Consider the following 144,179-nt stretch of genomic DNA (forward strand, 5'->3'; position numbering starts at 1 on the left):
GACTGAATAAAAACAAGCATCCACCACTTTCTTCCTCTCTTTGTACTTAACAGAAATATAAGCATCACTGCAGTACAAACATGGAAGTTAAGTCTGTGTTTAACAAATAACACTGCCAAAACTTGAGGGCTTTGTTCTGTCCTTACTTTTGCACAAATGAAAAGGAATTTGGCCAGCGTATAAGTAAAAACTGAGGATTAAATTCTGTTTCATTCACTGAGTTCCAATAGTTCTATTTATTTCAAGCTACTACTTAAGAGTACAAGAATACAGGACTCTGGATGCAAGCAAAAATGGCAGATCTGGTTTTTAGTGCAGGAAGTTTTGTTGAGACCTATAAGAAATAAAGATTGTGGGAAAATACTGGGTATTATCTTGTCATCTATTTCATGATTTTAGCAACCCCCAATTGCCTCAGATTACATAGTTTTTGATGTATTTCTTTAAGGCAACAACCCTTAGAAGTATTTTTTCAAACACATCCTCCTTAGCTTTTGCCTACTTGTTACCTAAATCAATATCCAAGTAATTAATCCTACAATCAAAGCCTTAGACCTTCTTACTGTCTTTTATCTGTAAATAAATTTCCCAATCCTCTCCTTTCTCTAATTGCTCCAGAGGTGTCCAGGGAGACATCATCCAGCTCCTTTCAATGCCCTTAATTTCTTCTCAAACTGTGTTATTTGACAAAGTTATGCTGTTTCTCCTTACAGATTCAGTAATCAGCCCTCTCCAGGATACACCATCCTTTCTTCTGCTTTATTTGGTTTCTCGGTTTTGGCAACTCTTGTATTCTGCTTAGTCCCTTGATGTTTTCCAGGCTTGTCTGTGATGCTATATGAATACTGTATATGCCTTAGAAACAAGTAACTCCTTAATTCTGTAGTTTTGAGCTATGTGCTTTAAGAACTTGTTTGGAATGTATTTACCTTGTACTTTGACATTTAACAGGCTTCTAAGACACAAACTTGAACACTGACTACAAGAACCTAAAAACAAGAAAAACTTTCTATAAAAGAAAAGATCATGACTCTGGACTTGGACTTAAAAGATCTGAGATTACTTCTTGCTTCATAAATTCTGCATGTGATCATCAGTTACAGCTACATTATAAAACAGAAGTCTCTAAAGGCATAATGAAGTTCTGCCTCAGACCATTCCCTCTTCAAATCATTGTCTTGGAGATGAATTGGAGAGATGCTGTATGTCCTAGGGTGTTCATGTACTAGCAGTATATTTGACGACATTACTCCTTGTGTGCTTCAAAAAATATAGCCTAGATCCATATATAGTCTTCATTTGCCCATTTGCAATCTGCACTTGCAGCCTCTTAGAACTTCCCTTACCTAGCAGTGTAGACAGAACATTATTGACTTTTAGCTCTATTTCTTGCCTTCAGCAACTCTTTTTCTCCTGTTCTTAATCTTAACTATTGAGATTGTAACTTACTATAGGCACAAAATGCTTAATGAGCAAACTGTTAGGGTATACACACAAGTAACAGTAATTAGGACTCTGCAAACTGTTCAAACAAATGTCTTATAATCTGCAAAAATTCAACAAAGTTTCAGCAGGAAAAAATCCAATGACCTTTGTCTTTTAATATTTTCTGTGCAAATTTGGAGCCCTTTATATTAAGAAACCATTTTGTTATGAAGATTCCTCACCTGTGTGTCAACAGAATTATCAAGAAACCTTTTTCTAAGAAAATTTCTGTGGGATTGCCAGGGATGATGCAATTCCAAAATGCTTTCAATCCACCTTACAAGTTAAATGAATCTATAAAATTTTGCCCCTTTTGTACTGTTATTATTTGGTGTCAGTCAACTGCTTGGGTTTTTAGCAGCCACTCTATGGCATATCTTAGAGGAGTTTTCCTTACATTTGTACTGTGTATTATTTGAATTCATTAAATATTCTTAGAGTTGTGCTGATGCCAAAAGAACCACTTACAGTCTAAACAGAAACTTAGTTAAAAATGCAGGCTGCTCTGATTAGGTCCCAGAGATCTCACCAGGATGTCAACACAACAGGAGACACTAGCAATTTCTTGGTGATAATCATCAGTCCTCAAAAAAAGTAAAACCAGAGCCTCTTTAACCATTCCTAAATCTGGTAAGTGGGGAACAGGGTAGAGAAGTAAAAACTAAACAAATCACTTGAGGCACGTCAGAGGTTCTTGAGGCTTCTGCAGCCCTCTGGCGATTAATGCAGTGGATCTGTGCCTTAGGAGACTTCCTCTTGGTGCCTGCCAGGCAGTCACCACAATGTGCCCCAGCATCAAGGACACAAAGGTAAAGCAGGCAGTGGGATCTGAGTTACTGGAATTAATTTCACCAATCATCTTAATTAATTTTAATTGATTAATTAATTGATTGATTTAATTAATTTAAATGTCATTAATCACTTCATTTCTCCAATGACAGAATCACGGTGGGAGCCAAAGCAGCACAAAGCAGACAGGCAATCTGGAGATTAATGTTAAATGCAAAGCAGTTAAAGCTAAATTAATGGTGTAAACATGGCACATTGCTATATTACATGGTCATGGCTGCTCTGTCAGACCAGGACTGCAGCCACCTTCATTGTTCTCACAGCCAAGGGCTGTATCCACCTCCCATTCCCTTCACTAGGCTTGATCCCAATTTGCATTTCCAGCTTGACCCTGGACCTGTCTCCTAGTCGTGGACTTCATGATGGTCTGGACTGCTGCCTGATGCCTTGTGTGGTGCTGAAGCTGAATCAGAGGAGCAAGGGAGGTTGCCTCAGACCTACAGCCTCTCTCAGTGGCTGGTGAGGACAGTTCCAGCTTGCCACTTTCAGGGGAGTTTTGTTTGTTTACTTCTTTGTTTTCTCTAATAGGATGCCATTCCCATCAAGACTTGCTAAAGCCTCATCTTCATCTGAATAACATGGTTGCAATCCCACAGTTATGATCTAGGTGCTCCTGTTGCTTTGTCACCTTCTGAGGATCACAGGCGACTGAGGGGAAGTTGGCAGAATGCTCTGTGCCAAATGTGTTAAAATGGATCCAGACTCATCTTTCTTCAGGTTCCATAAAAGCTGCACACTTACATTGTCTGTTTCAGCTTACTTCTGTGACTTGATCTTTGTTCTTCTGTTATTCCCACTACCCTGTAAATCAAGCTGTTCATTTAAATCTGCCATAATCTGCTTCATATGTTCTACTTCAGAGTCTCCAGTCTATGGAATAAACTGCCTGAGCTGATTTTCAGGACACCAGTATGCCCATTTAAGTCTTTTTAAAAGATGTACAGACTGTACCTGCCAAAGCAGCTCGGTAATTGTGTTGATTTAAAGTTCAAGTCTCAGCACAGAGTTGTTCCACCTCTCCCCCCCAGGAAAGTAATCCTCACATAAAATACAGCTGTATTTCTAAAACACAATGCTCTTTTCTCCTACTCTCCCCAAACTCTGTCTTTCAATTGCCATCACTAAATGAACCATATAATCTTAATTCCTTGTGCATACCATCAAAACACATTAATGAGTCATCTCAGAAGCCAGGTAAACTGATTTTGAGTACACTCTAAGAGGAGATCTCTTAGGATGATGCCATCATTATTCAGATTAATTTCACACTTTAAATCTTTGGACATAAATACAGGGATATTTTTTTCTGTAGTGGATAGCCACAAATGTCATACTAAATACTAACACAGAATTGCATTTTTACACGTAATTAATCATTCACTTGGCCTGAATTCCATTTCTGCCTTGTGGATCAAAAATAGTCCAGGAGTTACAATACTTTGAACAGTAAAGTACCTGGTTCTTGTGTGACCTGTAGCCTATACCCTTGTTCCAACTTTAATCATGCAGACAAGTACATGGTAATTTTCTACACATCAGTGAAGGATACAGAGCAGAACCTTATTACTTGGTAATTTAATGTGACATTTTCACGGAAAATAAAAGATGAAGCCTTTTTCTCTCTTCCCGCATCCCCTCCCTGCTTTTATTTTTGTCAAAACTACGCTATGTGGTTTGACTTGAAATTTAACCAGGGGACAGCCAACTGGAAATAGGTGTTTTGGATTTTCTTTAACTGTAACTAAACCTGGAAACTGTGTTGAGCCTTACTTCTCAGAAGTGGAAATATATCCTAATTACTGCAAAGTTAAAAGAAAGTTCAAGTTTGGATATGAAAACAAGGAACAATTTCAGCATCTAGGTAAGTCTCAGTCTTGGTTAGTCAACACTTCCCTACGTAGCTTTAGTGATCTTGATAGCACTGTCTTACAACTCATTAAAAGGACAGTGAAATTGCATTTGACAAAGTACATAGGTAGTGGGAGTCTCAAGTTAAAGTTTGTGTTGCAGAACTGAAATCAAAGGACTTGGGAGCTGTCTTGGGCAGAGTGACCACGAAATGGTTTAGTTCTCTATTCTTGGTGAAGTCAGGAAGGGGACCAGTAAAACCGCTGTCTTGGACTTCCGGAGGGCTGACTTTAAGCTGTTCAGGTCACTGGTTGGCAGAGTCCCTTGGGAGGAGGTTCTGAAGGGCAAAGGAGTCCAGGAAGGCTGGGTGCTCCTCAAGAAGGAAATCTTAACGGCTCAGGAGCGGTCTGTCCCCACGTGCCCAAAGATGAGCCGACGCGGAACTAGACCGGCCTGGCTGAGCAGAGAGTTGTGGCTCGAGCTTAGGAGAAAAAGGAGGGTTTATAATCTTTGGAAAAGAGGGCGGGCTACTCAGGAGGACTATAAGGATGTTGCGAGGCTGTGCAGGGACAAAATTAGAAAGGCCAAAACTCATCTGGAGCTCAATCTGGCTACTGCCATTAAAGATAACAAAAAACGTTTTTACAAATACATCAACGCAAAAAGGAGGACTAAGGAGAATCTCCATCCTTTACTGGATGCGGGGGAAAACTTAGTTACAAAAGATGAGGAAAAGGCTGAGGTGCTCAATGCTTTATTTGCCTCAGTCTTTAGTGGCAAGACCGGTTGTTCTCTGGATACCTGGTACCCTGAGCTGGTGGAAGGGGATGGGGAGCAGGATGTGGCCCTCGCTATCCATGAAGAAATGGTTGGCGACCTGCTACAACACTTGGATGTACGCAAGTCGATGGGGCCAGATGGGATCCACCCGAGGGTACTGAGCGAACTGGCGGAGGAGCTGGCCAAGCCGCTTTCCATTATTTATCGGCAGTCCTGGCTATCAGGGGAGGTTCCAGTTGACTGGCGGCTAGCAAACGTGACGCCCATCTATAAGAAGGGCCGGAGGGTAGACCCGGGGAACTATAGGCCTGTTAGTTTGACCTCGGTGCCAGGGAAGCTCATGGAGCAGATTATCTTGAGTGTCATCACACGGCACTTGCAGGGCAACCAGGCGATCAGGCCCAGTCAGTATGGGTTTATGAAAGGTAGGTCCTGCTTGACGAACCTGATCTCCTTCTATGACAAAGTGACGCGCTTGGTGGATGAGGGGAAGGCTGTGGATGTGGTCTACCTTGACTTCAGTAAGGCTTTTGACACCGTTTCCCACAACATTCTCCTCGAGAAACTGGCTGCTCGTGGCTTGGACTGGCGTACGCTTTGTTGGGTTAAAAACTGGCTGGATGGCCGGGCCCAAAGAGTTGTGGTGAATGGAGCCAAATCCGGTTGGAGGCCGGTTACTAGTGGAGTCCCCCAGGGCTTAGTGCTGGGGCCGGTCCTCTTTAATATCTTTATCGATGACCTGGATGAGGGGATCGAGTGCACCCTCAGTAAGTTTGCAGATGACACCAAGTTAGGTGCGTGTGTTGATCTGCTCGAGGGAAAGAAGGCTCTGCAGGAAGATCTGGATAGGCTGGAGCGATGGGCTGAGGTCAACTGCATGAAGTTCAACAAGGCCAAGTGCCGGGTCCTGCACCTGGGGCACAACAACCCCAAGCAGCGCTACAGGCTGGGAGATGAGTGGCTGGAAAGCTGCCTGGCGGAGAAGGACCTGGGAGTATTGGTTGATAGTCGGCTGAGTATGAGCCAGCAGTGTGCTCAGGTGGCCAAGAAGGCCAACAGCATCCTGGCTTGCATAAGAAACAGTGTGGCCAGCAGGTCTAAGGAGGTGATTGTCCCCCTGTACTCGGCTCTGGTGAGGCTGCACCTTGAGTACTGTGTTCAGTTTTGGGCCCCTCACTACAAGAAGGACATGGAGGTGCTCGAGAGAGTCCAGAGAAGGGCAACGAAGCTGGTGAGGGGTCTGGAGAACAAGTCTTACGAGGAGCAGCTGAGGGAGCTGGGATTGTTTAGCCTGGAGAAGAGGAGGCTCAGGGGAGACCTCATCGCTCTCTATAGGTACCTTAAAGGAGGCTGTAGAGAGGTGGGGGTTGGTCTATTCTCCCATGTGCCTGGTGACAGGACGAGGGGGAATGGGCTAAAGTTGCACCAGGGGAGGTTTGGGTTGGATATTAGGAAGGACTTCTTTACCGAAAGGGTTGTTAGGCATTGGAATGGGCTGCCCAGGGAGGTGGTTGAGTCGCCATCCCTGGAGGTCTTTAAAAGACGTTTAGATGTAGCCCTTAGTGATATGGTTTAGTGGAGGACTTGTTAGTGGTAGGGCAGAGGTTGGACTAGATGATCTTGGAGGTCTCTTCCAACCTAGACGATTCTGTGATTCTGTGAGATATGTAACTTTGAAGATGCCAAATTCTCTGTTCAGACACAATACTGAAGACTGCATGTTGCCTGGGGTTAGAGTGAACTGTATGAAGGAAGCAAGGAGCAGTTCCAAGCTCTGTAAGAGCTTAAATTCTCCAGAACTGCAGAAAACTGGAAAATACCCAAATAGTTGCATGGTTGAGTGTGCTATACTGGCAAGCAAAAAAAAAAAAAAAAAAAAATCAACATATCTTGTGCCTGACAATGAGTGATCCTTGAAGCATCTGATGCATCTTAGCAGCTTCAGTTATCTCCAAGCATAGGAGACCATTTATGAAATTCTAATACAGAAACATGGATTCCAGGCAAAATGAAACATAGAGGCTACAAAAAGAGCACGGCGTACAGGAGATTTTGCAACTCATAGGAAGCTCAAGAACTGATCTTGTTATTTTGGGGATTCGGCACAAGAAAAGATGAGCTCACAATAGAGATCAAACAGACAGAATCCTGGATTGGAATTTATCCAGCACAGACAGCCTCCTGGTCCATAATAAAGTGTTTTAAGGCACAGTACCATTTTGGCAATGTAGGCACAGGAAGAACTTTGCAACTAAGACCAGGTGGGAAATCAAGGAAGCACAGCACAATAAGCTGCACACATTACTTGGAAAAGAAAACTTTGGTCTTTTCATCAGAGAAAATAACTCCCTTTTAGGACTGAATGTCTGTTAAATCTCCTGTCTCACTGGAAAAATGAGAAATTTGAAGTAATTACAAAAAAGGCTCAGGACGTTCCCATGAAACATAAAGTAGTCTTATCAAATCCAGCCTTTGTTAATAAATTAGTAATTTTTCATGTGCTTAAAAATCAAGTGCTTTTTAAAAACCTCTAGAAATTCTCCAAGGCTTTAAAGAATGATATTTAGGAGGCAAGCACAGGTGCATAATAATAAAAAAATCTTGATTATATCCTGAAACATTATATCCACACCATCATAATGAATAAAATAACCTAAGTGAACAGCATACCAGTAGCATCTTTAAGGAATCAGGTGAAGAATCTACAAACACAGCTGAAAAATTGTGTTGCATGTTTCATCAGGATTGTTCATGAATATTTATGTCACATATTTAGACTAACATAAAAGGCTACTGTCAAGCAGAAATCATGAGTCAGATCCCAAGAGCCCATTCAAAGTTCCAGGCTGCTTTTTCATCTTTTATACTGTTTACTTTGCACCCTTCAGTCATTTTGAAATACAACAGTAGGCTGATCTTGCTCTGCCCACAGCACAGATGGCAAGAATCAGCACCTAAAATTCAAATTATATTTTGTAGACATGGGATGGATTAGAGGTGATTAGGGCATCCTTTTGACACAGTAATTATAATTCTGACATGTTATAGAAGTCTTCTCACTTTTAAAGACATTTTTATTTCAAAGGGAAAATTATTCCCAAACAATGATTTACTGATTTTTCAGACACTTCCACCTAGACTCATCCTGTTTTCTAGCATTCACCAATAAAGCCTATCACTGTATATTCAGTATGGCATTGATCATGAGTACTGAAGAGTTCAGAACTTGTGTCATTGCCCAAAAGATACTTGACAGGAAAGATCCTCGTGCAGTGAAACACAGTTGTACAGAATCAAGCTGGGTGGGTAGCAAGCCTGGTAATAACCTCACTGACATCCCTGAACAACCAAAACATTTCCCCTACCTGAGTAAAGATAATTCTGAATCAGAGAAGATGAAAAGTTTAAGGACAGACCGAGGACAAAAAACAAACCTTACTGCTTTAGAGGCAGCAACCTAAACACACTCCCATATGAGTATGGGGAATCACTGGCAGAGCTTCTATTACTACCTTGTTCAAAACCCTGTTTATGACAAAAGATCACCAGCTGGTCCTCTTCATCTGATGAATAATGCAGTGGCTAATAGCAAGAATATCCAATCAGATGATTATATGGAAACTGTTTTGATCAGGACAGGGAACACACACCAGCCAGTCTCAGTGGAGGAACTCCCTGACAGTGTTGTTTCATAGGTTAATAACTGCTGGCTGCCTTTCCATCCTCTGCTTTACCCTCCACTATTGTATTTAAGAAAACAAGGTTAGATCCTCTCTTCCCTTCTCTTTTTTATTACAACGTTAGAGGTTAAGTAAAGATAAGAAAGGCAATTAAAATGGATCTGTCACAAGTTTGCTATTCTGATGTGTCATGCTGTATCCCTTCTCTGCAGTAAGCTGACACTCTAAGACAGTAATTGAAATTCTTTGCTGCAGACAGCTCATAACTAATATGGTGATTTTCATTACCTGTTCCTCTGAATATAGCAAAGATGAATGTGTATTAAACTAGAAAAACTGGCAGCTGCTTGGTCCTGGAGAAAATCACTGCTTTCTTCGCTGAGCACCATCATAGCCACATGGCAACAACGTTCAGTAGCACTGTAAAAAAAAAAAAAACAAAAAAAAGTTGAGGCCCAAGTCCATTCAAAGTAGCTGCCACCTCTCCCAGACACTTGGAAGTACCTCTGAACAATCCCTCTTTTAATCATAGCACTTATTTTACGTCTCCCTGACAAAAAGATGCTTTATGCCACTCAGCTTCCCCACAGGATCAGCCAGTAAACAAGTTCAAATGAAACCTAAATCTGCTCCAATTATTCCACACAGTTTGGAAAGCCATGGAGTATCCTTTCAGGTGGAAACCAGGACTTATGGGGGTAAAGATTATGCTCCAACCACTACCCAAGCCTTGCTGTACAGAGAACAGAAATCTGGTCAGGCATTCAGAAAAGAAATCATCATGAATAAAAATGTGATAAAGAAATGAGAGGGCAGGAACCTCTCCCTTGGATGCTGTATCCCATCTAACCATTTCACGTATACACAACGTAAATTCTAGTGTTGTTCGTGCTACTTATGTGTTTTCCTGACAGAAGTACAAAGAGAAGAGATGGTGTTTATGGTGGTGGTTGTTTCAGTGTGAGAGATTATGAAAAAATGCAACGTCCCAGTCAATTTGCAGTCTCCTGGCTCTTCAGGATAGCAGAGTCTCTACTGTCATTTTCATGTGCCAGGAATGATCATCCATGTGGCTTTTCTGGAAATCTCTAAAATACACTATGTTGGCTGAACCCCAGTAGAATCAGGGATGGACCAAAAGGGAAAAAATGCAGAGTTATGTGTTTAGAATTCAGTATTGCCATAAATCCTCCTAACTTAAATAGCCTTTCTGAGAAAATTTGAAAATTCAACATCCAAAATCTGAATGCTGAAGTTCTACTTCATTTCTTGCACTTCTTTTTTCCTAATAATGACATTGAAGGAAAGCAGAACCCTGTGAATCAGCTGCAGTGCCAAAAAAATAGGGAAAAACTGTTGGCATTTTCATATTTCATTAATGCATAATTATGTGAACTGAAATGACAAATGCTTTCATGCAAAACTCCACAAGGGAGAGATTGTGTATAGATATATCCAAGAACTGTCTTCAAAGTTACTGAATGGCCTCATTGGTTTGAAGAACAGACTTCTTTATTGTCTGATTTTGACTCATTAACAGAAATCCAAAGAGACTGGTTTTGTTTGTTGTTTTTTTTATATGTGTTTTTTACTGTATGCTAACTTGATACAATTTCTTTGCCAAAACTCCATTATGAAGAAAGGCAGCTGCTGAACAAACAGTGCAGAAGAATTTACAGTGTAGGAAAAGCTTGAAGAGAGGCACAAATATGAGCCAGGTACATTATCTAAACTATTTTTCACAGTTCTGTAAAAATATATTGGACAACAGTGAGTTCCAGTTTCATTCTCCAGGTGAAATCTGGGCAACTGAAAAGACAATGCCAAAGGTATAATTTTCAATCTTTCAATCTTGTGAATAATTTAGTTCCTTGGTTTCACAAACAGAGAAAGCAACAGCTTCTATGTACTGTAGAACAAGTAATACCAGCCAAATGTAACATAGGGGAATATCTTTCCTGGCCTGTGCACATACACAGATTCCTACTCGGAGATACCATTTCAAGCCAATAAACAGAATAATCTCTTAGAGTCAATCTAAACATTTCCTTGACAATACTCAAATGGAAATGATCTATTTGATCCATCCCAACATTACATTGATCTAAACAGATCACCCAAAGGGAAACAGCTGCATAAGTCCCTGATACAGACCTGTCTATTTTTCAGTCAAAAGCACTCTGACTTACAGGTTTGGAGTGATTTTCTGTATTTCAAACATGCTGTGCTTCTCTTGGCAAATGATGGCTTCTACCCATCTGGCAGAACACGAATCACAGTCAATCAGAAGCATAGCCCAACTCTTGTTATGAATTTAAGACAGTCAAAGCTATAGAATTAAACAAGGCTTTCATATTTCCAGGCAGATCTGGTCTCCCAGAGTGTAATTTCAAGCCCATGCTTACTGCAGGTGGCCATAAACACTGCTAGCAAACATTGTGACCCCCCTGAAGTCTTAAGCAGTTGGTAGAGATGAGTGACTACAGGAAGCAGAATGGAAAAATGAAATCTATGCAATAATTGGAAGCCTCCATTTGTATCCTTAAAGCTAAAACTGGTCCTAGATTAACAGAATACTGTTTCCATGTTACCTATGGGGTTTACGGATTGCAGTTAGATCCAAATGTGAAAAACTGTTCAAATGGAGAGAAACTACACAAGTTACCACCAGTTTTTGATAAGGCTTTAACCAGAAGGAGTTGGCTGCCACAAGTATCTAAGACAAGTAGCTGCTGCCAGTAAATTGTTCAACTATTTCAAGCACAAAATGGGTTCATGACATGCTTTTAAAGACTTTAAATTCCATAAAAACAGATATTTTTTCCACCTCCACACTATTTCCTTGGTTATTTCCATAAAAGATGGTATAGTAAAACTTGCTTTTATTTGCCACTAGAGATGGCAGGCTGATTTATACCAGAGAAAGATCTGGCTTTTTCCACCAAATTCATCCCCTGAGTAACATCACAGACTTTGTAAATGCTGTATTAAGGGGGAAAAAATGGCCTATCACCATAATGTATCATTTGCTTGGTGTTTTAAATATTAATTTAATTTCAGTCCAGTTGGAAAGCTATAATATTGATGCAAAAGTTAATAGACTATTATTGGCCCATATATCTGCTTTGGCACATGTTTTTAAATTAATAAAAAGTACTCCTAATTCAATAAGAAGTGCAAGGAAATACAGATGTTAAAAATTAAATACCATGTCTGAATGACATGGATTAGTACCATTCAACAACGACAAAGTCAAACTGCATTTATTACACAGTAATTACACATCAATAAATGTTTTCATAGTGTTTTGGAGAGGATGTCTCGCTCCCATTTAGAGCAGACTTTGGATAACAGGAGGGGATGCAAAAAAAACAAACAACAACAACAAAAAAAACGTGGAACTGGAGAATGCTAGTCAAGTTCTGAACTTCCTTGACTGGAAGATTCAGACTGAAGCTATATCCCCCACCCTTACCCCTACACATATGGAACTACTGAATACACAGTTTGACTGCCTGTAATCTTTTAAAGAAATAAGAGTCAAGTCTAAAATGAAAGAAATATGCAGGCAGTTTACTTCTACATATTTAACAGGACGTTTCCTCAAACTTAATGTAAGCCCTAACAGAGAACAACATTAAGCCAATTTTAAAAGGATCAGGACGGTGTCTTCAAAAACTAATATCAATGGTTTGGAAGACCAAAAGAGTTCTGTGTATCACAACAGAGACAAAATATGGTGTAGCCAGGACTCAGAGACTGGTACTGTTCAGAAGCTAACTAGTGAAAAATAAACATGAAACATTATCTAGGTTGAAATAAATTCCAAAGCTAAAACTCAGTAGAAAAACATTCGTAGCCTTGAACAGAAAATAAGTTTTTAGTCCATGGGACTTTACCATTGGGACTTCTACACCCAGATGGACTGCAATCTCTAGGTCTGGAAACATTAAGTTGCTTCTTTATGTAATCAACTGGCTCCTGCTGTCTTATTAAGGATTTATTTCCTTTTTCCCCCTACAACAGGATTAAGTTCATAATTTAATCATACTATCTATACTTTTTTTTTTTCACAAGACTGAAAAGAGGTGAATTTACATGTGGATTTTCAATAAATAGTGCTTCCATTTTACCTTTTTCAATTAAATGGCTTGTGCTTCATTTGAATGCACCATTGCCATTGTTCTTACCAGTGTTTTATTTGCTTTGTGATTCTGCTTTAATTCTAAACTAATGCATTTCCTACGATTTTCTGAACAATCTTATTCTCCATGCTCAGGGGCTGCATTTTTGAGAGTTTTAAAAGTCTATTAAAAAACAAAATATGGTTATATTTAATATTAGAGTGTGCATGCAGGTATAAATAAGGTCCAAACCCCTAGGAACGGTACACAGAAAAAAAACTCACAGACTTCTAAAATCCTTCGAGCCCCTCCACAGTTTATAAAAGAAACCTTTACAACAACATTGTAGTATATGCAGCAACTACATGGACTTTCTTAATGTCTTGCTGGGAGATTAAAAAATTCAAATAAAATTTTTAAAAAGCTACAATTTTGCTTTATTGGGTACCTTTTCCATCCGCAGGCAGGTGAAGGGCAGCAAAGCTACCCAGGGCAGTACGGAAGGGCTCACTGAATGGAGTCATAACAAAACTGAAGCCTTTCAAAGGACTTGTCTTCAGCAAAGCCTAAAAGATAGATGGGAGCAAACAAAGCTGTTTCAATGTAAAGAGCTCCATTAAATGCTTGAATGGCCCTTACTAATGCATAAAGCTCTCCACGATGGAGCTGTGAGTGTGTAAAGCAGGTGCTAGGCTGAGGGGCAGACACTGGAATGCAATTGCCAGTTAGCATTCCTTTTTCTGCCTGTTCAAGATAACCACTTCAGTGCCCATAATGCATCTTGGTGGGAGTTATTGCCACAAATCAAGAATTTTAAACCCTTTATCAACAGCTAAAATTGCTCCATTTGGAGACAGGATGAAGAACACTGAGGAAATACAAATAGCAGAACAGAGAAAATTCAGTTCTGTTGCAGTCTTTGTGAGAAACAAATGGGCTGACCTGGATTAACGAGGCTAATAATATTACACAGTGCTTTGCCCTTCTCTAGTAGTTTCCACCTGAGCCTCTCAGCATTTGCCTGAGGGAAGGAAGCATTTATTTCCCTCCTGTGTTTGGAGAGTTGAAGATCAAGAAATGAAAGTGATTTGTCCAAAGCTGCGCAACAAGCTTCAAAATGGGCTGAATGTATAACCCCCAAACCTGACTTTCCCTTCTCTAAGATCACCAGCGCTTTCAAAAAGGTAGCATGAGATGCAGAAGGGTTTTCATACCACGTAGACTGTTCAATTCAGAAAAGAAAAAAAAGTGCTTGATTGTTTTAAGAAAAAAAAAGAAAACACCATGGAAATTTGCGAGAAAGGGAGTGTCAAAGAATTTGCATGTGTTTGATAAAACTAAATGAAACTTTTAACGTCATATAGACATTTGTATGTAGAAGATAGATTTATTTGAGCACTTTTGTTGTTGGTTTGTGAGGTTTTTAATTGTTTAAACAAAAGAAATGAAGCAGCTGTTTCCACTGAAACAAGATGACAAGTACATTTTAATTAAAATTCTATTTGATGCATAAAACTTCATTTTTATATTTCTTGCCATAAAAAAAACCTCAGTATCTCACAGAAAATGATGCTTTTGTCTGAAAAACTTGATTCAATTACTTTTTTTTCTTTTTTTAAATGGGAAGATTTGCAGTATGAAAACTACCAATGACTTGTACCATTTGCTCTTTTGTTTGGATCCATGCTATAAGTAACTTAATTACCTACTAAAAGCACTGTGATAATCAAGTCCAGCAAATAGTCTCATCATATCTTTGAATATTAGAGACCACTATAGAGGGAAATTAAGATAGGGAGTCCTCGTCATATACCTAGAGATTTCCAGAAAGAATTCACCTACCAAAAATCTCTCCAGAACAAGGCTCCCATTGAAACAGTGTCCCTCATTCTATCACAATACCAAGCCTGTCCACAAAGCCATAGGAGCAACAACAGGGAACTCAAAGCCACAGGACTTGTCTGGCTTTCAAATGTATAAATATAGAATGTGTTTCCACAGGGCTTTCTAAAGTCCTTAAAACTTCTGCCCCAAAGTTTGAAGTTTTCTTCTGAAAAATACCTTAAAGTTAATTTGAATAATTTGAATTCATGCAGATTAGAATGAAAGATAGAACTCTCTGGTAATTCCTGGTAACAACATCAAGCAGGATTTCAATTCTATCTGCAGGTTAATCAGCTGGAAATCAACTGAAATTTCTGTTTGTTTGGTTTGGTTTAGAAGCGGTTCAATTGCTGCTCCTTGGGGAACGGAAACAATTCCATTTCTCTAGTACATTTTACAAGTAGTGTAGGTGAAGAATTTAGATTCTGTCCCAGAATTTCTTTTGTGATTTGTGATAATTTTACCCAGTACTTCTATTTCTTCATCTCCAAAATGCAAACAATAAATTTGACTACATGCCTTGCACGGATTTGTCAGTTTATAGAATGCTTTGGGTAATCTTATAGCCAGAAACTATCATTACAATACACTTTACTGCACTAAAACATGTTGAGCACTTATTTTATAACTGCAGAAGGCTCGTATTCATTGGTATCAATTCTGTGACATGTGAACATCCCTGCTGTGTCTGATCAGATCACTCTACCTATATGCTATCATCATAGTATCAACAATTCAGTTAATCTGGATAGTTTCTTATATCACCATTTTCTCATCGGCTGCTATTCCTTTCTTATCTGGCTCCCTGCTGCATGCATAAACACTAATTACTGGTCTTCTGACTTGCCATCTCAGTGCCTTTAAGACATGATGGAATATCAGCTGTCCCAGGTTTCTTTTCAAAGCACAAGGTGGCTATTTCATCACAGCTGAAATCTTTGAATGTTCTTAAAAATAAATAATATCCTTCACCCTTGGAAATGGAGAAAGTATGGCAATGATCAGTGATTCACAGTGTGGGATTTTTAAACACCTCATTTTCATCTTACTTGAAGTATTTTATGCCTTTGAAATAAAGAAGCTAACATGAGATGAACTGCCTTTCTGTCTAACAGCAGTGTGTCTTGCATTAATGATCAATTACACCTACATCCAAGAACAGACTCATACTAAGAAAAGTAATAAGGTTTAAACTTGAAATTACGATGAATAGAATCATGGCAATTTTGCACCTTTTCTCACTTATATGAGAAGATCTCACAACTGATATGATAATTCTATATTTAACACAAAGTAACAATTTTCCAAGAAAAAAATGCCAGGTGGCATTTGTCAGATGTATGACAGGTTAATTCTTAGTGGGCATCAACTAGGGAACCCAAGAAACTTGGAGGCTTCTGGGTTGTTTTTCCTCTGACTGATGCCAACTTCCTAATGTCACTTTGTCTTTGCCTCTTTTCTCCTCTGCATAAAAATGACACTATTTTATCTTTGTCAACACAATGCTATAAAGTTTGTCCAATAGTATCTGTAAATCACATTTGGTACATTCAAGTGCAAGACACTCAAAATGCTTTGTCCAGTAGTTTGCTACTACACAGAAGAAATGTATACTCCATCCTCAGCTATTCCTTAAGATTTGCAGATTACAGTGATTTTTTTCCCCTCTCAAACACTAAGTATAATTCAGGCTTAAACATTTTGGTATAGTGTCCTTCTTTGTCTAAACAAAGTTGTCATCTTTATTTCCTTTTTAATGCAACAATACTTGTTCCTTGACTCACAATAACTTGAACAGAAACCGAAGATAGGCCTCCCTAAGGAGGCAAGGACACAGAGAAGAATTACAAAAATGAGTACAGAACCAGGAAAAAAGGGTTTTCAGCAATATTTTTAACAAAACTAAACATATTAACCAATTTAATCACCAGAATAATATGAATAATTTGATTGTTTCACAGAGATTCCTTTTAGGAAGACAATATTTTCTACTATAAGACTATAAGCATTTTTAAACAGTGTGGATGAGAAAAAAAAAAACTACCCAAAGAAATAGCAGATTGCCAATTTCTTGATGAACAATTTTTTTGAGAAGATATGCTTCAGTCAAAGTGCAAGAAAAACTGCATGAGTCTAATTGGCCCATGGTATACAAAAAGCCAGACTGAATGATCCTTCCTGGCCAAAGAAATCTGTGAGTACTCCTTATCTCCAGCATTACGCGTGGATTTGGGGCAAAACCCTTCCTATAAGCTCACCCAAGACATGACTCCTTTGTCTTTTGATGAAATTCTTAATTTGAAGAAAATTTAATGCAGATTCACAATGACAGAACACTTAAATTACTGGACTGTGATTCCACAGCTTCTGGAGCTTCCCTTGAAAAAGGCCACCTCCTATTTCTATTCTATGCTGTCAACTTAATAATGCAATCCTTACCCAGGCAAAACTCCAGCTGTTCTCATGGAATAAGGAAAATGACGTCTGGCCCTTCTGTGAACAAATGAACATCTACATTTCTTTCCTGAAATAGCAGGCTGCACTGTATAAACTGGATTAATTACAGACCAAGTTGACAGTGCTGCCTGTCATTATAATGAAAATTCTTTGGCAATCTTAGAGGCTACAATGCCACAGCACTTACAGTCTGAATTTAAGTTTCTGTGCCAGGTATCTGCCAGGCTGATCACTGTTACTACTGTTTAACAAAGGAAAAGAATTTGACCGAAACCATTCAGCTGTTTCTGAGAATATATCCAAAGGAAAATATTTGGTTGTATTAAATATTATTGAGGCATTCTTTTCTCTGAAATGTATTATTACCTTCCTGCTTTGAATCAGGTACTGCATCTTGGCAAGGAAGCCAGGGGGTTTCTTTTGCAATCAGAGAGGTGGTCTTTATGAACCTTGTGGAAACTTCTCATCATTTAGCCAATAAGTGTTTGAAAAACCACAGCCTTCATGCTCAGCACAGACTTATTTTAGCAACTTGAAAGTTCTAATGATAATTTTCCAGGCACTTGGAGGCTCTTGGTCTTAGAGTCTCTGCACTGTTCACACACACCAACAGTGGTTCATAGAAAGTGGGGTTTAAAGAAGGAATGTCTAGACTACACATGCACTTTATATACCTGATGAAGGCGGTTCATTCTTCACTACCTTTGTAATCTTTCAGTGATGTCCTCTGACATATTTAGCTTCTGCTCCTTTTTCCCCTAGTCACACTGTAAAGTAAGATGATACCCAATGCCAGAAATGTCCAAAGTTCCTGAAAGATAAAAAAAATTAATTTAGAAAAATGTTAGCAAATAAAACTGCTTAAAAACTCGATGCTCCCTCAGTTAGTTACCACTATAATAAAGAATGAGGAGAGGAGTTCAGGGACACCTGAGGAACCACAGAAGAGCTGAAAAGACAAATACATCAATATTTGATTTATCTTCTTAGAAAATGAACCATTCTAGTAGGTACAGATTTTATCCAAGAAAGTTTTTTTTTTCCAGTATTTTCCTTTTTTCCCCCTTCTTCTCTGCTTCTAGGTTCATGCCCTTAAATGGCCAAACCAGAACAGCATGGGTCCTGAGATCTGATTCTATCTGAGTTTCATCAGCATAAATAAAATGATTTGGGCAATCATAAAACGATTCCATTGCACTCAAAACAGTGTCACAGATTCACTGCAGAAACATTCCAGATTTCTGGTGCAGAGAAACAAAGTAATTGTGTGTCAGTCCTAGGAAAGAGCTACAATATAATCAGTTCCTTTGGTGATCATTATGGTGGTCAGTCAAAGCAAGTGCAGATCCATCCCAGTACTCTTAGCTTCCCAAGTGGCACTATCTGTATAGGGACAACATATTCTGGATTTAAATCCAGTTCCTAACTCATGCTTAGATTTGAAACAACCCTCAAGACACAGATCTAGATTTCATTTTTATCACCTTTTTGTCCTGTCAGAGCCTACAAGCATGATATACTAGGAACCAGGCTGCTTCTCTACAATAGGAACTCTGTGTTCCTTCTAAGGTTAGCATGTCTAATGCTCTAATTTCTCATAAGTCTCTACAACTACCTGAAAGGAAGTTGCAGCCAAGAGGGCAACAGTCCCTTTTCTCAGGTGACAAGTGACAGGACACACAGAAATGGCCTCAAGATGCACCAAGGAAGGTTTAGATTGGATATTAGGAAGAGTTTCTTCAGAGAGACAATGGCCAAGCACTGGAACAGTCTGTCCAGGGAAGTGGTGAAGTTCCCATCCCTGGAGGTATTTGAGAGACATGTGGGCATGACACTAAGGGACTTGGAACTTGGTGACTTGGGACTTGTAACCCTAACATGATGAGTGTTTCGAACATTCATCCAAGAGAGCCTTCAGGTTTAGAGGTAATGATAGTAGTTAAGACTGACAACTGACTCTAGCTGAGGGAAGGGTATATATGCTACTAGCTGATATTTTCAATGTGGTGAAAGTCGACCCAAAAAATCCTGACAATGAGCACAATAGGGAGTTTACACAAACTCGGATTTCTGGAGTCTGGAAAATTATGTGGGCAGTACAATTCTGAAACAGCCCACAGAGATCAGAGAGGAGGAAGATGACCAGGAGGAGGAAAGGGAAGAAAAAAAAGTGATAGATTAATATTCAACTTTATTGCAAGCGTCAAATGGAAGATAATGAATTCCGAACCTTACTGAAATTCACACTACCTTGTTTTAGGCAATGAAGAAATCAATAGTTCATAAGACATTTCAAAGTTCAAAACTGCCACCTCTTCCCAGAGGTAGTCATTGAAGAGGTAATAGTGAGCTAACAAGAGGACAAGTGATCACAGTGCCTTATGCAATTCAAAACTTCATTCTCATAGCTTCAAGGTTTTCCTAGCTGCACAGTCAGAAGGAGACCTGACACACGGCTGCAGTTGTCATCCCCACCACCACACACACTTACGGCAGCTCCGCTTTCATTCAGATATGTCAGTCAACTATGCCATTGAACTGCGGTAGCAACAATACAGTGCTGTTCCTAAAATATTTGGGGGGACTTTACAGAAGATAGCAAGGTGAACTAGATTAGATTCAGACAGGGGGACACCCAGCCTAGGGATTTTGAACCTACAAGCCAGCGTGTTAATCTTAGAATCACCCTATGCAAACAAACGTGAGCACAGAACACTGAGTTCTCCAGAAAAGGCACTAGCTTGGCCACAAAAACAATAAATGAATGGTTTTAGAAGCAAGAGCCTCACTTCCTGAAAACTCTTTATCCACAAAAGAGAAAACATATCCTCGAAGGCTCTATAAGGTTACACAATTGTTGGGGGATTTATCTAAGATCAGAATTAAAGTGCCATGATACTCCAGAGAAAAATTATATTAGTAATATTTTAGGCTAGACTTAATAGCAGAGGCCACTGGATAAAATGAGGTTTCCAGCAAAACCCTTTGACAGGTCAGACACGGGGAAGTTCTGATACGATCTAGCAGCCAACAAGCCAAATTATTTTCATGAAGAAGGAAGGATACAGAGCTAGGTAGAAGCAGGTGGGATCATAGATTAAATAATTGATAATTTCTCTTGTACAAGAATTTCTGCATTCATATTTCTTCTCCTCACATTTCTTTCCTTTCCTACCATGATGTTCTAACTGCTCAGCCTTATTAATACCTACAGAAAACCATATTTAGGTCTTTTCAATGTTTCCAAAAGGCAAACAGATCATTCATGTCTGAATTTATTCCTCCTTATTTGTGGGATAACCATCCTTTCCTTGCTTACTTATTAGCAGAATTTTCGAAGACAAATTCAGCCCCAACATAAACAGGGACAGCACTTACTGAGCTGTGCCCAGCTGTTATATTTTGTATAAATATGGTTTCCTAAATCTGGCTATGTCTGTCTCCAATTAATCCTAGCACAGGAATGCCAGAAAGGCCACAAGGAGAAATGTTAATGCTAAGAGGAATACATTTTGATGCTTCTACCCGCAGTTATTATGCTAACCCCTTACAATGTAGATACTGCAGAAGTCACAGGAAAGTGAGTAAGAACAGCAACAACAACAAAAAGCATCAGGAGGCAGTGAAATAAACCTGAACGTGAACACAAAAGCAAAGCCAAAAGAATCAGAAATTCATTAAAGAGCACTTCCGTGGGGTCAGTTCTAGCAGTGATCCATCTTGCATAGACCTGCTATTTCTTTATCCAGGGTAAATGAACATCAGAGGTTTTCACTATGATATACACTTACATTTTGGAGAGACCACTTGGACACCTTTTTTTATTTAAAAAAAAAAAAAAGAAAAAACACCACCTGAGGTCCTGTCATTTTCACCAAATGCTAATTTGCACCCTCCAGTGACTTATTGTTAATAAATTTTCTGCTACTGACATGAGGAGTTATGACATGAAGTATCAATGAAACAAAAACATGTGCTGGGTTCTTCATTTGTCCATATGCAATTTAGCCAGTGCTTTCAGAAAAGCTCATCCTTCCTGCCTCCAAGCAGCAGGCGCACCAAAAATGTTATCATTATTCTAAAGATTAAGAAGTGTAGTTTGATTTTGAAAGTAGATTTTCAAAATATCAGTTCTCTAAAACCAAGGCACTCGTATATAGCGTGTTTGTGGGAGCAGATGGAATGTGCATCCACTTTAATTCCATCAGTGATCTCATTTTAAAGCAATTAAATATTCCTGCACAGTACATGCAATGCAAGCAGTGGAGCTACATGCAAGGGAACAGAAACTGGAAATTAAAACCAGTGATTAATCGACAAGCTGACTACTTCCATTGCCCAAACTGAGGGATATAGAAGAAAATAATTACCAGAGAAAAGGAATTTTTAACCCATTCCCGTTACAAAAAGATACATTATAAATTCCTAAAAACTAAATATGACCATATAAGCGGGAAGAAATCAACATAAACTTACAGAAGTGTTTCTTATAGCCTAACTGTCCCAACATCACATGCAGAAATCTGAGCCTCAGTGGCACCTGAGTGGTATTATAAAACTCCAGTCCTCAGGGAAGCACTACACAGCCACAGTGCTCGTTCCTTTTCTCAAGGAGGATTAACTATTCTCCATCCAAGTGCTCAGGATCCTGGTGCAGTGCGATCTCTGGATTATATAACTCTATAAAACAGAAGTGCTGCCTGTCTGCCAACAATTGACTAAACAAAGTTTGTGGGTGCAAGGTGAAATTTTATTCTGTGTAACAGTGAGTGTTTAGAAAGCAGCTAATGACAGTGCCAAAAAGGTAGACAATCTAGAAAAAGAGAACCATGCAAGCAAGTATAATCTTACACCCCTGGTTTTGCCTTTAGTTATGCTTTCCTGCACCATTTTCCCACAATTAAAACCATGCAGCATCACGGATTAACAATTCCTCTTCTGTTGTTCTTACAACAACCTTTATCTCTAAGACTAAAGAGACATTTAGTCAAGTTTTTGATATATTTAGTGGAGCACAGTCCACCTCTTGAGATAATTAATAGTGCCAGAAGAGATCCTTGCAAAAACACGTGCCTGCTTCTCATGCTGAATATACTTTTCCCTCAGCATACTTTTGTAAAGAGTATGCTGAGCATTAAATGAGTTTCTGATCACCCGGGGCAAGGTCAGTGAGACCATCGCTGCTGTCCCAAGCAGAATAATGGAGCTATCAATAACAGTTAGATCAGGGTTAATAAGAGGAATATAATGAGGGGGAATGGGAGGTCACATTGTAACACACTGAAAACTCCTTGGCTTACAAAAATGTTCTGCAGCAGGGCTGGTGCTTATTTCCACCTTGTCCACAGAAAGAACCTATTTTTCACTATGCATTTACACTGATTCAGTCTTCATCAGATGTTCATTTTCCTGTCAGCTTCAGGCAAATAAGGGCCAAATCCTGCTGCGTAATTGAGCTCCAGCAGTTCAGGGAGAAAAAAAAAATCAGGTGAGAAGTGACTGAAGAGTATTATAGTACAGAGATAGATAGCTTTGTCCCAAATTCCATGGGTTAAGAACAATGAGATAAAAAATATCTAGATTTTATTTTTCAGTGCATTGCAAAACACACTTAGTTCATCCTCACAGCTCTGCAAAGATTCAGTTTCATGGAGATTAGCTTGTCTTGCAGGGCATGCTAGACAAGATCACGGCAGAGGCATCACCCTACGGTCCACTCATTTGTATAGCTCAACACCTACCACATTTTCTTCCTCCCTAAATACACAGATGAATAAAACATCAGACTGTGCTTAACCTCTATACACTCCAAAAAGCTACCTCCTCTGAGCAAGAAACAAGTAAATTCCCGAGTCTCGTGTTCAAGAGCCTGGAGCATTTTCACCTTTCTGAGCCCAGCAGCCCGATCCAGCTTGCCCCATCAGAGCCCAATGACAGCAGCAGGACAGCATCGCTGCCCTGCCGTGACCGACACTCAGAGAATACACGTGCTGCCCTGCGACAGCACTGGAGAGGGGACAAGCCTCTCACCCTTCAGGTCAGGTCCAGCCTTGCTGGCAAGCCCACTGGCTGCAACCTGAGCTGTAACTAAGATATTTATCACCTTTAGATGGACTGACGTGTTGTAATACCCTACAGACTCTGCTTGCAGGAAAACTTGCAGTAATGTGTTTCTTTTCCAAGAGTTACGATTGTTTAGTCTCTGAATGCTGAAATGCTTAGTCTAGCACAAACTACTGGGCTGACTTGGGTGAGTTTTGCTGGGTTAATTCAACTCTCCTAGCAAAATACCTGCAGAGTTTCTCTGGTCTCTGCCCTAGGCTTTTCTGTGATATGACCCATGCTTTACTCTCTGCCGGTATGTGACAACAAAGACTGACTGGCTGACCCAGCAGCAGCCCCGCTTCATGAGCGTGAGAGCCCCTGCAATGGGATGAATCAACACAAAGCCCTATCAAGCTCCCAGTCAGACCCAGGCTGATGTGACAACTTCCTTTGCAGAAGTACTGGATGACAAGAGAGTCCAAAAGCACCTTAGGGCCTGTAGGATAGGTCACAACAGTATAGAAAAGACAGAACTGTTATGGTGGGCTTTCCCATCTCTAATTTCAGAGAGCGTTTGACTTCTCAAACTATACACATCTTGTCAACATGGTACAGACATAGAAACAAAACAGAACACCAAAAAAAAAAAAAAACATACTTTAAACCTATCAGCACTCAGTAATAGTATGCTTTAGTATCAGCATCGTACATCTGGACAGTATTCAAAAGCTGTTCCCCATTCCACATGCTGTTCCCTGTTTTGGTTTTATTTTGTTGTCAGGTGTAGCTACCTGCGCCCCTTCATTCCGAACAACGTGGTTATGGTGAGGTCTGGAACTACTGCTGAGGCTGAATCACAGGTATACGTTTGGAAAAGGCTTCACTAAAAAGAGATGCTGGCCATAAAGATGCTAAGTGAAACAAATAGTTAAAAGGCTGTTTTTCACCTAGAGAACAAAAGAGGCTTATGAAAAATGGTCAATCATGTCTCCTCTCACTAAGCTCATGTAAATCAATATATTTCCATGCTTGACCACTACTGAACAATTCTGATTTTTTACATCACCATGCACTGCACCTTCAGCCAAACAGGATGGAACAAGGGCTTCTTCCACTAGCTCCCCACCGCTCCCACCTTTTTATTCTACCACTGTCAGTACTGGGATTCTCTAAGAGCTGCTCTTTGGAGTCACGTCTATCACAGTCAACCAGTTCTCAAAAAGCAGTTTCCTTTTTCAGCTTCCTCAATGTTCTGCACATGCATTAAAAACAGCAAGAGCTTCAACAAGAAGTTATTTAGGTAGGACAAGCTCAGCATTTTATGCTCTGTGATCTCCCACAGACATGTGCATGCTAGCCATTGCAGAGGCAACAGGGACCCAGCAATGAAAGCAAGGGCTGGCAGTTGATTTACGGGTGTGGAGAATGAAACAAAAGCTAACAAAGCGATAAATGTGAAGAAAATAGCACTCCCTTCCCCTTACATATTCACACGTACATCCACAGTTAACACATTGCTGCTCTTCACGAGTGCAAATCAGCAGTATCTTTGAGGAAGTGTTTTAATGAACATGGGTACAATTTAGCTTTGTAGAATTATCTGTAGTTTTGATAAACATAGATTTCCTGATACGTCTTCAGTTTGACCCATATCTGTTTGGTGAAGAGGTGGCCAGTGTTCTGCTCACTGGAGTACTTGCTGGCTAGCCTTCCCAATTCTCTTGCATCATGATAATCATTGATAAATGTGACCTACCGTATCCGTCTGCCAATTAAAACCCTACCCTCTCCTGCTTTTATATTATATGACACACCAAGCTGCTTTCTTTGTGGGGGTTCAGGGTTAGAAGCACCAACTGCATTTTTGGGGATCTATCTTGGGTAAAATTCCTATTCCCGGGAAAGATGTAGCTGGCTAACTAACTCTCTCAATAGCTACCAAATGAAAACAACAAGTATTTCACAGCTAAACAAACCAGGGAGAGAATTCTACCTTATAATGAGGTCAGTCTCAGCACAGCAATGTGACTGGCAACAAGAACTCAGGTCTAAATCTGCATAGAGCTGGCAACTAATTAGTACGTTCATGGGCAGTCTCTTCAAAACAGGAACTATAAAGCCTCCCTTGCAGTCTTCATCTTTGATGATAACGTACAATGAAACACAGCAGAGGAGACTACACTATCTGCTTCCCAGAAGATTTGCAGTCTGGATACTGATGTGGAAGACACATTGGATAGCCCAAATTAGACAGGTAACTGAGCAGACTTCATTTCTTATCAGCATGGTACGTTTTTGTACAAGCAAGTTTTGGCTTTACTTTATGTCTACAGAAATTTCTCATAACAGCATAATGGCATGTGTGGTCACAAGGCATCTCCTCCTTTCTTGAAAATACATTCTGTCAACATTGCATCACACACTTCATTATAGCACACTTGCATTTCAAAAATCACTAGACTATTAATGGAGTACACATAAGTAGATGTTTGCACATACAGTCAAACATGCAGTCACCAGAAGATACTCCCACACTGAATATCGTGTATGTTTGTTTGCATGTTCTGTTTCATGTGTTGTGGGTTGTTTTTGTTTGTTTGTTTGTTTTTTGTGGGTTGTTTTCTTGTTTTGTTTTTTTTGTTTGTTTGTGTGTGGGTTTTTTTGGTAACACACTGGTATTATAGCATTGCTAGAGCATTTTAACATTCCCACCCCAACATCATCCAGCTCTGGGTTTCTCTTCCAGACCAAGAAAAGGTCTCTCTATAATACACTTCCATTTCATTCTGAAAGTGGTTTTCCCTCAAAAGAGATTTCCCAAACACATGCTCACTCGCCTCAGTTTGCATGGTTCTTGCACTGCGTCATCTTTGGCCTTACACCGGGCTTATTCGGATAATCAATGGACCTTTCAATCAGTCACCTCCTTCCTCTTTCCCACACTAGTCTAGCTGAATTAGAGTGACAGTTTGCCTGCCCCCCGGGAAATTAAACTGTCGATCCTAATCCTGTAGAGCTGTAAGAGGCCACTTCTCCACCAGCTCTCTCCCTGGTGCTGTCTACACAGTTGGAATCTCTGCTCAGAAGAGAGAGAAGAGCAATCAATAGTGTCTCTGAAGAAGATGCCATCAGCAGCACGGTAGCACTTAACCACTGCAGTGAACCACACGCTTCTGATTAAGATGCCCGGGCAGGGGCCGATTGATTCGTCTATCTGCACAGCATACTAACCATGAGCCTTCAACTCAGCAGCTTCCCTGTCCCGTCCCTCCCTCCTTCCTCACATTTCTGCTCCTCGGAAAGGAGGGAGCAGGATGGTGAACAGAGTGCTTAAACCCACAGATTGGCAGGAGAAATGCTGATTGCTGATAGCACTCTGTGAACTCAGCTACCGAAGTAATGAAGCACATGGCTAGAGCTGCTAGAGACACATAAGGAAGAGATAAAAATGGCCTGTTAGATTACACTTAGCCTGTCTCCCTGGAGACGAGTACAAAACAGTGTATTCTTTAGGGCTGTGTTCAGTACACTTTAAAGTGACTGGAGCAGTTCCTCAGGAGACAATTCCAGAACCTAGCAGACTTCACTGCTGCTAACCGTGTGTTGTTTTTTTTTCCTCTCAGTGCTATTCAGTCTAATCTTTTCTGAGTTTTATTCACAATTATTGCACCTAAGATCCACTTCATCAGATAATTCAAAGTCATCCCCCTCCTACACTCCTTGCCGGTGTTTGCAGTCTCACATTTGCCACAGGAATGGTTCTCATTGCCGTTAGCTATTTTTGAAACACTGCCACTGTATCATGAATGCTACACAAATGTAATCTCTAAGGATGTTCTCTAACCCAGCAATTTCAAGAAGAAATAGAAATGGGAAGGAAGGGGAGGTTAGGAAAAGCAATAACATAGAAGGGATGGAGACTGAATTTATTACACACAGTACTGAAGAGCAAAGCCTGTTAAGGAATCTGATATGAGGAGGATGCTGTTAAGTTCTGGGAGGATATTTTGTGTCTACTGCTGGCATGGAAGAAGCTCCAGAAGGGCTATCATTTATTATACTGAATAAGTTTCTGTCATGGCCTTGCATCAAGACTCTAATCCTTCTTAAAAAGTCAGTGCATACAATTTAATTACAATCTTCCATAAGAACTAGGCAAAGTAAACTATTGCCCGGAGTAGTTAGGAAGCATCCAAATGATCAAACAGCCACTCTGCTTATTTTACCCAGGCTGGCTGCTGCTGCTGCTGCCACCACCAATTTCAAAAATTTAAGGATATAGGAACAGAAGTTTTGGAGTAGCAGTCAATACAAGATTGATCCCCACCATCAATCACTCAAGTGAACAGCAAACCTGACCCTTCACAGCTGTCTTCCCATCACAGAACAGCAGTTTTATTTTTCCTCCATCTCCCTGTTTTCCTGATGATAAGAGCAGCTCAGCCACAACCTTCTCCCAGCCCCTCATCCTTCTGAGGATCACATCTTCCTAACCGCAAAAAGGAAACATCATACTTCATTGCAATCATATGCCATATACACCACGATTCATCTCCATGCAAACAGCCATTGCATCAACCTAAAACCAGTGGAAGTTCTCAGACTAGTGCTTACACAAAAATTAGATTACAGGTATCTGGCCTGTTACCCTCTCTGTTCTTTGACAAGATGATTCAGCATGAACATTTCCACATCCTGCCATATCACACTCAGATGCAATTTCAGATGCACCTTATTACTAGCCATATATTTTGGCATTGCACCTCCCAAGGATTTGCGTCTCTAAGATAATGTGTTTGATTCTTTCCTACTATGTGCATCAGATTCTCTTTCTTCTTACATGATAACTCCATGCATTTTTCCACTCATGCTGTCATGATAAGTATCTATGAAAGTGATGGCCTCTCTTGAGGTGCCTTTTAAATGGACCTGTTGTTTCATGACTAGTAATTGACTTCATGCCTAATCATCTTAGCTGCCTTGCAATTTTTACTCTTTCAGTTCAACAAAGACAACTGAAGGTGTTGTGCCATCTCTTTCTCTTTTTTCCTTCAACACTTAAGTTTTTTTCTTCCTTGCCCTGGTAGTCTCTCAAAAATAAAGAGGATGGGCTTTTTGACTGTCAAATATCTGGGTTTATTTTAATATTATGTGTTGGCAGCACCCTCAGATTTCAATAAAAAACTTATTCAGCTTGTACGTCTTGTGTAAAACCAAGTTAGTGCAACACTTCATTTGACACTAGCTGTTTCCAACTTCATATGTTACTGTTCATTACTACCCTCTGTTCTCTGCTCCTTCAACCACACTTCAATCCAGAGCTCCATAGCCCAGAGCTCATACATACATTTAATTCACGTTTGAAATAGACTTTTCAGGCCAACAGTTAGGGAAAATGCATAGCAAAATAATGCCACTGATTTCTGCAAGCCATAATATTAACTAAATTCAGAGTCAGGAATACATCTCTATAACCATTGGAATATTAAAAAACAGCCTATATAATTATACCCTTGGGAGCCATCCCATGTCTCAACCACCAGGTGGCAATTTCAACCCATTATATGTTCCATTAAGTAGGCAATGGCCTAAATGGTGTGGAAAGATGAATGTATTTTCAGTTGACGTAGTCTCTAAGACTGAAGAGATTCCAGTGGCAGGCAGGAAAAATGTCTTTTCATCAGAGAGGAGAGCTGATCTCTTCACATAAGTGGGATAGTTTTCCTTCTTTTATTTGTGGCTATTCTGGTGTTCACTCACAATTTGAGAAAATTTCTAGCTTTTGTGCCTGAGAACTATAATTTACATAAAACTTGGCAATCATAAGGGAAGTCCTGATCTCACTGAAGTTAAAAGGAATTTAACTTCCATTCAATCAAGGTTTTTGATCAAGAATGGGAAATGAAGAGAAAACAACTCTCAAGAAGCTAAACTAAGGCCCTTATCAGCCCCTTCCCAAATGAAAGCATACATTACTTTTTGGTATCATAATGGTTTTGAAATGAATACATAAATGCCCCCTGAACCTCAACCCTTTCTTTGCAAATACTGTATACCCTGAAGTCTCTGACATCCCTCTTCAGTCCTAGTGATGCTTGTCTTCCTCTCTGCTTCACAGTAGATCTTCTAGATCTGGCACTGAGTAAGACAGAGAACATATCTCCTTTCAAAAGCCACACCAAGGAGTGATTCTTTCTTCCTCTAAATCATTAATTCTTGAACTTTGCATACAATAATAAAAAATAACTATATTTCTTAGGTAAGCTCACACAGCAGCACTCAACTATTCTATATTGCAACGCCTCATGTCTGGCTCTACTTTGAGCCCATTTCCAACAACAAATGAACATTACAAACCCAGAGTCCAAGTTATTTTTGCTCTAAATTCACTAGTTTTGATGAGTTGATGATGATCTTTAAAGGTCTCTTCCAACCCAACGCATTCTATGATTCCATGAGTTAAGATGCTTAAGTTTACTAAAAAGTTCTTACTTCTCACTTTGTTCATAAAGGGTACTGACAAGCAATCTACCTCTGAATTCTGAGTGTTTTGTATTCACGTTGCATGGTTTTGATACCACAAAGAGGGAGGAGTTTAGTTTTTAAAATAAACAGCAGAGCCCCCGTTTCCAAATATTCTAAATCATTGATCCTTAAGTTAAAGCCTTTACTTGATTTGACTGTGTTCAGCTTCCAGCTTTAAGCTCTCCAACTGCCTGGAAGGGAATAGTTAATATATCTATTTCACATCAGTATTTTTATTCAGTATTACAAAAGTGACATGAGTGTAGGACCAATAAGAGAAGTCCCATTCCTGGACCTCCCAACCTGATGCCATCCCTTACTGTACAGGTTGTAGTGATGTATAGCCCCTACTGCCAGCACAGCACCTTTGCCAGGAGTTCAGAAGAAGCCTTCAGACTGGAGGAAAGGTGTGGCATATTGCCTATCTCGTACTACACCCCACCTATTCTAAAATTGATGGTAACATATAAACATACTAAAGTCCTCTTGACAGAAGACAAACTAGTCAAGGGTCTTCCATGGTTTGCTTAACTCATCAACTGAAAAAAAACTTCTCAGAGACGACACTTCCAAATGCAGCTGCAAAAAAAAAAAATCCCATTGCTCTTATTTTGTTGTAACACTTTTATGATGTGATTTCCCTCTACAGTTAAATCTTTGGCAATCCAAAGTCCTGAAGAAAGTTTTGATAGAAATACCCCACACCTACAGATGAAATGGTATAAGTAAACTAATTTCTTTTCAAATCTCTTTTTCGAACAGGAAAAAGAATATATTCATGTGATGAGGCTATTTTCAACCCTTCAGCAATTACAGATGAATCACTCTACATTTCCTGAAGTGTTCCTGATAAAGTCTGTCAAGCAGAAAAGTTGTCTGGGAACTGTCTTCTGTTAGTGATTATCATTTTCCTCTGATACCAAAATATCAGGAACCCACGCTGGAGCAGTTTGTTCCCGAAGAACAGCAACCCGTGGCAGGTACCCGTACTGGAGCAGGTTATGAAGGACTGTATCCCATGGGAGGGACCCTACACTGGAGCAGGGGAAGAGTGTGAGGAGGAAAGAGCGGCAGAGATAAAGTGTTATGGACTGACTGCAACCCTCATTACTCGCCCCTCTGTACTGCTTGGGCTGAAGGAGGTAGAAGAGCTGGGATGGAGTGAAGTTAGTTGAGTCTGGGAAGAAGGAGATGCGGAAGTTTTTAGTTTTGTCTGTTTCTCACCATCCCCCTTCATTTGGCATTAAATTAAATTAATCTTCCCGACGTGTTTTCCAGCCAGCAAGATGTGAGCTGCCATTTCAGAAGCTCCACTCACCCTGTCAGCAGGCCCACAGAGCCTCTGTAGAAGCTGCCACTCAATTACAGCCATTACACCCTGGTCACCCAACTTGTGACTAGCCTCCTTGTAAAGACATTCTGGTTGACAACCCCCTGAAGGACGGGCAGCAGCATGGTTCTAGAGGAACATGCCAACCTGACAGCCCAGACACAGCAGGAAGACAGAGAAAAGCGAACTACCTCACATTAAAGCACCTACGGTATAAAGGAGCGACCTTGCAGCTGGTCAGTGTCAACTGCAACAATACCCAGTTCCCTCTCTTCAAAAAATGTGAAGAAGCTGCGGGTGCCGCTTAAATGGCTATCTCATGGACCAAGAATGATGAAACTATTTGGCAAGCACATCAGTAATTGGGAAAACTTATTCTCAGGACAGTTGCTTAAAAGAGTTTTTACTAGATTCACAGAGAATTATTCCTTTAGCACAAACACTGTTATAAATCCATTTAACTGCAGACAGATGCTATTACATTCTTCACATCAGTGAGATATTTGGTCACATTGGTGGAGAACAACCACTTCAGCGCTTCCACAGACTCTGACACTGATGGCAGTACTACAGGATACAGGCAGCTGGCACGTGGCATTTATATATGACTATAACTGCAAGATCTGACTGTGTTCACTGACTGCCAAGAGTCTGCCAAACAATATATCATGTCTGTCTTGCCTGTCCATCAGCAGTGTGCGCTATTCACTTATTAAAAAGTGGAACTTTAGAGAAGAAACACACTTCTTAAGAACTTTATCAATCTCCGCTTTATGTTGTCATGTATGAAGTTTCTAATACTGGCATAAAGAAGAAAATGCCTTTTGATGACATGTGAAAATGGGTTCCACCTAATTCAAACTTCACAGGCAAATTCTAATATGAAAGTCCTTATTTCAAAATGTTTTTGACTCACAGTAGCAACCTTTGCCCCCAACCCTGTTCTCAGTGTTCTGCCTTCTAGAAAGATTATGAAATGCTTATACAGCAATACTGGGAGTTCCATATTTCAGCCTAGATTACAAAATCTTCTGTATTTTTACCTGCATATTTTTCCTACCACAGGAAAAGAAGGTTGTCTTCTAAATACATTTCAATGCGTATTCTGACCATTATTATGAAAAAATAATGATGCTACTCATATATATATATACACACTATAGAGGTAGAAAATCTATCTGCAGTAAATGCTTCTATTATATACACTTCATATGCTATATATACGCTACGTACTACAGAGAGAGAGTTTTTGACAGTCATTTCAAGATACATTCCAACAAATCCAGTCATGCCTTTGCAAGGTTATGATTATCACACTCCTTAATGAAGAATCACTGCTGCTTAGGAAAATCAGTTTTGTATTTAGATGCTCACAGAAATCCTCTGTAACAACAGAGAACGTGTTAAGGAAAAGTGGAAAGGTTTATGTAAATATGAACATCATTACAAAAGAAAAAAAAAAGAACAACAAAAGACAATTCTTTTAACCAATTTTCACCTTTGAAGTTGTTATATCAGAGAATTTTAGTATGCAGTTGACATTCCAGGTGTTCCAATATGACCCTCTCGGCACTGCTGCTTGTGGCAGAAGATGAGTTCCTCAGCCAGAGCAGTGCTTTCGTGCCAATACCCCCATGCTTCATAAAAGCATCCCCAGTATTAGGTAGGTTTTAATGGCACAGACTAGAGTCTGCAGGGCACAACAAACTAAGTTGTGCATATTATAACCATTAACAAGAGAACCCTTTATTATGCAGAGATAAAATGCATCTGCCAGTGCATCTTCCTGAATAGACTTTTTTTTTTTTTCACAAAATACAAGGCTTTCTGACTTACAAGGTAGGTACTGAAGCTATTTTCTGCCTATTTTAGAGGAAACATACTGGATTTTCTTTTATCCACACAATCCTAATTCAAACGTCAGACATCTCTGAAGCATAAAGAAGGAAGATGTTGCTTTATCAAATTCACTTAAACCTAGTCCTTAGAAAATAGCCTGTACCTCCACATCCAGGACCTCAGCTGCTGTAGTTCTATTTTCTCCCTTTGCAAAAGAAGCCCTTCATTGATCTCTCTTGTGACTGAACTCCAGATCTGTTTTGTTCTCTGTATTCATTTTACTGTCTCAGATTAAAACCAATAAGCAGAAAATATGGCAAAATTTAGTAACAGTCTGTTTTAAATTTCCCCCCAACTGTTTCACCAGCCATTCCTTCTTTCAAGAGAGAGCTTTCTATTCCTCAGCTTTTTCATATGGTTTTTAGCCTTTTTTAAGGACCCCCAATTTTGAGTCCCATCAAAAGAATGTTTCCTGTTAAGATATTACAGGACCTTTCTGAAATGGTTGCTATTCAATCATCTGAGAGCAAACTGTGTGTAGCTTTCTCTTTTGGGAAGAAAAGACTGGATGAGTTGTTTTAAGGGAGGTATATTCCTCTTGACACAGCTGGACATGTTTTTCTTCAGCAGACTCAGGCTTTAAAAGATTCTATTCCCGCACGTTCATTTTATACCCAGCAGTAGTTCTTTTCAATATACAGACCACTGGCCAATCTGAAGGAAGAGCTCTGTTCTTAATCTACAAGCTTCTGGCACAAGGGCACCTAAATCCAGCAGCAATTAACCACAATGTTTAACGTTTTGGCGAGCATTTCTTTAAATTTTCAAAAAAGAACTAAATGCTACCAGAATACTTCAATTTGCTTGAAGCTGTTATTTGCACCTCACCCCAGGATTTTTTAAAAAGAAAAATATAGCTTGTGTTCAGGTTAATGCTGAAAACTTCTCTTTTTTTCTCCCAGGGACAATGTTCTGGTCTACCCACCTGCTATTCCGTTTCCTGTGGTGTACATACTTCATAAAGATTTTCTTCGTTTCATTACTTTCACAAGCAGACTACAGCAAATCATCTACAATAACTCATATTTATTTCATGGCTGAAGAACAACTGACTAATCAGAACAAAAGATAAGCCCACTATAGTATTAATAAAGGGATATTTATAAAGCAAGTCTTTATACAGAGGTTGCCAACTGTTACAATATTTTATTCTATTTTATTCTATTCTCAGTCCTAACAATGTTCTCTTGGCATTATTCCATACTTTTTTTTCATAAAATATCTTTTACCAAAGTTGGTGGTCCCTGAAAATTTCCAGAAGAGGGGTATTTCCAATGTATACCAACTTCCAAAAGCCATCAGACCATGATTTATCTTTTTGGTTTTAAGCCTCTTATGAAGACTGCTGAACTAAGGATTTTTCTTAAGATGTTTTTGTTTCTATTGCCTGGTAGTGCTCTTCTTAACATTGGACACCCGCAGAGTCTCTCTAGCTTTTTTAAAGTTGTTTCCCTTAACAGCTGCACCATAATCCGAGACTGAATCGTCCAAAAGAGCTGAAATTGATCTTTCTTCATTCAGAGAAACCCCTCTGTCTTTTACACAAGCCTTTCCACCTGACATTTACCCATACTTTTTTGGTCTTTGACACATGCTGCATGATGTGTTGATTTTCTGGGATCTCATTTATGAGTTCCCTTAAAATAATCACCCGCTGTATGGTTCCAGCCTCCCTTGTGATTCATGAATGTCAAATCATCTGTCAAGGTACTGGCAATGATCTTGCTTTTATATAAAAAAAGTGCTAAGTGATTGTAAGCAGGGGTGAAATGGGCTATGAAAATGTTTTTATTACTAATGTGTAACTGTCTTTGGCATGCTTCAAAGACAGGCAAACCATTTCATCATATCTACAGTGGCATAATGAACCCTGGTAATCACTGGGAGGAAGAACAGTAAAAGCATTTACGGGGATCAATGACAGTCCTGAAAAAGAAAAGGCTTATGCTTATACTATATGAAGAATTTTAGAACAATTTAGTAATCTGGCATTTAGTGGGGCTCACTGATTAAATTCATCTGCCATTCTCATCATGCAAGTGGAAAGAGATGTTTCACATTTTAATGCTGTCGATTCCCAAAATAACAGAGGACAGGGAAAATGTCATTTAAAGTTTGGAGATGTCCAATATAATATTGCTTGATTTTGCTTACAGAAAAAAATGGAGTACCAAAACAATTATGAATAGAAGTCATCACCAGGCTTATCTCTGTAGCACAGAAGGATATAATTACTCCTTTCTACAGACAGTACATACCTGGGCACTAAGGGCTGTGACAATGAAGTCTCTTTTCGAGAAATCCCCCATCTCCAAGCCCAGTTCCAGCCATACTTGTGCTTCTGCTTGTGCTCCCAGTTAGTTCTACTGGTACATTCTCATCTTTTGAGATAATTGGTCTTTTTCTGTATCTTGTAATAAAAAAGGGCATTATCTCACATCCCTTACAAGTTTTCACTCTGTTTTCAAGTAATGGGAGACACAGCCTTGAAAAAAAAGCAATATTAAATTAAATGCTCTGGATTTCCAGTCTACTTACAGCATAACCATCTAAAAATGACTCATTTTCAATCACTCACCCTGAAACCCATATCTTAATATTTTCTTTGTCTTCAACACACAGTGACCAGTGAATAGACAGCAATGAATACCTGTCTGCTATTCCTGCTTTGAGGAAGAAGCACTATGATGCGCCATGAACATAAAACTCTAAGTAGCCATAAAGACAGACTGAAAAGGATTATTATATCATCTTACCAGTGTAAATTTCTATCTCCTTCTTACAAAGAACTTACATACTAAAAGGCCAGTTCTTTATGCAAGCCAGAAGTCTTATTCCAACAAATTCAAGAAATCCACTTTTTCTCTCCAGCACATTGATGCCAATTCTACGGTAGCTCAGACTCGTTCCAAACACACTGACAGCAGCTCCACCATACCTCAGACAAGGTAAAGAACCAACCTACCACTGGCTTACTTTACTATCAGTCATTCCTACACAGTAACAACCCATTTACCTCTGAAATCCCAGTAGTGGGGGAGTCTGCAAAGTTTCACAGCTGGAATTCAGAGTTTCTAAACAGAGCACTTAGAAGCTGTACTTCTGTGCATGCCAGATCTTCTGAGAGGTGAAATTCTTCAGCAGCTTTCCAGCAGTGAAGGAGCCGGGTGAGCCTCTAACATATGCACTACAAAAGTGTGCATCTCTGGAGCTCCAGGTCCATGAAGATCTTCAGAAAGACTAAAACGTTTTGCCTGTCTTCTGCCCATAATCAAGTCATCAAGAATATTCCTTTCCACTGAACTACGTCAAAGAATCCACTCGTGTGAATTATAACTTCTCATAATGCTTCCCTTGGCAGTTATGGCTGCTTGCTCCATAAGGGAAAAGACAAAAACTTTTAGTCTGGTTATCAGATACTTAAACTCACATGTATAACCTAACAAACTACCAACAGAGCATGCTGAAGCAGATCTATGGTGCTTGCATGTGCTGTGCTCAAACAGATGGCACTGTAATCTGCACATGTAGTTACAGCTACACAGTCTTGTGTGGTTGGCATGACTCTCAAACACATTTTACTCCAAACAACTTTTTACCCATCCAGACGTCTATAATTATGATTGTCATGTACATAACTGGAACAAGTCTTAGAGTGTAAAAAAATCTCCCTTTTACAGAACCACCACAGTGCTGGATCTGTTAATATTTTCCAAATGCAGCCACACTGCTGATTGCTAGCCTTTTTAGTTTGACTGCTCCAGTGTCCTGACTACTCCTGAAGCTTTTTCGCCAGTGCTATTTTGCTGCTATTTCTGCATCCATTGGGACACCAACAGAAAGAGACAGGACAGCACAAAAGTCACGGGTCACCAAGGAAGTTATTTAGATCTGCTATACGCTACCTCCTTTTCTGGATGAATGTGCTAGAGGGAACAAGATTTACAACTCTGCAACCTCAACTACAAGCAGATGTAATTTCAGACTGAGTTGAAGTCCTCTATTCTACTAAAGCAGCTTACTGGTCCAGCTGAAGAAATCAATGTCAGAAAATCCCCCTTCATTTATTTTCAATGAAAAGATCAAACTATCAAACAGTAAATAAGATGGTCGAATATAACCTTGCAATTATTCACTTCACTAACAAATTGCTATATCACCTTGTCTAGGGCTTCAAAAAGGAGTTGGTTCCATATATGCCTCATACTGACAAAGCCACATTCTTCATATTATATCCAACCTCTTGCCCCAAGTCACAATATGCTCAATCCCTCTGTGTCTTTCATTCTCTGCCAGTGCCTGTGCTTGGGCCATTCACAGAATCACACAATGGCTGATATTGGCAGGGTCCCCTGAAGATCATCTAGTCCAACCCCCCCCACCAAGCAGGATCACCTGCACATTGCGCAGGATGGCATTCAAGCAGGTTTTGAATATCTCCAGGGAAGGAGACTCCACAGCCTCTCTGGGCAACCTGTGCCAGCGCTCTGTCACCCTCACAGGAAAGAAATGCCCTCTCATATTCAGCCAGAACTTCCTGTGCTTCAGTTTGTGCCCGTTGCCTCTCATTCTGCCACTGGGCACAACTGAAAAGAGGCTGGCTCCATCCTCTTGACACCCTCCCCTCAGCTATTTATACACATTGGTGAGGTTTCCCCTCAGTCTTCTCTTCCAGGCTAAACAGGCCCAGCTCTCTAAGCCTGTCCTCGTACAACAGGTGCTCCTGTCCCGTAATCACCTTAGTAGCCCTCCTCTGGACTCCTTCCAGTAGTTCTACCTCCCTCTTGCACTGGGGAGCCCAGAACTGGACACAATACTCCAGGTGAGGCCTCACCAGGCCCAGTAGAGGGGTAGGCCTTGCCTCCCTTGACCTGCTGGCAACACTCTTCTGAATGCACCCTAGGATACCGTTGGCCTTCTTGGCCACAAGGGCACATTGCTGGCTCATGGTCAGCCTTCTGCCCACCAGGTCTCCCAGGCCCCTCTCTGCACAGCTGCTGTCCAGCAGGTCAGCCCCCAGCCTGTACTGGTGCTTGGGGTTATTCCTCCCTAGGTGCAGGACCCTGCACTTGCCTTTGTTGAACTTCATGAGGTTCCTCTCTGCCCAACCCTGAGCCTGTCGAGGTCCCTCTGAATGGCAGCAGGGCCCTCTGGTTATCAGCCACTCCTCCTAGCTTTGTGTCCTCAGCAGACTTGCTGAGGGTGCACTCTATTCCATCATCCAGGTCGTGATGAGTAAGTTGAACAACACTGGACCCAGTACTGACCCCTGGGGGACACCACTAGTTACAGGTCTCCAAGTAGACTCCACACCTCTAAGCACAGCCCTCTGAGCTCTGCCATCCAGACAAATCTTCACCGACCTTGTCAAAGCTTTTCCTTCTCCATGAGGAACTAGATCTCCCCTGGGGGAAAAAAAAAGAAAAAGAAAAAAAAAATTCTCTCTCCTCTTCGTCAGGCTCTCTGCCATTATTAGCAACTAGGGAGACATTTTGAGGGATTTTCAGAGCATCCCCTCCTCAGCTTCTCCCCGGATATGTTATTCTAACATGTCATCTGAGCCTTCCCTATTGTTTTTTTTTTTTTTTTTGTGCATTTGTTTGTTTGTTTGCTATGGTCAGCAAATACCCCTTAGCTTTACTGTCCCTCATGGCCAAGCTCCTGCTCTTTTATTTTTTCTAGAAAAGAGTTTGCCTCCTGAGGCCATCACCAAAGCATTTACTCTGTTTAAAAGATGAATCATGTGTCAATTTGAATCTTCTAGATTTCCTTTTGCTTAACAGGTAGGGTGCCTCCATTTAGTTATACCTCCTCAAAGTTAATATTTTGCCAAAAAATAATCCATTTTCATTTCTCATCCTTCACCCTTTACTTAGCATATCTCATACCTTTTGCACAAAGCACAAGCTGTACCATCTGGCTTGCTGACGCTTTACTGCTACTATGAATAAGGTTTGATGACCCTGATCATCTTTTCTTTTTTTTTTCAAATGCTTATCAGGATATATCTCCACAAGTATTACAGCAAATACCATGCTGTATACAACCTTCTATTTTGCAGTAGCTGCTAAGCTGGGAGTCATGGGAATCTTATCCTCAGCCCTTAAATGTATGCGCAGAAACTGGAAATCCTGAAAAACTTAACACACACATGCAAAAATATCTACTGTTTGTTATCAAGTCCTGAAATATCTTAAAAATGAAAGCTCAAAATCAAGTATATCTAAAATATATTCATTTCATGTCTTTTCAATGTTTGTCCACAAAACTTGAGACTTCTCCCTTTTTGATGTCTTATTCTATTTCTTCTGAGCTTATCAGCACCCTGAGGGTGTTCTGGTTTTGCCAGAACTGTTACTACTACACTTTTATTACACAACTAAAATCGACTTGTAAACTGTTAGATGTACAATATGGTTAGCATTTGTCTTGAATATTTATTGATTTTTATAATATTCAGAGCTAACTGAGATAAAATAGCAGAGAAAACAAACAAAAAATGCAGTGTTAGCACAAGGGCTACAAACACACAACCTCCATCAAAGATTCTTCTGCAAGTTTTTAGCAATTTTTTTTCCTACTCCAGTCTTAGTCACAGGTGGTCCCTGGCATTCCAGAAAAGAAACTCTGTGTTTTCTGATTAATGAGCAAATAAAATGCTAGTATGGTGTCACATATGAGAAATGCAATAAATGACACTGATACTTCCAAGCTGCATACTTTTCCAGAGAAAAGTATTACAAAATATTAACTGTAGCATTGCTAAGGGCAATTTTACCTTGCCTCATGAATTACTTAAGGATTCCTTTCTTCCACCACTAGAGAGAAAAGCCTTAAAGCAAGATATAAACAATGATTAGTGAGGGTAGGTATATACAATTTTTCTATCTGAACACATATAACTGTAATTGTAAAAGCAGTTATAACCAGTACTCCAGTACTGCAGCAGCCATTTGGGGAGATTTGCAGGCAGAAGAAAGTAGGTAAATTTAAAGGAGGCATTTTCTTATTCTAAAGTAAATCAAGTCATACTGCAAACAGTGTGAAAATGTGAAAAGTCCCAGAAATGTTCTCTGATCTGATGGTAGATCTGACTACCACCTCCCATCACCCCTGTAAGTGTATTTTGCTATGAAATTGCAGGTTTTTTCCTTCTTTGTAGTAGCATACACATTCCTCAAAATATATGTTTTTATACTTAAAGGGTGTTGTCTTAAATGCAGAAAAATAACTCAGGCTTTTCTCTTCTAGACAAGGAAGTGTACTGTTTTCAAAAGAGAACAGAGACTCAGAAAACCACAAGCTTCCAGAACAGAAGAAAAAACTTTGTCTTTATCTGTGGCATATTTGTGGCAGAAGTAGTAATAGCTGACGATTCCCTGATAATTACTATTCCTAGCTAGAGGTAGCTGTTATCTCATCATTCTCAATGATGTGCTCCAAACTCACATCAGATGTTATTTCCTCCTCATGATGTATTAGAGATTTGTTGGGTTTTTTCGGTATGTTTTTGGTGAAACCAGAATCCCTTCAGGGTGCTGTTACCTGGCCTGGGCCAACAGACCTCATTTTACGAACCCTTAGCAAGCATAGCACTTGAGGGCTGTTCAATTTCTAATGCAACTACTATCACTACAAATGTTATCTGCGTTTCACAGGTAGGTCAGGTGCAAAGGCATATAGCAATTTGCTCTAGAAAGCTGCTAAGCAGACACTTGAAACCAGATCTCCTAAGTGATAGCCTGACTTATCTGACTTCTCTCTCACTGTTATGGTACGTTTTATAACTTCACTGTCACACTGAAACCAACATGCACCTCTGGCATATGAAAACATCAGTAATTGTACTCGTTCTGATAATCTGGATGTCCTCAGGGAATTATTTGGTACCTGTCTGTATCACTAGCACTTGCAATTTTGTCTATCCATATGGCATTCTCCCCTCCCTGTACGTGCAGTGTGGAAAACTTCTCCATTTTTCCTCTCCTTCTTCTGCTTCTGGTTAGCAAAATAATCACTGCAGGTAACCTGACAGCAGATGATTAATGAAGGCAAGGGCAGCTTGTCTTTCACAGATCTATAGCTAATAAATCCACTTATGCTTTTCCCTTTGCTTCAACCAATCAGTTTAAAATTCAGAAGCATGAGCCATACCACTTATGAGGGCAGCCCCAGCCCAAATTAAAGAGCCATCCATCCTCAGCCAAAAAGAGAAAGTCCACTCCATGTTCAATGTCACACTCTCCACCATGATCAAAGAACAGGGTTGTCTTCTTACACCAACAACACAAGAGGAGTTGACAGGGCCCTAACACAAATCATACTGTCCTAACAGCACTGCCACCACAAGCTTTAATGTAAGCCCCCTTGCAAGCTTCAGTGGTAGGAGACATTTAGCATGAACTACTAACATTCATAAAGTTCTCCGAGATTGTTAAGACCAAACCCTGCATTTCTTTCCACGACATGTACGGGTCTCAGACCTTAAGACAACAGGTGGGATAAGCACAGCGGAGTTGTTATGACTGCAAGCATTGCTGAGCCTGCTGCAGCTTTTCATTCCCCAGATCCTATTTAATTGAGACAAAGGTCATCCTCTCATGCCAAATTAATAAAAGATAATGCAAAAAGACAAGCTAGTTTTCCTTAGAGAGTTGTCACTTCTGAGCAGAAAGTTTCAGTGAAACAACAGCGTGCAAGCTCATGAGGATACAGTTCTCATCTTGTGCCTTTTAACTGTCAGTCACACCTATGGCACTCTTGAAACAATAATATGGTTGGAGAGTTCACCTGGGTGAGCTGTTCATTCAAAAATGGCATCAAAAAGAGACAGATTCAACCCAAGGACTCACAAAGGTCACAGATCTGATGCTGACTACTGTCTGTCTCTCCATTTCATTCTTCAAACTAGTAATACTCATGCCACAAAGCAGCTAACGAATCAAAGTCCATGGTTGCTGTCTTCTACCTCTCTTTATCTCACAAAACAACAAGGGGCTGCAGGGATTTCAGCTTTCCAGGTCTAAGTGGACACGATCAAGTCATGAGCTGCAAAGAGAAGTCAGCTCAGTATCGACTCCTAGCTCCTGCTGGACTTGTCCCTACAAGATGTAACCAATGCAGAAGTGATAGCAGGAAAATTCACGTGGAATGAAAGGTGACATAAGAACTTTGGGTTCAATGCCTTGACAAGGTTGGGCTTACCCCATGTCCTGCCTGTCTGACAATGCAGCTGCTTCTCACTTCTGAAGCAAGCTACCCTGACAGCAGTACCTGACAGGATGGCCACATATGAGCTTGTTGCAAAGTGGAGCTCTCCCTTTATCCCTTGCTTCCAGTCACAGCTCCTAATTCTTGCACCTGATTTCACTTCCCACTGCGGGTGTTGTGCCTTCTCACATGCTGCTTTACATTTAAAACATTTTTCTGGAGCTTATCTGCCAACCTGCCTCTCTCCATCCTCCACCAGACACTTTCTGAACTGATCTGTTGTCAAGTGTCTTGTTTTATATTTGTCTTCCCTTATCTTAAAATATGAGCTCCTTGGGGCAGGTAACATGTCTCTTTCTATGTGTCTAAAATGTGTGTGATTTGATTCCACTCTATAAATGTTTTAGAATAACAATAGTACCAGAGGATGTTTGCATATCTCAAGTGTCAGGCCAAATAAAAGACGAACATTTCACATTCTAAATATTAGCTACCGGAGTCTTCTATTTGTAACATAATTGAAAGACATTATTGTAATTGGTTAGCAAAGCCACCAAAGTTTCAGCACAGGCCTTTGTAAAATGAAAATGAATGAAGCAGCTATGGAAATGACATCTTAATAAGAATAATGAAATTCAACCCCCTAGTGCAAGTACAGTGTATAATCCATTACATGGAGATTAGATGAGATATAAATACCTCAAGGATACAAGATTATTGATCTGACATGTCGTCTGTTTTTACAGCCACAGAATGGCAAACAACAAGCACCTAGACAATGCACAGCACCTACCTACAGGTTTTTTGCAGAGGGTGAGATGAGAATGTAACCTGCACTGTCAGGCAAGATCTTACTCTACTTTGGGTGCAGTTTTGTTTTCTTTCTTGTTTTGTTTTGTTTTCTTCCTGTCAAGATAGAAAGTACTGTCAAGGCCTGAATCAATTTTTAATTAATTCACTGGATCTGAAACTCGGTGGATGGAGACTCAATTCCCAGTCCAGCCACAGTGTTAACCTCTTTAAAACTCAGTTGCTTGCTTGTGAGATGAAGTTATAAAGCTTCCCTTCACCACACACACACTGAGGAGACATTTGTTAATCTTCATGACATGCTAAAACACTGCATGAGTGCTAGGTACTGAGGTACTCAGACAGCTACAAAACCTCAAAGGCATAGGAAAAGGAAGCATCAAGGTTGTATTCCATGGGATGGGAGATGAGGAAGGGTTGAATCCTGGAGGAGGTTGCTCCTGCCAGGGAATTCAGCTGAAAAGGGAGAGAGTTTTCAGTAGATCACCTCTTAGTTGCAGAGAAATTCCCTGTCTCTCATTTGAAGTGAAAACTGTAAGGTTTAACAAGTCTCCTGATCCTTCCCTGTTCAGCTAGGGAGAAATCCTCAGCAAAGTGGAAGTTTCCAGGGAAATTATCTATCATGAAGCCTGCATCATCCCTGTTTCTGCAGTGTTACAAGACCATATGAACCACTATGAAGCGGGGAGGCAGCACAACACAAAGGCAGCCCAGGGAGCTGAGAATTCAAAGGGGGGCAGAAGTCAGAAATTGTTTATTTCCCTTTACAGCAGCTCCAGTGCTTCCCTAATGCACCAGAAAACATGCAACATCACAGGACTTTGAACCCAGGTGTCACACTGCACAGATCTTTCTGGTTTCATCCAAATAATTCAGCAGCCCAACAGTGGACAGTAGTGAGGGCACTTTACAACAAAATATGTTTCAGTTATGGATACTATATGCTCATGATTTTATGACACGGTGATTGTAGCTAAGTTAAAGGGCAGCAAGAATGACGACGCTCCTACGGCACTTTTACCACAGCCAGTTGTTAGCCTGTAGCAGGCGTGGCAGTGGTACCTGTGACATATACAACCCTAGGGTATTTTGAGTGCAGGCCCTGCCTTTCCAAAGAGTAAGTGCAGCCAGGGAAAAAAGCCTCTTGCTTAGCACAGGCCCGTATACACACATAGCTTCATTACGGACGGCACATGGCTGTACATCCTCAGTCTGAGTATGCCATCATCCATCTCATAATATTTTGGCAGATTTGTCTTCTCTGGCCTTCGTAACAAGTCAGTCAAAGGTTCCTGATTTGCAAATGCACAGTAAAAGACTACAGGATGGCTAGGATAATTAACTGAACGTGGATAACACACGATACCCTTCAAATAATTATTTTAGCTGAAAATAATGTCATAATCGACAATAATCAGTAATGTAAATCAGTAATGTAAATTTGTTCAGCAGTTAATGGGAAATATTAAGTGGACTGGAATAAGTAAGGCTAAGTGGTAGAGGCCTTAACTTTTGGCTTTTGGTAATCTCTCTTGTCCTACTACAGCCCCTCACTTTTCATAATTCTTTAGGTATTGCAGACAACAAGCAGAAGAGAAAGAAGGCTTGAACGGGAAGACCCTTGTAAGAGGCACTACTCCAGGGCAGCAACAGGCTTCCCCAGCTGCCAGAGTCAGCAGCAGCCGTGGCGGTGGGCATTTCCAGCCCCGCAGTGGGACAAGACTGACCCCAAAGCTGCCTGCAGGCCAAACACCACAAACACACACACACACACACACACACACACACACACACAAAAAAAAAAGCTTGAAAACTCCTTTTGTATTTTAGAGATTAAGAAGAAGTTGGAAAATGTGGGTTACATTTTTTGGCTTAATCACTGGGTTATTTCTGTGACCTTAAGGATTTATATTTTTTTACTTTTAATCCCTCCACTCCTTTTGCTGCCTTCTTCACTAAGACTGTTGCTACCCAAGTCAGTATCTACACCTTCTACATATTTGCAAGCCTCCTGACATAATGAGGATCCTTTTGGATAAAGTTAAGTATCATGAGGCATGAAATCAGAATATTCCTGTTTTTTAATGTCTTTCTAGTATAACCTGACTGAACACCATGCACCAGGTGCAGTCTCAGTAGAGCTACTTGCCAGCTCCACTCTTGTCTGCTCCAAAATTTACTTTGCTGCTATATTACCCTGCAAGCTCATATCTAATTAAGATAATCTCAAGGAAGTGAGGCACTGAGAGGAATGAAGACTTCACAAAATATAATTGCCTTCAAGAGAAAAAGATTCCCTTGTGAATTCAACTTTGTTTTAAATGTCACAGCATTTTCCTCTCATGTCCCCTCCTGCCACCTCTGCTTCCAAGGTCTGGAAACTGCCCAGCACATGTTGACATTTAACACCGCTGGATCTGGTTTTATACCTTTGCCTCATTTCCATGTTGTTGTTATATTTTTCTGTTGTTGTTCTATTTGATGCTTCTAAATATCAGGTGCAAAGAGTGGGCTCAATTAAAACATGCAGAATCACTTGAAGGACAGACCAAAGAAGCTGGCATGCCCCATTTGAATTCCAGGTTTTTGCCTCTCAATATAATAGATAATGAAAAGCAGTATAACCCATTCGTGTTTGGTTTTAGTTTTGGTTTGTGGGGTTTTTTTGTTTGTTTTGTTTTGTTGTTTTTTCTGTTGTCCAGTGTTCTTGGTGCAGATCACCACCAGAACATCGATGTAGTTGCTTGAGTATGAGTGCTTCCAGGATTACTGCTGTATTTCTACTATTAAGCAAATATGATTCATAACGAGCCACTCTCTGGGCTATGTAGGCCTACCTTGCATACAGGCAGATTGTTGTATGCACACATTCACCAGTACCATGATTCTGGTACCAGCACCTCAGTCCCTTGAACCAACAGTTTCTGCAGAACATGTAACATGTCGGAACACACCACTATTCAGTAATGTCTCCATGACAGAGCATTTTTTCCTATTACACTATTACTACTTGTCAGCTTGACAGAGAGGGAATTGATACTGCTTTTAAATATCTTAACTAAAGATGAACAAGCATCCTGTAAGATTTTTCTCCTAGAAGCCCCAACCACTGCACTTCCTCTCTAAGAACTTAAATGGCTCCTTCAGCATCTGCTTTCTAGCATCAGTGTTATTCTCCCTATTTTTCATTTCCTTTGTTTTAACTGTAACAGCCTGCTCAATCCTTGTTCCAGTTAATATAATCTTGTAGGAGGGAGTCAGAAACTTATACAAACATCTCCATACAAATTCTCACCAGTAACTTTTGCAATGGCAGTAATGCTTTTCCTCTTCTTTTGGAAATGGGTTGAGCAATATCACTAGCTTAGCTGATCCTCACATTTGACCATGAGTTTATTTCCATGTTTCTTCCTGTTTCTAGTCATGCACCCATTTTGGGGATGTTCTGACCAAAAATGTTACTCGAATATATTCCTACAAGCATTGTTTCATCAGAAAATTTCTTGTATTTTTGTCACAGCTATTAATTAGATATCAAAGAAGATTAGCTGTAAGACCAATCTTTGAGGAAGTCTGCTAATTATCTATATCCGACATGTTGTTTCTTCTTCAGTTGAAACTGCTGCCATCATAAAGCAAAAAAGCAAAATCCCAAATCCTCTGTTGCCAAAAAGAGGAAGAAGGAAAGAAAAAGAAATCTAGCTTAGAACAGCATGAGATATATGCGATAAAAATCATCTCTCATTTTTATCCCATCTCACACTTGCCTACATGCATTTAATTATGGTTTTGGGTAATATTTTTACTAACAGGCTGTATATATTGCTCATACAGCATCCCCCCCCCCCCCAGCCCCTTTTATTTGTATTATTTTTGTACCTTTTCCGATCCTGGACTTGAAACATAGTCTTCGGCATATATGAGTACAATACCCCAACTAAACCATATAATGCTCTTGAGTTTTGCTTTTAAATCACTACAATCTTCTCCGCTTTCATTTATTCACCCATACTAGTCTTTGTCTGCATCCTTAATATCGACATCACCATCATTATCAAAAAATACAGCAAAGAATTTTGTTTAGAGGTTTAGCTATATTATTAGTTTAGTCTCATCCTCACTGAAGAATGATTTGAGTTCTGTCTTCTCATTTTCTTTAAAAAAATATTTGAAGAACACATTGCTGCCCTGTGCAAGACCTAGCTCAGTTTGATTTCAATTCCTGTTTTTTTCTGCACTTACCGGCTTGTTTTGCCAATAGATGCTTTTTTCACTCACTTCCAGAAACTCAAATACACATTTACCTATATTCTCCCCGTGTCTTCTCATCCTAACCCTCTCTCTCTTCCTTGACACAAAATATTCAAAATTTTATAATACACCCCAGAATACTCATGCTGACCACCATTACGGCCAACATCTACATCTAAGCCTTATTTTCCATGTCTAAAAAATAGAAGTGCTATTGCTATTGAGAGGGACAGATTCTCTAGCTATCCACAGAGATCTTCACTTTGTGTAAAGGAAGAGATTATCTAAGAGAAGCAGACTATTATTTTATTTCTGCAGTGAATGTAGCTGAGCCATTCCTGTGCAGATTTCAAAGATTTTCTCGATACAGTTTTTATCACCTAAGCAGACTTTATCTTCAATTTTCCTTCCAGATTCAACTATCTCTTTGTCACTCTCATTTATACTTGTTTCTGTTTATCATTTTCTAAAGTTCCTTTCTGGGACAGCACAATATAGTCAACTTTGCGTTATACATCTGTGAACCAACCTCAGATACACCAAGGAAAGTTCCAGACTTTTTGTGTATTTTAAAACACTTCTTAACCCTTTTTTTCCAAATTGCTATGCAGCAAGAAAACTCAATACTAGGGGGTGCTATCCTTTTAATTATGTAAATGAAGAATTCTGTGGATGAATTATCTAGAGTAATGTCTTAGGATGGAAATTACCATTGCTGGAAGGCTAATTTTGTTCTTTACACTCAAGCTGGTCAGTAGAACCTTCACAGATATTACTATTGCTTCTCACAAACTTCTTCTTCAAAGTGGGTTTTAATAGACCTTTTCACCTGTAAGAGACAGTCAGGATAATGAAGATGTGTGGCTAGTAATGATGGCTGTCCAGCCACTGTGCTTAGGACAATGCAGTGAGATAAGCTGATTATTCTGCCTTAAGGAATACTTCAGACTCCTTTTAATTTTTAATGTTACTTTCAAACCCCCTTCAAAGTTGTTACTAATAATACTTCTGGAAACTTTTACTGTAACTGAAATGCTTTACCACTTGGCAGTAGACAATAGATAAGTGTCTCCAACTGCTGACTTGCTGCAAACAGTGTTAGAAACTTACACCAAGCTTTGTGTCTTCATTCATCACAGTAAGTTTGTGAAGACCATAATTTCTACTGAGTACAGAACCGGTGTTAATGTTCAGAGACTGAACAACTCCAGGTTCCTGCCAACCTTTGGAACCATCAAATGCAATCCTGAGTTACTCTCATCACTTCTATTGCCATCCATACATCAGGTATACATTTCTTTTCAAGTCAAGAGAAATGATCTCAAAGCAAAAAAATGAAAGCTTGGACACTAATTTCCTCAGTTCTGGATCCCAGTCAAATCAAACTGTAAAAGGAAAATGCTGCCTTTCAGAAGTAAGCCATGAAGTCAGACTTCCAACATCCAAGGTGGCAGATATCTTACCAAACAATTAATGCCATTTTAGACTACACTTAGTGTTTAGACTATAAGTTATGCAAATAGTCTAAAAGCAAGGGGTTGGCTTTAGCTCTGCTTTACTATGTAAGTCAATGAAAACTCAAGCCATCAACTTCTGTTGTCACCTTACAATTCCCTATAATCTCCTAGCTTATTATCCAGTTCTTGGAAACACTTCTAATCTTGCATACAATGTAAATCACAAAAATGGCAAAACATACTCGGCTTGCTCTTTCTCTTCTATATCACAGCTCAGCATTCAAATATGCCTCCCAAGGGCAGCATGTAATTATCCTCCAGAGCCAAAAACAGTGTTTTTTTCTAGTCATAAACAGGGGGAAGGGACATACCAGTTACAACAACATATACATTATCATTTGATTATTATTTGAATAGTTCTTCCAGTGATGTTTGCATTTAACCCTGCTGCCTGCCCCAGGTTTAAGGTAGCCTGTGACAAAAGTGGTGAAAACCACAGGAGAATACAGCATTTGAAAAGTAATGATATGGCAGGTGGAGCCACAGGAAATATGTTTATGCAATTTATGATTTCTATACGAAATAATGAACTCCCTGTCTGTATCCTCAAAAACCTGCAGACTCCATTTTGCATTATGCAGTACTGTCCTCTGTCTCACTGCTTGTCTCCGAAACAAACATTTCTAAAGCTTAACAAGCAAGTCTCAGTAATTTGTGCATTTAAGCATGCAAGCCCTAGTGAGCAGGCTGGATCACATCCAAAAGAGTAATTTGTGAGGGAGGGGTCATTTTTGACAAAGTCAGCAGCAAAGGTCTATGAATGTATGAGGCAAGTGATGCAAGAGCCGCTGCCTGGAGGACAGGAACTATCCTGTCTTAAGGAGTTTTCACAAGCTAGAGGCTGTGCAGGTGCTAGTGGCAAGAGAATCAGTTTGATGAAGCAGGGATAACCCTGCCCTCATGGACTCAGACAGCACTCGGAATCCATCAGGAGTGAAGGGGCTTGCAGTTACTTTGCTCTTTGTTAAATGCTCTCTCTTTGCTTTTGTTTGGTAGGGTAAACGCTGTTACTTTCTAGACTTCTGATCCCATCTACTGTCTCTGACAGCCTGGTTGTAGCTGTTGCACACGTCTGACTTGTAAAGCTGTTAATCTACAGGTTGTTTTTGGGAAGGAGGTGTTCGATGTGACAGAGGAGCGTGAAGAAATCACCATTACTGCTGGGAAAAAGGACACTGTGAGCTCCAGGCTCATGGGGTTTGCACCTCAGGCAGCTCCCTACAGGCCTGAAACCTGGAGCAATGCTGGAACTTACTTCTGGAGGAAATATCCACTCAGCAGGTTGTATGGCTGAATCCCTGCCCACTGGGGTCACTCGCACAGGCAAACTCACCACACTTAAATAAATATAAAGCCTTATATTAGCATGTAAGATTACAAGAAGGCCATCATTTTGTCCTCTGGGACCCTACTTCCTGGCATAATGAAAGAAAATTACTTTTTCCCTTCATTATAAGACACACTACTGAGGTAGCAATTAAAACTAGAGTGTTCAGAAGGAAGAAAGCAGTTTCTCCAGGCTTCTGTGCTGCAGTACACAATGGCAGTTTCAGAGGCATGAGGATCCAAATAAGTCATTTAGAAGCACCCTGTTTTGTAAGCAAGGATGTGGGGAGCGAAGCGTTAGGAAAACCAAGAATAAATCCAAGTGCTGCATTTTGCAGAGAAATCATCTGAGCCTCCCAAATTCACTTCTTGCTTATGTTTTGAGGGGTATGTGGCCAAGGCTTCTATTGATCACCCATGTGTGGAAGCATAACAGCAAATAAAATGAAAAGCCCTTCTGGATAATTGTTATAGAACACGTAGGCGATCTGGGGGAAAAATCAGAACCAGAGATGTGCCAGAGAAAAAAAAAAAAAAAAGAAAAAAGAAAAAAAAAAAGAGAGAGAGAAAAAAGATGCTATTTAACACGCCAGCCTTCTGTTAGCCCCTCTGCTTCCCATCACTTTTTTGCCACTCAGGGCTCCCACCGTGGACTGCTGCTGCCACCTACTGTCACCTACACTGCCAGGAGCTGAGCTCCCCTCCTGGGTCCTGGCAAAGCGACTGGGGGTGGGAGGGGATGTCAGGACATGAAGTATTTTTGGACAATGAAGGAAAAATAGCTCCAAGGAGAGAAAGGGATGGGAGAAAGCGTCACAGCCAAGATTAAAACCCCAAGTACAGCTTTATCTATTGAAGATATACCAAAAAAAAAAAAAAAAAAAAAAGGCCACACTCTGAGGAGGGAGGCCTGAATGAAAATGCTCTTTCTTTCAAAGGGAAAGGGAAACCCACATCTGGATCCACCTTTCTGTCATGCAGTGACCTAAACCTATTCCCAGGGCCTTTAAGGTTATTAGTTTAAGTGACATGATTGACAGCTGTGGTCAGCTCCCATTACATGATGAAATGACCTGCACAGCGGGAAACTTAAGGAATTAAAAGAAGCCTGGGGTAAGTTCAAGCTGCCTAATTCATTCACCTCTGTTACAGCTGTTTTAGGAGCAGATAGCTTCAGATGCTGATGATGGAAATCCTGCACCTGATCCCAGCTTTAAATTCACATGGAGGACGACTTGGATAATAGAGGAGCCTTCAGTTATTGCAGGTATTTCTAAAGAAAATCGAAAGGGAACCATGTTTTCAGAATGTGTTTTGAAAGGCTGACTTTGGAAAGAAAAGGACAAGTGTTGGCACTGGAACGATAGCATGTCTGTTACAACCCAGCATGAGATGTGCTGGATTTCATAACCTCTGAATTTCACACTCCTCATTGCAGGTGGCAGCAAAAGTCAGACCCAGATTTCCTGATCAGATTGTATTTCTTCCCTGTTAATGCTATATAGCAGTCTTCATTAGCACTACCAAGCTACACAGTAGTTGCAAGGGGAAACAAAATAAACCCTTTCCCAAATAAATAAATAAATAAATATTATAAATATATATTATAAATAAATAAATAAACCCAAAATAACCCTTTCCCCTTCTCTGTGCAGCTCCTGTTAGACTGTTTTCAGTGTTTAAGCCAGCTTAGTTTAGCAGTCTCTAACTTGTCTTTACTACCTGTCCTGTAGTGCATGGTTGAATAATTTTCAGTTGATTTAACTAAGCACAGTGCTAAGATAATTTTTTTTGTTCCTTATACCATTTATCTCTGATAGCTATGCTACACCATGTGGGCACTTTTCTATATCATTTCAAATACAATTAAATCCTGTCTTCGGTATGACTAACACACATTTCTGGTACTATGACTCCATCAGAATGGCATATCTAGGAATGCGATCATCATTATTCTACACAAAAATCTATTATATAACGAAATGCTTAAAGATAATTTATAGTAACACTGACACTATGCCCTGACACGATAACTATTGACACTATAAATATGACACTATAATAATTTATAATAGCAATGTGATTGAAGTCAAAATGCTTTCCACATTGGCAGAGCATTCCCAGGATGTCATTCTCTCTTCTTTCATGTCCTCCAGGAGATACCAGATTTGCCTCTCCACCTAACATGGGTGGCAAAACTATTGCCACCCATGGTTACAGGGATAATATACAAGGATGATTTAACAAAATGACCATGGAACCTTCCCTTCCCAAGGGGGATATACCCAATGTGAGATATGATTTTGTTTTTTTGTTTTGTTATCATTTATACTGTTATAAACCTTGAAATATTGCAGTGGCGTTTCTCAAGATGAGCAGTCTTCCAGGTAAAGTACAGGTTTTGATACCAAACTCAGTTTTGTTCCAGATGGTTGTGGTCTTCTAGATGAACTATGGCATTTTTTTCCATTAATTCTTTTTGTAGAGAAAATGTGTTAATGAAAGATGGTGGGCCAAACTCAGCCACACTAGTGAAGCACTCAGAATCTGAAGCCTGAGTCAATGCTTCCCTGCAGCAGGCAAAATAAATCCAGTGTAAGAGAGGCTATGTCCCAAAAGCTGTAAAATTTTGATTAAGATGGGCAAAGTACTGTTAGCCCCATTTTACAGGTAAGAAAGGGACACAATTTGGTCCTCTGTCCTTCCTTAGTAACACCTGCAATGCCTGACAGATCATAATACATGCAATCCCAAAGAATTAATGCAGATACTTAATAATGAAAAACATACTGTGTAGCAATGAGCCAGCACACAGAAATGAACCATCTACACATATACAATTGCCAACAGAATTAACCAGCTACTATAAATTATCCCTTGTTGCACTGATGACTATTCACAGTGTATACCTGTACAGTATGTGTCATAGAAAGCCTTTTGGACAGTTCACTAGATGTTTTACATCACCATGGAAGTATCTCTGTGGATTTCATTTTCTGCACAGTTTGAGTTTTTGTATTTGCTTGCATCTGAGATCTGAAATAAGTGTTCATCACTGAAAAAAAAAAAAAAAAAAGAGAGAGAAAAAAAAAAGCCTTTTTTTTCCCCTTTTAAAATCTGACAGTTACAGTTGCAGGAAAAAATGTGTTTTATGCTTACATGCTGTATACTGTTACCCCATGCACAACCACTAGACCATCACATCTGCCATGAGGAATGAAACAAATCAAGGACCATTGAACACTGTGAATTGTAACAAAAAATCAGCAGAGAGGGATTCTTGCAGGTGTTTCTGGAACTATGACACACGGGGCAATTCAAGGTGATCAAAAACCCTTGGCTACCCACGTCAAGCTGTGGTGAAAGAAAATGTTACTATGCTGGACTATAATCAAAATACTTAGGGCACGCCGAATTTTGAGGTGATTTTTTTGCTCTGCCTCTGCTGTTTCATTTATCAGCTTATGTTTGTGTGTGTAGTGGGTATTTTGATTTATTTTCCCCACCGCATTTACATAAAAGTGAATGCACTTATAAAAGAATACAGGAAAAAGAGGAAGACCGATGTCATATAGCTGAGATCTACTTCTGCCTCTCTACTGGTATTCAATTTTGACATTTTCAAAGCCACCTCTAATATGAATTGGTTTCAGGTTCAATGAATTTATGAATTCATAAATTCAATAAAGGTCACACTCTTCCAAGTTACTAACAATTTGATTATAAGGTGCACTCCGCTGATATATTCTGAGCACTTACGGTGTCTCACAATGGTGCTTTTCTTAGAAGTAAAGGGCTATCCCCAATTATTAATTCTTTCTTACTACCATTCTTTCTGTTGCTCTTCTACAATATGACAGGCTCTTGATCTTATCTCATGCTATTGCTTAGAATTGCTGTGTTCAGAGAAGCACCTGCTGTGTTTATCTCCAGAAATGGATGCAATTCATTGATGACTAAAATGATCCTTTTACACATACCATAAATCAATGTTTCTGCCTTTCCAACGGTCAACAAAGACTGCCAAAACTTTAAACACTTCCAGTGAAGGGTGTACAGTGAGTTCAGATGAACACACAAAAAAAAATAGAAACAAAAATGAAATTACCTGCTCTCTCTCCCCTCAGAAATGTTGCTTCCTCAGAGCTGAAAATGGCCATTGGACCTCTGTGATTATTTTGCTCTGCTGCAAACGCAGCTGGGCCACAACCTATTTGCCTCTCAGCACCTATCTGAACTTCACTTTATTCTAAATATCATTCCATAGTTTTCCAATTCTGAGAAGCATTGGTAGCTTTGTTCCTAAACTTCCCTATTTATAAAAATTACTTTGATTTTATCAGTCAAAGGTTTCCTCTAAGCTGCCACAGACCTGAGAAAGTGGGAAGTCGGAGTGGCAAGAAAACAAAGAGAAATGCATTGCAAAAGGCAGTCTGACAATTCTGCATTTTACAGAAAAACAAATCTATGTCTTTTAAAGGGCCAGGCTTTCACCTTGCTCCCAGGACTGTCTTTGTTCCCCAACAGGTGAGATGCACTCTAGATAGAACAGTATTGTCACGTTAAGCTAAGAGGTACAACAGCCCAGCACCATTATACCTTATTAGACTTCTTTAGAGATTTGCAATTCCACTACTGACCAAATCCTATTCATCCTGGGAGTTGGATCTGTGCTTGAATACAAGTAATGAAAAAAAAAAAAAAAGTCTAGGCTGTTATATATCATGAATCTGTGGACCACAAACATCATAGACGCCTCACAGAAGTGTAGGACCAATTCTCTGCTTTAAATGAAGACAATTCTATTACATGAGCTGAAAGAAGAATCTCAGAGGTTCTCAATCGTGTATCTGCTTAGGTTTACAATTGCTCCTGGTTCACTGATTTTAAATGGACCCTCCCACTGATGGAGATAAACACATGTACTGGGAGTTTGTGGGCACAGATCCTTATTGATCATCTCTCTTTTCTGTTGGCAATTAACATTGCTCAGAGCTGTTGTCATGCTAGGCTGAAAGCAGGTCATAGCTCTAAAGTTAAATATATAAAACTGTCAACGTCTGAAACACAACCATGAAGAATGTCAGTGACCTCTTTTTGGCAGAGCTTTCCCTCACCTGTAGATAGCTCCCAAGAGTTGGCTGCAACTGAATAAACATTTTCATTTAGGCATGTTTTTCAAGGTGTTTGTTGTGGTTGTCCATGGTATCTTGTTATCAGTCTGTGTAGCAGACGTTAGGAGGTTATCTTATTTGCCCAATTCTGCAGACAACAAAAATTCTGATGTGACTACATTTAACACAGTTATCCAATTTAATTTGTATTTGATGCAGCCGCTCTCAAATGCAATGCTAACTGTACAGAGTTCTGAGTTTTAAAGGAAGTTTTGAATACTGAAGAAATCCCACTGTCATCTTATTTAGACAGGTTAAGCTCTCTTATTCTGTTATCATCTCAAGAAGCCTTCTAGAAATCATTAGAGTTAGTCTAAAATTGCTATGGAGTGGTGGTGAACAGAATGCATTGCCTTGCTGTGGAGTCTGTAAATGCAACTTTTTATGCTCAGGTAAATGAAGATAGATACTGTATTCTATTCTCCATCATAGCATCCCTCACAAAAGCAGACAAATAAATGGAAAAAGGATATCACAACATAAATAATATTTTATCTCCACTTGTCATCTTTCTCCTGCTGACAAATCAATAATACTAAAGTTAGTTTTAAAACAGTGGCATTGTCATGTTGAAGCCTTACAAATACCCGCTGTGTGCATCAAGCCCTTGTGTTTACTTAAGTGGGATGGGGAAATATTGTTAACACATGTAAAGAAGAGACTGCTGCCTCACCACAGAGGGTGTCTTACTGTGTAGCCCCCAAAGGCTCTCTCCCAAAAAGACCAATACAGGCTTCAGTTCTTACCACTGTTGTATCAAAGGAATTAACTCAAAATCAGTAATGTAACACAACCTACTTGAGAAACAGGCAGGGAAACATGAGGGAGCAGCTATTGCCAACTCAGGATCAAATCCAAACATCCTTCTCATGAACAAAGTAGCCACTGCAGTCCAAGTGAGGCCAGAGTAACCTGTACATCCTTCTTTGCACAGTCATCCCCGGAACTTCAAAGGCTCTCAAAAAGTAGTTCAGAAGCTTTAAGATTCAGCTTGAGATAATCCATTCTTTAAATGAAGTGTTTGAATGGCTACGCTACACTAAATTCATACTGACGAGGGAAATACTCATTTCCATCTCAGTGTTGTTTTATAGCCTATTTAGTTGGATGTGATATTCATGAGACAGTAGCTGAAAAACGTTAAAACTAGTTTTATCACAAACCTTTTCAAAAGGTTTTCCCATTCTCTGGAGCATGTCACTGCTCTCCCTCAGACCTTTCTCATGTCAGTGGGAAAAAAGCTACATTGCACATGAAGTGCTTTAAATTAGTTTGTAGTATGATAGCTTCTAGCATAGAAAACGCCTATTGAATACACTATTCACAGTCATTAATCACAAGCTGGGTGAGTCTATGCACTGGAAAATGGGAAGGGAGACAGCAGGATGGTGGTCTGGTAGCACCAAATCTCTAACCTTTCCTAATTTATTTAAGGGAAAAGTCACTTAAAAGAATCAAATCCTGCATTAATCCTGAGTTGTTAGAGACCTCTGTTCAATGCATACTGTCTCCTCTACTACCTCTCCCAGCCCTATGCTGCCCAATATATGGAATTAACCCCTACTCTAATTAGGGGCAAAAATATCCTCTTTTTCTTAGGTGAGAAAGGAAGATAATGGTTTATGCTTATGGTCCGAGTGCCAAAAACCAATTTAACCTTCATTTTATATTTAATGAATTTAACAATCAGTACTCATTGTGTGGTGGAGGGGAATCTGATATTCTGAAGACTGTGCAAGGCAGCCACCTTTCTGCAGTACATCTAACAGCCACTTTTGGGGTGGCATGATACAGTGTTAATTCAACCATTTTTATTTCATTTACAATTCAGCACTTTTTCTTCCACGTTACAGTACATAAAATAGAGATGATATTTTTAATACTGCCCCTCTTCCATAATACAGCTTCTAATCAGGCAGCCACAATTATATGTAGGTGTAAAAAGCACACTACACATTATGAAAACATCAGCATTTATCACAGGGAAGTATTATGGCTTTACAGCAAGATCCCCTCTACAGAGCACAAAAAGATATTAAAGAGGTACAGAAGAGAAAACACACATTAAAACTTTATTTATAAAATGTAAAGATGATGGGTTTTTTTAAAGCTTTCCAGCTAAAAGAAACATGAAAATCACCAAAACCTTACCCAGCTAGTGTTCTGTCTCTGACACTGATTGGCATCAGATGCTCCAAATGAAGCCTTGCATGAGACATTTTTCTCAAGCCCAAAGATCATGGTGAAAGGCTGAACTCTCAGATTGTCCCAGGCTCTGAAAAGGCTGGCATAGCATGTCACAGCAGGACAGAGTGGAGTAACATGCTTCTTTACTAAGAATCACAGAATCACAGAATCATCTAGGTTGGAAGAGACCTCCAAGATCACCTAGTCCAACCTCTGACCTAACACTAACAAGTCCTCCACTAAACCATACCACTAAGCTCTACATCTAAATGTCTTTTAAAGACCTCCATGGATGGTGACTCAACCACTTCCCTGGGCAGCCCATTCCAATGCCTAACAACCCTTTCGGTAAAGAAGTCCTTCCTAATATCCAACCTAAACCTCCCCTGGCGCAACTTTAGACCATTCCCCCTCGTCCTGTCACCAGGCACGTGGGAGAATAGACCAATCCCCACCTCTCTACAGCCTCCTTTAAGGTACCTATAGAGAGTGATAAGGTCGCCCCTGAGCCTCCTCTTCTCCATACTGAACAATACCAGCTCCCTCAGCTGCTCCTCGTAAGACTTGTTCTCCAGACCCCTCACCAGCTTCGTTGCCCTTCTCTGGACTCTCTCGAGCACCTCCATGTCCTTCTTGTAGTGAGGGGCCCAAAAATGAACACAGTACTCGAGGTGCGGCCTCACCAGAGCCGAGTACAGGGGGACAATCACTTCCCTATTCCTGCTGGCCACACTGTTTCTTATGCAAGCCAGGATGCTGTTGGCCTTCTTGGCCACCTGAGCACACTGCTGGCTCATATTCAGCTGACTGTCAACCAATACTCCCAGGTCCTTCTCTGCCAGGCAGCTTTCTAACCTCTCATCTCCCAGCCTGTAGCACTGCTTGGGGTTGTTGTGCCCCAGGTGCAGGACCCGGCACTTGGCCTTGTTGAACTTCATACAGTTGGCCTCAGCCCATCGGTTCAGCCTATCCAGATCCTCCTGCAGAGCCTTCTTACCCTCAAGCAAATCGACACATGCACCTAACTTGGTGTCGTCTGCAAACTTACTGAGGGTGCACTCGATCCCCTCATCCAGAGCATCGATAAAGATATTAAAGAGAACTGGCCCTAGTATTGAGCCCTGGGGTACTCCACTAGTGACTGGCCTCCAAATGGATTTAACTCCATTCACCACAACTCTTTGGGCCCAGCAACCCAGCCAGTTTCTAACCCAACGAAGCGTACGCCAGTCCAAGCCAAGAACAGCCAGTTTCTTGAGGTGAATGCTGTGGGAAACGGTGTCAAAAACCTTACTGAAGTCAAGGTAGACCACATCCACAGCCTTTCCCTCATCCACCAAGCGCGTCACTTGGTCATAGAAGGAGATCAGGTTCGTCAAGCAGGACCTGCCTTTCATAAACCCATACTGACTGGGCCTGATCACCTGGTTGCCCTACAAGTGCCACATGATGACACTCAAGATAATCTGCTCCATGAGCTTCCCCAGCACCGAAGTCAGACTGACAGGCCTATAGCTTCCTGGGTCCACCCTCCGGCCCCTCTTGTAGATAGGCGTCATGTCGACTCCAGTCGCCAGTCGACTCCTCCCCCTTCATCTCAGCCTCCATTTTTAACTTTAGTTGTTGGCTTCAGGCCTCGAGGAAGAAGTTTCAGGAACCTTTCCCCGTAAAAAAAAATGTGAGACTGGTGGTACTTATGAAAATTTCAGGTTGTTTTGTTACCTGGTTGAATATTCTTTTCTCATATATTGAGAAGCTATTGCCTTCAGTGATGACCTGCCAGAGTCATTTTCATGGTCTAATCACTTGTGTGAAAAACAATCATCTCTGCTTTGAATTTCTCGGCATATTTCCCTATAAACTTTCAGATAAATTCTTCTATAGAGATGTTCTAATATTACTAAAATTGCAAGCAAATGATGAAGATACTAGGGAAAAAATGTGCATCAGAGCACTAAAGAGGAATGTTTCTGCTGGATATGTGCATTTCCCAGAGAGATTGTTCAACAGCCTTGAATTCTAACAGAGATACACAAATTCATCAGCTCTCCACCTGCTCGTCTCTTATTTTCTCTTGTTTTTATCCACTCTATCTGCTTTGATCTCTGTCCATTGGTCCAAATAGTAAGATAGCCTTTATTTCTTGGAAATATATTTAGTTGGGCTTTACCCTTCTTTCTGGTGAACAGGAAGGCAATTCAGATTGTGCAGGACACTGATACTTGTGCTCTCTCCCTGCAGAAATGAAAACCCAGAGAAGTAACCATTAATGTTTTGTTGGGGGGTTATGTGTGTGTGTTGTGGTTTTTTGTTTGTTTGTTTTTTAATTAGCTGAAAGTTTATCCTGATTTGAGGACAAATTTATTATTTCCCCTTTTTCTAATGCTTCATAGCCAACTGCAGCATTTTGCAATCCAGTTGGTATTTGTTGTTTCTCACCTCAACACCCCAAAAAAGTATTTGAAACAAAATTTGATCATTGAACTGATCTCTATGAGGCAGAAAGGTTTCCTCTCTCTCTGCTGTAGTTATGTTTAGGCTACAAGGAAAATAGAAGAAAAAAACTTCTTTTTATTCAGCAGCTACAATCTGAAGGAACTAAAATAGCAGATAAGTTGTAGAGGAAGTTGCAGCTTTATAGTCCCTTTTATGATTATTATGGTACTTAAACTCTATCTATAGTGTTTTGATCCTTAATGCTAAAAATTACCATGAGAACCCTGTTTCACTGCAAGTTAAGGGACAGTAAGGTTTACATCAAGAGTGAAAAGGCAAATTGCAGCAGGTAATGGACCTAGCAGATGATCCAAATGCGATTAAGCTGATAAATAAGAACACTGAAATTTACAACAGAGCTGAATTTTTTTTTACTTACTTTTTTTTCTTACTGCACACACATGCATTTGCACATGCACACATGTATATATTTTACACAGGCACATACAGACAAGGTCACACTAATTTTCCAAGATTTGAGACAAATGCATGGGCAGAATTTCCTCTGTCTAAACAGAAGGCCACTTTTCTTCTCATGTAAATTCACTGAAGAAAGGGGTATTACACCAGGGAGAGGTTTGACCCAGAATGTCAACAGTTTTGAAAAAGAAGAACTTTTATTTATTATGCAATTATTCACACAGAGGGATTTGCTTTTCTCTTTTAAGAGGATGTGTCATGCAGTTTGACATCTGCTGCTTCTTTTGCAGAAGCTGCTATCCCAATTCGGGTGATGGCAGAACACGCAGTGTCAGGGACATACATATTTGATTTGCCTGTGTTTGCAGCAGGAAAACAAAGTTTGCAAGCCAGCCATATCAATATATGTTGCATGTCCTAGAACAACTGAGAAGATGGTATTCCTCCTGGCTGGGTAAAAGAAGACTGAGATGAATTGCTCTTTCAAAGAATACAGTTACTTAACAAACAGCAAAATACAGGACATAAGCAGACCACAGACATACCAAGAAGAGATTCATTGTGTTGATACCTCTTACTGTGCCTCTCATGAATAGTCACAAAGCAAAGCAAAACTCTAATTTAGACTACAGCGATTTCCAGTCTTAAGAGTTGGCATGGACATCACCCAAAAAGGAAACCATGAAGACAGTCACTGAAGTCCTACGGATAATGTTGCTGAATTCTTCATTGGGACTCAAGAAAAGGCAATACAGGATAGTCCCTGTGAAGATCTAATCTAACTTTCACGGGAAAATTATGTTGGCTTGGAGTTTAATCAGTATCTCAGAAATTAAATCAAACTGACTGACAAAATTCATAGCTGTGTAAGTGTTATAAGACTCTGTCTTCACCTTGTAAGCTGAGAAACAACAAGATGATGATTTACAAACTGGGCAGTCAGTATATCAGCACATAGAGTATGCAACAGAGGTCACTGGTTTTGTGGATATATATGAGCTTCCTCCTATACTTGTGTCTATTGCTTGTGCCTGGCTATGTGGAAAAAAGAAAAAAAAAGAGGGAAAAAAAAAAGGAAAAAAAAAGGCTTTTATCTTTGTGCAAGAAGAAAGTTCTCAAGTTCAGGGACTACATGGTGTGTAGTGGTTTTAGCCAGCTGGGCAGCCGAGCTCCACCACAACCGCTCTCTCAATCCCCCTTCCCAGGCAAAGGGGAAGAAAATAAACAGGGGTTGAGATAAGGACAGGGAGATCACTCAACAATTATTGTCATGGGCAAAACACACTCAGCATAGAGAAATTAGAGAAATTTATTACCTATTGCTAACAAGCTAGGGAAATGAGAAACAAAGAAAACAAACTAAAAACACCTTCCCGCCATCCACCCTTTTCGACTTTCTTACCTCTGAGAGGCTCATGGGAACGGGGAATGGGGTCTGCAGTCAGTCCCTAACGCTTCATCTCTGCCGTCATCTTCACGGTCACTTTCTACCCCTGCTGCACATGGGGTCCCTCCCACGGGATGCCGTCCTTCCCAAACTGATCCTGCAGGGGCTGACCACAGGCAGAAGCTCTTCAAGAACTGTTCCCACATGGCTCCGTACCGTGGGGTCCATGCCCCAGGAGCAAACTGCTTCAGCACGGGTCCCCCACGGGTGGCAGCTCCCCCCAGGCCCCCTGCTCCTGCATGGGCTCCTCTCCACGGGCTGCAGCTCCGGCCCGGGGCCTGCTCCTGCGGGGGCTCTCCATGGGCCACAGCCTCCTCCAGGCCACATCCACCTGCTCCACCAGGGGCTCCTCCACAGGCTGCAGCATGGAGATCTGCTCCATGTGGGACCCATGGGCTGCAGGGGGACAGCCTGCTCCACCAGGGGCCTCTCCACAGGCTGCAGGGGAACTTCTGCTGTGTGCCTGGAGCACCTCCTGCCCTCCTTCTGCACTGGCCTTGGGGACTGCAGGGCTGGTTCTCACTCCTCACTCGTTCAGCTGCTGTTGTCCAGCAGGTTTTTTGTTTGTTTGTTTGTTTTTCCCCTTTCTTAAATCTGCTTTCCCAGAGGCCCAAACAACATCGCTTATTGGCTCGGCTCTGGCCAGCGGTGGGTCCCTTTGGAGCCAGCTGAAACTGTCCCTTATCTAACATGGGGCAGCTTCTGGACTCTTCTCACAGAGGCCACCCCTGCAGCCCCCTGCTACCAAAACCGTGCCACGTAAACCCACTACATGGTGCCAATCACCAATCACAATTTCTGTAAGAGAAATTGCCTACAGAAACGTTGCGATGAACTGATTTATTTTCCTGCAGTGTCCATGGAACGTATACCACACAAATTATTTGTCTATATTGTCAGTTCCAAAATTCCAACACAGTATCTTATATAGTCCTTCAAAATGTCTGGGACAGAAATCAATCTAACCACAGCAATACATATATCAATCACTGTGGTCACTGAAGAAGCCAAGACAACAAAAACAACTGAATCAAAAATAAAGTTATTGTGTAGTGACTGGATCCATACAATGGATGGATTAAATAAATTGTCCATATGGAGCATTTCATGTCTGACACCAGAGCATTTGTGTGTATTGATCTTAAAAGAAAAAAAAAAAAAAAAGGAAGGGGTGGGGGGGGGAAGGGGAAGCCTGGAACATGTAGATATTCACCCTGATCAAACTCATTTAAAATGCATCTCATAATTAAGGATTTTAAAAGAAAAAGAGAGATTTTGTCAAATGTATTATTAAAGCATAGTGGGTCCCCTAGGTCCCAATTAGGAATCTGATTAGAAGATGTGTGAGTTTAAAAAGCTGCAGGTAGGGAGTTCTGCTCTCTGCTGCCTTGAATTAACATATTGATGGTATCCCAGCTCTAGCTGGAAGGAGAGGCAGAGATGCAGTGCGTAGTTTGATGTGCCAGCACAGTGCTTTCTGAGCACTAGCACCTCAGTCTAAGGAAAGAATTATTTATACAGCCACGTATGACCAGTGACAACAAAAAAGAAGTTACAATACAGAAATGCACTGAGCAAAGTATTTGTTGGTAATGGTACTAGAGAAAAAGGTATTGTGATTGGAGCAACGTGATAAAGAACAAATGCCAAAACAAAACAAAGCCCAGTAGGTTTCTAGCTTGAATATGGCAGGACTTTCACCTGTGGCCTTGATCCATAACAGAGGTATGGCCTCAGTTTCAGCATATGGCAAAGTTTAGGCACAGTCTCAAAGTTGTATTAGAATGGCCCTTGAAATCTGTGTTAATTTCTGTCCTGTTGAAAAATTAGGACTATCGGTTGCAGGTGATTTCAAAATGGAGCCCACAACAAGCTGGTTTGGGTTAGATATTCTGCTCAGAGCTCTTAAACATTAAGCTGATGCTGGTACAGTGCCTAACCCTGCTTTGATACTGGAAATAATTTATCAGACCAGTCAGGCACACCAGAAGTATTTGTCACTGCTGTGGAACCTGCCACCAGGCCTACCGGGCATTTACACCGCACCAGTTACAGCCACTGCACTTGCTGCACATGCCTCTGCTCGCTGCTGTCTGCACACACAGGCTCTGCCCATCTCGCCTTTTCACCTGTCACCTCCCTATCTAACACAGCGCCCTTCAGCAGGGCCAACCTGCAAGGTGACTCTGGAGCAGCTGTTAGGGAAATGGCTTAAATAAGGTGCTCAGGAGATGCTGCATGAAGTACTGGCCTGGTGAGCTAAGGGGAAGCATCGGGAGGGATGGTTCTGATGGGTTGTGAGAAGAGTACAGAGCTGGTAAGTCACACACTGATGAATATTACATGAAAATGAAAGGGACTCATGTTTTGGTGGAAATGGGGTATTTTGTGTAAAGAATACCTCTATTACTATTGTTCAAGCAGATCATTTGGCAGGAGACATTGGAGGGTTTTCACATCATTAGGGATTATTCTGGTGGATAAGGTTTAAGCGGTCACACAACTGTGCTGAGACCTCTGATGACTAAGGTAAGAGGAAAATAATTGCTTTCTATGGCCTTTTTAGTATCTTGCTCCATTGCTAATAAATACAATAGTACTGAAGTACTACCCAGGCATTTTTTTATTCTAGAGAACTAAGGAGTCTTGAGACTCATAATGGCAGCCCACTGCAGAAACACATACCAAGATGTGGGTGAAATCTTCCCTGTTTTTGAGTTTAAGGATTACCTTGTCTCTGTAGTTTCTCAGGTTATAACAGCTCCCTTTCACTGATATGGTTTTGTTGCAAAAAGATTTTTTTCAGGTTCTGAAATGGCTCTTCTCCCAAAATGCATGCATGAAGAAGAAGCATGAAAATGCAAAAAAGCCAGGAAAGTCACTGTTATAGCTCCCACAACACCCATAACTCAGCTCTCCTGAGCCTGTACAGTATTCTGTAATACTGAATTTGCTGCTAGACATGTGCTTTGACTGCACTGTTCGTACAATACATTATGTTGTTTTTGACAAGTCAGCTTGCTGTAGTCTGTAGGGGGCAGTTTTACATCTGCTGCTTATCACACTCCGTTAGGCTCCTGGCCATGTTCTGGTCTCCATCATGACCTCTGTCATAGGTCCTGGACTATCCTCTTATAGAAAAGAGGATTTTGATGATGGAAGGATGGAAGAATGCACTAATGCTTTCCCTGCATTTTCCTGTACAACCCTGTATGGAACCGTGCCACAGAATGGCTGTGGGAAAGAGGATACCTGCTCAGGAAAGAAGATGTAATATGTCACTCAGCTCTGAATACACTGAACACACACTGTGTAGCTGGTAGTACTGCCTGTTTTGGTGCAGCATGGTCACAAGAAGATCTTCTAACTCACTAATTCCAATCCTCAGTGAAGGTTTTTGAAGTTTTGTTCTTCTATGAGTCGCCTTTAGTTCCTCTCCTGAGGAACTAACCAACAATACAGCTACGTCAGTACTTCTCACCTGCCTCTTCTTTTGAAAAATGTTCTTCCCATTTCCTAGAGCAGGATATGCCTCTGCCTGGGAACAACACTGTGTCTTTGTGAAACACTGTGTCTTTGTGAAACATCTTGCTAAGTCTGTACAACTACTAAACCCCACGCTGCATGTGGGCTAAAACAAAGCTGTTTTCTGGAGAACTATAATTATAAATCCCTAGGCTTGTAGGTGCCTACTTAACACTATTCAGAGACTACTAAAGCTAATTCACATCATCACTTTCTATGGAAATGCCACCTAAAAATGTCAGGTGATGCCTGCAACTTATATCTAAACTCTGGAAGACTGTGTGTCATCTGGCCATCACGCACTTAGGAGAAATGAGTGCCTGAGTTCTTCTTCCATGTCCTGTCCTCCAAGGGTAACCAAAGACCTCACGCCTTGCATCTCTGAGTGCAAGATGCAAAGACGTAGTGTTGCCTGCTACGCCACAGACAGCAAATGTAACACAGAGAGCCTTCACACAGAAGTGAATGTTCAGGAAGATGCCCTGCAAAGAAAAACAACTCTTTGTGGAGATCTCTGGAGTACTACTAACTTCTAAAATCGGATATACATTAAATGAAGGTACATGCAGATATAACAATCATTCTGGTCAGACAAAAGGTTAATCTAACTCAGTATTATCTCTCCTGGGATATAGTAAATGCACAGGGAGAAGTATAAAACTAGGGCAAGCACATAGCAATACTTTCCTAAATATTCTCTCATGCTCCAGATATTGTAGCTTTAAAACTATGCCTTTAAAATATGCAATCCATCCCTCGAGGGGAACTCAGGTCATGAAAGGAGAATGAAAAGAAAGCGGTTGCTAAGAGTAGATGCACACATTGCCACAGCACTGTCAGTGGAGATCTTGAATCTATGCATGGGAGAGTTGCTATTCAGAAGCAGGAGGAGAGGACATGCTCTCACGCTAACCTTGCAGAGACCCTCATGGTTAGAGAGGCCAACAGCAGTTCTTGCCTCCTTTAGACCTATGAACTCGCCTAAATTCATCAACTTTTCTTTTATGGATCAACCAACAGCGAGGCAAAGAAGAGTTTTCTTCTCAAATGGCCTATATTCAGCTACAGATTTTTATTTTAGATAAAATGCATTCATGTCTTAAGTGTTTAATGTTTGCTGCATTATAAACTAAGACTCTGCTGACTTCTTAAAATCCCTACTATCACCGAAGTTGGTAAGAAAAGAAATTATGACAAAAAATTTGCTGTTAAAATAGGATTTTAATCTAAAATTTCTACAGCTTTTTTTTTTTCAGAGTTTCAAAACTTTTTGTTTAGCATTGCATCTTTTTTCCTGCTATAATTGTGTAATCAAACTTTTGACTCTAATCCAAACAGAAAACAGTCTGGACATTAAAACTGTTTGCATTTACGATGCAAATCAAGCAGTACTCTTCTCAAATATTTCAGTGAAAATATATGTATTTGGGGAATGAGAAAACAAAAAGATGATTTGTTGGTCTTAGCTGTCAGTTATTCTGATGTTCATAAATTGCAAAAATTCAGTGACAACAACTGTGTGTCCATGAAGCTTATTATACGGAAAGCAGAGGAAAACATATGGTTATGCAATTAAATAAGCACACAGATCAGTGCCCATTTATTTTAGCAACTTTTTGTAAAATCCGAAAGGGAAAATAAATGCAGGTCAATGTGGATCAGAAGAAATCAGGGTTTATTCAATCAGCTCTCCATAGCTGCTTAAAAACAGTTCTAGAAAAAAAAAAAAAAAACATCTTGGGGAAGAAAAGCTCCCATTTTGCAATATTACCTCACTCAAATTTGTACTTCATTTATCCTAAATGGACTGGGATGTCTGGAGTGCAGAATGGCATATCTAGTGGCATCTGGGCTATCAAAGAATTAGGCCTCCAGTTAGTAACGTTTCTTGAACTGCGGTTTGCACAAAACTACTCTGCTTTTCTAGTAGTAAACAGAGCCAGTACCAAGTGATATTATTACTGATCTATCATCATAAAGATGCTAGCGCATCTAAAATCACTTGTGAAGGCATACAGAAATCCATGGCCCATGCAGCACTATGCCTGAGCATTGCTTTAGCACTGACTCACAGGGAAGACCACCACGCATGCTGCTGAAGTCCAATGCTGAACCACATGGCACCCTACGGGAAGGCTTGCACACATAACTGGAAGTGAAATTAGTGTGCAAGTCCCCCCGTTGCTCTATATAAGGTAAAATGTTTGAGAATATTGGAAACCGAAGAACTACATCAAGTGAATTTCCTGGGCTGATTTCTAAACAGCCTTATGATGAGCACTACGGGGCCCTATGAAATGCACTGAGGAGAGCTTCAGAGCAGTCAATTGCTCTGTCTGAAAGGGGACACAGAGGAAGAATAAGCAAAAGCATGGCTATCAGCTTATTCTTATGCGAAGCAAAGTGGGGCTGCTAAAAAGCCCTTTCTTTGAAGTGGTCTATTTGTATCAACCTGCTATTGCAGTTTATTTCCTTTGCATAAGCAGTGTTTATCTTGTAAGAGTATCTGGGGAGGAGCAAACAACTCTGGTCGCAGACCTGTATTTTAATGAGGTTTCTGAAGACTAAGGCCAGAGGAGCAGATTTTAGGCAATTAATGATATTCAGCTGGTCTCGTCTCAGTGCAGATTTGCCCTCTGTTACATGCAAAGACAGAGAGAGCCTAGAGAATCAATATCTCACCGTACTGTTTCTCCCTTATCCCTCACAACTTTTTTTTCACCAGATCTATTACTTATCCTGTCACACATTACAATCTAGAAAACTACAAACTCTAAACAATGGGGAGGAGGAGCTACGCTTTGGTTCTGTGTTTGCATGTAATGATGCAGTACTCTCTATACTTCAGTGTCTTTGTTTCTCAGGGCACTGCTTCAAGCTGTGGTAACTTCAGTATTGCCAGCCACTTCTGTTGCCCTCTGTATCTGCTTAAGATGCATATTTCCTCTGAGTCAAATCACCAGATATGGGAAGAACCTGGTCCCTGCCCTGCAACGAACTGACTGCTACTGTCAAGTTCTTCAAAATTTTGCAATGGCAGCACTGCTCCTAGCAGCTTGTTTTATTAGTTCCTAATTTATATTAATTCCATATGCTGCAGTGTATTAATATCTCTCTTCCCTCTTGCCTTTAGAAATAAAAAATGTGATTTATCAGTGGCCTCTTTATACTGCCAGTATGTAATTGCACGTGGGTGAATTGTTAAGTTCTGAGGGAGCTTTATGAAGGGATCAATCCTTTTATTGCTGTAGTAATGAGCTTCTAATGGTTGGCTGGATAGACCTCCTGGCCTTCTCATGGAGGCAAGTTTTAGCCATCCGCTTCCTATCTGCCCATTAATCATAGGTCTCCCATGACCAAGGGCAATAGAACTGCACTATTGAAAATAGGGAGCAAAAATTGAGAAACATTGCTTCTCATTAGCTCCACTAATATATAAATAGAACAACAGTGCAAATTATTTCCTTACATAGCTTGAGAAGAAGGCCTGAATGGCTCAGGGTCACGGTAAAGACACTTCAAGCTTTTCTTCTCTAGGTCACTGGTTCACAGCTAGGCCAGAATAATAGCGACCTACAGTCATTATCAACTGACAGCGTGTTTAAAGCCTCGCTCTGGGGAACCAGCACAACACTGCTGTTAGTTGTAACTCTCATAGCTGGTCACTGGAGAGCAATAGCAGGTTCCTTCTGCAAGCCAGAGAGCAAACCTGCTGATGCAACTGCACTCCCAAGCCTAGTGAAAAATAAATAAATAAATAAACTAAAACAATGAAATCTGGTGCCAAAGGAATGTTTAATCTGTGAAGAAAAGTGTCAAGACGAGAGGGGAGGAGCAGAGACTGCTCTGCTCAGGAAAAGGAGCTTTGTGCTCATTACGGGCATTACTCGTAACACAAAAAAAGATTGGTTTGTTGTCTGATATGTGTCTGTCCTGTCCTACATCACAAAACTGGTGACTTGAGAGGTCAGCTATGGATATCTATTTAGGATTTCATTTAGCACTACTAGTAAGACATCGGGCTATCTTAAATGTCCTACTATGCCTACCACACTTCCTGCTGAAGAGGTAACAGCTCCACTAACTTCAATGTGCACAAATTGCTACAAGTGTGTTTTCTCATCAGAGTATGAGGTCTTCCATGCTTGGCATCAAGGAAGCCACTTATATCCAGATAGATACTCAGCCCCAAGGCAGCTGAGAAGCCATCTTCTCTCCCTACTATAATCCAATGGCGCATGGAGAAAAATGATTCCAGCATTAGACATATGAGCAGAGTGTCTGGCCATGTTTGGTGAATATGTCATCTTTTATAAGACCAAAAAGTCTTTTTTCTTGGAGTTTTTAGACCTCATCCTCATGATAGTACCTTTTCTAAGTTCCTGCCAGAAGGACAGTGCAAGAGGCTTCACATACTGCCACGAGATTGATTTGTGGAGTCAGTAAAAAAACAGCAATCAAGTGAGCTCCTTAAGCCTTTGGAGATGGCAGGAAATGAAGCAGATGGACACACACTGCTGCAGAATCACCAGCCACCCAGCACAGTTGCACACTGTGTCCCAAGGAAAGTGCACTGTGCAGTCCAGCCAGAATGTTATCTAGCAATTACATGTGCCTGATTTCTCACTGAGCTATCAACCACGAGCTAAGCAGTCTGTGATTCAGCTTCTGTTCAGGCAATATGTATCCTTCCCATTTGAGGGAACTGATACACCATCTTGTAAGCAACAGCAGCACTGGACTAGTAGGAGTTTCCACACGAGTCCTTTATATTGTCATAAAAACACAAGCCAAGATAGGTAACAGCAGGCTTACTGCATGTACAGCGAATTATTCCATAACACATTATTTCTACCAAAGCGCAAAGATTTGTATGACAATAACTGAGAAGTGCCATGTGTTGAGGGAAGCAAGCAGCAGCAAGCTGGCTGTTCAATAAGCAGAAGCAACATCTCATTTCCTGGCAGTTACCTTGCAATCTAACACACAATTCATGTAGCATTTCCCCAAAGAGGAGGACCCCAAAAGATTTTTACAGCCTATTTTTTCAGAATGACATCTCATCACCAAAGGAAAGATTGTTCTAACTACTGCAAGGCAGGAAAGAATCTGAAAAAATAAATAAATAAAATAAAATAAAATAAAAATATTACAAAATCAAATGGTTCCTTATCAAAAGGTCTAAATTTTGAGAAATTAAAATTTGAGTTACATTTCTTGTCTTATGTGCTTGAATTGACTCCTTGGTGCCACCTCCACACATTTGCTTTTCATCTGACACACTTTCCTTCCCCAGTCCCTAAATTGTCAACAGTTACAACAGCCAAATAACTAACACAGGAGAAGGCAGATCACGCTTGGGACAACTTTTTTGAACACTGCATCTTGCATATCCCTCATTGCCCATGGAGTCTTAGACAGCCGTTCTCATCTCAGTCCCCGGGGTTCTTCCTCAGACAGTAGAGGGGTAAAAAGGGACCTGAAGTCACTGTAAATGTCCAGACAGTTGTCATCAGAACAGTGCTGGCACTGCAGTCCAGTCTGCCAGCTTCAGTGGCTCTACTTTAGATGGGAAAGTACAAGAGAAACCCTTAACATTAGGAACCTCGCGATCAGTATCTCCATGAAATGAAGAGAGAAATGTTCTGAAATGATACATTTACCTTTAATTTCTGCATCCAGAGTTTAGGTTTCTTTAATGATGTACAAATTTCCTTTCATTTTGGTGTGCACAGAAAAGTAAATGATACAGAGAAGTACACAAGAAAATGCAGTATTTGATTTTGCTTTCATTCACTTATCTGGGAGCAGCAGTAGGCAAGCACGTCTGACAGTGATACTGCTTTAGACATTGGACTACTGTTTTTAGCTGTAACTCACCGTTTACCTATTTTTGCAGCAATCTGCTGGCTTTTCTGAGAAATGGTTGTAGCGTAGACAACACTAGACTCTGGATTTAATGTTCCTGTAATGACGAGCCTGTCTATATAGGAGATACATGGCCTGACTGCCAGTGCTGACTCCAGGATGTCTGGAAAACGTCAGGCTGACAGAGTACACAGACCAGAGCTCCTACACACACAGCCTGCCTTCTTCAGTGGAAATACGGACAGTGCTGATCAGTGGACACAGATTCTGAAAAATGTATATTTGACTTCTTCCACAGATGATGTGGTGGGGCTCCTGTGCATTCACTTGCACTTCTGGAAGAAGCCACACTCCTGATCACCTCAGTACTGACCTGCCTGTATGGTGAGGTTTTTAAATAGATAACCAATAACCAGCCATTCAGGGGCATCACTAAGTGGTGTGCAGGGTTTCTATTGATTACCTCTTTTTTTTTTTTTTTTCTGATTATCCAGTCAGAAATACAAAAACAAGAATGCTTGTTTAAACAGAAATGTAAGACTTTGCCACTGTGGTAGACAAGATTAATAAACTTTTTTTTTTTTTGCTTTAATCTTTCAATATGTTTTATCATTCAAATTAGGAGAACATTTAATGCAAAATTTTCCTCTTTATACTTTGATGAGTAGCAAGAGATCTCTTTGCAATGGCAAATCAAGTAGATTTAATATTTTAAGATAAATACAGACAGAAACATCGAAAGGTTTCTTCATATAAAGATTCTTCTGTTCTTATTTATATGCTCTCTTAATGTGTATATAGTTGAGCTGTTGGGTTCCTAACTTCTGTGGTAGGACAGGCACAGAAGCCACCACCCCCAGTAGTGGGACGCATAGAGCTCATGAAACCCTCTGCTAATGAACCATACTTTGGAAATGGGCACAAAGTGAACCTAGTCAGAATTATCCATGACCCAATTTTCTAAAGTGTTCTGCCATTGCCATTTACACCAATAAAAAAAAAAAAAAAAAAAGCCCCAAAAGACAACATTTACCAGACTGGAAATGATGCACATTTTGCATTTATTATTGCTGGCACAGATATGACAGAGAACTATGCTCTCTAATTTTCCAATTTGGTGGCATGTTATGGCCAGTTTGCCTGAGTTTAGACAACTACGGGAAAGGCGGGAGGCAGTCAAAGCCCTGTCATCTAGAGGGCAATCTGTCTTTGGCTGTCAGCCGTACAAATGTACAGACCAGCTCAAATGTCTCTTGAAGGAGCCTGAGCAATAGGACATTAAGGAGCCCGGGTGCTCTGCCTGGAGAGGCAAGGGCAGTGATGTGAGAGCCCTGCCAGCCCAGAGCTCGGAGAGCAGAGCCAGTTTAAAGGCAATGAAGTGCACTGTCAGTGGCAGCTGAGAGTTGAGTAAACAAGTCCTGTTCCATCAGACTTTGCTTCTTAAGCCTTTTACTTATTGTCTAGTAAATTGGAAGGCATCGAGATTAACAAGCTTTCAGTCAGGCTATGGGAACAGCTGGACACTGAGTGAAAAATGCTGCAGTTTAGAAAGCAACATCCAAGCCCTCATTGCACCGAGTACATTAAAGACCCACACTTGCCTTCATAGCACTCACTACCTGCCACTTTAGGACAACCCTCTGCCCGCCCCAACTTCAAACACATAATAGTGTACCCTAAAACAATTAGCAATTAATACAGTAGGCATGCAGTGGAAGTGCCAGAAAATTAGTGTTATCAATCACCTGGCAATACCCACTGCAATCTCAAACAGAAATCTCATCTCCATATTATGATGCAGCTCAGAAACTGAGCTAGTATTGCCATTAACTGAGATAAAACGCAATCTACAGGATTTCAACCCTTATTTGAAATTCAATTTAATAAACTCTTCTCCCGTTAAGCCAGTTTCACAATTTAAACAACATGCAGTAAAAACACCTCAAGATTAAGCTCACAATTTAAATGATTTAGCTGTAAGTCACAAGCAAAATGGTCTAGCATATCTCTTCCAAACACAGATTAAAATACTGTTCCACAACTTGGCGTGATTTACTCTCTTGAGAAGGGTCTGGTCCTCATATATTAGGGACACATTTCTAACGAAGACTGAGCATTCTCCATGTTAACATGGGCTCTTCTTTTACGTATAGTCACAGCTCTGTTGCAGCTGCCCCCACGAAGGATGAGAACCTGGCACAGGCAGCACAGAACCACGGCCATCCAGAGATGATGACAATGCAGAACAGCGCTGAACAGCTCTCAGTTCATGGGGCATTTTTACTCTCTAACACAATGGTACAAAACTGTGTTTACTGCCATCTTCACATTCCACTGCCAAATTAATTTCATTCTATGTCTCAGTCATAGTCCCATCTTTTCTAGAAAAGACATCCACTGTTGCTTACAGACTAACATACTTGCTGGTGTACAACTTGCAAGTGCTTACCTTCAGCAGTGAGTCCAGGATCTGGAGCATTGCACCACCACTGATGACCAACTGAACTTCTGCTCCTCTCCTGCTCTTTGGCATCACACAACCTCTAGCTCCCTCCCAGCAGGCTGTAGGTTGACACAGCACTGTACTGCTCTCAGCTTCTCTTGGAAAAAAGTGTGAGGTCAGAATTTCAGAAGTGTGAGGTCAGAATAGTGCCCACAGGCAGGTCACTAAGAAATTAAAGCAACAGATGCCAGAAGACAGATAACGGTAACGTGCACTACAAAGGCACTGAGTTTTGAAATATTTGACAAAATGCCATATTGTGGTGGCAAAGCAATTACGGAGTTCACAGTCTTCCCCACCAAGAGAAATGGGTCAGTTTTCATTTCCCCAACCTCTGTTTCAGACTTTTGGCAGAATCAAACAGGATAAAATTCATTTCCACTTCACTCATTTGTAGATGTCTAATTAATAATAGAAATATAACTGCATTAAGAAAATCTGATACTAAAAAGCGTGGATGTGTGACAAAATTAAAATCTGTGGTTAGAGAACACAGGGCCATTATGGTAAATTAATTTACTCTTTAAGCAACCATGTGACAGGTCCTGCTTTTTCAGATGGAAAATTAGATTACAGAGTGTTTAAAGAACAAAGTTCCACCTTTTTCCCTATGAGGTCTCCACTTTTCTTTTTAAAACTTTCAGTCTCATTTTTCTCTCTCTGTTAGAGTAGCCCACACCACAGCCCTTCGGGGAAGCGCAGGCCAGGTTCAGGTCTGCTTCCAGTCTCAAAGTCTTTTAAGGATAACCAGATAAAGCTGAACAGGTCAGCAGAGCGGGCTGGCAAGGAGTAGCAGACACTGTTATCCATGTCAAAGAGCAACTTAATACCACTGTTAGATTTATCTAGCAGAAATCTTCCATGTTGGGGGAAAGTATAGAGGGCAGGGAGCATCACTGCCACCATGAGGTTTGGTCCTGCATTCATGTCTCACCGTAGCACATAGTCATACGTGAAGGGAGGAGAACTGCAGATGCAACTTATCTTGATTTCCTCACAGACAGTGAATTTATGATTAAAATATTGGGAGGAGACAGAGAAACATAATATCTGTGAACAATATCAAGGGATCCTCTACAGGAAATAAAAGCTACGTCTGTATTTTTGAATATGAAACATTTGTTCCTTTACAGTCCATTCAGTAGAAAATATCCCAGCCATTTTACATCAACAACTGTATTTTATATCTGAGCTCTAGAAGAGCTACTTAGCAAGGAAAGTCATTAATCAATTTCCAAACCAATATTAACAATTAGCTCTTAACAAGCTTTTTCTGTCTTTGCTTTTGAAAAACAATTGGTTCAAGCTAAGCTGATTTCTGTACCTACTCCAGCACAATACCTGTGGTGCAGTATCAGCAAAATATGTCAAGTGCTCAGGGAAAGGCTTGCTTGTGAACTACAGCAGGGACACAGATAAATAGGGTATTTCAGAGGTCAGCTATAGATGGCATTACATCCTATTCTTACTTTGCCAGTGTGCTTCATCAAAGGCCTGCAACAAGAAAGCACCCACTCGTAACCCAGAAAGAAAACTGTCATTTTTCAGCCAAAGATCTTTCAGCACTTGACGAACGTGAAGAGCTTGACCACTGCAGTGTGCTGACGATGCACTGAAAGAGAAGGGCTTTCAGGAGCAACATGAGAACATAACCTGAGTGCCTCCCTGCAGATGCCACGCGTGAATGTATGTGGCACAGGCTACTTCTGGCTGGGCATGAAAAAAGTTGGAGGCATAGACCTAGGTTGTGTGTGGCCACACAGATAGACAGAAGGACAGACACACACATGACCTTATTACCTATACAGAACAACAGAGAAAGGAAACTGAGCTACAGATACATACTAAAGAGAAGCCAGAAGCCAGGGATTTTAATTACTCCTCCACACACACTTGCTTTCACACCTCCATGAATGTTCCCCTTTCAGCATCCCCAAAGTTCATGACTGTGTCCAGGTCATTTAGTGCTGCTTCAACATAAACAATTAGCATTGGGCACTCTATTATCACAGTGCTGCTTTATAATGAAGTACTTAATGGTTCAATTAACAACTTTTAACAATTGCTCTTCTAATTTCCTCTTTTCACTGGTGTTTGTTTATTTTATTCCACTTCTCCTCCCTCCTCTTGTCAAGCAAATGTAACTGGGAAAGATCTAATTAGCTGAGGATATTGCTTTGCAAAAACTTTCATAATGACTTATTCTTGCCTAAAAACCCTGGTGTGTCAGCTTCTCATGTGTCAACAGCTTCCTATGAAGCCTCATCATTTTATATGTGAACTTTGATCCATAACAGAAAAATTAATGACTAACTCATATAGCTTAGCATATTAAAAGAAGGCAATTCAGAACTAGCTGAAGAAATCTGTTCATTTGTCCATGTTTCTGCTTGTGCATTTGTCAGAAACATGCCACATGACTTTATCGTGTGATAAACTTTCAAATGAAGTCTCTGCCTTTAAACAAGGCCTTTTTTGCCAAGTTTAGCTGCTCCTTAGTCTATGCTGCCTTTCTCTCTCTTAGCCTTAGGGCAGCCTGTCCAAAATAGAGGACCTTGAAGAGCAGCAAATGTTCTCGTCTATGCCACATGAAACCCTGTCTGAAGTGGACAACAGGGCTCACGCCAAGGTCTATGTGCTCCCACCTAGGAAATCCACTCTTGTGATGTATATTTGTCCTACAGTCCCTAAATCAGCTCTAAAACGATGCTGCATCCTCACATCTTTTCTCAGACCTCAGCTAAGGTCTACCTCAGCCCTAGAGCACAAATCCAGCCTGATTATGCATTCTCTAATGGCAGTTCCTCCTTGCTGTTTATTTGGAAGTCAACACTTTGGAAGTCAACGCTCAAGGAAATAAGACAAAACCCACCCCACCAGTTCCTCTCTTGTATGCACCATCAGCACGGTACTATGAATCAGAGGACTTGGCCTTGTTGGAGTTGCATCTTTCCATTCAATTTCCTCCACCATCTCCTCAAAACTTTCCCACTTATTTGCTCAATTTGTGTCCCCTGTAGCCCCTCCCAAATCTCTACAGCCCATAAGGACTAAATTAGCTACCTCCCACTGTTATTGATAGAAAATGACCTGGATCACACATCTCTTCAGTATCTCAAAGATACGTCCTTCAACCAAGCACTTACAGACAATCACATTTATCTACACTGGTGCCTTCAGTAACCGTATAATATTTCTCTCTGTGAACCACACACTTTCTGTGCTCCTCCAAACCCCACAATTCACCTTTAACACTCAGATCCCTTTCAGAATTTTACATACAAAGGACTCAAAGCTCTTCACAGATGTCAATAAGCCTCCCAAAATCCATTGAGGGAGAAAAGCATCACTATCCTTATTTTACAGATGGAAAACATAAAACATTAAGAGGTCAAGGGACTTGCCTGCATAAGTGCAAAAGCTCAAAAGAAAGCCAGGACTAACCACTTCCAAATTTACAGCTGTGCAAACACATGAAACCTGGGCTGTGCTAGGCATAAATTAGAAATTATATTCTCCTTGATCAAGATATAGAAATTACAATCCTCAAAATGTACCATATCTTTTGAAAGAGGATCACTGAAAACCAGCTAATTCATGATTAAACTCACAACCCCTAAGAGGTGATTTTCTGTAATTGTACTAAATTGTGCCATTACCATTCAGCAGGTTTCATCAGAACAAGATGAGATTCTGCTAACAGGGACAAGTGGGTGAGTTTCTGGGCAACAGCTCTTCCTGGGAAAGTTCCTCTGAAGTCATATGAAAGAGAACCAATGGAAGATATCAAAGAACACAAAATATTGCCTCTGAAAACACTGTGCTCCTCAGAAATCAAAAAATGAAATAATCAAAATAATAATAAACAAATACTATCCACAACATTTGCAAGTGATATGACATCCACACTCAATCCATCCAGTGTGCTCTGCTTGTTAGAAGAAGGCAGGACTGACCAAGCATTCATGACCACAGAAAGCTGCTATTACACAGATAAAAATCTTCACAGGAGATAAGAGCCCAGTCAGAACCAGAACACTGGCGTTTTCAACCAGGCTGTGGTTTCACTTTGTGGGGGATTATTATCCTGTGTATATAGCACCAGAATACCATATGGAAAGTTGCTGCTGCAGATGGAAGAGATCACAAAAGGGCTCTTGTAAGATTTGAGCAATTACGGGACACATTAAGAGCCATTGTCTCCAATCCCTGCATATGGTTTTACCTCCAACACTACATGAAACCTTAGTAAAAATCATAACAATGTCACCTTTCAGCTTATCTTTGATTAAAGGATGGCAAGAAGGAACTCTGGTTCAATATTCTCCTTTCAGGGTATCTATTTTTTCCCACTGTATCAGTAATCTTTGCACTTTTCACAAAAAATCATACTTTTTTCCTGAGAGCCAGATAAAATGCAAGAATCTAAAACTACTTTTCCTTCTTTGTGAGTTGCTGCAGCCTCACCAGTAACCAAGATAAAGCAGCTGTCTCCCTGACAAGGACTACAGGCACAAAATCTGACATGCAAATTTTACTATAATTTATGTATTTATAAGCTGTATTGACAGAAGCACATTAAGACAAAGGGAATGATGTGCTCTAACTTAAAAAAAAAAAAAAAAAAAGCTTGTCAAAGTTTTATCACCTCAGACAATGGCTCGGCTGAATTTTAGGGATGGCACAAATGGGAACTCTTAAAGATATAAGATACACTGGTGACATTTAAAAAGACAAACACCAAGTACTAACCAAAGGGAGCTAATTTAATAAAATAAGGGTTTGGCAGTGAGTGTTTATTTGTCTTGGAGGACTTTTTTTTTAAAGAGCATCATTCACATTACTCATTTTCAAGCTTGGTTACATCCCTAATGGATAATTTTCCAGTTACTACCCTTATTAAAAAATACTAAGACTATTTCACAGCAGTAGTCCCAATCACTGTAGTAATACAATGCTATGGATTATGCTATTCATCTACAAAACGCTCCATAAATATTAAAGAATAGAACACAATACTGCAATCTACCTCGAATAAAGGTAGACTGTATCTATGCTAGCCTAAGAACTTCATTCTCTGTTCCCAATCACTGCAGTTTCCTGGTTGCATCCTTCTTGCTCTAAGGGGTTCAGGAAAAGTAGAAGAGTTGTATTCCCTGAACTCTTATTACTTATTTGTCATCTAAATGAGAGGTAAGGCTTGTTTAAAAATCTAAGCATGACAGTGAATACCACACCCATGAAAAATGGCCTTTTGCTTTCCAAAGTGCCTTTGATATTCAGTGAAGGATTGAACAGCCAAGGTAGAATCTTCTCCTAGAAGTGCGTATATTGAAATGGTTTTCCTAAACTCAAACAGAACTGCATAGGACTACACTAAAAGCTTTAAAAATGACACTGTGCAAAAACCATTGCAACTTATGACCTTTAAAAAGCTTTTTTAAATCATTCTCTAAGATGGTAGGTGCATTTATTAGCTTCAGAGGAGACTGGAGAGGAAACAGAGAGAGGATAAGAAATGAAGATTTTCCAGTTTAATGATTGTTTCTAACACTACTCTTTCAGGCCAACAATGCTATTAAGAGGTCATTTCTCATAAAGACCACTTTGTATAAACTCCAATGCACTTCAGCTTAGACATCAGCAGCTGCTTATCCAAGGCCTAGAGGAGGGGCTGGTTCATACAAACTTTCTATCTGCACTAGGATGCAAGCACACATGATTTTCAGGCAGAGAAATTTTCATGTTGCTCTGAAACTGTGCTGGGACTACAAAAACACATTCTGTACCAAACATGAAAATGCCATGTTGCTAATTCATCATCACAATAGATCTATCAAGTGTATCATTTAGGTCTCTATTATAACTTTAAAAATAATTAAAAAAAAAAAAAAGATAGAAGAAAGATACAACTTCACTAATACACTGTTTATTTTAATGCAGAAGTAACTACAATTATGTAAATGTTAAGTAACCATAGCTGATTAGCTCTGTTAAGGTTAATTGCAATTGAATATAATTCAAAGATTCATTTGAAGCAAATTATGTGTTTTTAATAACCAACATTTTCACATTGCATAAAAACAGCTGGAAGGAAAATGTTTTTATGACTAGTAAGTCTCAGTTAAAGTCTAAGAGACATCAGGGAGGTTTTCTTTTTATGATTTTGCATACACCTACTCTCCCTCTCAGACACTGGAATAAGACCTTATAATCACAAAATATTGAGCAATTTTTGTCTGGAATTCAGTCCTCCTTGGGTAACTCAAACTGGTACCACAAAACATGAGCAATATATATTCAAAATCAGTCAGGAAAATCTTAACTGCAAGAGGCTTATATCATAATGGAGTGACAATCATTTCTGTACTGGGTACTTACAAAATTCATCAGTGATCCAACTGATCATTGATGATGTCTTTTAAAAGACATTACTTTTAGAAGTAATGTGATGTCTTTTAAAAGACATTACTTACATGATGGGAGAGTAAATATTCCAGTCTTACAGAATGAAATGTTTTCAATAAATTAGCGGTTTGTTTTCAGTAAATTAGCAGTTTGCTCAAGATTTGTGTACTGATACTGAGACACCCTGGTCATTTTACTATAGAGTACATTTTCACTATTTTTTTCCAATCCAAATCACTGTCAAAAGCATGTGGCCTTCCAGAGAGGCATGGCCTTGCAGTACAATAGAGGAGCAGACACAAATGTTCAAAGTTATCATTTTATGTTTTTCCACCATGTTGCTTTAGAGAAGCACTTTCAATTACCTGCCTGGTCTCTGAAAGGTTAAATGAAAGTTCTTATCTCTTCCAGAGGTGCTATTTAGAAGAGTTCATATACTTCCTGCAAAATACCTAAAGATACTATGCTAAAAGCACTGAATAAAGCCATAGTAATGCTTATGCAAGTTAAATCTTTCACCTACATTTTTGCTCGTGGCTCTAGAACCATAATTGTGATAGGCATCTGTGAGAGTTAGCAAAAATCTACCTTAGATTAGAAAGTATAGCCAAATTCTGTTATGCGAAGTGAGGCCCTCAGCTCCTAGTGATCTGGTAAGCACTGTGTAAATAACTACAAAAACATCTGGAAAAAGCAGAAAAGAAAAGGGATGTTGACAGCAACATTTGTGAATTACAAGCAGGGAATTCTAAAAGAACCATGACTGGAAGTGAAAAGCCCTTCTTCATCCCACAAACTATAAACAACGAGTTGAGCTATTAACCCACTTCCCATTGACTTGACTTGAAATCAGGTTGGGTCTGTGTTCAGTATAAACCTGAACACCTTGTTGTAATTACAGAACTGTGCCTCTTCTGGGCCACAAGGGAATAAAAATAGAGGTGTACTGCATTCTGGCTATTGCTGGACATCTGGACCCTGTCACTGAACCTGTGTTAAGTTAGAGAAATTCTACGTCTGAGACAATGTACTAATCCTATGAGAAGGAGCATTTCCACTAGTTAATGCAATGATGCTATACACAAAAGAGATTAGCAAAGCTCAACAGAAGAATGAGCTGAAACATTTGCCAAAACTTGGTCTTAAATTTGTTCCTTCTCTGCATTTCTGTTCAGCCAGCTGAGCATGTTTTGCACATTGTTTAATTCTAACTATACTAACAAAGGTATTGTTTATCATTTTTAAGCTGAAATTTAAAAGAAAATAGTGAAGCTACCCAGATTACTGTGGTGGGAGGAGAACTCAATTAATGCATTTCTGCATCTCTGATAAAACGTCCAGATGCCATCCTTTTTAATGGCAAGGACCTTCTACATTTGAGGAATATAAATGTTTATTTAAATAATTTGGTACTACATATTTTTTACAGAATCTTTCTAATGAAGAGAACTGGAGATGAATCACAACACTGGCAGAAGTTTTCTAAGATCCTAGTCCTAAACCCCAGACATTAGACTTGTTTTATATCTCCCTTAATGCCATAAATACTGAAAATTTATCCTATACATCTCAAAGCATGAATAAAGATGGACCATCTTAATAACATTATAAGGATTCCAAGTTTTCTTCATGACAGCAAAAAGCTATCTTACAAGAAATATTATCATGGACTTTTTAAAAATCTATATAAAATATATACTTATTTTGGACACAGTCACATCAATTTCTAATATGGGAATTATTAAAAATAGTTGGTGCAGAATGCACCTATTTTTCAGTGACTTTTTACCCTACTGTCTCCTTTCTGTAAGTCGTAAGCCTCTGGTATGAAATCCAGAGCTATGCTGGTTTAAGAGCTAGGTGGCTGATGCTGTAACTCTTACATTGCAGGTCATCTCCCTTGTGTCAGGTTGGGCACGTGATTATTTCCACAATTCTTCTGAAAGAAGCTGCCAAGTGAACAAAGTTAGTGCCTGTGACCTTTGGTCAATTTATTCTGACTTCAAGAATTCCATGAAAGTACTATCAATACCAGCTACTTAGTTTTATTCATTGTTTTCTCTTCATGGTGTCATCCTTGCAGTTCATAAAACTATTTTGTGTTCTTTCTTCACAGAACGTACCTTTGATGTCATCGTGCCTGGTTGTGTCAATGGGAAACAAATATACTGATTTGACATTGTATCTCTTGATTTCTGTGACTTTCAAAGGCAAAGGCAATGGGTAATGTACTATCACACACCATAAATCCATTTTTCATGTAACACCTTATCGTCTTCCCCCCACCGTACACAGTTTAGATATGAGACATCCTTTCTCCGACCACCTCAACACCTGCGAGACTCAAAAAGGTCATGTAATGATATTTCAGTTGGTCTGTGATGTATTGGAAGACTTCTCTCAAGTTCAGACAGTTCCCAGGTTAAACTCCAGTGTTTTTCCATGAGTAACACTAGCAGTATGTCTCCTTTTCTAAGGTCTGAGCACCAAAAATTTCTTTACAACATTGTTTTACTTTATGGGCAACCCCTAGTCTCTGGTGGCCTGGTGCCTTCTATTGTTCACAAGTTTTGTGCCATGGTAAGGAATACAGGAAGGAACAAATGGACACAAAACCAGGAGAGACATTCCCAAGACTCTCTCCCAGTAAATCCATGCCTCCAGTAATTACTTCCAACAATAAAGAATAAAGCAGCAAGATGACTCAGCTGACTGCCATATTGCAGAGAACTACTTGTGTCAGAGTGCTGGAGTGTTGCATTGTTGGCTTGGAGAAAACAAATGTTTATTTATGACAAAAAAACAACTTCTAATGCCATCTTGTCTTCCATAATATATCATCAAGATGATCTCCCAGAAAAGAAAAGTTAGCAAGACACATATAATTACAACCCTTTATTGTGAAAGCTGTTCATTCTCCTCGTGGAGCAATATCTTACCTTGTCTCCTCTCTCCCCTGCTGGCTTTGACTGAAAGCAGAATTTTTGCTTCCTCCTCCCCCTGTCTCCCTACCCTGGTGAACTGGAGACCTTCTGTTGCCATCACTTCTGAGCATCCTTTTGCTAGAAGACTATCCTATTTTCCTACCTTTAAAATGTTTTAGTCTGGGGATAGGAGTAGGGAGATTTTTTTTCCTTTTTAAGCAGATTTGAAAACCCAAGCTCTTAACCAAGCCTCCAGAGTCATTCTCCCTTAGAAAATAATGCTTTTATTTTAACTGTTCTAAGATCAGAAACAAAGAACAGTGCTTATGGGACCTGTAGTAAAAATGACTACACGGCATTAAACAGTCCCCTGGTTTCTGCTGTTTGAGCTCTTCAGCCCAGACATTTAACTGTGCAGGAGGATGTTTCAGATACGGGAACTACCAAGGGGATCCAGCAGAGTGAGGGCCAGTGCTTGGGATCAGGCTGTAGAGGCCGATGTCAACAAAGTGTTAAAACAAGGTCAGGAACTGAGAAACTAAGGTGGATACCAAGTTGAAAGGCAAGGTAAAAACAATGACAAAGGCCAGAAAAATGGAGATTCAAATATGGCCACAAAGGCTGTTTTGCAGAACAGGAAAGTTAGTCAGGAGTCAAGCTCCAAAAGAGAAGGGAAAGAGCAACAGCAGAGAATAAAAAATCCAAATGGACACTAGAACAAAGGAGCAAGGAAGTCCTGGTCAGAACCAGGAATTGGAGATAATTGCCCAACTGATGGATTAAGTCTTACATCCCTTTGGATGGAGCAGATCACCCAGCAGGCCAGCTCACAAGTGGTTGGCCTTGTCAGGCTCTTTCATGTCCAAGCTGGAGCCCAGCTGATGACAGAGGAGTTTGGTTGTCCAGCTGAAACACGATAGACGAGTAACAACCTTTAAATAAATCACATGCTTTCAGAACAGCTGGGCAAACACTGGTTCTTGTGACTACATTTTTACTCAAGCATGTAATGAAAATTTCTTTCACCTCCCGATGGAGATCTTACAAAGTCAAGCTACAGACCAAAGAGCTGAAAGTTGAAAAAGGAGTTGATCTGGGACATAAAATCCAACCAACTGTAACCAGTGTTTGGGACCTCTCTGTAAGTAGCACATGAATTGCTCATTTCGCAGCCCTGAACAAATATAATTGACAACAAATTTTTAATACTCTATCAACAAGTGACATTTATTTACAGCAGCCCATACAGCAAGCTTTAAACTCTTAGTGCATGACATTTGTGGCTTCAGTAATTGCAGGGCAAAGAAAAGCCAGATTCAAATGTGCATAACAGAAGTTTGCTGCCTTTGATTATAGTGGGCAAAAGGAGATTTCAGCACTGCAACTGCCCCAGGGGTCTACGAAGTGCTGGGAAGAACAGTGTCTGACAGGGCGAGACAAGATGCGGTTCTGCTCTCTGGATCTCAGATAACCATTTGTCCTGTCGATGGTATTGCCACAGCTCATAAACTGCCTGCCCAACGAGGCCTGAATCTTTGCAGAAAGCATAAGCACATCTATCAGGACTGTTATCAAGTCTGCTTCGATGACATTATTCCACTGAGAGTCTCTGGTCCTCCTGGAAATGAATGCTGCTAGCATGAACTGCATGTAGGTGTGTTTACACCTACACTGGTACTCATCGTAGATTAGGCCAGGCAGATGAAGCATAGCAAGTCAGGACCTTCTATAAACACTGATACCTAATGCATAGGTAGCTGGTTGAGTAATTGCTGATAATCTCTGTTAGTTTGATGTAGTAACTTAAGGCTTTGCTTTAGGATCAAGCCACAAATAAAGGGTAGCCTCAGACTTATTCAGCCAATTTCTTAGTTGAAAGCAGAAAAAGGTGGTCCCCGATAATTTGTCTGATAGCTCATTACTACAACACAAAGGACAGAGAGCAACCTCTGTAGCAGAGACTGACAAAAGCTAACACCGAGATGGAGTAAGGAGACCACAACACCCTCCAAAGACATGTCTAGGTTTGAAAAAAATAAATCTTTTCAGTGATGTTTTAAGACTGCGTCCCCAGCTTCAATTAAGTGCATCTTGATGTAACAGGAATACAGCTCAGAGGAACTCGAGCGACAAAGTGCTAAAGAATGTTTTACACAGAGACACAGCATGAGGAGACTTGCTAAGAACTCTGCTGGCAGGACTCAAGAAAAAGCTGAGCAACTTTAATATCAGGGTAAATGAAAGCAAATTTTTTTTAAAAAAGGAAAGAAGAAAAGGAAGGGCAATGTAATGGAAATCTTGTCTGACTACAAAGGCTGATGAGATGAAAGGCAAAAGGAACTTCGTGTGTTTTCTACCTTCTTGTTTTTGGTCTCAGATGCACTGGCATATCTCTGCAAATGTCAGCGAGTCAGAAAGCAAATCAAAAGAAACAGCTCTGATCTAGGGAGTGTGCTTTTGAAAAGGAATAGATCTACCAAGGGTGTAATGTGGCACATCAGGCCACCTGGATAATGAGGGGCAGCAAATGATAAGGAGGATGAATTATGTCAGCTCCTACATGAGAAGGCTGATGGAAGAGATGAGGCTGCTTTGCTGGAGCTTTCATTAGGAATCATTTATGTAGCAGCACTTTGGGTCTCAGCTTTGGCTCCCTCTTTGCCATACAGAATAAGTGCTGTTGGACATGAGATTTCAAGGAGCTAATCTCATGATTGGAGCCATGGATGAACAAGCTCTCTCTTCAAACTGTTTCCAGAAAGCTTGCGAAACACTGAACTAAATTCTATTTTCCTAGAGATTCAGAGAATATTGTGTAGTTAGAAGAAATTGCCTATTTTAAATCTTTAAATCTTTTTTATCTTTTAAGATTATTAACTTGTTCAAGAACTTCTTCTGATGTCCAAACAATCTTATCTTAAAATTGTAAGAAGTAAGCAAGTTATATCCATTCATAGATGTAACAATAAATTTGTTGTTGTTATTTTGTGAGGTTAAAAACAGGGACATGAGTACATAAATTGACAGAATTATAAATAAACTTTTGAGATTTTGTCAAAAATCTGTAGACAGCAAGTTTTTAATGGAGATTTTGGAGCGAAGTGAAGTGGTGTAATTACTCTGATGCATAAATAAAGGGCTCAAAAGAGCAAGCTGAAAAAAAAGGCATTCAAAGGAGTAGCCATGATCTCTTTCATTTATGTTTTAGCAACATACTTATTTGAAGTCTTTACTTTTAGCATGAAATAAAAATAGGATGGATGTGTAAGCAAGAAAAACTTGTTAACTTGTGAGAAAGACCAAATTAATCCTGGAACGCTGTTGCTTTTCCTCCTTGGATTTTGTGTTTTACTTCCACAAATATTCATGTAACTTCATTTACTGTGCAAAGTGGATTTCATAGCTGTGTGCTGGTATTCTGGAAGCAAATTTTACATTTACTCATGTGAACACTCAAACTATTCAAAATCCTGAATGAATTGAAAAAGCATCATCTCACTTATTTTTGCTAATCAATGAAACTCAACTGAAGAGCAAAAGCAGACTAACATTAAATCTTTTTGATTACAAATAGATTTGGTGCATTAATTTAGAAGCTGGACATTGCTTTGTTTGTTATTAAAACAAGTTCTCCGATGGCTAATCATCACTTATGAACACCGTGACAACAGGACACGAAAAAGGATGGGTCCAGTTAGATAACAATTAAGCATCGACGTTAAATTTCATCCGGTCCTTTGGCTAGCTCCATTGCTTGATTTTCCTCAGAAAATTATGTTCTTTTTTTCTTCAAGTTTCACATTATTCTGTTACCCACTTTCACTCACAGCCACAAATGGAAATACCAGAAAACAAAACTTACTGGAAAACAAAGCCATGAATGAGGCTATTTCTGTTCTGTTTCAAAGCCATCCAGAAATGTCAAAAAGCTCAAACAAAAGTCTGTTCTAATGAGATTTCTTCTCCAAAGATTTTTGGATGCACTTGATAGGCACTTGAACCCTCCAGGGTTTATCTGATCAGAAATGAATTGCCGGGCAATCCTCATTCTCACGGGTCCAAGTCATGACCTGGAATATCTTGCTGTGCTAGAAGTGGTAAAGCAACAAGACTAATAGCTTTCTCATATTATAAGGTTGAAACCGACTCAAGAGAAATTCGAGGTAATTAATTGGAGCACAGTAACTTTTTCAGGGTGCTTGGTATCATACCTCAAGTGCTATTGCAATGCATTTCCACCATAGCAAAAGGTACAACTTTCACGCGTAATAAATGAAGGTGCAATCTCTCTTAATCTGGACACATCCACATCAGTGCTGATTTTCATTTGCGGATGCAAAATTGAGATGTCAACAGAACGACAGAGTGACCTTCATTTGAGTGGTCCGGAGGCAGAGTAAATTGATGGAAACACACAACAGTTTTGCAGAAAGCAAAGAGGATTTGCTGGCTGACAGCTTTTAAGCAGAGCTGCTTTCTGGGCACTAGGGAATCATACACTTTGCTGTTGCTTTGGTACATTGCCATTTTAGTCATTTCAATCTGTCCAAGACTGGATACATTTATGAATGAAACAGTCTAGGAATATACTGCCTGAACACACTTTTCCCCGCTAAGACAAGGAATAAGCCACAACATGAGCTCAACCTGTTAATCAATTTAAAGTCCCTGTAATATCGTAGAGATATGAGTCTTACACATAGCTCAAAAGTCTGCCCTCATTCTGACCCGAAAGCTCAGGCTGAAAAGAACTGTGGGAAACTCCAATAATTACGGGTGGTAATTTAGAGAACTAATGCAGGTTGGCAGGTTGAGATGGAAAGAAAGTTTGAAGGGAATTGTGCACACCACTTTGGTTTTACAGGTTAACCAACACGCAAGTGCAAGTGTGGCCAATTAATAAGGGTTGCTAAGAGTGAGGGAGGTTTCTCCATCACCTTTTTTCTTTTCTGTTCAGAGTAACACTGGGGAATAGCACATAGCAGCACAAAAACAAACAGCAGCATCCTTAAACTGTAGGGCTGGCTCTGCAGTTCCCATGGCGACAAGTATGGTTACTTAGTCATTGAAAGAGGAGAATCCTTTCCCCCATCACATTTTCTTAAAAATTCATTGTATTGTCATCCTTCTTATTTTTTAAGCAGGTAACAGTTCAAATCATTGCAGTTTTGGTCCTTACAATTCCTAACCTCAGAATGAAATACAACAATGCCAAGAGCTGGGAAGACATTCACGATGGCAATGAAATAGGTGGTTTAAGAGCAGCCTGGGGTGCAGACAGCATTGCCCAGTGCTGCGGTGCATGCTGAGCAGCAGCCCGACTGCCTGGCTGCTCCTCAGGTGAAGTGGTTATAAGACTTAATTCCATCACCGCTCTCTCATTGAAATGAAGGGAGAGATGCAATTAAGGGCAGAACTTGCTTCACTATTTGCAAAGCCCAAGGGCTTTCTGCAAAGGAATGCAACGTTGCGTCAGGCATAAAAAATGAAAGACCCAGTACTGCTTGTCTCTTCTATGTACTTGCAACATCCTTGTTATGTATGTGTACTCCCTCTCCCCCTACAACAACTCTTTCTATTGTCATCAGCTTTGTCTTATTGAGCAGCATCCTGTGTTTTCTAAGCCAAAGACTGTGTTTTGTCAGAAGGTTTGTATGGATAGGGATTTGTAGCATTTGTGTAGATTTGTTTGGCCAAAGATCATTGTATGTTACTTCAAGGAAATACAAGTTTTCCTCTCTCTACCCCTCGAGGTTACTTGCCAGAAGTTTTTGAAGGTGTACAGCATAAGCCAAGAATAGATTTTAGTGGGTTCTCAGCACCAATCCCATATCTCCATTAATTAGAATTAGGCGGAAGGGAAGGAAGGGAAGGAAAGGAAATCCAGACATACTATTTAGATTTCTACATCAATTCCATTCCCCTGTGCCTACCATTTTGACATATTGCCATGAATAAGCTTCCTGATAGATTTAGTCATGAAAACAGCTATTTCTAGACAATATCATAAACTTCCTCCAACTAAAATTATAATTTACTGTCACTATTATTTGCGCTGAAACTTAGTTTCAGCTACCAAAATAAAGGATAAAAACACAGTCACCCACATCTCAGATGAATCAGCTGGGATTCTGAACACAACACACATGATCCAACTGACCGTGAATAAGCTTCAGAACAAGAATTACTCACAGAAATGAGCCATGAAGGAATCAGAAAAAACAATCTACTTCAGAAACTTTTAAACATAAGGGGTGAGAGATTCTTACTCATTTTAACTGACCATGCAGAGAAGAAAGGCTTTGCAGAGAATCGGTTGAAGCTCCACATCCTTAATTGGCTCAATGGATTTTTGCAGAGAGATGAGCAAGGGCCAGAAGGATGCCAGATGGGAGCAGTAGTCAGGCCGGTAACACAATCAGTATCGCAGACAAACACAGAACAGTCAAACAGATGTTAGATTTATTGCAAAGAAAGGCAACAACTGGAAGGAAGAACAGCAAGTCCTGATCCAGGACATGAAACTGGATTACTGTAAACATAAAGGCAGAGTAAGTATGACTTACTATGGATGTTGCGCGAATAAAATGGGCTGTTCAGAAAAGATGTATATGGCACTAAAGCAAGAGAAAGCAATATGCGTAAACAAATTCAGTTTATGTCAAATCTGAAGCAGAAACATGCAAGTCAGGAAGCAGAAATGTGTTATTATTTAAAAGAGGCAACTACAAGGCCTGATCTCAATTAGGAAATATATGAAGGAATGAGCACTGGTAAACATGAAGCATAATGAAGGACAATGTGGTATTATTTATAGGGCAACAAATCTCCTGGAGAAATTAGGGAAGATCTAATCCATTGGATTTAGGGAAAGCATTCAGTATGGTCTTGGATGGAAAATTGGTATCTACCATGAAGAAGGTACAGTGTAGCTCTGAATAAGTAACGAACTAACTAGCATGATGAGAGAATTGGTGGTTACAGCTCTGTGGGAGTCTTTTGTAAAATTTTAATTACCAAGACAAAGTGGAAATGCTAATGATATTTTATAGTGACAAAAATATGGAGAAGCATTGTCAACATAAATAAAAGGGAGGTTTTGTTTCTTTGGGGTAGGTTTTTTAGGAGGTAGCTGTTTTGTTTTTGTGTTTTATTTGTTTGGTTTTGGGAGATCTTGCTAAGATTCAAAAGCATTGAAAAAATGGTGTTTCACAGCGCAAAGCTGTGCCTCTAGGCTTTGTACCAGAACTGGAATTCTATGATTAAGTGGGAAAAATCATCACATAAAAACAACCAAACAACGGTCTGGGAGTATCAGCTTATCACTTATCAAGAAATGTGTCTTTGAGCATGACAAACTCAATTCCAAGATATGTACAAGGCACATTATTTACAGTGTAACAGAAGCGTATTGCAATCGCATTGTACAAGACAATAGCAGATACTGTGATTCTATTCATTCTTGTTCAAGAAAAAATCATTTAAATCAGAACAGAGACAGGGTATTCCTGCAGGGAAAGGAGCAGTTGTTTTAAGAAATAGCAATTGTTTGTCCAAGCAAAAAAGCTGTTGGGCATCTGTAAATATAAAGAGGAGGAAAATTAATTATTCAAGCTAAAAAAAAAAAAAAAAAAAAACTATCTGTACAAACCAGAAGAAAATACAGGTGGCCCAGAAATAAGAAAATGAATTCTACCCATTAAGGCATTGAGGTTCTGGAACAATTCTCACCAATCAGAAATTGGTAGGAGTGCCAGAAAAAAAATGCCTAAGTTTAACATGGAACTAATATATGACAAATAAGCTCTGATGGTACTTCAAAGACTCAAATACTTGCTTTTTGTCCTTGCTTGGGTGTGCCACACCTCCCCCTCATTACTCTAACTTCTCCACAGTTTACCAATTCTACATACCATCATCTCTAGGTAGGTGCTCTTCTCACATCCAGCCTGTGCCCAATGCAGCAACTGCTAATCTCAGTCCTGTTATTCAGATACTCACATCATTCAAACAACCCTTAATACATGTAAATGTAGTTAAATATATATATAAGTACATACATATATAATGGGTTAATAAATAGCTGTGGTATAGAAATCATTTTATAAAGAAAAATCTATTGTTTTGTATTTTAAAGACTCTGTGTTTCTCTTATTAGAAGATATTTGAGTGTTAGTAGAGAAAGGACTAAACTGGAATCAAGTTGTTTTCTGTGCTCTTCATTAGAGCCACCAGAACCCAAGGTGGGACAGATGTCTCCATCAACCACCACAATAACATGAACCTTGAATGTTAGGCAGAATAAATTCATCCATTCTCAAAGAAGAGTTTCTGATTTGTAAGTGAAAGGATATTTCTGCAGCTGAGGATCTATGAGACTCATGGTCATCTGCTAACTCCAATGATTTGATGACTGTGCTCTTGAAATCTTTATTATTTGTTTTCTGGCACGTTAACTGGACTGCCTTACACCCTGAACTGCCATAATAGCCAGAGAAGTCCCTCTGATCGCTGTTATAAACAGCTGAACTGAATTCTTGTTCATTATTCCCTGTGAAAGAAAACCATTACATCTAGATTATTGCAAATTCTTTTCTGTTAAAGCAGCTCTGCATGACTCATTGTCTGTGACAGGGGAAATGCTGTAGCTCCCTGAGAAGCTCTTTAAAAAAAAATCTCCTTGGAGATAAGGCTCCTGAGTACTGAGAGACCTGCAGATCTCTGTCCCACATCCCCTGTAAGCCAAACAGGCACAGGACAGGTAACCTCAGCCAACAGTGCGAGAGCTCCTTCTCTCTCCAGTGAGTGGCAGTAACAAATTCACCTCGGTGGTGAGGTCTACAGCAACTCCGTCTTCAGGAGATGATGTCATCTGCAGGGAAGAAACAGAGATTGCAAAGCCCAAAAGAAAACCAAATCAATTAAATGTAGACAGCATGAAAGCCCAGTCAGTATCACAAGTGCCTTCAAAAGTTCCCTTAGTCAGGCTTAATTTCTTTCGGCAGCTGTCACTGGTAAATCTAAATATGTCACTGTCTCATGTGTACGCTACTTTGCCACTGTGTTGTGTACCAACTCAGACGTGAGATGTCAAAGTAATTTTTGTAGAAGCTGCATTAGAGTTTTTGATTCCTGATGCCTTGGCCAGATAAATCAACAGCTTCAGCTCTTCATTTCCTCCCTGTTCAATGCATTAATCTGATTTACAATAATATATCAAGTTTAGAGAATACACGCATCAAGTTACTGAGTCTCATTCGGAAGTGATCAAAGAGTGCTGTGTGTCAACATTTTCTCTGATGAGGATGTGACATTAGAGAGGACTACCAGCTCTGTTTTAGAGTCAAAAATTCCACAAAGTAGAAAAAAAATCAACTTTCAAAAACCATAATATAAATACACATTTTTTCTTCACTTGTTTTTCCATGAAGTAAGAGGTTCACTGTAATGATTGCTGGAAATTGCTAAAAACCCAAATTCAGAAAGGCGCATTGTTCCAGAGTTCGAAAATGGGAATATTCCCCTCAAAAGAATGAAGTACATTTAAAATGATCTGTGTTCTGAATAGATTGACTGGCAACACAGCTTGAATAAAAGTTATTCTGTACTTTGCATTTTTACTGTCTGATGATTTTATGACGCATATTGATATTTGATTCTTTTCTTAAATCTTCAGTTTCTAGAGGCCTCAATTCCAACTCAGAGGCTCCAAACTTAAAAGATAAAAAAATTATTATGTTTTCTTAGATGTATATCTCCCTTCACTGAAATAATGCTGCTTCCTATCTCCTCCATCCTATCACGGTTAAACTGCTACACTGAAGGGCTGCATGATGCTTCTGACTGCTTCATGATGCTGTAAAAAAGGGTATTCAACCTCCATCGTCATTTCAAACAGGGAATGTTTTTTGTGTGTTTTTTTGCTTGTTTTGTTTTGTTTTTTGACATAGCCAAGCTGCTCTGCCTCTGTTAGCAAGGAGAAAAACAGGGATGTAAGGAGACAAATGCAGAAGTTCTATGGAAGAATCGTAACTAGAGAGGATTTTCAGGTCATCATGGTGCACAAATATGTTTCCTTCTACTACATTTAGTTTGATGATTCTTAATTAAATCCCTCTGAAGACTTCATATGACTGAGGGCTCAACAGCTCCTTAAAGGAGGTTATTTCTCATCCCATTTGGGAACCATGCAATAAATAGGTACCTATTTAGATAAAATGTAAATCATATCCGTGTCAGTGTTGGATCATCTCTGAATTCCTTACAACACAGCTTCTGTGCTGATGCACAAAAATAGTAGCACACCTGAAAGTTATCAGAGATCTTACATATTGGAGCAGATGCAAATTCAACAGCTCTACTGTTCAACAGTAATATGCAGAATAACAGAAGACATACCAAAGGACTCTTAGAAGGACCCGATCAGAGAAGAAGCACGACAGGAGGGTGCTCCAGTTCTGAATGTTGACCAAGTAAAGAATACTGCTGAATAATTAGTTGGTCACATAATATGCTGTTAGGCTTAACAAAAAGACCACAGGGCCAACTCCTACAATAGCTGAATTGGATGAAATTTGTTCTAATAGAATACCACCTGCAACTTCTCTGTGTTGGGGACACTGAAATGTGTGTAGATGGCAGAATATTCCAGGTCCAAAAAATATGCAAAATCAAAGTCCTTAAGTCCCTGAAAATACTTTCAAATATTAATTTGTTTTCCACTGTCATCTCAACTTCTAAGCAATTTCATTCAGCATCAGTTGCAGCTGTGACCCACCTACGACTTGAAAAACTGCCCATGTGTTTTCAAGTTCCACACCTAGTAAGTACAGTAGAAACACCATTTAATAACATCATTAAACACACTAAAATTCTTGTCTAGTTTTTATTATTAATATAATTAGATTGAAAGTTAATGCAAAAAAATCTTTGCTGGAAAATAAGCTGTGATGAGTTATGTGATGGTTCCTGATTCCACAGTTCTCATCAAACACCATTTTTTCCTGATCAAGATCCTTTCCAACATAATTGGAGGGTGAAGAAATATACGAAAATTATATTAACCGAAAGGCATTTTCAAAGGCAGTTGGTGCTAATGAGTCCAAGCAAGAAAACTACAGCCAGCTATGGAAGTAAAATAGCATGACACTTAACCCTTTGCTAAGTATGGTAATTAGCAGTAGGGTCAGGTTTAGTAATTAATGAGCTCACATTTTTATTTCATTGAGATTAAGTTTAACAGGGCAATTGGTCTAGGCTAGTGAGGAATAGTTAGTTGCTAAGTACCATCCAAAGCAACAAGAAGCAGATGAGAAATATTTCACTCAGGAAATACTAAAGAAAACACCATTACTTATGGAAACTTACAGAATGGGGTTCCCTCTGGGAGTTTTAAAGACATATGAATGACTCAGGAGGCCAAATTTTGAGCTTATTATCTAAAGTCACTTGGGCACTCTTAAAATTTCCAGCCTAAAATCTATTCTCTGCCAGAAGTGTGTAAACGGGCAATGTGAATGTAAAATACAAGCAATCCTTCCCCTCACCCAGCACAACCAGTAGACCAAAACCTTGCCACAGCACCTGAGCAATTTAAATTGCACAGTACAATTTGTTGCAAATTTGCAACAGTCTGTGATGTCCTCCATCACAGACTACTGCCCTTGGCTTCACAAGGTCTGCTCAGCATCTTCATCTAGGCAGTGACTTTATATTCATGAGAATGATATTTTCTAAACTATCTGCATAATCACTTGACTCTGTGACAGACTCAAGAAATCCTTTGGAGAGAAGGGAAATATTCAAATGAGGCCTACAGATCATCTCCTCCTCCTATTACTGTATCTCACTTCACTAACTAGGTGGGAATGGATTTGAAGTTTCTTTCTGGAGTGCTGAGAAAGAGGTTATATATACATTGCTTAGCATCTCCACAAAAGCAACTGTGTGGCTCTAGCTGGCTTTGAGTATTAATTTTCACAACCTATGCCATATTCACAGTCTCTCATCTCATTGCATCATGAAGTGTATGGCTTGGCTTTTCCTACTCGGCATACTTGTGGCTGGGTGATGGTTAGGGCAATGGAAAGCACAGACTTCACTCTTTTCTCCTCCTCTCCTACAATAACTTTTTTCTCTGTTCTTGCATATGGGCTCCTACAGAGCACATACTGACAGATACTTCTCACAATCAGGTCTATGAAAATCCTCCCCATTCTTTCAGTCAAAAAAATTGTACATGTCATTGCATAGATTGATTAATGAAATCACTGTAAAGCTTGAGGAATTGGTTATCTCCAGTAGTTAACAGACAAGACTTTCTATTAATGCAGGTTAATGTGCTAGTAAACCATTTGTTAACAGCAGTAATTGACCAATTCAGAGAATATACACTGTATTTAATGAATAATGTCAGGAAGACAGAGTGCCCAGAAACCTGATCGCATTGCTATTCATATTTTTGCTATCTATGGTAGCAGATATGGGTAAGTGGTTGCTTCTAGTGGTGAATCACTGTCGTAGTCCATTACCCATGCTCCCCATGGGTTAAAACTTAATATATGCTCTCCCCTGCCCAGGAGATTTCCTAGCTTGATAGAAGAGCTAGCATTTCACACACATCAGCAATTCCTATATAACAACTGAGAGTAAAAATGAGGCCTTTGGGGTTCTATTCTCTGTTTCACTGAACGTCTAGAAAGGCTAAAACATAATATGGAATCCTAATTTATAACGAGGGGGAAGGGACAGGTCAGTGGGAACATCACAAGTATTTGTGTGAAGAATTCCCCAATCACAACCTTAAAAGACAAAATTCCCTGCCCAGCTTGCCATCAGAAACGAACAAAATATGCTTCAACAGAATTTCATGGTCTGCAGCTTCCCTCCCCTTCTCACATTTTTCTTGTACTCCTATTTGCAATTGAATGCAATAGATTAAACAATGATCAGATTTTCTTTCATTGCTTTCTTATCACTTTTCTATACTCCCTTTTGACAGCACAGTGTTTCAGAAGTCTTGAAGGTGTTTCAGAAGTCTTGAAATGCCACTGAGAAGGAAAAAAAGAAGGAATAAACAAAAAGGAAACCATTCGGTTGTTTGCTTCTGCTAGCAAAAAGTAGGAGAAAGAGATGACAGGGAGGAAGATGAAATAGCTGGATGCCACTAATTCAACATCTCTAGTTTTAAAACCTAAATGGAAGGAATGGATAGGAGAGGCAAGACAAAAGTTTGAGGAAAGTTTTGCAAATATACATCAAAGACTAGTCTTAACAGCTGATATTACAGAGACAAAAGGGGGGCTGGCTACTGAGGAATACAAGGTAGAACTCAAAAAGGTATAATAAGGTAGCACTGGCCATAGCAAATCTAGGTAAAGGCCTTCATAATTCAAAAGATTTACAGTATTTACCTAAGAACAAGTTCATCCTTTGGGATATTTCCAACAAAACAAGATTATTGTGATTCCCACTGTTACAGCAGAAATTAATTTCACTATGGTACAGAATGAGTTATCATCATTTCATATTTTTAATGAAATTTGATTATAAAAATCAATTTGAGCTCCCTTTTACCTTCTTGTTTGCAACCATTCTGGAAACATAATTCATCTTTCACAGACATTCATTTGATTCCAGGAAAGAATATGGGATTTCTTTGAGAGTATTCTTATCAATAAATGTATAACGGTATGTAATGAAAATATGTTTCTGAATAAGACAGTTTAATTCAAGTACAAAACCTACTCAACAAAATTATACCCTAAAAATAAACAAAACAAAGTTTCCCAGTTTAATTGTGAAAAGTATCAGTTTTAAACTAATTAATTTTAGAGACATTGCTAATAAATCTTAATATATCTCCAGAAAGAATGAGTAGCTAGTAATTTAGTTTTTATTAAGCTGTTACCAAGTCCTATGCTAATTAAATCCAGGCATCGATAGTAATTCCTCCAAAGATCTGAAAATGTAAATAATGCAATAAAATAAGTAACTTTGTGTTACCATGAAACAAGATGAGCCAGAAGCAAGGAGAAAGAACTAAGGAATTGAGAAATAGAGGGAAATTCTCTGTGCCTGTCTCTCATGCAGATTTGTTCAATATTTTATAACACCTGCTGCATTTTGCATGTATTTCGCACCAACAAATCTCCTCTTGGTGTGAGCATTAAGGGCTGGCAGCTGAGGTGCCTTCTGTGAACAAATGGCTTGTGAAAGAAGCTCTCCCCTGAGAGGAGATAAAAGACAGGGAGGGTTGAGAGGGGATCACCAGAGAGAGCAGATGCCCCTTAGGGGCTTACAGGAACAGACTCCTTCCTTACACAAGACAGACACTGGTTGGTTCCACAGCTCCTCTCCATGGAGGAGAAACCTTTTCTCCTGCTGTGCCAGGAATCAGTGAGAAAACTGTGACTGACTGCAATGGCAAAGTGGCAGAACTGAGAGAGCAGAGTTTTAGATGCGTGCATGTCAGATTTTTGGTGTGTGCATGGGAAAATTTAATAGACAGATCACATTATAAACACACACAGAGAGAAAGACATTCAAAGCTTCCTCTGCTTTCCCTGCAATACATTAATGTGTCTTGTTCTATGTAGGTCATTAAACATTTCTGACAATCCTAGAAGATCTCATAGTTTAAAAATACGACGTAGGCCGAAAGTGAAGAAAAAATGTTTAGCATCACATTTTGGAACTCAGTTAATGCCACAAGATTCCCAACAGCATCACTAGTATTCGCTTGACAACCTTCTAGCATACAAAGTTAGCCATGCTGATTTTATATATGGAAAGTGAAGTGTGAAGAGGCTGAGTAACTCATCCAAACTCACAACACAAGTCACAAAGGTAGAAGTAAATAAATCCCACTTTAATAAGACCAATTCCTTATGGTGTGTGAGAAATGCCTACCTCTCAGGAATGGTTCAGCTTTCATGTTTATTAGAGTGTACCAGAAAGACTTTGTAAGGACCAAAATACTGAACCTGAACACCTGGTCAAGTGTCCTGTGATTAGTCATCCCCATGAGAGATGATGCTCTATATTTAAATAACAGAAGATGCTAAAGCAGGTTCTGCCCTGTAACGAGGATTACAAAAAATTAAAAATAAAAAACCACCAATATGTTGCTGTTTTCTTTTTCTTTGTAGCAGAACCACCTTAAAAAGTCTGTGCATGAGCTAACAGACATAGAAAAGTGTTCCATTCATTTGTGTAAGCAAAACCCCCAGACTCTGTAGTCAGCCACCCAAACTCTTCTAAACAGGGATGACATACAGTCTTCTTAATGCTTTGTTTTGTAGATGTTGCTAACCTCCGCCCAGACACATGTAATCCATGCTGAGGAATCCTTTCTTATCTAAACCATGTCTAATCAATGAAGCCAGTTCCAGTCTTCCCTCACATCACTCTTAAGTCTCTCTGCTCCATTTCTCCTGATGAGAGTTGGGACTCCCAGTCCAAAAAAAAAAAAAAAAAAAAAAAGGAAAGATTAGGAAGAAGGAGGACATTAGAAAATAAATTGGGCTTTATTTAAGATTCATATATCTTTAGCTTGATTTTTCGTGATAACTCAGCATAGCAACAGTGAACGGAGGCCGGGGATGTTAGCAGCATTGCTAAGGACCCACCCTGTTTCAGGACGTGAAGAGACATCCCTCAGAAGGACCCAGCAAAGTACAGTACAGAGAACAGGCCAAGATCATAGGTTTTATTTGTATGTATAGAAGTGCCCTCAAATAACTAATCACATTAAAGCAGTGCTATTTTTTAACACAGATAAGGCTAAGACTCATGGCCTACAGGCTGTGGCAGCCCACTAACGCCTGTGATCTGGACACTGAAGCTGTGCACAAGGAGAGGGATGCCCTAAGCCTGGGTCCTGCTCTCTGAAGCAGCACGGCGCTTTCTCCCTGCAGCTAACGAGAGAGCAAAGAGGAGGCAGGAGATGGTCCTGAAAACCACGTAGCCAAGACCTGTATTGTCTCGTTACAAATTCTACCCGACAGACATACTTCAGTCATTTAACACTAGTCATGATTTTGGCTTTAAATTCTTCTCATGTTGTTACTCAGCTTAGAATTCTGGTGCTACTCAGATCTCATCTAATCTGTGGAAGTACATGGGCCTCTGGATATTACAGAATGGGTTGCAGTGGAAAACCATAAACTTGAAGGAATTAATGCAATAGCACACTCAGAATAGGTGCAGAACTTCAGCAGGAAACATTGCCTCCCACACGCTACGAGCTCTATGCATTCAAAGAAAATTCTCAGATTAACAAATTTAGTGTTTAATGTTAGCGTGGGAGTGGAGTGCTGTTTTTCAGAAATATCTGGTGGTTTTAGTCTGCTTTTTAGCATTTAACTATACATTTTCTTGGCTTTGTATTTTTAAAATAAGTTCCAAGAGCTTCAGCAATCTTCTGTGTTTGAATTGTATTTTGCTTTGTTCTGAATGCCAGTGCATTTCTAGGCATTAATCCTGCCTCTTTATTCTACTCACATATTTGTTCATTCAGTTGGCTTGGTGTATAATGAGGCTGTTGGCAGTTGAGGCTTTTTTTTTTTTAGCATCATTAGATTTTATGATTTCTAAAAGTTCCACACAGCAAAACATTCACCCTGATATTAAAATGTACAGAACAATATCTACCAATTAATAGTGGCTCCAGAAGTGCCTGTGCAGACAATATGAAGCAAGTCTAATGAAGGGAATGTATGTTTCCAGTGCTGACCTTTCTATCACGCTTTGTCTTCCAAAGAAAGAAAAATGTTTCTGTCCCTCTCCAGTGACATGTCCTCTGGTTAAGCACAGAAAGAATACGTGCACGCATCACATTCACACACTCACAAGCTCACTGAAAAACAGTCAGCTTAAAAAAAATAACCTTTGTGTCCAAACACCAGGTACTGCCTCTCCTCAAAAAAAATAAAAAAAAATAAAAAAATAATAATCAACCCAAGGTGACAGTACAAGAAAAAGCAGTTATTAGTGTAAAAACTGGTTGCAAAAGACAGTCCTGTGACATGGCTTTTGTGCCTGCAAAGCAAAGATAAACCTTTGCAGGCATGTACCTCCCTCAGCAGCTGGAGGGTAAGGATCCAAAATCATAGCCACTTCAAATGAGCTCATTCATGGGGTTCTGCAGACACTTAGACCTGTTTTGTTACTGGCATGCAAGACTTCCCTCATGCCCTGGGTATGCATCTGGAATACATCTGCGATCTGTGTATGGCGTCATGCTAGGGTGGGGAGGAAAGCATTAAGCAGCAGCAAAGAGTGCCCCTTCCCCGGTGATCCCAGACTGGAATATTCACCCACAGCTGCTGGAATGAAGCCCCACAGCTCCCCTCCTTCACCATGGCCACAGGTGCCGATGTCTCTGGCCAGCAGAGCACAGAGCCAACTGCCTGTTACACAACATCAAAGACAAGGAAGGAGAGAGGCCATGGGAGCTGTGCGGCAAATATCTGAGATACAGATGCAACAGCTGGGAACGTGCAGAACAAATGAAATGTAAAGCTCACACGGAGTGGATCAGACTGGCTAAGCTAGATCTAAGAAGTGTGGAAAAGGCCAGCTCAAAGGTTCTCTAACCCATAAAGATGTAGGAAGGGCGTAGGGAGAGCGCTGCAGACAGCTCGTCCCGAGAACGTTGACAAGGTAGCAAAATGACCTCATTAAAAACATTTTCAAAAGATTTTAAAGAGTGTTTATAGAAATAAATTTCAACACTTTTAATGGTTCTTGTAAAAAAAATTAAAGTGGTCAGACTTGTTTTAAATTACGAGGAAGGAACTGTTACCATGGGTGGTACCGTTCATATTTCTCTGAAAAAGCAGAACGCTCGGGTACTGGGAGCTCGTCAGGGTTACAGCTTTTGGACCCCCTGGATCTAGAGTTTCTGTAGGCTGTTGTGAAGTGCACTGGCTTGAGGCAGGGCTGCTCCCCAGACTTTTTTTAGACTAAAGGTCTGTTAGAGTTGTGGAGGACTGGACTCACTGACCCTGGTGATACATTCCTACTCTATGTGTCTGTGTCCTAGTACGGGGTTTATGAAGTAGAAATTGAACATTTACAATGCCTGCATAAAGGGTAGCTGTGAAAAAAAATAGAACAAGATAATGTAATCTCTGGATATCAGATTAAACACCCTTATGCTAATACACCTATATATAACCAGTATCACTTCTTTCGTATTTCTAATTATTCTGAGTTTCATAATCAAGGTCAGGGTTAATGCAAGGCAGACAGATGCAATATAAATCTTGAGATTCCTTTGGGTGTTTTTTTTAATGCCAGAATGCTCTATTTATCATACTCCAATATCCCGTAAATAATTGTATACCCTGCACTGTAAACCCTAAAGGGAAATTCAGCTATTATAAAGAAACTACAAAAAAAAAAAATCTCATGTTTGGAAAGCCAACCAATCCATATATATACTTTTTCTCCATAAATATCTCTCAGCTACTTTCTAATTTGTTTTAATTACAAAGTTCTATTCAGGGAACAAATGGTTTTGTGCATTATGCAATATCAATAAAAATAGCCACACACAGAAATCTCTTTTCCCCCTGGACTGAGTTTTCCAAATGTTTGCCAGCAAGTTAAAAATGCTTCTTACAAAAGCAATTAAAAGTAATGCCACAAATACTTATGAGTCCTGTCTCTTACACCTTAAGCATTTTTTGCTTAGACAATTAGACTTTTAAAATGTTCTTGTGTGTTCTCTCTGTTTTGCACTCTCACTTCTGCAATATTCTACTCTAAATACACCAGTACCAATGAGTTCAGCTCTTTAAAAAAAAAGATGCATTTCCATGGGGCGCCAACCCATCAGCTTAGTACTTGCTTCTCCTCAGGGATTCTTACGGCCGTTCTCCTTTGAGATGGCTCAGCTGCTGCAGTTAGAAAGTTACCCAAGTCCAAAGACCCCAAAAGGTGCTTCTATTAAGCTGCAACAGCAAAACATGGGCTGAAGGTGGTCCTAGTCTCCATTCTGGCAAGTACCAGGGCTGCCCTGAACCACATTTCACCCCTGCTCCATGATCATCAGTGCTGGTTACAGGAGCTTCCCACTAGACAGGGACGCACAACAGTGCCACACGGTGAACCCAGCAACTGATTTTTTTTCCTTTTAAAATAAACAAATTCCAAATGGATAGACTTCCTTCTGGTATAACCCAGTAGCATAAACAACTGGAAAGCAATCTTGAAAATATGTCCTATTAATGCCACCATCCTCTCCTATCTAGCATGCTCTTTACAATCTCCCCTCCACTTATCAGCAGAAGTTTTATAATAATCTGCATTTAATACTCATGTACTTCTTTTATGAAACAAGCTCATAGCATTATGTCAGGTTGCTAAACGCAATTAGAGTGATTTTGTAGCTGGAGAAACTGAAGCACTGAAAAGCAATGCAACTGGCACAATGCAGGATCGTGCTGGAAAGACTAAAATCTTGCTTACTTTTTCACTCCATCCTCCTGCGTTGTTATACATAACAAGAAAGAATAAAACTACCACCAGTAGAAGAACGGGAAGAATTTAATCTTACTTCAACTATGCCTGAAGAACACTAGAAATGGGAAAGTAGTATATTAGGCAGCGTGGAAACCTGTGTCTGACAAAATGAATCTCAAGTATCAGGCACTGCAAATCAAAATGCTCCCAGACACACAATTCTTCTATTCAAGCCCATTCATTTATTGTTATAAAGCTTTATATTGTTAATTCACCTTCTAGTTATGGGGCCAACTCCAAAAGTTCTAAATCAGGATTCCGAACTGGAGGAACACAAGGTTTTATTCTACGTGCTGTGGATTTTGGACTCCCCTTACTCTCCACAATCAATGACAGAGATTCACAAGTGCCAAAGCCAACTTTCCACACACACAGGAAAAAAGGAAGAGAGTAGATCCTCTGATCACCCACCTTCCTCACTGGGTGATCACTTTCCACACAGTATAGGTGGTAAAACTCTTGAGCTCCTTACCTTCCTGGAAGATCACCTGAGCCCTTTTCCTTTGCAAAACTTTTTAGTTAGTGTAACTGCTCCTACTGTTGCTACCCTTCTGCTTGCACAATTTTAAATCAACATAAACAGGTAAGAGCTAAAAGCATTTTCTTCATAACTGGTTAAATATTCATATTTCAGTTGAATTTAGTATTTATTACCTCATTTACGTGTAACTGGTTTGTCATTTAGAGACCATGAAGGCTGCCTTACCAGGTAGTAGCGTATCCAGGGAACTTGCCGCAGAACTGGTGGCCAGCCTGCTCTGGGCACTGATAACAGCGGCGCAAGCCCATCGGGTATACCCACAATATACCCACAATGTCAGCTCTCCACTGGGCAGGGGGACTGACCACAAGTCATCCTGAGCTCTGTCCCAGCTCTGCTGTGTTATGATTTTCTATGATTGAGCTAAAATTCAATTTTACATCAGGCTGATGAAATGCAACCCATATGTGTAATGGTCTGTAGTCAAGCAAATGCTATTTCCTCGCATAAACCTCGCAAGTCTTCAGATGCAGCCTATTGGCTTTGGTGCTGAGTGTGGTACAAATGCCAAAATGAGGCATGAATAGATGGATGGTCCCCTCCGCTTCAGTAATAGTGTTTGTTTATCCAGTCTTTACAGACTTTACCCTGCAAGCATCTACATACAAGCTAATAGGTTCAATTCCATCTATAATCAGAGGAGATAATATGCTCTGTAATTCACCCAATGCATTTTAGATGTGCTTAAATAATACTACCCCCCTGAAAGCCTTCAGGAGCTCTGATGCATGTAGCAGAGGGGGATACTGGGAGTATACAGAGAGTGACACAGGGAGATGGACAGCTAGTGCAGTAAAGCCCTCCTCTATCACATGGCACAGCTGCATCTGTCCAGTTCTCTAACCCCATCATATTGGAGCCATATATACCCAAAAGAACTATAGCATTCATAATCAGAGGGACTGTGGACAGCATTACAGTCCATAAAGAGGCTGCCTTAGTGCAGACTGCTATTTCTGACAGGCATCACTATCACCACCACCACAATATTTTTCCCTAAGGACAGAGCAGAGACCATGTGTTTAAAATCAACAGAACACAGCAGAAATCACCAAGCCACATACTAGTTTATTCGTGGTAAGAGCAGACTTTTAAACATGACATTTGAAAGAGGAGTTTATGATCACTCATTAAAAAAAATGTACCGCCCCAGGAATACATGTGAATATATTCTCCAGCTCACCCACAGCCAATAGTTCCCATTCTGTTAAAGAATAAAGCCCTTCTAAGCCCGTTAGTAAACAACTACGTTTTTTGATCCATCATTTTGATTCTGGAACAAAGAGTTTCTGAGCAGAATAACAAATTAGTTCACCTATATTAGACATACTGCTGCCTTGAATATTTTTCATCTCCCAGATCTGTTTAAGATATACAGCATTATTTACATCTTTTTGGAACAATCAGATAAAGACCCTGGCCCCTCTGCATGGCCCAGAGCAGACACTGAGAAACTACATGTTCCAAGGAATTAAGGCAGTAAACCCCACATTCTCCTGTCCTATCACTTTAGCATATTTTCTATTTCATTTATTCTTAGTCTTAGTTAAGTCCATTATATTTCCTTGAATTCAAAACACTGCATTTTCTTTACTTTTTAACCTCTCTTTGAACTCAGTTCAAACTCTCAGGTTTTCTCCAAAATGCTCCTGCATCAGCAGGTAAAATACTTTCATCCACACACCAGAAACCAACAGGTAACAATATTGAACCCATGATGCATACAGCTCAGGAGTACTGCCATAAGTACTGGCACAGTCTGCTGGAGCCACGAGTGCCTGGATCCTAGTGGCAATCATTTCTAACAGCAGAAACCTTCTTAGCATTGTAGCTCACTACTTCAATTCTTTGCAACGAGTACCACATCGACTACCGACATCCTTCATTAACAGCCTCAAGATAAAATGGCCTTTAACTCCCTATTACTCTGAACAGAGTTGCATCCCATCACTAAACTTAAGAGCCACTTAGAAAGCATTCAGTACCTTGTGTTTCTGTAATAAACCCTTGCATTGAATTAATCCTCAGTTCTGCTTATGGCAAAGAGGACACATTAGCCACTTTTGCTGTTATGAACTGGCATGGCAGACACGTTCATTTACTGGGGAACGTTTTGCTTCCCTCCTACTCTCCATTCCTTTGTCCCATTTGTATTCCTTGAGCAGACTAACAGCCTCCTTTTGCCTCTGGGTAACTGTTCCAAAACTGGAGAAATTAAGAAAAGGTAAATACTAAAAAAAAAAAAAAAAAAAACAAACTTGGACCCCCCCATTTTATTTTTTACATTCATTGGCAAGAAGAAAAAAATGGGAGATAAAGAGAAGCAAGAAAATTACCTCCCCCCGCAGAAAACTATGCTTTACAATGTGTGTGCATCAACTGTTTTCTAACCTTGTTCTAACTTTATTTTCTGACAATGTCCTGAAGTGTTCATTCCTGTCCCCTCTACTTGCATCGTGAAACATTTTACTTTGTGATTACTTCCAATCAATGTCAGAGAAATTATTTGTGAAGTGATCATTAGCTTGATTACAGGTGACAAATGCCAGCCTTTAACTTACCAAGGTCATTCAGGAGAAAAAGTGATTTGGGCAAATTATTGATTCTTAATACAGAGAAAGCCAAGAAGCAGAGAAACAAAGAGGGAAAGACAACAAACATCTAGTCCTCTGTGCAAGCTAGAGCAATCTAGATGGCAGGCCTGTGTCCTGCCTACAGCTCGCTCTCAGGCACCAACAGAGACATTCCAACAAGCTTCTCCTCTCCCACTCCATTACATAGCTATGGGATGGTTGAAGGGTTGGTTTAGGCCACTCCATACACACACGTTCTCACTGGGACTGTCACAGTTGTGACTACAACCTGTTAGACTGGATGCAACACAGCTACTCTTTTTTCCTACCCTTGTGTCCCTTGCATCAAGTGTTCCTCCTCTACCCTTGTTACACCACCTTAACACCTGAGGCATTTCCTGAAGGCCTTCACATGCTATGTGAACAAATGCTCAAAAGAATAAGAAAGCTGCAGTAAAGCAGAACTCTGAAGTCCTAATAAAAGTTTATTTCATTACAAGTAGCAGTAACTACTATAGTTTCATCTGCCCAGCAAGTTCCAGACTTCCTTACTCATTAACTCATAAAATACACCAAGTCCTTTGAGTTCAGGCAGAGTAAGCCATAAACTGTAGAGCTGTCATGTTATGCACTTGAATTCTGCTCTCTTCATACAAAGCAGCCTCCTCATTACCTGCTTCTGATATGTTTTTGCATCAGGTCTTACATGCTTTGTTCCTTTCCCATCAGCATTGCTTTTACTAAACCACCTCCTCCTTTTATGCACATCATATTCTCTGTTTAGGTATGCACTGATAACAGAGGCTGAAAACGTATTGAGTTGAAGTTTTCCTTTTCTAGATAAGCATGACCTGAAATGGGAATATATGGGCTTATAGTATTTCAGCGCCCCACCCCCGTTTCCATTACATAAAGTCCTGAAGGACTGTACAGAAGTGCAGGGTAGGGGAAGGGTGAAAAGGAGCACTGACCTGGGGCTGAGGGGAGAGCAAATTAAGTCCAATGCACTGTTCTTCCACAGATTCTGTGAAAATGACTGGAAAACACCAGAAGGAATATAACACTACAGGCTACAAACAGCTAAGCTTGATTAGTTGAGAAAGGATTTTTTTTTCCTTATTATGACATCTATTTAAATTTTGTAAAGTGCAAAAGAAAAGGGAGGTAGCAAGTATGTGGGGGGCAATAGCATGTGGCAAACAAACAGTAGGAGGGAGCTCTTGTATGTAATAGCTCTATTTACCAGACTGTTGAAGGGATAGGAAAGTTCCCAGTCTATTTTTCTCCATTGCTATCTGTCTACTTTTATGACTCTGCCAAAGCCCAAGAATCACTCAATTTTTTAAAATTATAGCTATCGATTTCTCTCTTTTTCTTGTCATTGTAGGAGAAATATGACATTGGAAGGGTTTCTTTGGTTGGTTTGGGCTTTGTTATTTTTCAAAGAAGACTTCTCATTCTTCCCTCCCATTCATTCCTCTCTGTATTCCAGCGAGACCTGCACTGAAACCAGAAAAGAAGAGACACTGACAGTCCTGGTCGTTATAAGGTCAACCACTGTGTTAAAGAACACCCCCTGTGGTTTCCTCACTCTAGTGCTAAAGGGCTCATACAAAGTTCATACGCTCTTGCAGAGCCAGTACACACATCTGAATCCCCACAGCCACATCAGCCACAACTTTGGACAGCAGGAATCACATTATCACCTTAAGGAAATAAGGATCATTTGGGAATTAAATAAACCCGAGCCTCTCTGTTACAACAAACGAGATCACCGTGTACTACCAACCTCACTGCCTGACTACAGCTGTTACTCTAATTATTGATGAGGAGATCTGTTCCCGTGGAAAAAGCTATTCGGCCTTCTCATGGCTCATCTAAAGGACGCAGCATTTACAAATATTGATTCATCCTCTCTGCCTAGTGGAAACATTGTTCACAGACCATAAACCCAGAGAAAAACTGGCTGCTATGCATGATCAGAACTCATTTTGGTAGGACTTTTCTTTTTCCACATTCCCAGTTTAAATAATATTTCCTGATTTCAAACTATTTTTAAGTTGTTTTTCTTCAGTCAAAGGACAAATCCTTTTTCAAGAATCACCTAAATTTTCCATCATTTTATAGTTTCCCGATGAGCCACAACAGACCCTGCCAGAGAAACAAAATCTACAGCTGCATTAAGTTAAACTGGTTTAGAGAGGCCTGCTACAGTAGCAGAGCACTGAATCTTGAAGACCACCTAGGCTGTGGTCCTTAGACTTTAGTTTTTGCAAGAATTATCCACAGTACAGGAGGATGCTGGAACCAGAACTTAACTTTTGCTGAATCTACATAAAGCTCAAAAGACTCTAATACCACCAGTGACGTTATTTTGCATTTACAGTGCAAAAGTGAACCATTTACAATGGTTCAGTGGAAATCCAATCTTAGCAAAGCTATGATTTTTTTTTTCTTTTAATGGGATAAATAGGGAAACCAGAGAATACCTAGATGCTCAAACCTATGTTTTATGTTTTTGTTGAATTGCTCTGAACACAAAATTGCAAGAATGTCTGATTTTTCAAATTCAGGCTCTCTTGTCAGTGTAAAACCACCAACAGCAGCCGCCTGGATCTCTTTCTCGCTTGGCTGATGATTACTGATCTCGACACATGCTGGTACTCTGTGTTGTGAATAATTCAGGGATGCTGAGTTGTTCAGTGACAAACTCGGAAGGTAAAATGAGATCTGACATTTCAGCCTACCTGTTTGTGCTTCAAAGCGGAATTAACAACTAGAATCTCTCCGCTAGACATCAGGATTAGAGAGAAGAGGCCAGAATCAAAACGCTCTCACAAACACTGCAAAGTTTGCCCCATTCCAACTGAAAGATGCATGGCAAAGTGAGTCTTTGCTGAGCATTGTTCAAGAACTTAGATTTAGTGATTGCTGTGATTGAAGTCTAGAATAACGCTGTTTGGGTCCAAGAGACCCCAAATTAATTTTGTTCCCTGAAAAATCAGAAACTGAAGGTCACAACAGCTTTCTGCTGGATCCAACTATCCCCACAGTAGAAGGGGATGGTTCCTGTGATCTTCTCTATCATTTGCTGGAGGCAAAAACATCTACAGATCTGCCAGCTAAGGCCTTCAATGCTTCCTTATTTTCTCACACAAAATCACTTAGATTACTATGAGCCACAGTTTGAATTAATCTAGATGATATTACTTGAATTAGCAAATGAGAGAGCACTTTCAGAAACTACTTCAGAGGATTTTGATAGTGCAAGGTTATGCTCCAAAATGGATGTTGTCTCTTCAGGCTGACAGAGTTCGGAGAGGAGGTTCCACCTGATGTGGCTGTGGGGAATTGGCTGTGTGTACAGCAATATGCTGTCTATCTTATGTTGGGCTCTTCTTCCACTAAAGCTAAGGAAGTCCTGGAGTGTTTTCTTTACAGTGTTAATTGACTTTAGAAGTAACAGCAGGAGTACTAGGAGCAAAGGATAATATCTGAGGTTAGTAACTTCTTCCGCAAACGTAGCTGCATCAGTGAAAATAATGTCTATGAAGGGCATGGAGCCAAGAGCCTGTAGCCCAGCCGAGAGAATGCTGCCATGCTGCAGGTGTTTTCCTGGGGCACAGCTACAACAGTCTCAGGACTGTAACAAAAAGGGCTTTTGCAAAGAAAAGGTTGACCTGAACCAACAGAACTATAGCTAAAGAAAGTCTGTACAGCTACAGACGGATCACACCAATCATCAGTGCAGGAAGTCTGGTCTTCTGGGTCTCTAGCACTAAGAGTTTTTCCTTATCTCAGTAATATTCATGTTGCCTTCACATTTTTGAGGACAGGGGTTTGGGGACTGAAGTCATCAAAACATACCTGAATGAAAATACTGCAAATCCCTGTAGCGTACTAGGTTCTGGCTATACAAAACAATTGTCTCTGCCCATCATTTACATAACAAAGACAACCAAGTCCCTCTTCTCTCTAAGCCTACGGGGAAGGTTTCTGATGCACTGGAGGCACAGTAAATCCAGCCAGCCAAACTCAGAGGCAGAGGGAAAAAGGCTTTTATACTCCAAAGCTTCCTATAGCACAACAGAGGGTAGACAGTGTTTCAGCAAGCACTCAGTTTCTTCAAGGGAAAAATAAAAAAGGGCACTAAACAATAAAAATAAATAAATAAAAATGCATTAGCTTTACAAAATCAAAATGAGGTTCTGTTAACCTTAAAGTGCACCTGTGATTAGCAAGCAGTAGTAATGGCTTACTGTTAAACCCTTCCCTGAAGGATGTCAATTTATCTACAAGGAAGCATTAGAAACCTGGCATCATGTACAAGACAGAAATCTTAAGGAAATCAGGTACTAACCATTAAGTTGACAACTCTCATTTTACTGCCCCACAGGTAAGTAGAGTCACACACATACAAAATAGCATCAATAATGAAAAATAAATGAGGATGTATAACCTGCATATGGTCTTACTGATCTGCTCTTTCATGGCTGTAAAGTTGCAATCTATTGTACCTGGGGATACCATATTGTATCTCAACACATGACAGAGCTCATAAGCTTAACAAGTACTGGACTAACTTTGTCATTTAATAGGAAAAGCATTTCTAGTAGTCTAAATGCATTATGTGTAAAAATTGTGGTGAAAAAGACATTTTCTCTTTCATTCAGATAGTCGTTGCAGCAATTTTCATTTTTTCTAACTTTTTTTTTTTTTCATTTTGTTTGATTATTATTATGCTACCTGAAGGGGACATGCTGTTTTCATCAGCTGTTTCAAGACTTGCACCATTGTTAGGGATGTCTCCGCCCCCTGGCCCGAGAATGCTGGCTCTGTACTGTTTATTCCTATATACTGAATGCTACACACTGTCCTGTAACATCGAGCTATGCTCAAGTCCTCAACTGCACAAAAAATAACCTACTGTTGTAGAAGAGCTTCTAAGTGCAAGATGACACATGCTATTTTCTCATTTTATTTTTTACAAGCCCTGGGTAGGACAAAGATACATATATATATAAATATATATATAGGGTTGCTAAAGATTCTCGAGCAGAGTAAGCTGGCTTATCAAGTGCATTAAGTTTTGAGTTAGTTGAATCGTTAGCTAATTGTGGAGAGAGGGTAAAAACTTTTTGGGAAACTTCTGGCAAAAAGCAAGCACAACCTTATCATCCTAATTTTTTATGTCACACATACATACATACACATGCAGTCCCCCATTCACTTATTTATTACTGTCTGTCCCAAAGCTGCAGAAACTCCAGGAAACATCCTATATATTCTTGCAGCTACTTAAAACTGAAAGCTTGAAGCACATCATTTGGCAGAGCAAATCACAAGGCAGCTTCAGCCACTGATCAGAACAGCTGAGCTGGGCAACGTGACTGATACTTTGCAGACCTGCTTGTGCCTAGTGAGGGCTCTGGCTCCAATTCTTTTCTTTTCTGAATTGTCTGTGTGTATTTCAAATAGACAAAAAAACGTGTAGCAACAGATTGGTTGAAAAAATATCTTATCTGATGCCCCTCTTAACTCTTGAGGTGATGTGGTGTTAATTTTTCATGCCCAGCAGGGAGCAAGCACACTCTAGCACACTTGGAATCTTTTTTCAGGTTGAAAAAATGAATTTGGGTCATTCTGAGCAGTAAATATTTCATGACACACAAACGGCATACACAGAAAAAGCCCCATACCATGGACTCAGCCAAGTGGATTTTAATTTTTAATGTTAAAGTTGAAAACAATGTTTCCTGTTCTATTTTTGGTTCTGACATAGTGAAACTGGTGACCTGAAAGTCAACTTGGTGCTTCCCCCCCTCCCTTCCCTTCAGTTTTGTGTTCCTGAGATACCTATAAATGCCACTGGAACCAAAGGTTCAAAAGAAGTGAAAAAATCAGGGAAGCAAGATCAAGTATTACCCAAGTGGCTGCAGGACCACTGAGCTGACAGAAGTCACTTTCACAGCCTCTCATAACACAGACACAGCCCAGCTCTGACAACTTCTGACAGCCCAGATTTGGGGGAAGGACTCTGCATGTAATAGCAAAAAGACCCACAGAGGGTTATTTTGGACAGTGGAACATCAAGCAGCCTTTACAAAATAACAACTAAACATAAAAGATTCACCCTTTTAAAATAATTGGCAATTTGTTTTTCTTGATGTGGTATCACCTCAGAAACAAATCAAAACTCTGCAGAGATGGTGTGTCAGGAAGAAAAGTGATCAGGACAGATGCAAAGGGCACTGAGGACAGAAGTTCCTCCTCCGTAAGCAGCACCAGTGGCCATCTTCTGACACTACCTGAATTCTCTCTGCAGAGGGAAGGCCCATGCAGCCCCACATAGGTATGGATCAAAGGCTGAGGCTGGCAGGAACTGGGTACGTGACGGTAAAACCAACGGCAACTGAATTTCTGCACCTCTGTCCACTTCATTTCCTTCCTTTTGTCTACTAAATTAGTCTAAAGGCATCCTGAAATATGACTTTGTTTCTTGAAACGTATCTGAATATTTCTCACTTGACTCAAAAATAGTATTAGTGCATCTTTTCTTTGCAAGTTCAGTTTATGATAAGATGAAAAATGAACTCATAAGCATATACAAGAGATCTTGAAAAAAAAGGGAGCAGAAATATCAGCTTCCCTTTAGTAGAAAACAAATAATGAAGAAGAAAATACAAACTCATACTTGTGATATACCACCCACTCTGACAATACCTTTAAGATGGATAGTGTAGGAAGGTACAAATAGGACAACTTCCTAAGTTTTACATCTAGGTAATTTAAAATGTATTCTAAATTTAACAAACCCCTACTCTGTCTTCCCTCTCCATATCAGCCTTTTTTATCCCCTTCAATTCTCATTATCAGCAGCTGTCTGATTATCAGTGGTTGCACTTAAAGTGTGGGTAGAACAGAAAGCTAGTGAAGTCAGAAGCCTGTAAATCCTTGTGTGGATATCAGGTTCAATGACCCTAACATTATTTACTTCACTTACACATGGTAATGGCCTTAAAAGCACTATACAAACTGATCGATGAACCAAACAAAAGGTTGTCTTTAGCCAGCTGCTTCAATGGCATATAATAGCACAGAGCAACTGAGTGCAATACCTTGAGAGAAGTGAATTACAGCCTATCCAAATGACAGCACAAGGAGGTTTTACTTCTCTGACCTCTGGTAGTAACATTCAACCCAATGTCAAAGTGCTCTGCAGCTTCCCACATGGCCTTGCCTGGGGCTATTCCCAGGGTTACAAGTCAGGCTAAGGTTTTATCACCAGCTGTATAGTGTCCCATCAGCATTGCTATAGTCTTGGTTCTCTGCTCTCCCTGAAAAAACATAAGTAAAGCACTGAGGAACCTGAAAATGCACCCTGGCAGCAACCCATTCAAGAGCAGACTGAGCATAAACTTTCTAGACTGGAAAAACTAATAGTCCTGGCTGTAACCCCACCTCATAACTTCTCACCCCAGGGCACACCCTAACCGTGGGAAGCAGAAGCAGTAGGGGAAGCGGGCACAAGAGGAGAAGCCATCGTTGCTCAGGCTGCTACAGTAGATTCCATACCCAACAGAGGCAAAACAGATCAGCAGCTATGCCCTATAAACTCGTGCCATTCGGTCAGCATCTGCTTTGCCTACTGTCATGAACAGGCTCTGAGAAGTTTTATGTTCCAAGAACAAATCCTTGACATGGAGTATATCCGAGCTCCTAAGAGTGCTGATACTAGAGACTCAGCTTACTGTATATGTAGCCCGGACATGGTGTCAGCCAAGCATGCAGACGACCTTTCTACTGATAATTGTCTTCAAATAAAATTAAAACCTCAGCGAGCTATAAATTGGCTTAAAATTTTAAAAAGTCACTTTCATGCTTGGTTGATAGTTCTAGCTGGGGACTAAACACTTCTATCCACTGGTCAAGTAAAGTATAACCGGGTACAATGCAAGCATCTCCGATTCTGTCTGTCCAGTGAGAGGGGACCAGCTATGAGAGTGACAGAGGAGTTCATACCCTTCAGTTTATTCTACAGAATCATAGAATCATTAAGGTTGGAAAAGACCTCCGAGATCATTTGGTCCAACGATCCCCCTACCACCAGTGTCACCCACTAAACCACGTCCCTAAGCACCACGTCCAACCTTTCCTTAAACATCCCCAGGGACAGTGACCCCACCACCTCCCTGAGCAGCCCATGCCAATGCCTGACCTCTCTTGTCTCTCAGGTGACAGTGTCAGCCAGGGGTCCCGCAGTGGTATGTACTCCTGCTTCCTAGTAGAAAAAAGAACTGAACGAGTACTGGTGACCTGGGCTGCGTTTGAACTAGAAACCTATGGTGCACGAAGACGCTCAGCTGCAAGCAGTTCCTTGCCCTACTTATAAATAAATAAATGATAATTTAAAATACAATCTTTCCTATACACAAGCTTGGAAGTTTACCTGACTTGTATGCCGTCCTGATTTTTCCTCACATGTCCACAGTAATGATATATCAATGGGAACTTTAAAAGATGCAGAAACACAGCTTCAAAGCATATGACGTGGGTAGAAGTGCAGAATTACAGCATTAACCACATCAAGCAGATGCTCCTACTAAAAGATTCTCTGTTCCTTATACAGAAAAAGGAAAACAAACAAGGACAGGCATATTACAGACAGATTTAATCACCTAGAACTCCTTTTGTCAAGCGGCTTTATGAGAGAAATTGCTTTGGCTCCTCAGCAGTCTTCAAATTAGATGTGTAAGGGGATTTCAACTCAGAAAGGTGCTGACCGGTCTCAGTGTCCTCATAAAAAGTTTTGTCATTTCTTCATTCACCATCCTATAGTTCACAGGAAGTGACTGAAAACAAAGTGACAAAGTCAAAAGCAGAACTGACGAATAGCTCTGGTTTTGAAAGCTGATGCAATGACAACAAGTGTTCTGGTCCAATGTCAGGACAGGCTTAAGGCAGGCTTTATCCAGAACACAGAGAATGCAGCATTTCAGTACCGGAAGATGCCAAGGATGCATGCAATTTTATCTCGTGATTGCTTGGGGTGCTGCTGAAACAAGAGAGAACGTTTATTAAAATATGTGCTTTTATGAACAATTTGTTCTGGCCCTGGCTAAATAATAAGTGTGTGTATTATTTTGAACAGAGACAAATGTGTCTCTTCAATTAGAGCACTGTGTTGCTATTAAAACTTTTGAATGATAGATTACTAGCATGATCCCCACTGCAGAGAGGACTCTGTTTAATGGAGAATACACTCTGCAGAGGAGCACAGTGAATTGGTTAAGGGCTCGGAGTGGCAAAACAACATGCCCGGGACACGCTACTTCAACACCAAGCGGCCTGCTGACTTTTCATCACTAGCCAGAAGCTGCATACACCCTTGGTATTGGCTCCACTTGCTGCTGCTGCAGGAGCAGTCAGGCCAAACGCTCTTGCTGTGCTGCACGGTGCCCCAGCACGGCAGGCAGCACCGCGCCGCTGAGCGCTGCAGGCACCAGCTGGGGCAGCCCCCTCCGTGCTGCGGTCAGAATCGATGCCAACAGGATTTCTTCATTATCACTCAGGTTGAAACAGCACCCAGAAAATATCTTACCAGCAGAAGCTAGAAGACCCAGAAAAATCAACATTATTTTAAAAAGCACATATTAAGAGAGATTCCTCTGGCACAATTCAGAGGTACTCTCAGCACAAAAGAGCAGTAGCAGATGAGGATCTGGCCCATCCAGTTTTAATGCCTTAATATATGCATTCTTTAAAAATAAATAATTGAACTGTCAGCTCCATCTAACTGCCTCATTACTGTTCGTTCGTTTCCTGTCAGCGCCACAAAAATAGTTCAGAGAAGGGTTTTGCATAAGGAGAGAGCTCAGAAGCAAAAGGGGGAGGGAGGGCGTTAGATGTAACAAGCAGAATGTAGCAGGCAGCAGAGATGGTTGCAGAGGAAACGGATCAGAGAGCCAGTCAGTGCTGAAGTGTGAGATCAAACACCAGAGAAGTAAACTGTACTTGGGGCACCGTGGTATGGAAGATGTTAGAGTATAGGTAGATATTTAAGCAGCTTAAGTTAAAGGGGACATTAGGTGCCATGGAAAGAGGAATTTCACTTCCCCTGTTCCTCTGATTGTGAAGAGGCCCCTAACAAGACAATTATCAACAGTGAGAGGATACTAATGAATACCCTTCAATCCAATATTATTGTATCTAGGTATCTCCTCTGCACCACTAGCAGAAGGAAGCTTCGCAGGCAGTATGTCTAGCTGGAGACTGCACTGAGAACTACCAGCTTGGCATCTCATGAATCAACCCTTACTTTTCCACCTTGCTTATGCCACAGGGTGTGAGACTGACCATCCGAACTTCAGAGCAGCTGCTGCATGGAGAAAGTGGTTCAGACAGTCTAAAGCCACATCACCTGCCCACCTGCACCTAGCAATGACACGTACTATGCGTTACAGTCCTCCGGCCGCACTGGGAGGGAGGCCAGCACTGCCCCCTTTATGCTGCAGAGAGGCCAAACAGAGCTGGCACCAGCGATCAGCTAGAGGAGCCAGTGCAGGAGGACGCCAGAGCTCTCCACTTCTGCTTCTCAACTTTATGACAGGGTGAAGGCTCCTGCTGAGCCCCAGCCTGACATCCACTGCTGCTGTCTGTTCAGAGGAGAGCTTGGGAGGGACACAAGAGGTAAATGATAAGCCCAAAGGGAACAGATCACAGTAATCAACCCTGTTTTAATCAACCCTTTTTTTTAATCAACCCTGTTTTCTGCCTTCTAGTAGAGGGTATTTAACTCTGTCTTTTGTTCTACATGGCCAATGGATTCCTATTTTTTAATAAATAAAAATAAATCACAAATTATTTTGCAGTCCTTTTGATCACATCACTACAGTACAGCAAATTGTATTCCCTTCTGACATTAGGCACTGTTGCAACAGCTTTGCCTTGCACCCAACAACCTCAGCGAATTAAACTCTGTGTATAATACCAGAGTAACCACATACTTTCAAACTCCCATTCGACTGCAAGCTTTGGTCATCTTGTGTGAATAGGTTTACATACCTATACACAAATGAAATTGTCATACAAATTGATACCATAATAAACAGCAGAAATATAATTAATCCCACAACTACAGTAAATCTTTGTTTCTTTCCTCATGAACGCTGACTACACCAGTACCTTGACTAAATGTGAACAATCAGGCCTTGGCTCAGTCACAGCACTTATCTGCATCTTGAAGAGTTTAAAAAGTGGGGTACTTACTCAGTTGTGTTTGATTATGAGACTAATATAATTGATTCTGATTAATAAGCATACTACTAGGAATTTTCTTTGTCCAGAGTCTTCAGCAGCTAATAACTGACAAATCCACATTTTGGCAGAAACACCATGCAGATGTTTCATGTAAAAGTCCGCTCTGGCCAGCTTGAGAAACCCAAGCTGAAATCCAAATGTATTTAGTTGATAACAAATGCTCCAGTACCACATGATAAGACATGGTTATTACACACAGATATCGCACGGTCTTATATATAGCTTGTTTCTGTTTACACTGGCAAGAACCAAATTTTAGTAACTAACTACCGTATCATTAGGGTGACTCAAACTGGCTTTTGAAAAATGACAACTGCAAAATTGAGTCTAATGCTCATTGCCATTTTGCTGTTCTAAGCTTGTCAGCACGTGCCTGCACAGGGGTTTCAGGGTGCAGCAGTACATCCAGATATGCCAAGATCTGGGAACTATTCCTTTGCAGCATGGCTTGCCGAGGGGGTTTCTTCGGAAACATCTGTTCAAATAGCCAGGAAAAGTTTAACAGAAGGTGATGGAAAGCCTCAAAACACTGTATTTAACAAATAAGCACTTTCATTCTGGCATTTTGGACCTTTGTTGCTCTCTACCTTAACTGCCCATTTAAATTGCATTTTCAGCTTCAACAGAGCTATATGAAGAAACATTTGTGTGTCTTAGACAGTCCTTCCCCCTTCTCCACAAATTATCATTTCCCCACAATAGCACAAGGAGCTGGCTTTCTGTTAATTGCTCAGTAAAAGAGAGTGCCTCGGGGCTTTACTAAGAAAGATTTCCAAGAGACTGAACCATGTGTGACCTAAATTGGCTTCATAAGTGGTTTCTGGAGGGCATAGAGGAGTGTTCACAAGCATAATCGCCTTTCACCTTGACATTAATTATATACTTTACCATTCAAAATAAGTCATGGCCATGAGCTGAAGCATTTGTAAAGTAAACATGTCAGAGAAGCATGATACTGTAAAATGAACAAAAATAGTCAATTCAGCACTATTAAAAATTCTTTTTTTTTTTTTTTCTTTTTAGCCTCAATCTCTGGCGTGACCTGAGTAGAAAACAACCATTGGTCTCTAAAGGAAGGAAACAAATCTTTACCTCTCTAGGTCGCTTTGTTTAAAAATAAAATAAATAATAGCAGGAAAAAAAAAAAAAAAAAACAACTACACAGCTCTTTATTTCTGCATATGAAAATAAAAGGGCCTTGCTGGTTAATAACAATTTGAAGAGCTAGAAGTGCCTCAGGGTCTCATAAAAACATTTCCCCTACAAAAAATAAAAATAAATAAATAAAAGCTTCCCATAACCTACTATTTCTGCATTCTGTGTGTGTGTTCCGCTTTCTAAATCAAGGATATTTATATGAAAACAGGATCTTTATTGCTGAAATGTGCCCTACTCCACTGAAGGCAATACGCCACCTTTTTGACAGGGACTTTGCTGCTGTTCGGTGCATGCTGTCTGAGTGAGGACATGGAGAACATAACAAAAATCACCATGGCCCAGGAAGCAAAGTCTCTGACTCAAAATGATGGCATGTTGGATTTACCGAGTGCCAACAACAATGATGAGTTTGGAAAGGTATGTTCCAGAGCTAGCTACCTTGAAAGCCCTGGCTCAGCTGAGACAGAAAGTACAAGATTTCATGAGTGCATTTTGGGGCATTTAAAGATCATAAAAAAAAAAAAAAAAACAGACCGAGAAAAATACCCACACTGTTTTTTCTTGTTTGTTTGCTTTGATGTTGTTTTTTGTTTGTTTGTTCTATTTGTCACCCGTCAGTCTGTTCCTGGTCCTTTGAAGACATGATACAAAGAGTTCAGTTTTTGAAGAAGTTCTGACAGGACCTTTCTTGTCATTTCCAGCTTTGAAACCTCCCTTCTTGCTTCCTACCAGGTAGCCTGCTCAGCTTTTCAGCAGCCCAGCTGGTGCACTGCCTCTGAAAAGGCAGCACACAGGGAAAGGCACTATTCCAGCGTTCAGTCTCCCTAAATAGCCTGCCTCCCACTTCAAACTCCCAAATGCAGTATCAACAATTCCGTCTCTCCTTCGATCAAGATCTCCAGTTCACCCTTTTTTTCTGTCCACCATTTTGTTTGCCAGATACCTAATCAAGTCCTCAATTTTATTTTATAAGCCTGCAGAAAACAAACTAACTAATTAACTAACTAAATAAATGTAGGTAGCTTCAGAAAAGCAAGTTTCTGAACATATTTTTGGAAGACTAATCCACTGAAAGATTCAAAACCTTTAAAGTGCTGAAAGCTGGGTGAGTATTTTGGGGAAATTTCTTTTGTCCTTGCACATTTTTCTGGACAAGTGCTGATGGATCCTGTCAAAACAGACTTGAGACAGGTGATTCGTTGATTTGACCTAGTACAGTTATTCTTATGCACTGCCTGTACAATAAATTCATTCTCTGTTAACTCTTTTATATTTCTCCATGTAAGTGAAGAACTAAGCTTCTTGCAGAACAATTTTGCTGATATCTGGCATACCCTATAAACTAAGCAATATTTCATAAGCTTGCAACATCATCCCTTTGATTCACACTGGATATTAGTTACAAGTATAATAGACTACATTGATACTGGGGGTAATATTCTGAAGCAGTTTCTTAAAAATTACAATAATAATGTTTAGATAAAGGTTTCTCACCTCCTTCAGGACATTAACTGTAGACAGAAAAGAATGATGATGACACTGACTAAGCATATGGACGAATAAAAAATGTTATGGGAAATGATTAGGACTCAAGTCTTTTTTTTCTTAGATAAAGTTTAAGTTTTCCATTAGAGGCTACAGTTTCAATCTTCAGTCAAACCTCCAGAAAGGCACCTTCAGTTTTCAGTTCTCTGCCTAAACTAGTCCTTCTCTAAAACCATCTGAGATTCTTAAAGATTTCAGTGCACTTTGTATCTCCTTTGAATCATTTCAAGTTACTCACATTGCTTGTCAACATGCTTAAGCATTAAAATCTGCTAATGCCAAGAATATCCATGGACACTTCCAAATGCTTTGAAAGAAGATGTAACAATCCCCATTACAGATTATTAGAAAAGTTGTTGCATTCCACTTACTTTCTTTCAAATTTCCCTGATTTCTAGTTCCTTTCTGTAGGAGGAAAAAAAAAAAAAGCCATTACTTAATCATATTTCTGGCACTTTAGGTATCTATCATATACCTTGCTATTAATCTTCTTTCTGAATTATAACCTTCAGCCTGCACTGTATTCCTCCATTTTAAATTTGTTAAATAACAGCTGATGAGACTCATATGCAATATCTGATTCAGGTGCATTATTATGTTCAGCTGGCACTATTGTATCCGAAGGCATCACTCTGATTGCTCTGACACCCACCTTTTCCAGGTCTTGCCATAGAAATTGCTCTCTTATAGGAAGCAGTAAACATTCTAGAGATGACTAAGCCATTGTCCCATTGTTATGTTTTAAGAATATAAATCAAACACCACTACCAATAATAAAGATTCATGGTATCAGGTTTCTACAACAGTGATGTAATTTATTAAATCACTCACTGTAACTTGCAAAATAAGCAAAGCAGAGTTGAGATAAATAAGCCTAAAAATGTCATAATGAGGAGTGGTAGCTGAAAGGGCTAAATTTCTCATGGTAATGAACTGAGACAAAGTGATCAGGCAGCATTAATAAGTCACAGGGAGATTTCACAACATCGTAGAGCTGTATTGTCATTAACTATTGGATATCATATACTGAAGGTATATTAAGAGACCTTACCTTCTGCTGAAACATTTTTGAAGTAACTTTTATTATGTAAGTATCTTACTGAACTATATATGCATGTAATCAAGTGTCATTTCAATAATACAAAGTGACTAAACTGTAACTGTAAAAGAAGGAATGGTGTAATGAATTACTTGCAAAGTGCTTAAATATCTACATGAGAGAAAACTGATGAGGTTAAGAATGTACGTGGGGAAGTAACAAAGAACAGCTGCAACTTTCTAGGTCCCTTAGTGACAAGAGGTTTTATGCAACCAAAGATGACATATTAACGATTCTTCAGTCTTTATTACTATTAGCTCTAGTAAATTATTTAACACATTTCCAGTTAGCTGCACTATACCCATTGCATACACAAGTTATGACTACAGTAAATTATTCCAGCAGTCATTCTTAAGAGTAACCTTAATCCAAAGAATAAGAAATAAACAGATCGATATTTTCATCACGGTTGGCTGAAGTACAGATAAAAACCATATAATTACATCCACCACCTTATCTAGTCATTGAATATCTTCTAGATTAATATGGATACTAAGAAAACTGCAACATGGAAAGTAGCAATACAAATCAATCCCAAACTGGTACAAGAACACTCTTTTAATTTCTTTCCCTTGTCCTCTTTGAGCTTAAGGCTCCAAGAACAACGCATAGGTCACAGCATTAATGAAATACACCAGCAACATTTATTATTAACCATAAAGCCATGTTGACTTTCAGGGATTTACTGGCACATCTAATATTCTTCATAAATTGTTATATGTCTTCTTCCATTTTGATCCTGTTAAATTCACTGGGAGCCTTTCTACAGACTGCCTTTGGCTTGAATGAGATGCACAGACTCCCTAGTAAAGGAATTCAAGTAAAAGCAGCATAAAGAAAAGGCTTTATGCTGCAAATACATGAAAGATATAAAAAGCTAAATGAGCTAATGTTAGGTGTGGGTATAGTTTAGTCCTCTGAGTTTGACATATCTACAAAAATAAAGAGACAGAATTCTTTCGGTTCTTCCCAACTGATGGAAAATCCATCTCTGTGGGAAAAGTTTAGTTTCCATGGGGCATTCAGTCCCAGTTCCACAACTATGAACATTAGTTGGTCTGCAAATCAGAACAATGCTACCTACCACAAGGGTGCACGTCCCACTAGGGCTACATCTACAGTAGATGGTGAAATCACTTTGGGGAAATTATCAAAGTCTACTGGGACAACTACATAGTTGCTATTATCACTTATGTTTGCTCTTTGAGAGAAAGCCTTTGTGCATTACTAACTATACTAGTGCTTTCAATCTTACTGAAACATAAAAGAAAAGTAACTACACCGCTCATTTACTGTTACAGGCAGTATTTCTAACGTATTCATATCCTACTAAAAAAAAAAATCCAGTGACTCCTTTCACATATATCATTAAAAACATGTTGGAAGCTTTCACTTGCAGCTGCTACCTAACTGATCCAGACTCAGATCTGTTACCGGGTATTACGAAACTGCCATTTCCCATCACTGATTAAAGAGTGTTTCAAAATTTTCGAGGAGCATTTCTGTTTTTCTCTATTTGCAAGAAAAATTATATACATCTACTGATAACATTGTAGTTCCATCTTTACAAAAGATAATTGAAAGAGAATTCAGTAAACATGCCAGGAATTAGCTGATTGTTCATCAAAATCTGTAAGATAAATAAGGAAAGGGAGAGAATAAAAATAAACACCGCTGAAAAGAGAACTCTCTCCATCATCCTTTTGTTGATTCCATCCCTATTAAATTTTCACTATCTCTTCAGTTCAGTGCAACAGACGGAGAATAGTATTGCTTTGTACTTACTTACCAAGAGGTCAAAGTAATCAAAATTTAAACAACCTCAACTCTGATGAAAACTTTTACATGTCCTACTTCAAACTTCAGCTTAATCATATCTGAAGCCATCTACCAGAAAAAAAATGAGTTTTGCAAAGCATTTAATTGAACAATCAAAGATCATAAATATCAATACGCAATAAATATCGATACGCAATATTTCACAGCATCTCCGTTAGTTCAATCATTGTTTACAGGTGAAAAAACCTGAACTAAAGCCACAAGAAGTGAAACAGCTTGACCCACATTTACACAGCAAGGTGGTGGCATACCAGGACATGGAAGCCTGGTCTGCTGTTAAGCCATAAGGCTACACTTGGGCACAGCACTGGGGAAGGTACTGGAGTTGCATTACTTTTATTGTGCCTCTCATGTCTTAGATAAGGAGATATGATAAACAGCACCAGGATGAAAAGTAAAACTCATTCACTTCTTAGAGGGCTTTTCCCCAAGCACATGTACCAGATCTCCTAAACACAAGGTTCCAGAAGCTTGCTCTTGCCCCCCATCAGTGGCACCATATGCTTCAAGCAGCAGCAATGTTTGTGCCAGCACTTAAGTGGGTGGTGAGCAGCTGGCTATAAGCTATCCTGGTAGGAAGTTTGAAGCATACTGGGCTATTTCTGTTTAGTGGAGTACTTTCCTCTAGCAATACTGCCAGTGACAAGTTCGTTATTATTTACTAGGCAACTTTTAGGGTCTGTTAAGGTCTTTTAAGGTCCTGCTTCTATCACAGTAACAGCACCTTGTCACAAGAATAAGATCTAAAAGAATAAGGTACGGCAGGTCACAAAAAAATCCAGACATATATTTTTGGATCAGACTGCAATTTTAAGTAGAGCTGATAACTGCTAACAACAGGAAGGTTGCCTAATCATTCCTGTAAAATTCATTTTTCAGTATAAAAACCTTGTCAAACTTCAGACTGTTTGGAATGAAGTTTTCTATAGCAGGTGCCTGCCTCAGGCTGACTCCGTAGTTTCTGCCATACTTAGGAGTATACTCTAGGTTTTGCCTGCTCACACAGTCCTCTGGCATTCACTATCGACCACTACTACTACCTAGTAATTTTTTAATTATGTAATACAATGAGGTCAAAGGAAAGAAAGCTCCATCTTTTGCCTCAGAAATAATTATCAGTAAGAGCCAAATCTTAGTGTAGGAAAGAAACATTTCTTTATTTCATTTGTGTAGCAAAGATTTCTCTGTCAGTCTGCTGCATTAAGTCAGCTCTGGTCTGATACATACTGCAGCAGATGTAAAGTTTATGCAATGCTGATGGACAAGCATCCTCTTCATAGAGGCAATGTTTTTTGTTGGAAGTCTGGTGAGCTCTAAAGACTCTCCAAGGAATGAATGAGTTACAGACACTGAACTTACTATTCAGTCTTCTGGGGACCCTGAAGGAGTGATGTAGATTGCACTGCTGTAGGCTGTGCTGCATTAAAGCATAAAGGGAAGCAAAGCTGTCAGGCTGAAGACTTTCACCAGCATAAAATTCCTTTGCAGACTCAAGAAAAAAATAAATATATGAGGGTTGGGGGAGGGAACAATCCAGCACTGGAGACAATTGCTAGGATTAAAGAATAGAGCTGTTTAGCATTTCAAAAGGGGCCTTTCTTATATACTTTCTCAGTGTCTCAAATCCACCGACAAAACCAGAAATCCGCAAGCTATAGTTGCAGCTGGTCTCTTCCAAAGGAGATCACCCTGATGGACTGTAATACATTGTGCTGATCTGTCAGCGTGGGCTTACCTGAAACTACAGGGGCGATCTGTCAATTCTAACAAAGATAAATACAGCTTCTGCCTCACAGTGTTTCACAATGCCAAGCACTGGCCATTGGTTTCCCCAGCATGATGGATTTTATGGTCAGGTGCGGTGACATCTCATGACCTAAATAGCTTTCAGAGAATGGCTGGTCTGTTTTGAATGATGATGGATTATACTCCAGAACTCCCTGTGAATAATGACATTTCAGGCTTGCAGTATTGCACGGATATGGATAAGTCCTAGCCAGCTCTGGGACTGCCACTTGGTAAGCTTCCTCACTGTTTTATTGCCCATGCCCATTTGTACTTTTTCACAGTTTATAACTCCCTCCCTTTTTTCTCAGTCGTCTTACCATAAACTGGTATTTACATCCTCCTGTGTGCATCCTTGTAGGGTTACATGCTGAAATGTGACGAAGACACTGAAGTCAGAAATATTGCTAAATGAAGCTACTAAGCAACATCAGATTTCAACTAGAGATCACAGATTTTGGTTAGCCAAGTTGGCAGAAATGACTAAGATATTAACAGTTGGTAACCTGCTATATAACACGTGGGTTGATCTAATCCAGACTTTAATGAGGCACTAACTAACTGCTCAGCAGAAAGTAAATGAGTAAATGAGAAATTTACTCGAACAATTTAAAAAGGAGTTCTAAAGATAGCCCGTTAAACTAACTTTAATCACTTGGTATATGAAGTTTAATCACTTGAAAAAAAAAAAAAAAAGTACTGTATTCCATTTGTCAGAAAAAAAAATCCACTTGTGGTGTCCTGCAACATTTTACTACATTAAAATTTCGTCAACATCTTATATTTAAAATCACCTCTAGGAATTTACAGGTAAGGAAGAAATTAAAAAAAAAAAAATCACCTATGACTATTAAATCTGTGTGGAGCAAGTCTATCCCTTCCTTTCCTGTGGGAAGTGACCGTGGAGCTGCAGGAGAGGCCTCTCTGTGCTGCTGGCACATGGTGCCGTGGCTCACGGCGGCGCGCTACGTGACAGGCCTCCCACTGCTTGTCCCCGCGGCCACTGCTGTTCCAGCGCCCAGCTCCTGCTTCACCTCCAGCCAGGTGGCAGTTCTGTCCTTCAGTTAATGCCAAGAGTCCCCACGCTCACAACTGGAGAACAGCGGCCTACTAAAAGCTCCATCGTGAGGTCCTATCCTTAATGTCAGATCTGTTTGTAATAAAGTACTACCCAAAGTTTCCCCTCGGGTCCTCAGTAGTGTTCAGAAAATACTGCAAATGAAACAACTGATGTTGGCTTCAAAGTTTTACTCCCTTCCTGAACACCACCAATTTCTCCTTTATTTGGAAACCGATACACAAAGCTACCACACTGGGGCTTGTTCCCTTTTCTGAAAAGTAACATGGGAAATAAGTAGTAGAACAGTTCTAAGCCCACAATGGACACTGGAACTTCTCCAATTCCTTTCTGAAGAAAATGTAGATGTAGAAATGTATTCCTCCCTGCTGCGGATGAAGCTCCTCCCCGCCATATCCTAGATGCTCATAGACAAACCTGCACAGAGAAGTACCGCCGCTGGTGCTGGCTGCACACTCCGGCACCACCAGAAGAAAGAAGCAGGCAGCTCAGTGTGTCAGGCCGAGGGCCCGCAGGAGAGGAAGCTCCCTGGGGCGGCCCCACCTCTGTGCACACCCGCACAGACTGCCCCGGTTATGCTGCCTGTGTGCAAAGGCCCAGCCTGGCCCAGCGCGCTGTGCTGCTCGTCTGTCAAACCCACGGAAAAACGACTGCCACGGAGTATTGATAATGTGTCACAGAAGAGAGCCACGTCTGAATTACTTGGAACCATCGCTCTCCAGCTACATCTCTGTTAGCTGGACTCCCTCTTAGTTAAACAAATGTAACTGAGCTGCAGACGTTACTAAGGACTAATGATGCCAAGCTTTCTTGTGCTGTAGGCTAATGGACATTGACAGCTCCCATGTTTTGACCAGGCAGTGCTTTTTTCTTCCTTCCCTTCCAGTATTTTCCCCTCTTTTCTCCTCCAGGGATTTACAAGTTGTGCCTTTTTCCTTTTTGCTAAGGATGAATGCTTTGGTTAAAGGGTGTCTCTCTGAATCCTGCGTACCATGTTTTAAATTCCCCTTGTTACAGAATTACTACAGGGCGTGCTGGGAGGAGGGAGGGAAGCATCCACTAGCGCTGTCTCATGTAGTAGACAACCACCACCAATCTCGAGAGAATAAATGGAATTCCAGAATATTCCTTCCACCTGTTTCTGTACTGTTGCAAAGTCTTTTTTCAGTGAAGCCAAAGGGAGTTTAAACATGCTTCAGTACTGAACGAATGCATTTCTACTACAGTAGCTACCATACCACAAGAGGGACCACTTTTTTTTTTATTATTATTAAAATAAAGTAATGCAGTTCTCTAGAAAGTAAGTGACTGCCTTAGATCCAACGTTAGTCCGGGCAAGTGTTATCCAAGCTTTGCCTCATATGGTTTTTCCAAAGTGCTTGCCTCTGACCTGCCACACGCAGGCTATTCCAATTTTTCCTCGGTCCCTCACATCAGCCCCAGCTCACATCTGCATCCAGGCCTTGCTCATGTTGCAATACTGCATATCTGCTCAACATGGTGTGGATGGCGCCAGACTCTTCTCCCATGACACACAGAAGTACCCAAACTGTGGTTTCCACAAAGAAAAGATCCATGCTAGCAGAGCCACCTCAAGTCTCTCAGCAAACTCCCTCAAAAGATAGCTGAAAGCCAGTCCTCTCATTCCTAATACAGCAAAAGTGCAACAGAAGTCACTGAGAATACTGCCTAAGGATGCCCTGAATACATCTCCTAAAAAGGATTTTCAGCATTTCAAGCCAATGTACATGCTGGCCCCTAGTGTCCACCACTTAGCTATTTGGAGTGGGAGTGTTTTACAGGACTAAGTAGTGGCTCAAGGTGATCAGCTGGTTTTTGTTGGATTTGTAACCCTGCAAGCTGGAATCCTGTCACTTGAACGACTAAGTGGACAGGGAGTCCTGGAAGTCCATTTTTAAGATCAGGCACATACCAGCCCTCCCCTCTTCACAAATAGTAATCACGTATCCAATTCCTGCTGGGAATATCCAAATTCAACCATGGCCACACTTCAGCTTCAGGCTGATGAATCACACTCCAATCAAGCAGGCAACTCTTGCAATGCCCAAAGTACCAGATCCATCAACATCAAGGGCATTCAGGATGACACACAGACAAAATAAGACCTACCCAAATCTTCACCTCAGAGGAAGTTCCTCTGAGACAGTGCACAGCAGAAATTTACACGTAAAGCAGTATCAGGCAGACTCATTTCATCCTCAGTTATTTAAACAAATATACTGTTCCCTGCAAGCAAATGGTCTCACTGAGAGATGAAGATAATAATCACTTCTTCTTCTCTCACCTTAACAACCAAAGCCTTCCTTGTATGCCTGCCCTCTCTGTACATATTAACACTGTTTTGAAAGGATTCCCAAATCAGTCCATGGGAGCATACATATGCTTTAGGAATTTTTCACAGGAAAAAAATACAGAAAACCAAGCCCATAAATTTATACCATACAGCTAAAGATAAGCAGTCAGTTTACATTTCTTTCAAAATTCAACATTTAAAAACAGTTCCAGAAACTCTTCAGGATTTGTTTCTTTAAGGGATGGAGAACATTTTACAGCCAAATTCTTCTTTACTAGCTCATAAAAATTGCAAGGAAAAGGAAAAAAAAATGCTTTTATTTGTTACAAGAAGCTCTCACTGTAGGATGTTTAGTAAGAGACATATCCTCTTCTTCTTTTAATATATGAGACATATCCTCTTCATATCCTCTTCTGTAAATGAAGAGTAATGGAATTTGTTGAAAGAGTTTCTTCTCATTTAACTACAAAGGAAGGAAGGAAGAAATAAAAGTAGTGACAAAGTGCAAGTTTATTGCTTACCTTTCTTAGACACTTAGGGGAAAAAGCAAAAAATAAAAAAAGGCAAGCAAAGCCAGTGTTTTTCAGATGTCTGTACATTAGACATTATGGACAATCCAAAGCACCTGATGACAGAAGGAGTAGAAGTCCAATTCTGCCTGATTTGAAAGCGTGGGTGAAAAACCTGAGCCTAAGAGAAATTTTCTCAAGCTATTACCACTGCGGTACTCATGACATTCAGTAAGCAGCTCTTGTTTTATTGATAATGTTTGCCCTTGCCCAGCACTTAAGTGTAGAGCTTTATTAATTTGAAATATTCACTATGTGGTTCTCATGCTCTAAAGGTTTCCTTTAATATTCTGCTGTCACCAGAGCTTTCTAACAATTGGTCTGTTACCAACCTGGCAACTGCTGTCACTTCAGCAAGAGATCTCTGTTTTGCTTTCTAAATTCCATTGCATTAAAACAGAAGCAGGCAGAAAGCTTGAAAGGATTTTTGGAAAGTCTTTCAGCTTGCTGCTGCTCAAATTCCCCAAATGCAATACACACCCTGATTTCTGGGCAGGAACATGGGAAAATGTAAGATGAGCTGAAGAAAGCAAAATTTTGAATCAGAACTGCAAGCAGATGCCTAACGGGAAACATGTCTTTCCAAAAGGGCAGTGAAAGTCCCAAGGATATTAAAAGCAAATTTACGCAAAGATTAGTTTCAACATTCAACTTAGTAATTCTGGCCCAAAAAGGAGGAGTAAGTACCTGTGTCCCTTTAATCTCAACATAATTATGAGATACTAATGTAACATGAAGACCAAAGATCTAAATATAATTCTGGGAGGTTTCAGGTAAATATTGACAACAGGTGAGTACAAATGTCACTATGATCTGCAATGTGATACAGTTGCTGTGTATGCCCTCTGGTATTACCACCTCAAAGAATGGTATCACAGAAATAGAGGTTCACAGAAGGGTGAAAAGAATGGTCAAGAGCTTTGAAATGATCACATATAGAGACATGGAAGCAGCTTCAATTGATTGCCTTAAAAAGGGGCTACAAAGCAGGGAACATGATAAAAGTACATCAAACAAGGAACAGCACTAGTAAAGGGAGATAGGGATTTCTGTTCTCCATTCTGTAAACTACATAACAGGGAGATGTGCAGTGAAACTGTGAAAGGTGGAAATTGAAAAGGAAATAGTTATATATACATGTATATATAACATGCATACAGATGGCAGAATTCAATTCCACAGGAGGCTGAGGATGCCAAGAAGTTAAAACTTTGAAAAAAACTGTGTGTTTACAGGGCACAATCCCATATTCTGAAAACACTGAGATGCATGCACTCATCAGAAGACATTTCTTTCTGACCAATTTTCATATTACCAACCCCTAAGCCTGTCTAACTGACAAGAAACACATTATCCTTGGATGTTACTCTGTATTGAAGAGCCTGACATTGTGAGAGTAAGCTAGTACCCCTGTTCAGGTAATCACAATAAACAGAAGACAATCTTGAAAACCAAAACTTAAACCAAGCCAAGATAGGATAAAAATAAACTTACTTGCAAAATGCAAATACAGATTTCAAAAATACAGGAGTTTCAGTGGAAGAAGTAAGAGACTAAGTCTTGCATGTATCCATCCCTACATAAGCTCCAAAGAGTTTTTTTATTAAGTACTGCCCAGCTGACAAGATGATGGGAACACCTTCCTGCCCATGCAGATGAGAGGTTTTGTTTGGCTAGAGCTTGTTCTTTTTACTGAAATTACTGACCACCTCAGCCCTATTAATAACTACTAACAAATCATCCACTTATTGTAAGGTAAATTTGTACTTTTATGGCAGACCAAGTGATGTTCAAACCTGACGATGAAGCTTTTTCACATGTTACAGCATATACTGCAAACCCTCACTTTGACATTTAGTTAGATCTCCTGAAGTACTGCTAATACAAACCACACTCCTTTACCATTCTGGGAACAACAAAAGCGTTAGAGAAGAATGCTTGCTAAAGAACTGTATTATTAAATCCAGCATTCAGTGTGGCAGATTGAATTGCAGGGGTAGATGTGACTGACCAACTGGAAGGTTAAACTGGTTGCTCTCAGTGAGAGTTGCTGCTGGACGCTAACATAGCTCCTGCTCAAGACATAAAGTGCATAAATGTATTTTTATTTTCAGTGTTAAACTGAGAAAAGAGGGGCACAAATGGAGAAAGGTATGTAGGTAGAGCTGAGATGGGACAGGCCATAGAGATGCCATGCATCCAATCCTCTGAAATCTACTTCAGGGGATTCAAAATAAGTGCTACTTCATTCTCTTGTTAAAGGGCTGCAAGGGGCAGGCCAGCCTTGGAACAGGATGCTTGTTGAGGGGAGGAAGGCTTGCTGGAGAGCCAGGCTACCCCAGCCATGTCTACTGTCCACCTGAGACCTGCCCCTGGCTCTGTTCCTCTGGGCTCCACACGCCCGCAGGGAAAGGCGCCCTGGTGCCTGTTCTGCACCCCGCAGTCTCTCCACCACCCAGCGGAGGTAATCTGCAACAGAAGAGCTGGCACCAGAATTAAACAGTAAAAATGATCTCTTGCCTGTATAATTTCCTTCTCACCCAGAGAACCATTTCCTGCTTTGCCTACAAAGAAAAAACAACATAGGCAATATCTCCCTCAAAGGTGGATACTTAATTGATAGGACAGATATTTATCTGTGATACCTATGGGGAAAGGAGAGACCCCCACCTTAAAGTCTGCCAGCATTTCTTTTTGCTAGTATTTCCTAACCTCCCATCAATTACAGTACAAATTTTGCTTCCAAATTCTCTTCACAACCTCCCTCTCTCTATCTCCCTCTCCTCCATCTCCCTTCAAACCCGGTAAACTCCGGTATCACAGGCAAAAAAATACTTCAGCAGAGAGCATGACTCCATCAAAGCTTAATAACTTTACTCCCAGCAAGAATAATGGAAGGGGACCTTCTCGGGCTGTATCCATCAATTTTTATTAAGCATTTCCTTCAAAGCTGTCAGGCCACTCATTCTTCCATCTAGCTAAAGAACAGCTCTGATGTGGGGCACTGCTGAAAGGCCCTAGGAAAGGAGGATGAGGGCCAACAACGTGACTACAATCACCAAAACTTCAATCTCACCAAGGCTATTAAAGGATACACTGCTGGTTGCTATGAGCCGCTCAGAAAGATAACTGCTCTGCAGACTTCAATCCACCTTGAGAGAATTAGATTTTTCTAAGCTGCAGATTGCATTTTTTCCTCCCTATTTCCCCCCCACCCTTCCCAGTTTACTTCGTACCTCACTCAAGACATTTCGCCTCCTGTGAGGCAGGCAGATGACACCGTGCTAAGCATATCAGAGACCTGGCTCTGAAAGGACTTTGGTATTATTTCAACAGGATTCTGGTTTACACAGTGCAGGAATGGTTTAAGTATTTATTTGATGAGGATGACTACAAAGCTAGCAGCTAAAGATCAGTCTGAAGGGGAGGGATTGGAAGAACACACCACTTGTCTGTCTGCAGCAAAGAATATCTGCCACAACCTTGCCTTTCAAGAATGCAGAGAAGACACTGCACTGGATGAGACCCAAACTGAGCCCTTCTGATGTTCCTGGGGTATGGTGACACACTCTAAAACTCTCTAACTTCCCTCTCATAGCAGGTAGGTAGCCAGAGATGCCCTATGATTAAAGAAAGTACATTAGAAGACAGCAGAGTTTTCTACCTCACCTGCCAAGTGATATTCTTCTTAATCTATTCTCTGGGTTATCTAGGTTACCAGCTGCCTATGCCACAGACGTGGAGACAGTTCATGTCCAGCTGGATGATAAATTAGGGCACAGCACCACAAGTGTGGCCGGAATGCTTTTAGTATCATCTAGTCTCCAGCAAATGCTAGCAGACATATGCTGTTTGGACTTGTGTTTTCTGGGATATCCCAACCACCCAATATACAGAGTAAAGGAAAGCTTTAAAAATATGCACAAGTATAACAAAAGTGACATCATCACATCTGTTTTCCCAGGGTCTTATCCATAAAATGTGAATCATATTTTTCACCTTAGAAGACTTATGCTATAGCAGTCAGTTGATTAATGGACTAACTTCATCGCAGGCATAAGTGAGTTCAGTTCCCACTGAATTACAGGAGAGTCAAAGTAAGTCCAGTTTTAAAGCTCATTAAATTCATGATAAGAGTTGCTTAATCTCATATTTTAATATATAGATCCTGCTTATAATGTAGAGGGATGAGAAGAGTTTGTGACGTGTATACTGAAATGATCGATTTGTTTAGCTGCAGGAATGGCTGTGTAAGTTAGCCTTTCCCCGGTAACATCAGAAACCTGGAAGGTACTTCATGACTGATGGGATTTAGATCCTTCTTTCCCCTCCAAATCCTCAGCTATGTTACAAACTAGATCTGGGGAAGAATCACTGTAGTGCTTCCTGAAAAAGTTACATCAGGCAGCAACATTTAACAAGAATACTTGATTACAACATGAGGCTCTGGCTCCACCACCAATCACTATGTAAATTCTGACAAGATCACAATAGGATTCAACAGGCTTTGCAGAAGATGCTTTGGATGTTTTGAAAAGACATTCTATCCAGTAAGACTGACAGACAGGGACTCATATCCAAAACCAAACTTTGACCAAATTCAGCAGTATTTGAATCAGAAATTTGCTCCTACTCACTAGCATATCACGTAAATCAGAAAGGGTTATTTAAAAGTGTTTGAGCAGGAAGGAACTCTGCTCCAAGCTCTGACACGCAATGGTTGTGTGTACCTTGCTAATTCCTGCTGTCTTGATGACAATATTTTGAACTGAAGCACGCTAAGACATTAAGTCAGAGAAGTAAAACAGTATGGACTGAATCTCCAGATGAAAAAGCAAAATTATTCTTTTGGTTGTTACCTCTCTGCCAAAATTGTGAATGGAAAAAAATATGGAGAGAGATAGTCTCAATAATATCCTGAAAGTCCCAATAATATTCTGTGAACCACAAAATACTGTCAAAGTAAAAGGTTCAGGCCCTTGCAGTATCAATGAAGCACGTGTGAAAAGAACAAATGTGGAAAACTGAGGTGTGAGCAGAGAATCAAATTGCTTAGGACCGCGCCAAGTTAGCAGCAGAACCAGTTCTTGTTTCACATCCACTTGCCTTAGGCTCCTAACACTGCTGTATCATGAACCTTCCTGGACATTCAGCCCTTGTGAATTTAAGGACTGCGCAGCAGTTCTTTAATTCTCTGCAAACACTTGTGATGTGCCTGTTCCTCTAAGTATTCTGCTCTGTTGCTTCTCTAGTTTGTATTGTTCATATGCAATCATAAAGACATATTGTGCTCTTCAGCCTCTCAGGTCCTCAGAATTCAAATACAGTCACCCCAATCTTCTAAAGCAAAGGTGTGAAATTCAAGATAGAAGGCTACAAGTTCCAGCATCCAGGAAACACCTCTGTTTCAACTGCACAAAAAAATGGATCTTAAGTATCTCACTCCCTCCTTCATCTTAAGTACCTCACTCCCTCCTTCACAGAGAACCTTCCGTATAGCTTTCTACATTTTTCTCCCGTAGTTCTCCAAATTCCGAATTGTCTGAGTTCATCTCTCCTGACCCTCCTCCAGCATCTCTCTAACACCAGATAAGCCTGCTTGGGGTAGCTGAGATGCCTGCCAGTCCCAGTCCTTCAGCTGAGTCCCAGTGAGGACTCTGATATGTCAAACAGCTCGAAATAGCATCCCACTCCCCTAAGGCCATAATGCCAACGTGATGAAACAGAAATTTTGACTGGTATGTACTCTGTACAGAGGGAAGGAGCAAGCACATGTGCATGCTTGAACAGAAACTGCTTGAACAAAAATACTTTCCTCCTGCTAGCCACCTGCTTAGTAAATACATTTCTGGTTTTATGCCACTGAGTGCTGTGGTTGAGTTCTTGTGGCTTCCTCACCCAGAATTGCATTGCAACAACCACAGCAGTCTTTAGCCTCTCTGTATTCATCTTGTAATTTAGCCAGGGTGACATGGTCAGAGCTGCGCCTAGGATCTGGCCCCAGCCCCAGCGACTAGGCACAGCCAAGAATCAACTGATTGCCATTTCACAGCCTCAATAAATTTATCCTTTTCTAGCTGTAAGTTAGTTAAGTTTCAACTTTCTCACAAGGAGACAAGTGAGAACGAATGGCTGCGTGTCCAGCATTATTCCTTGCCTGAGGGCAGATTTGCTTTGGTCACAGTTATTAGCTCCATGATCTGGCAGATGGAAGAAGCCTTAATGAAAAGACATTGAACAGCATCTTAGGCTCCCAGCTGTTTTGTGATGCGGACAATGAAAAAGACTTGCTAAAAATATCTCATCAGAAATAGGATACAACTAAATATAACTCTAGTTCCTTTATGTGACTTTAAGAGAGCATACATGGAGATGAAACATCTTGGCATGCTAGCTCAAGGACTGTGCTATGATTTCGTCCCTTTAACGAAGCCTTCTTGCAGCCATGTGCTAAGTAGAACAGCACTGAAAAGACCAACAAAGGCAGTTTTGGCCCTGAACCTACTAAGCTGAAATAATTATACTTGCAGTAAACCTCAGCATTCTGTTAAAGTTTCTCAAGTACATTTTCATGAATCTTACGATCTTCTTCCACAACACAAATTTCCATCACTGTGCATTTAAGTGGAGCCACTTATTTAAAGAACACATTAGCTGCAAAGCAGCATACAGCAACAGTGTGTAGCTAGTCGAAGCAGGAGGTGAAGGAGACCAATCCATCCCTTTCAGCAAAATGCTTGTTTTTGTTTAAGAGAGAGACTTGATACAAGTCAAAAGATTCAACATATGAGCTCTGAACTCTTAAAATGTTTTATTTAGAGAATCCTCTAATCTCTTGCTTGTGATTCCAGCAACAGTTTTTCTCCAGGGGCTCTGTATTCTTGTTCTCACATGCAACATTGCTCAGGCCACTGAAGTGGGCAGTAACAGCCTTTCAGACGTTTCGATCATGTTCCAACTCTGTCTGAAAACTGAGACAGAATCCAAGAAAACTAAGTTATTTATATCTTTTATTTTCTAAAGGGGTTGTCTTTATTCCCCATGGAAATATGCTGGATAGGATAATGTCAGCTATATTCTGCTTCAAGGTCTCTACTCAATATTCTATATGCACAGCAATAGAGATGCCACAGAGCAAAATCACCGCTTCTCTCCCAAAGACAAATGGCAAGTTCCCCACCCCTCACAGGATGCCATCAGCTTCTGCCCGCAGTGTGTTTCTGATAACCCTGAAGGCACCTGCTTTGTGATGCCCGGAAAATGCAGAGCTGCCACGCAGGAAGGAGCAGCACTCAGGGGGCATGGGAAGTCTTCCGGCCCTCCCTATCATCCTGTCACCACTCATGCTGCGGAAGCCAGCTCCCAGTGTTTGCCTGGTCTCTTCCCAGCAGTGATGGTGCAGGCAGCACAGCTGTGGTCACTTATTTCACAACTACATATTCATTCTCATAACTTAGGGCCACTTACGGAGGACAGTGCCTCTGGCTGCTTAGTTACCATCCCTGAGCTGATGAAGACCAAACACACCACCACCCACACTGCTGCTCCAATCAACTGCCCGTTTACTCACACAGTACTGGCTCTGTGCGGGGATGTTTATATTCTACCTAGAGCGTTTGCACTGGGTTGGATTCCAGGTAAATAAGAATAAGACTCCAACAGACCAGTGAGAGCTGTTACTTACAAAGTCTCTTTATGGTCAATAAACAGGACATAATTTATGAAAATCCAAGAACAATATTTTATTGTTAGTTTAATGTTTTAATAATCTCATCTTTTCAGTACAGTGAGTTGTCAGCTAGCAGGAGAACAATGTTTATGGTGACTTTTCTTTTCCCTGGTCTTGCATCCATTCTGAGTTACTTTTACATGTTTATAATCTACATTTGTTAATAAGTTATATTTTTGCTTTTCCTAGTGGTTCTCTGGGTTATTCATGCCACAACAACTTATGTAGATAAGGTATCACAGAATCATAGAATGGTTCAGGTTGGAAGGAACCTTAAAGATGACCTGGTTCCAACCCCCCTGCCATGGGCAGGGACACCTCCCACTGCACCAGGTTGCTCAAAGTATGATACAATACAACATGGTATGATATCTTTTGGGAAAGAACCACACGAATGCACAAAAGCAAAATAAATCAGTGAATTAGGTAATAACATTCTCAAAACAAGCTCAGAACAACAGGAGAGGCAACAGACCTTACTACTGGAAAATTCTGCCACTAGAGCTGGGACAGCTTAGACAGCAGTCATCTGATTCTATAACAAGTTGTAAGCCCAAAAGTTTAAATACTCTTGTATGTACAGCCAAAACTAAGCTACAATAGATTTAAAGACCAGACAACCCTTAGTAAGTTTTGGAGTCTGGTACAGCCATTTGCTACTAGAAAGTCTGAGGGCTATTGCAAGCACTTGGCAAAACCAAGCTGTCTGGGTCACAGGACCACAGAGCCAAGGGCGGGAAATAGACGAGAGGAAGGCACCAATCCAACACTGGAAAAACACAAACATTCAGTCCAAGCCAGGATTCCAGCAAATATGCACAGATCAGTCCAAAAGAAAAAATTCAGAGACCAGCCTGCAAGCCAGACAGGACACAGGGAATGTCAGGACAAGGGAAAGTCAGGATGAGGTTTTGAGGAAAATCACAAAGCAGAGTAGGTGCTGAAACAACCACATGGGAACTAAGGACTATAACCAAAGAGAGGGAATCTGATAGGGAAGTGGCCTGAGTAGTTTATAGCTCTCAGGAAGCTTTTGTTTAGATTTCTGCTTAATGCCAGCTTAGTATTTACTGGTATTGGGCTTAAAGAGTCCAACAGCCTGAGGAACACCTACACCTTCCCACATGCTTCACTGCAAATGCAGTTGCTGCCTCCATCCATTCAGTCCAAACCAATGAAATAAGATTCAACTATTACAATGGGTCTCCTATAAAAAAAAAATATGCTTTGGCACAATCTCTGATGTGTTCTTAGTGTTCTGGATATTGTTGGAAGCATAAGCTCCCAATTTAAAAGATACAGAAGTCACGTCAATGAACTAATAACGCTAATTATAAATAGGTAACTTGCCTCCAAGCTGAAAGCAGCAGCCAGAGCTGTACCTCTTACACACAGATTCTGTAATACATTTGATAGTGGCAGTTTTAGCACAGAAACTTCAGGCAGAGATGTTTCAATCTTATTTTTCACACAGGATTAACTTCATTTGCTTTAATCCTTCCTTGTAACTTTGCAAAAGCACAAGTAAAGCAAGAATCCCCTCAAGGCAAAGTGGGGAAGTCAAACCCTCCAATGCAGCACCAGATTACCTGGTTGTGCTCCTGGCAAGTGAGAAACACCAATCTAAGGATAAAAGCTGAGCTGCTGGTCTCCACAAGGCACCAATACTACCAATGAAGAAAATAATTCCCAGCAAACATTAATTTTACTAGGTTCTTTCAAATTGTACTGACAGAGACAGAGGAACATGATGCAAACACACAAAGGAAATTATCAGAGGGAAAAAAGCCTGCTGTGGGTGGACTTCATCCCAGAAAAGTGCGAGCATCAAGCAGTAATTAATACTTTTCATAAAGCTAGTCGAGGGAGCCCCACACTTTATGATAAATGACTCTGAATTATAACCAGGACTGTCTGCAGTCCTTGTAGACCCAGGAGAGGGGAGAGGCAACGGGTAGGGAAACGGGCTGCAGCACTTTCTAGGTGTGTTTTTTTGCTTCCTCTGTAGATATTTTTCGAGACAAGACATCTCTACTTGTTAGGCATAGAATGGCTTTACCTCAAGGTTACAAGGCCTTCAAAAACCTAGTAATGAAGCTGACTTAACACCTAGAAAAGGACACCTCTGGTAACAGAAAAGCTTTATAAAATTCAGACAAAGCCATCCAGTACTTAATGGATCTGCTCCTTAGAAACAGCTGGTAATCAAAAGAGAAAAGTATCCCTTTTCAGAAAAGTACGCCTGTTTCCTTTAAGCAGTACTTGTTAGTCTAAAGGTTAAAATAAAATATTTCCTTTCTCTTTGAAAGCTCTAATTAAAGAAAAACTGTACTATATGTATTTTTTCATTCTGTAGATATTTAGCAACACAAACATGTTAGTCAACTCATATCTGACCACTTCCATGAGCACTAAAACAAGCCTTTTATCCTAGCACTGCAAATGCTGCAAGATGTTTATTTAATGCAGGACCCAGCCATCTTTGGTTTTTTTGCTAAAGTTTTGTGCTTTTTCATCTCTCAAGACATTCATAAGCCTGTGATGCACACACCAACACGGAGAACAAGGATGAATACCTAGATCCAAAGTAATCATTCAGGACGGAGTGGGCATTACTCTGCAAGTTCAGACAGTTCTGCATAAAGAGAAAAAAAGCTTTATTTCTACTCAGACTACTGAAAGAACTCCAGAATTGCTGTTATGATAAAAAGTTACAAAGTGCATATTCTTCCCATCATCTGCCTCTTTTAAGACAAGATTTGATTCCTTTAACCCTATTTCATTTGCTTTCTATTAGGTAAGTGCAGTATTGCTTGTACCATATGAATATATTCAGATTAAAATGCACCAGTTTTGATTGCATTCTTTCCTCCACTGCAGATGTGAGAAAACTAACTTATTCATGTGACTAGAGTCAGGCTCAAAGGAATGAAGACAGAAGCTGTTACCAAAGTTATTGCCAAAATGCAAATAAAATAAAATAAAATAAAAAAGCTGGATGAACAGTTCTGAGAGCAGTAAAAGCTGCACCAATGTGTTGCTGTTACTGGCCCCACAGACAGCAGCTCTGGCACCACTTCCACACCAGGGACACACAAAGGTCTATCAGTGATGCCTGCTCAGGTGCTCACTAGAATCCAGACAGCAAGTCCTTGAAATTAAATGCAAAGTCAAGAGACTGACTTCTAAGTGCTTTTCTGCATAATAAGGATATTATTGGACTTGTTTGTTGCTCCAGGAGTTAAGAAATACCTTTGGTATTGACCATTCCCAGTATTCCCAATCCTATTCCCACCTCAGCCTCCCCCCAAAAAAATAAAACCCTTTATTCTCTGCTATTTAATAGCAGTCTCGATCACAAACGTCTCCCACTGTAGACAGGAGTTATTACTGGTTTATTTTAGCATATTTTATAATTACTGGTATTATTTTAGTATAGGCTGGAGGGAAATTGTTAAGTTTAGTAACAAGATCTTGCAAAGAGATTTGAACCCAGTGCCTAGCTCAGATGCTGGCTGTACAAACAGCCGTAGCACCAGCTGAGATGGAACAGAGGCTGACAGGCTGATGGACTGATCAAGGATGGGCTGACAGAAACCTTGAACTTCAACAAGGAGAAGTGCAAAGCCCTGCACCTGCCAACAACCCCAGGCCCCAGTACATGCTAGGGGCCACCCACCCGGGAAGCAGGTCTGCAGAAAAGGACCTGGGCACTCTGGGAAGCGCCACATCGACCATGAGCCAGCCCTTAAAGCAAAGAAACCTCGGGGTATCCTGGCCTGCAACAGGAGGCATGTTGCCAGCAGGTCGAGGGAGGTGAGCCTGCCTCTATTCAGCACTGGTGAGGCCACACCTGGAGTGCTGTGTCCAGCTCTAGTCCCTGCCAAGTACAGGTGAGAAGGACATACTGGAGAGAGCCCAGCAAAAGGCCATGAAGATGATTAAGGAACAGGAGCACCTCTCCTGTGAGAAGAGGCTGAGTGCTCGGACTGCTGTTCAGCCTGGAGAGGAGCAGAGAAGGCCTGGGGGTGGGAATCTGAATGTGTGCAAATACCTGAAGGCACCGAGTAAAGACAACGAAGTCTTTACACTCTTTTCACACTTTACACTTTTCAGTGGTGCCCAGTGCCAGGAGATGAGGCAGCAGGCACAGACTGGAATGCAGGAGGCTCCATCTGAACACCAGGCAGCACTTCTTTGCTGTGCAGGTGACAGAGCACTGGCACAGGCTGCCCAGAGAGGCTGTGGAGTCTCCACCTTGGAGATCTGCAAAAGCCACCTGGACGTGGTCCTGGGCAACCTGCTCTGGGTGGACCAGCTTGCGCAGGTGGTTGGACCAGATACATCCCAAGGTCCCTGCCAACCTCAGCTGTTCTGTGAGGGCACTTTTGCTTGCCAGAAATTGATGGATGAGCCAAGTAAGACTTCAGAGAAGCACAAATGTGTTGGTCAGATTTCCTTCTCTGCAGGCAATGATCTATCCCTTTGCTTTCTTATTGAAGAGTATATTTAACAAGTATTATTGCCTTTTCAATTAAACTTAAACAAAAGCATTGACTAAACATTTTAAATCTCTTTTCTGAAATGAGGAACATCATATGAAGACACTTCCACTATTTTCTATTTCATTTAAAGTATTTTATCTTTAGAAGCAAAAATAAGTGTTTTCCAGCTGAAACTAAATAAAGATTTTCAAATGATGTGAGAATTCAGATGATTTTCTTTTTTGCTTTGTTAATACAGTGAAACAGCTTCCTTCTCCTTTCCAACCTATTCAATAAGTAGTACAGGAAGGAAGATAAAATTTCCTTTTTGTTGTTCAAGAAGTGGTATAATTTTCCTTTTGATAGGTTTTCTAATCTTTGGCACAAGCTGCCAGCACATATTCAAGCTTCTTGGCATTCTCATCTTCTCTCTGGCACAAAAGCATGCTTAGAGCTTGTGGGAAGCGTTCTCCTCATCCTTAAGTTTCATCCTCCTCCTCCTCCTGTCCACCCTCAATCAAAGCTCAGTAGCTCTCCCAAAAGCTGGCTGTGATACCACTACTCTTGCTGATACACAGTGAACTCTTCATTTCATTTCTCCCCAGCAACATTCTCACTAATCTTCCTTGGCACTGCTTATAACCGGATGTTAACTGATACTGCAAGAGCCCCATAGCCAACGATTTAAAACAGATGCAGAGGGAAGACAAAGGAGAGATGACTTTTCCAGTGAATTGCTAGTCACCAATTTTCACCCAGAATCATCCGGAGCAAGGAGCAAGATGCTGCTTAACAGGGAATTTCCTGCTTAGATAGCTTTGGGTGAGGAAGGAGAAAGCAAAGGGATCGTGAATTAGATACCAGTGGTAATTACAGAACAATTCACAGCTTTATATTCTAGACCACATACACACACACTTTCTTCTCTCCTCTATGGAGGAAATAATGAGCTGTCATTAATTCATTTAGGAAATTTATCATCAGTGAAACCTCCCTCCACTCATCCTCAAAACTCTCGGCTGCCAGCACCTACAGTACTCAAGGCCCGCGCTCAGTCTGGTCCCTGCCAGCAAAGCAGCGGTCAACATGCTTCAGGGCTTCCAAACACTCATCAACCCCAATTCAAGTGTGCTGACGTTAAGTCAGATAACTACTTCTGCTGTCTCTGACCACTCAAGCTGCTGTTCTCGTCTCTTCTTATTAGTAATAAAGGAAACACCAAATGGTCAGCTGAGTTCAGCTTACAGTATACATGACAAAACATCTGTCTCACTGTCCCATGGATGTATTAGGTCTACAGCACTAACAGGGGAATCACCGAACTATTACCTCATTGTTTTATTGCAAGAAAGAAATGGTATCCTAGTATTTTTAGACAGCTGCTGTTGAGACCTAGTTCTAATTTCTCTTACACCTCAGGCCAAGATTTAAATTAACAAAAATAAAGATCAAAATCTGGTAACAGTACGTTTGAAGCATTCTGTTCTGATGATGAGCTACTACAACTTTCAACATTTTTAAGTGATGGTACAAAACTGGACACTGGGGTATAATTAATCTCACTGCCTGTTGAATAAAAACCTGCAACTTTTATGATGCCTTTTCAGCAGTAGCCAGAGTTTAAGATGGAAATTCATCATCACAGCTTTGATACCAGGCAGCCTGTATTTGACTTGCTGCATGTTTCCATGCAGGATGTGTTTAGGTGGTTATTAAATAATATGGATGATCAATTGCTCTCAAATATTATTTCTCCAACTCTTGGACCGCACTATACAGTTGAGTTGAAAGGAGGAGGAATGAAGTGAATTCAGAGCTGAAGTCCAATTGCCAGTGAAAATGCACCGCCCAGTTGCACCACCATGGCCTGGATGATGTTAAACTCCAAGCAAGGCAGGGCAGAGCTGCAGCAGGTATCAGTACAGCCCACAGCCTGCAGCCTGCCTGGGGTGCCCCACAGCATGTGGCTCGCATAAGACTGCAGAGCACGTACTCTGCTGTAGCCGTGTGTAAATTACACGCTATTTATGTCACCTCTGAATTTGGCTCGTGCTGCTTTTTTTCCCTTTAACACAAATTGGCTTCTACGTATGGCAATTAAAACTAACCTGGCAAGTGGGAAAACACCTGTATAAACCTCTCATTATCCTGGCATCTTACACTATTCATTCCACAGTTTAAGAATTCAGTATATTGCCTGAGGTGGACAATTTGTCTGATGTTCTACATCCAATGGACTTTCACCAGATCAGCTGCCTTTTTCCCTAATCCCAAATTCTGACATTACCAAATCCTGATCAGCTTTGTGGAGCAACCAGGCTCCAGAGCTAAGCGCCAAGACATATTTTACCTAAGGCTCTATTCACGGCTGACTGGGAAATACCAGTTATAAATTATAGTCACTGGCAGATCCACTTCAGATAGTTCCTTGCAAGCAATTATCTGTTGTGCTTGCTGGATGCTGTATAATATGTTTTAAACCCCTGAATCACAGAATTTACTGACTTCTTAAGTTTCTTATTCAAACTCATGATTCTGATCACATTCATCAAGAGGATCACAGACCTGATATTTGAGACTTTTTAATCCTGAAACTAACAGCATTCACAGGAACCAACTGATACTTGCTTGAGATTTGAGGAGAAAATGAGTTTCACAAATCCTACTATCAAAGCAGAATACTTATAACAAAAGAATTTGTTCAATGTATAGAATGAAGCTATAAGAAATAGTGTTCCTGTGCAACCCCAATTCTATTTCTGTAGAGGTCAGTAATATTTTGAGCAGGCAGGAGATTGCATATATACAGAAAAGGACAGAGATATTAAACCCAAGAATGAAGCCATGAGAACTGGGCTTTATTCTTAGGTCTGCCAATAATTCATCAGTGACCTTTGAAAGGTACTGGAGTGTATTCCAAATAGAACTAATAAAATAGTCACCCATTAACAAACTTGCTGAATTCATTAAAATTAGCACCTTACTTTGGGGTTCAAAAATTTTAAAGTTTGCTTCCAGGAATAACCTTAACAGTGGTAGTAAAGTTAAGCCTGATTAATCCAGAAATCTGTTCCTTCTTAGTGATTGAGATAACCACAGCTAAATGAACATAAGACTCAATAGCAGAATCTACTTTTGTTTCTTTTTGTACTTCTTTTGTTAAAAGAGCTTTCATCCTGGAGGAAGAAATGCAAATAATAAAGAGATTAAGGAGGGAGTTAAATAGAGTTAAACAAAACAAAAATAATAATAATTAAAAAAATAAAAATAAAAGGAACAAGATACCAGAAAGAGGGTGTTAATGTTTCAGACTCGCCAGGTTTGCAAAAAGACTTGCAAGCCTCAATGAGGTAGGTTGAAGAGTATCTCCCAGAGATCAGGTAAATCTTTTTTTCAACCACTTTGTCTATAAATCAGGCAGACATTTTCATAATTATACAAACTTGTATTATTATATGCCAAAACTTCAAGCTGCTTGCTCTTCTGGAGAGCACTTTCTGCCTGATGTACCCAGTCAGCCTTGTTCTTCATATTGGGACTGGGCAGCAAAGCAAGTGAGTGAGAGAGTCAAGCAGGGAAAAAGCTCTAGTGTCATTGCTTCTCGGTGGGAAAAAAACAAAAACATAAAAACAACACATATCCAG

General features: G+C 40.2%; 1 long non-coding RNA gene across 1 annotated transcript; it reads right to left on the reverse strand.

The window, feature by feature from the left end:
• Positions 1 to 13,219: 13,219 nt before the first annotated feature.
• Positions 13,220 to 73,710, reverse strand: LOC121071106. The gene is made up of 4 exons (XR_005820387.1): positions 73,587 to 73,710; positions 17,782 to 17,918; positions 17,605 to 17,607; positions 13,220 to 13,332 (listed from the first exon to the last, which is right to left on the reverse strand). It is a non-coding gene; the product is annotated as an uncharacterized LOC121071106 (long non-coding RNA).
• Between the last annotated feature and the right edge of the window lie 70,469 nt (positions 73,711 to 144,179).

This window comes from Cygnus olor, chromosome 5 (assembly GCF_009769625.2).
Source record: "Cygnus olor isolate bCygOlo1 chromosome 5, bCygOlo1.pri.v2, whole genome shotgun sequence".
NCBI classification, from domain to species: domain Eukaryota; kingdom Metazoa; phylum Chordata; class Aves; order Anseriformes; family Anatidae; genus Cygnus; species Cygnus olor.